Source organism: Schistocerca americana, chromosome 2 (assembly GCF_021461395.2).
Source record: "Schistocerca americana isolate TAMUIC-IGC-003095 chromosome 2, iqSchAmer2.1, whole genome shotgun sequence".
NCBI classification, from domain to species: Eukaryota; Metazoa; Arthropoda; class Insecta; order Orthoptera; family Acrididae; genus Schistocerca; species Schistocerca americana.
The window spans coordinates 387,015,476-387,159,654 of NC_060120.1; the positions used below are offsets into that span (position 1 = coordinate 387,015,476).

The following is a 144,179-nucleotide window of genomic DNA, read 5'->3' on the forward strand; positions in this document are numbered from 1 at the left end:
TGTCTGTTCGATAAGCGCGGGGGACGCGCACCAGTAGTAGTAGCGGCAGCCGCGAGATGGCACAAGCGGTCTAACTCTGGTACGACATCCACATTAATGGCCGAACGGCGACTTTTGGCTTTCTCTGTCCATCAGGGGAATGCGCGCCAAACGCAATTGGACGGCGCGACATTCCCTGCACGCACGGCGACCGCGGTGGCGCGAGCCGGCGTACACCGAGGCGTCGCCCAGCCGAACGCTTTGTCGTCTGTGGCCAGGTACATGAGGGGGCCGGAAGCAAGCGTCTAGCGTAGCGTCCCAAGACTTGCAGACTTGCGGCACTTGAGGAGCTTGCGGGGATGTGAAATGACGTGGCCAACTGTACCGAAAACGGGGAAGAGAAATTCTAGGCAACAGCCACTTGTGCTCCCAGGCGGCCACACTGACAACGAGGGCCAGCGTTGCTTAAATTCGGTGATGGGACGAGAACCGCTGTAGGCTGTTTATTAGGCCACGACAGTGAGCGTTTACTTACTGTAAGGAATGTCTTGTCGTCGCAGGTGTTGTGTTTCGCCTGTACTCGGGGCTCTCAGGGAAAGTAGAAAACGCAATGTTATCAGGTGTTTTTCTTGCAAGAAATCGAGTCAAAAGGTCTGTATTACACACGTCTTTAACAGGTTCGGAACTTCAAATCTGTTTATGGCCACTTTACAAGCTCGCTATTCGTCTTCCAAAATATTAAAAGTACACCATACCTCCAGATTCAGCCGTCCCCCACCCCCTGTACAAAACTGTCTGTCGTATGGGCGCCCTTGGAGTGAGAACAGATAGGTTTCGAATGGAATGGAAATAACATAAAACTCTTCTTTTCTCTCTCTCTCTCTCTCTCTCTCTGTAACAAGTGTAATTAAAAACACAATTTCTCCCTACTCACTGACAAAATATCCGAACAGTGCCTTCTGTAACACACACAGTTCTACGTTGACAGACGCGTAATAGCGGCAGTTTCAATAAATTACTAATTGCAGAAACGGGTAGCCCTCAGTGAATTCGTTGTTGCATCACTACATTCACAGAAAAGAGACTTCCTTGTTTCCCATCGCTTTGTTACACACCTGACGTGTTGTGTTTACAAACAAAAAGCAATTTAGTTTTATCTTTACCTAATCCACGTCTAAGCAAAGATTGCTACAAGGTATCAGTCGTTTACCAAATACCGCACAATTAATCTGCATCTTCGAAATCAACCCGACACAGCTGAAATGTTGTCATGAATGAAACTTTATTTTTCTCTCTTATGCGCGAAGAAAATATGTCCATATTCCGAATGAAAATTTGCACAAATATTCGATCGAGCTTTCCACGTCCTACTCGGAAGGAGAAGCAAAAAGAAGTGTTACCTTTCAAGTGTCTTCTGTTGCTCGGCGTCGAATGTCGAACGTGCTGGCTGATGTTCGTTCTTGGAGTTCACTGACGTCCTGTTTGTTCGTCGCGCACAACACTCACGAGCTGTGGTCCTTCAGTTGCTCGGCGACAGTCGACCGCGCGTGACAATGCTGCCGTATTTGCTAGCACTAAGGGCTCTCCTGGAAGGAGCGAAAGTATAAAGTGTGGCTTGCATTGTGGCTGCAAAAAGCACTCATTCCGCAGATCGCATTCGCGGTTTCAACAGCCGAGGAAGAGGGCTCGTTGGAGACGGAGAGGAGGGCCCGGAGGCGGCAACCCGGACTTGGCCCGCCATCTTCCGGACGGAACGGTAAATTAACCCCAGCAGCGGCCGGCGCCGCGAGCCGTATGGTGCTGCTCGCACAAAATGCATCGTTTTTCTCGGCAGAGGAGCGTTGTTGCGACTGTCTGCCATCTAACTCGACAGCCAATAGCTCTCTTGTAAGGAGACAGGTACATGGACGGCCACCATTCTGTTCGCCGATTGCGGAAACGTCAGGAGCTCTCGTTACATCTCGATAGCGCGAGGCACTACAAATTCTCGCCTGTGGCGCGACGAAATCATACTTACCTGGCGTAGGGGATACCGTGATCATGAAGGCGGTTCCTCCGGGGTGAGGCTCTTCCATTGCACTTCGGTCGAGCTGACCCCCGCGATTACTCCAAATGTGAGTAACTCGGGCGCATAATTTTTGGTAGTCGGGACTTGCGTTCGCGCTGTCCCGGTGTCTATTTCAATTGCAAACACAGTATTCTGTGGTAGCAGTCGGTAACTAGTGCGTCTGAGCATTCGGCCAGCAACGTGTTCCGCAAGGGACTGCCAAACGCAGCAGCACGCGCGTACCACACGTCTGCGTCGACCTGGCGTCAAACCCAGAGCCAGAGCACACTGTCTGTTCGATAAGCGCGGGGGACGCGCACCAGTAGTAGTAGCGGCAGCCGCGAGATGGCACAAGCGGTCTAACTCTGGTACGACATCCACATTAATGGCCGAACGGCGACTTTTGGCTTTCTCTGTCCATCAGGGGAATGCGCGCCAAACGCAATTGGACGGCGCGACATTCCCTGCACGCACGGCGACCGCGGTGGCGCGAGCCGGCGTACACCGAGGCGTCGCCCAGCCGAACGCTTTGTCGTCTGTGGCCAGGTACATGAGGGGGCCGGAAGCAAGCGTCTAGCGTAGCGTCCCAAGACTTGCAGACTTGCGGCACTTGAGGAGCTTGCGGGGATGTGAAATGACGTGGCCAACTGTACCGAAAACGGGGAAGAGAAATTCTAGGCAACAGCCACTTGTGCTCCCAGGCGGCCACACTGACAACGAGGGCCAGCGTTGCTTAAATTCGGTGATGGGACGAGAACCGCTGTAGGCTGTTTATTAGGCCACGACAGTGAGCGTTTACTTACTGTAAGGAATGTCTTGTCGTCGCAGGTGTTGTGTTTCGCCTGTACTCGGGGCTCTCAGGGAAAGTAGAAAACGCAATGTTATCAGGTGTTTTTCTTGCAAGAAATCGAGTCAAAAGGTCTGTATTACACACGTCTTTAACAGGTTCGGAACTTCAAATCTGTTTATGGCCACTTTACAAGCTCGCTATTCGTCTTCCAAAATATTAAAAGTACACCATACCTCCAGATTCAGCCGTCCCCCACCCCCTGTACAAAACTGTCTGTCGTATGGGCGCCCTTGGAGTGAGAACAGATAGGTTTCGAATGGAATGGAAATAACATAAAACTCTTCTTTTCTCTCTCTCTCTCTCTCTCTCTCTGTAACAAGTGTAATTAAAAACACAATTTCTCCCTACTCACTGACAAAATATCCGAACAGTGCCTTCTGTAACACACACAGTTCTACGTTGACAGACGCGTAATAGCGGCAGTTTCAATAAATTACTAATTGCAGAAACGGGTAGCCCTCAGTGAATTCGTTGTTGCATCACTACATTCACAGAAAAGAGACTTCCTTGTTTCCCATCGCTTTGTTACACACCTGACGTGTTGTGTTTACAAACAAAAAGCAATTTAGTTTTATCTTTACCTAATCCACGTCTAAGCAAAGATTGCTACAAGGTATCAGTCGTTTACCAAATACCGCACAATTAATCTGCATCTTCGAAATCAACCCGACACAGCTGAAATGTTGTCATGAATGAAACTTTATTTTTCTCTCTTATGCGCGAAGAAAATATGTCCATATTCCGAATGAAAATTTGCACAAATATTCGATCGAGCTTTCCACGTCCTACTCGGAAGGAGAAGCAAAAAGAAGTGTTACCTTTCAAGTGTCTTCTGTTGCTCGGCGTCGAATGTCGAACGTGCTGGCTGATGTTCGTTCTTGGAGTTCACTGACGTCCTGTTTGTTCGTCGCGCACAACACTCACGAGCTGTGGTCCTTCAGTTGCTCGGCGACAGTCGACCGCGCGTGACAATGCTGCCGTATTTGCTAGCACTAAGGGCTCTCCTGGAAGGAGCGAAAGTATAAAGTGTGGCTTGCATTGTGGCTGCAAAAAGCACTCATTCCGCAGATCGCATTCGCGGTTTCAACAGCCGAGGAAGAGGGCTCGTTGGAGACGGAGAGGAGGGCCCGGAGGCGGCAACCCGGACTTGGCCCGCCATCTTCCGGACGGAACGGTAAATTAACCCCAGCAGCGGCCGGCGCCGCGAGCCGTATGGTGCTGCTCGCACAAAATGCATCGTTTTTCTCGGCAGAGGAGCGTTGTTGCGACTGTCTGCCATCTAACTCGACAGCCAATAGCTCTCTTGTAAGGAGACAGGTACATGGACGGCCACCATTCTGTTCGCCGATTGCGGAAACGTCAGGAGCTCTCGTTACATCTCGATAGCGCGAGGCACTACAAATTCTCGCCTGTGGCGCGACGAAATCCATCTCCGGCGGTACACCGCAAGGTTACCGCCCTTCGATGGTGCAATCTTTCGCGCTAATCGAAGTGTTAGGGTTTACAGGTGCCAGCCAGCCAGCCAGCCAGCCAGCCAGCCCAGCCCAGCCCAGCCCAGCCCAGCAGCAGCAGCAGCAGCAGCAGTTCCCGGTCCCGGCCTGCAGCAGTGGTCCCGCCGCCTGCCAGCCAGCCAGCCAGCCAGCCAGCCAGCCAGCCAGCAGCCCTCCGGTGCCAGCAGCAGTCCAGGCAGCAGCGGCAGCAGCAGCAGCAGCAGCAGCAGCAGCCGCAGCCGCCCCGGCCCCGTCCGCGGCAGCAGCGTTCCTGCCTCTCGCCGTCGCCGTCGCCGTCGCCGTTCGCCGTTCGCCGTTCGCCGTTCGCCGTTCGCCGTCGCCGTTCGCCGTCGCCGTCGCCGTCCGTCGTCCCCCAGTGTGTGTCCTGTCCTTTTAGTGCTGTGTTTTTTCTTTCTTCTCCTTGTCGTCATGTCTGCCCCCACCACCACCGTCACAACCACCACCACCGCCATCGTGTATACGTCCCCTTCCGCCGCCTCCACCACTATCACTTGGTGTGCCCAGTCCCACCCCCCTCCTTCCATCCCTCCCCTCCTCTCTATCCCTTCGCCCTCGCTTTTTGTCGCCCCCTCTCCCGCCTCTTCCTCTCGTTCTGATCCCTTCCCCCCCCTCCCCCAGCCTGTCACTGCCGCTCCGGCTCGGGTGGTGGCCCGTCGGGCCACTGCCCACGCCCAGCTCTCCCCGTCGCCATCGCCGTCACCGCCGCCACCACCACCACCGCCATCTTCATCGCCTTCACCGTCGCCGTCACTGCCACCTTCGCCTGCACCATCACAGTCATTATCTCCGGCGCCGCTTGCTGCATCCGTGCCGGGACCTGCCCCTTCCCACCACCTCCCCATTGTTCCCGTCCCTCTTGTCACCACCCGCCCATCTGCCGCTGTCAAACGCCCTAGTGCCGCCCCCACTCCCTCTGCTCATAAAAAGGCTCCACCCCGCCCCCCATCCCCACCCCAAAATGCCATGGACGTCTCCCCACCAGGCCCCGCTCCCTCCTCCTCCTCCTCCTCCTCCTCCTCCCCACCCGGTCTCTACAAATATCTCCTGTCCCGTCCCGATCCTTCATTCCTCGAGGCCCGGAATCTCTCCCTCCTCCTCCGCCAACATTTCCCTGGCGCCCCCATCTCTCTCCTTACTCCCAGACGGGATTCCGTTCTCATCTCCTCCCCCAGCCCAACCCTCCATACTGACATCCTCTCCCGCCTCCCCATCACCCGTTTTGGCCCTAACGCCTCCCTCACCCCTGCTCCCTCCCCATCTCCTACCCGCCAACCCCAACCCCCGCGTCGCCCGCCGACCCTCACCGCCGTGATCACTCGGCTTAGTCCGTCGATCACGGAGGAGGAGGTGTTGGCGGAGCTGAAGGCCCATCCCACCCTGGAGGTGCGGGCAGTCCGCCGCATTTTTAACGCGACCGGCCCCACCCGCCTTATGCGGGTGTTCTCTGAGGACGCCCCCTCCATTGACCGTCTCCTGAAGGAGGGTGCCCTCCTCTTCAATCAACGGTACAAAGTCGACCCCTCCCGTTCCCCCCCTCAATCCCTGCGCTGCCAGAGATGTCTGCGCTATAATGCACACACAACAGCCGAGTGCCGCGAGGCCCCCACATGCCCGCATTGTCGCCAAGCGCACTTCCTCCGGCAGTGCCCCAACCTCCAATCCCCTCCCTCCTGTAATACCTGCAGCCTCCCCCACCCTACCTACTCCCAAAAGTGTAAAGCCCGGCCCCCTCCCACCACCCCTGAACTCACCGTCCCTGTCCGTCCCCTGGACGCCCCCACCCCTCCTGGCAATTCCCTTCGTCCCCCTCCCACTGCTGAGGACATCATCAGGTTCCTCACCATTGTCCTCCAAAACGTCCATCCCTTTCAGCGCCCCCACACCCTCCAACAGATCTCCCTCGCCGCCCGTTCCATATTCCACCTTAAAATGTACGCCACCTATTCCAATAACCAGGCCCATTTCACCTTCTCCCGCCTTGACACCCTCGTCTAAATCCTTATCATGGCACGACAGCATCGTATCCTTTTCAACAATATCCGCTCCCTTCCCGCCAACAAGAACCTTTTCCTGCACACCCTTGCTACCCACCGTGTGGATGCCTTCCTCCTCAATGAAACCTTCCTCCAACCCCACCACTCCGTCCACACCTCCCCCTATCTCCTCCACCGCTCCGATAATCCCCTCCCAGTTGCGCGTGGCGGAGTTGCCATTGGCCACCACCGCCAGCTCCCCGTTCGGCTCCAACCTCTCCTTCCCGACCCCACCGAACACCTGATCCTTAGTCTCTTCTTCCCTGGCCTTACCATTACCTGCGCCACCATCTATGTCCGCCCTAACGCCCCTCTTCCCTTCGACTTCCTCTCCCACATTGACCGTACCTTCTCCTCCTACGTGATCGCCGCCGACCTCAACATCCATAGTCGTTCCGCCGCCCAGTTACGGCGGTGGCATCGGTTCCTCTCCTCCCTTCAAGGCGACCTCATTCCCATCCCCCAGCACACCCGTCCCGAATCCAACTCCACTCCTGATGTTATCCTCTCCTCCCCCAATCTCCTTGGCCGCATAACGGTGGATGTCCTGGAACCTATTGGTAGCGACCATCTCCCTGTCCTCCTCACCGTATCGGACGGTCGTCGCCCTCGCCCCGACCCTCGTACTGATCCTCCCCCTAAGTATGTCCACGATTATTCCCGAGCCGACTGGAATGCCTACCGGGATACCCTCTCCACCCAGGTCGATAGCCACCCTCTCACCTACCACCACCCTGACGATGTCACCCATGCCGCCTCCTTTCTCCAGCAGACCTTGTCTGAGGCCGTGGAGGCCCACGTTCCTACTGTCGCCATCCACCCCCACCGTCCTACCTTACCCCCGCAGGCCGTTCTCCTCCTCCGTGAATCCCGTCGTCTCTACCGTGCCTTCCTCCGCACGCGTGACCCGGACACACTACGACGCCACCGGCAACTCCAGCGACACGTTCGTAATTTGCTCGCGGCTAAGAAACGCCGGGACTGGCGACAGACATGCACCCGTTTGAATGAAACCCTACCAATCAACTCGTCCAAGTTCTGGTCGGCCTTCCGTCGCCTTACCGGAACTAAATTCTCCCCCTACTATCCTCTTCTCCACGATGACCACCCCTTCCCTGACGCCCTTAGTAAGGCCAATCACTTTGCCTCCTACCTCTCCGATGTTTTCTCCATCCCCGATGATCCTCAGTTCGATTACTCCCTCTTCCCGGATATCCGCGATCGAACTGACACCTCTGTCCCTCCCCTCGCTCCTGGTTTCCAGTACTTGGACAACATTACACACACGGAACTCAATACCCCTATCACTACACAGGATCTCATTGATACACTCCGCACAAAACGCAACACCGCTCCTGGTCACGATCGTGCCACCTACCGTCACCTTCGTGAAGCTCCTGTCTCTTTCCTCTCCACCCTGGCCAGGCTCTACAATGTAGTCCTGTCCACCGGTTACTACCCCGACCTGTGGAAAACCTCCCGCATCCTCATGTTCCTTAAACCTAGCAAACCGCCGTCCGCCGTCTCCTCTTACCGTCCTATCAGCCTTACCTCGGTCTTCAGCAAGGTCCTGGAATCTATCCTCACCCGCCGCATCCATCAGCATCTCCGCCAACACCGCCTCCTTCCCGTCACCCAGTGTGGCTTTCGGCCATCCTTCTCTTCCGACGATCTTCTCCTTCACCTCACTCATCTCCTCTCCGAACAGCTTAATTCCCGTCGCTCCGCCATCTTCCTCTCCCTTGACCTCGAACGCGCTTATGACCGTGTCTGGCATTCCGGTCTCCTCTTCAAGCTCCAAACCTTTGCCCTTCCCATTAACTACGTCCGTCTGATCGGTTCCTTTCTCTCCCGCCGTCCTTCCTATGTCACCATCCATAACACAGATTCCTACACTTTTTTTCCCTCCGCCGGTGTGCCCCAAGGCTCCGTCCTCTCCCCCCTTCTGTACCTTTTGTACACGGCGGACATGCCGCCGCCGTCACCCCCCGTCCACCTTCTCCAGTTTGCCGATGACACTGCCTTCCTTGCTCTTGCCCCCACCCTACAACGCTCCCAACGCCTTCTCCAATCCCATCTTGACCGCTTCACTGCTTGGTGCAACCAGTGGTTGCTTAAGGTCAATCCCTCCAAAACCCAGGCGATCATTGTAGGCAAAACCACCCCTTCCTTCCGCCTCCTTGATTTCTATCTCACCGTTTATGGCCGTCCTATCGCTCTCACCCCCACCCTTAAGTACCTTGGCGTCACCCTCGACCGTCGCCTCTCCTGGACTCCCCATCTCCAGACAATCCAAGCCAAGGCACGTTCCCGACTCCGTCTCCTCAAGCTCCTTTCCGGCCGTACGTGGGGTCTGGACCCCTCCACCATCCTACACACCTATAAGTCCCTCATCCGCCCTATCCTCTGTTACGCCCATCCCGCCTGGATTTCCGCCCCCCCTTCCTTTTATAAATCCCTCCAAATCCTTGAACGCCATGCTCTCCGCCTTGCCTATCGCATCCGTCTCCCCTCCCCCACGCGGATCCTGTATGATCTTATCTCCTTCCCTCACCTCCTCCTCTTCCTCGAAAGGATACGAATCCTCTACACCTCCCGTAAACTCGATCCTCCCCACCCGCTCGTCTCCCCGATCCTCTCCCACCCCCGCCCGCTGCCGCGCCTGTACTCTCATGTCCCACCCGGTCTCCATCTCTCCACCCTCCTTACCCTCTCCCAAGGTGGCTTCCGCCAGCTCCCCCTACCTGATGATGCCCTCCTCCCCTCCATCTACCCCTCCTACCAACTTTGATCCTCCCGCCTTCCTCCCGTGCTTGCTCCTCCGGGCACCCTCCCTCCCTTCTCTCCCTTTTTCCCTCCCTCCTCCTTTTCTCTCCCCTTCTCCCCCGGGCCTCCCCTCCCCTGTCCCTCTCCCTCTTGCCCCCGTCTCCCCCGCCGTTGGCATCCTTTTCTCCCCTCTCCCCCCACCTCCCCCCTGTTCCACTCTTGGCAGGTCCCCGGACTCGCACACGCTACGTGGACTTTCGCGCGCCGGAGATCGCCGCCATCAGTGTCTTGTGTGTGCCGTCATGTTTCGTGTTCAGTGTTTCCCGTCATGCTCCGTTGTTCACCAGTGCCATCGTCTACTTCAGTATCTGTGCGTCGTCTCAACAGTTTGCAGTGTGGCTTATCGTCAAGTGTGAACGGCTCCGTGTTTGTCTCTCTGTGTCTCCTATTTTATCGCCCACCATTTTGTGACTTTTCTGTTTTTCTCCTGTTTTTTGTGCTTCTGTCTCATTTGGCTGAAGAGCAGCGTATTGTGCTGCTGCCAGCCTGCTTATTGTATAGGCATTAAAATGACAATAAAGTAAAAAAAAAAAAAAAAGCGACGAAATCATACTTACCTGGCGTAGGGGATACCGTGATCATGAAGGCGGTTCCTCCGGGGTGAGGCTCTTCCATTGCACTTCGGTCGAGCTGACCCCCGCGATTACTCCAAATGTGAGTAACTCGGGCGCATAATTTTTGGTAGTCGGGACTTGCGTTCGCGCTGTCCCGGTGTCTATTTCAATTGCAAACACAGTATTCTGTGGTAGCAGTCGGTAACTAGTGCGTCTGAGCATTCGGCCAGCAACGTGTTCCGCAAGGGACTGCCAAACGCAGCAGCACGCGCGTACCACACGTCTGCGTCGACCTGGCGTCAAACCCAGAGCCAGAGCACACTGTCTGTTCGATAAGCGCGGGGGACGCGCACCAGTAGTAGTAGCGGCAGCCGCGAGATGGCACAAGCGGTCTAACTCTGGTACGACATCCACATTAATGGCCGAACGGCGACTTTTGGCTTTCTCTGTCCATCAGGGGAATGCGCGCCAAACGCAATTGGACGGCGCGACATTCCCTGCACGCACGGCGACCGCGGTGGCGCGAGCCGGCGTACACCGAGGCGTCGCCCAGCCGAACGCTTTGTCGTCTGTGGCCAGGTACATGAGGGGGCCGGAAGCAAGCGTCTAGCGTAGCGTCCCAAGACTTGCAGACTTGCGGCACTTGAGGAGCTTGCGGGGATGTGAAATGACGTGGCCAACTGTACCGAAAACGGGGAAGAGAAATTCTAGGCAACAGCCACTTGTGCTCCCAGGCGGCCACACTGACAACGAGGGCCAGCGTTGCTTAAATTCGGTGATGGGACGAGAACCGCTGTAGGCTGTTTATTAGGCCACGACAGTGAGCGTTTACTTACTGTAAGGAATGTCTTGTCGTCGCAGGTGTTGTGTTTCGCCTGTACTCGGGGCTCTCAGGGAAAGTAGAAAACGCAATGTTATCAGGTGTTTTTCTTGCAAGAAATCGAGTCAAAAGGTCTGTATTACACACGTCTTTAACAGGTTCGGAACTTCAAATCTGTTTATGGCCACTTTACAAGCTCGCTATTCGTCTTCCAAAATATTAAAAGTACACCATACCTCCAGATTCAGCCGTCCCCCACCCCCTGTACAAAACTGTCTGTCGTATGGGCGCCCTTGGAGTGAGAACAGATAGGTTTCGAATGGAATGGAAATAACATAAAACTCTTCTTTTCTCTCTCTCTCTCTCTCTCTCTCTGTAACAAGTGTAATTAAAAACACAATTTCTCCCTACTCACTGACAAAATATCCGAACAGTGCCTTCTGTAACACACACAGTTCTACGTTGACAGACGCGTAATAGCGGCAGTTTCAATAAATTACTAATTGCAGAAACGGGTAGCCCTCAGTGAATTCGTTGTTGCATCACTACATTCACAGAAAAGAGACTTCCTTGTTTCCCATCGCTTTGTTACACACCTGACGTGTTGTGTTTACAAACAAAAAGCAATTTAGTTTTATCTTTACCTAATCCACGTCTAAGCAAAGATTGCTACAAGGTATCAGTCGTTTACCAAATACCGCACAATTAATCTGCATCTTCGAAATCAACCCGACACAGCTGAAATGTTGTCATGAATGAAACTTTATTTTTCTCTCTTATGCGCGAAGAAAATATGTCCATATTCCGAATGAAAATTTGCACAAATATTCGATCGAGCTTTCCACGTCCTACTCGGAAGGAGAAGCAAAAAGAAGTGTTACCTTTCAAGTGTCTTCTGTTGCTCGGCGTCGAATGTCGAACGTGCTGGCTGATGTTCGTTCTTGGAGTTCACTGACGTCCTGTTTGTTCGTCGCGCACAACACTCACGAGCTGTGGTCCTTCAGTTGCTCGGCGACAGTCGACCGCGCGTGACAATGCTGCCGTATTTGCTAGCACTAAGGGCTCTCCTGGAAGGAGCGAAAGTATAAAGTGTGGCTTGCATTGTGGCTGCAAAAAGCACTCATTCCGCAGATCGCATTCGCGGTTTCAACAGCCGAGGAAGAGGGCTCGTTGGAGACGGAGAGGAGGGCCCGGAGGCGGCAACCCGGACTTGGCCCGCCATCTTCCGGACGGAACGGTAAATTAACCCCAGCAGCGGCCGGCGCCGCGAGCCGTATGGTGCTGCTCGCACAAAATGCATCGTTTTTCTCGGCAGAGGAGCGTTGTTGCGACTGTCTGCCATCTAACTCGACAGCCAATAGCTCTCTTGTAAGGAGACAGGTACATGGACGGCCACCATTCTGTTCGCCGATTGCGGAAACGTCAGGAGCTCTCGTTACATCTCGATAGCGCGAGGCACTACAAATTCTCGCCTGTGGCGCGACGAAATCATACTTACCTGGCGTAGGGGATACCGTGATCATGAAGGCGGTTCCTCCGGGGTGAGGCTCTTCCATTGCACTTCGGTCGAGCTGACCCCCGCGATTACTCCAAATGTGAGTAACTCGGGCGCATAATTTTTGGTAGTCGGGACTTGCGTTCGCGCTGTCCCGGTGTCTATTTCAATTGCAAACACAGTATTCTGTGGTAGCAGTCGGTAACTAGTGCGTCTGAGCATTCGGCCAGCAACGTGTTCCGCAAGGGACTGCCAAACGCAGCAGCACGCGCGTACCACACGTCTGCGTCGACCTGGCGTCAAACCCAGAGCCAGAGCACACTGTCTGTTCGATAAGCGCGGGGGACGCGCACCAGTAGTAGTAGCGGCAGCCGCGAGATGGCACAAGCGGTCTAACTCTGGTACGACATCCACATTAATGGCCGAACGGCGACTTTTGGCTTTCTCTGTCCATCAGGGGAATGCGCGCCAAACGCAATTGGACGGCGCGACATTCCCTGCACGCACGGCGACCGCGGTGGCGCGAGCCGGCGTACACCGAGGCGTCGCCCAGCCGAACGCTTTGTCGTCTGTGGCCAGGTACATGAGGGGGCCGGAAGCAAGCGTCTAGCGTAGCGTCCCAAGACTTGCAGACTTGCGGCACTTGAGGAGCTTGCGGGGATGTGAAATGACGTGGCCAACTGTACCGAAAACGGGGAAGAGAAATTCTAGGCAACAGCCACTTGTGCTCCCAGGCGGCCACACTGACAACGAGGGCCAGCGTTGCTTAAATTCGGTGATGGGACGAGAACCGCTGTAGGCTGTTTATTAGGCCACGACAGTGAGCGTTTACTTACTGTAAGGAATGTCTTGTCGTCGCAGGTGTTGTGTTTCGCCTGTACTCGGGGCTCTCAGGGAAAGTAGAAAACGCAATGTTATCAGGTGTTTTTCTTGCAAGAAATCGAGTCAAAAGGTCTGTATTACACACGTCTTTAACAGGTTCGGAACTTCAAATCTGTTTATGGCCACTTTACAAGCTCGCTATTCGTCTTCCAAAATATTAAAAGTACACCATACCTCCAGATTCAGCCGTCCCCCACCCCCTGTACAAAACTGTCTGTCGTATGGGCGCCCTTGGAGTGAGAACAGATAGGTTTCGAATGGAATGGAAATAACATAAAACTCTTCTTTTTTTCTCTCTCTCTCTCTCTCTCTCTCTCTCTCTCTCTCTCTCTCTCTGTAACAAGTGTAATTAAAAACACAATTTCTCCCTACCCACTGACAAAATATCCGAACAGTGCCTTCTGTAACACACACAGTTCTACGTTGACAGACGCGTAATAGCGGCAGTTTCAATAAATTACTAATTGCAGAAACGGGTAGCCCTCAGTGAATTCGTTGTTGCATCACTACATTCACAGAAAAGAGACTTCCTTGTTTCCCATCGCTTTGTTACACACCTGACGTGTTGTGTTTACAAACAAAAAGCAATTTAGTTTTATCTTTACCTAATCCACGTCTAAGCAAAGATTGCTACAAGGTATCAGTCGTTTACCAAATACCGCACAATTAATCTGCATCTTCGAAATCAACCCGACACAGCTGAAATGTTGTCATGAATGAAACTTTATTTTTCTCTCTTATGCGCGAAGAAAATATGTCCATATTCCGAATGAAAATTTGCACAAATATTCGATCGAGCTTTCCACGTCCTACTCGGAAGGAGAAGCAAAAAGAAGTGTTACCTTTCAAGTGTCTTCTGTTGCTCGGCGTCGAATGTCGAACGTGCTGGCTGATGTTCGTTCTTGGAGTTCACTGACGTCCTGTTTGTTCGTCGCGCACAACACTCACGAGCTGTGGTCCTTCAGTTGCTCGGCGACAGTCGACCGCGCGTGACAATGCTGCCGTATTTGCTAGCACTAAGGGCTCTCCTGGAAGGAGCGAAAGTAAAGTGTGGCTTGCATTGTGGCTGCAAAAAGCACTCATTCCGCAGATCGCATTCGCGGTTTCAACAGCCGAGGAAGAGGGCTCGTTGGAGACGGAGAGGAGGGCCCGGAGGCGGCAACCCGGACTTGGCCCGCCATCTTCCGGACGGAACGGTAAATTAACCCCAGCAGCGGCCGGCGCCGCGAGCCGTATGGTGCTGCTCGCACAAAATGCATCGTTTTTCTCGGCAGAGGAGCGTTGTTGCGACTGTCTGCCATCTAACTCGACAGCCAATAGCTCTCTTGTAAGGAGACAGGTACATGGACGGCCACCATTCTGTTCGCCGATTGCGGAAACGTCAGGAGCTCTCGTTACATCTCGATAGCGCGAGGCACTACAAATTCTCGCCTGTGGCGCGACGAGAGCATACTTACCTGGCGTAGGGGATACCGTGATCATGAAGGCGGTTCCATTGCACTTCGGTCGAGCTGACCCCCGCGATTACTCCAAATGTGAGTAACTCGGGCGCATAATATTTGGTAGTCGGGACTTGCGTTCGCGCTGTCCCGGTGTCTATTTCAATTGCAAACACAGCATTCTGTGGTAGCAGTCGGTAACTAGTGCGTCTGAGCATTCGGCCAGCAACGTGTTCCGCAAGGGACTGCCAAACGCAGCAGCACGCGCGTACCACACGTCTGCGTCGACCTGGCGTCAAACCCAGAGCCAGAGCACACTGTCTGTTCGATAAGCGCGGGGGACGCGCACCAGTAGTAGTAGCGGCAGCCGCGAGATGGCACAAGCGGTCTAACTCTGGTACGACATCCACATTAATGGCCGAACGGCGACTTTTGGCTTTCTCTGTCCATCAGGGGAATGCGCGCCAAACGCAATTGGACGGCGCGACATTCCCTGCACGCACGGCGACCGCGGTGGCGCGAGCCGGCGTACACCGAGGCGTCGCCCAGCCGAACGCTTTGTCGTCTGTGGCCAGGTACATGAGGGGGCCGGAAGCAAGCGTCTCTCTCTCTACCCTGTGGCGTCTCTGCTCTCCCCTCTCTTTCTCCCATCCCGCCTCCTCCTCTCTTGGCAGGTCCCCGGACTGGTACACGTTTAGTGAACTTTAGCTTGTCTCGTGTTTCTGTGTGTGCCGTTGTTTGTCCTTCAGTGGTTCAGTGTTATTCGTTTTGTGCACCTACGTTCGCGTGTGACAATTTTCGTCTCTGTATGTGTCCAAGTGTGTGAACAAATTTTATCTTCTACGCCTGTGAACGGCTCCATGTATTTTAAAAAGTGTTTCTCTATTGCCAAAGAGCGTCGTAGTATGCTGCTGCTGTCCTGCCTGTAAACATGTGTAAAAAATAACAATAAAGAAAAAAAAGCGACGAAAGCTTCAATAGCATCCGTTCCCTTCCCGCCAACAAGAACCTCTTCATGCACACCCTTGCAGCCCACCGCTAGGATGACTTCCTCCTCAATGAAACCTTCCTCCAACCCCACCACACCATTTACACTTCGCCCTAACTTCTCCATCGCTCCGATAATCCTTCCCGATAGCGCGTGGCGTAGTTGCCATTGGTCACCACCGCCAGAAACTAGTTCTCCTCCAACCGCTCCTTCTCGACCCCACCGAACACCTGATTCTTAGTGTCTTCTTCCCCGGACTTACCGTCACCTGCGCCACCATCTAATTCCGTCCTAACGCCCCTATTCCTTTCGAGTTCCTCTCCCACATTGACCGTACGTTCTCCTCCTACGTGATCGCCGCCGACCTCAACATGCATAGTCGTTCCGCCACCCAGTTACGGTGGTGGCATCGGTGCCTCTCCTTCCTCCAAGGCGACCTCGTCCCCATTCCCTAGCACATCCGCCCGAATCCAGCTCCACTCCCGATGTCATCCTCTCCTCTCGTAACCTCCTTGGCCGCATAGCGGTGGATGTCCTGGACCCCATTGGTAGCAACAATCTCCCTGTCCTCACCGTTTCAGGCGGTCGTCGCACCCGCCCCGACCCTCGTAATGACCCTCCCCCAAAGTACGTCCATGATTACTCCCGTGCTGACTAGAATGCCTACTGGGATACCCTCTCTACACAGGTCGATAGCCACCCCTTCACCTACCACCACCCTGATGATATTACCCATGCCACCTCCTTTCTCCAGTAGACCTTGTCTGAGGCCATGGAGGCCCACGTCCCTACTGTCGCCGTCCACCCCCACCATCCTACTTTACCCCCATAGGCCGTCCTCCTCCTCCGTGAATCCCTCTGTCTCTTACGTGTCTTCCTCCACACGTGTGACCCGGATACACTACGACGCCACTGGCAACTTCAGCGACACATCCGAAACTTGCTCGCGGCTAAGAAACGCCGAGACTGGCGACAGACATACACCCATTTAAAGTCTACCCTACCTATCAACTCGTCCAAGTTCTGGTCAGCCTTCCGTCGCCTTACTGGAACTAAACCCTCCCCCTACTATCCTCTTCTCCATGATGATCACCCATTCCCTGACACCCTTAGGAAGGTCAATCACTTTGCCTCCTACCGAAGTCTTTTCCATCCATGACGATCCCCAGTTCAATTACTCCCTCTTCCCGGATATCCGCGATCGAACTGACACCTGTGTCCCCTCCCCCCTCACACCAGGTTTCCAGTACTTGGACAACATAGCACACACGGAACTCAATGCCCCTATCACGACACAGAATCTCATTGCTACACTCCGCATGAAACGCAACACCCCCTCATGGTCACGATCGTGTCACCTACCGCCACCTTCGTGAAGCTCCTGTCTCTTTCCTCTCCACCCTGGCCAGGCTCTACAATGTAGTCCTGTCCACTGGCTACTACTCCAACCTGTGGAAAGCCTCCTGTATCCTGATGTTCCTTACACCCATTAAACCGCCGTCCGCCGTCTCTTCCTACCATCCCATCAGCCTTACCTCGGTCTTCAGCAAGGTCCTGGAATCCATTCTTACCCGCCGCATCCACCACCATGTCCACCAGCACTGCCTCCTTCCCGTTACCCAGTGTGGCTTTCGGCTGTCCTTCTCTTCCGATGACCTTCTCCTTCACCTCACTCATCTCCTTTTCTGAACAGCTTAATTCCCGTCACTCCACTATCTTCCTGTCCCTGGACCTCGAACGTGCTTATGACCGTGTATGGCATTCCGGTCTCCTCTTCAAGCTCCAAACCTTCGCCCTTCCCATTAACTTCGTCCGTCTGATCAGCTCCTTTCTCTTTCACCGTCCTTCCTACGTCATCATCCATAACACGGATTCCTACACTTTTTTCCCTCTGCCGTTGTGCCCCAAGGCTCCGGCCTCTCCCCCCTTCTGTACCTTTGTATACGGCGGACATGCCGCCGCCGTCACCCCCGTTCCACCTTCTCCAGTTTCCCGATGACACCGCCTTCCTTGCCCTTGCCCCCACCCTGCAGCGTTCCCAACACCTTCTCCAATCCCATCTTGACCGGTTCACCGCGTGGTGCAACCAGTGGTTGCTTAAGGTCAATCCCTCCAAAACCCAGGCGATCATTGTCGGCAAAACCACCCCTTCCTTCCGCCTCCTCGATTTCTATCTAACCATCTATGGCCGTCCTATCGCCCTCACCCCCACCCTTAAGTACCTTGGCGTCACCCTCGACCGTCGCCTCTCCTGGACCCCCCATCTCCTTACAGTCCATGCCAAGGCACGCTCCCGACTCCGTATCCTCAAGCTCCTTTCCGGCCGTACGTTGGGTCTGGACCACTCCACCATACTCCACAGCTATAAATCCCTCATCCGCCCTGTCCTCTGTTACGCCCATCCTCCCTGGATCTCCGACCCCCTACCTTTTACAAATCCCTTCAGATCCTTGAACGCCATGCTGTCCGCCTCGCCTGTCGCATCCGTCTCCCATCCCCCACGCAGATCACGTATGACCTCATTCAGTTCCCCCACCTCCTGCTTTTCCTTGAACGGATACGGATCCTCTACACCTCCCGTAAACTCAATCCTCTTCACCCGCCTGTCTCACCTATCCTTTCCCACCCCCACCCGCTGCCGCTCCTGTATTCCCACGTCCCGCCTGCTCTCTGTCTCTCCACCCTCCTTACCCTCTCCCAAGGTGGCTTCCGCCAGCTCCCCCTCCCTGATGATGCCCTCCTTCCCTCCATTTACCCCTCCTATCAACTTTGATCCTCCCTCCCACTTCCTGTGTTTTTTTCCTTTGGGTACCCTCCCGCTCTTCTCTCTCCTTTTCCCTCCCTCCCCCCTTCCTCCACCCCTCTTCCCCTGGGCTTCCCCTCCCCCCTCCTCCCTCCATTCCTTCCTCCCCCCTTTTCTCCCCTGCTCTTGGCATCTCTGCTCTCCCCTCTCCCTCTCCCACCCCCTCCTCCTCTCTTGGCAGGTCCTTGGAGTCGTACACGCTCAGTGGACATTCTCGCCCCGGAGATCACCACCATCAGTGTCTCGTGTGTGTACCTTCGTGTTTGTGTTTAGTGTTCTTTCGCCGTCAGCTGCACCATTCACCTGTGCCGTCGCAGTCGTCAGTATTTGTGCGTCGTGTCAACAGGTTTTAGTGTCTTCTTGTCCAGTGAATGGCTTCATGTATATTGTTTTCTGTGTCTACAGTTTTTTGCCCGCCATTTTTATTGTATCATCTGTGCCTCCCTTATGTCTTATATTGTGCCACTTGCGGCTGAAGAGCAGCGTACTATGCTGCTGACAGCCCACCTTTGTACAAGGTGTTTAAAATCACAATAAAGAAAAGAAAAAAAGCGGCGAAATCACATCTCCAGCGGTACCTCGCAATGAGTACCGCCCTTGGAGTCGTGCCCGTCACTAATCGAAGTGTTAGGGTTGCAGGTGCCAGCCAGCCAGCCAGCCAGCCGCTAGGGTAAAAACTTATCAGTCGACATAGTGGCACTACTGAAGGCAAGAAGGAAGTGGAAACTACAATTGGCGGCGGTACCTATCTACAAGTCACGATAGTAACAGTAAACAGGACGGGACGTGCACAGTAAGCCCTTTAGCTAGCCAGAACTCACTGTGAAGCTACCACAGCTTTTTTCTTTAGTTCATTAATTTTTCCAGTTTACATTAATTTACAAAAAATTTGTGCCTTAACAGGCATTTCAGTGGACAAATGCAAAAAAATGTAATTCATTATTTACAACAACTAGCAAATTACGTACAAGAAACGTCCATGGGGGGACTCATAAACAACTCTCAGGTATGCAAGGATTAAGATCAGCTTCAGTAGCTAGTGTTTCCTATGGGAAAGTCGCTAAAGCTATTTTTGGAACAGCCAAGCGTTATCAATAAAAAACTGCTTTTCCCACAGTTTAAAAACAAATTTATCAGTAAATAAACTTTATTATGCATCATTATACAATGTAGAAATATTATTTACCTATGCATTGTATCGAAAGGCTACTTTCTATGATGTATTTTCACAACAATGGAGTCGTGAAGCAAGCCAGAGCACTTGTTTTGTACACACGCCACGAGCAATAATGGGCCACTCCAAACAATCGACCTCACGACCGTCTTTTTGAGGGTGGAAACGCCCCCCCACCTACTGCTATGACCTAATGTGTAAAATAATAACTGTTGAAAAGGACATCAACTATGTAGCACTGAAATATCGCAATTTATTTTATGATAAAAATTGTCTCTTACACTCCTGGAAATTGAAATAAGAACACCGTGAATTCATTGTCCCAGGAAGGGGAAACTTTATTGACACATTTCTGGGGTCAGATACATCACATGATCACACTTGCAGAACCACAGGCACATAGACACAGGCAACAGAGCATGCACAATGTCGGCACTAGTACAGTGTATATCCACCTTTCGCAGCAATGCAGGCTGCTATACTCCCATGGAGACGATCGTAGAGATGCTGGATGTAGTCCTGTGGAACGGCTTGCCATGCCATTTCCACCTGGCGCCTCAGTTGGACCATCGTTCGTGCTGGACGTACAGACCGCGTGAGACGACGCTTCATCCAGTCCCAAACATGCTCAATGGGGGACAGATCCGGAGATCTTGCTGGCCAGGGTAGTTGACTTACACCTTCTAGAGCACGTTGGGTGGCACGGGATACATGCGGACGTGCATTGTCCTGTTGGAACAGCAAGTTCCCTTGCCGGTATAGGAATGGTAGAACGATGGGTTCGATGACGGTTTGGATGTACCGTGCACTATTCAGTGTCCCCTCGACGATCACCAGTAGTGTACGGCCAGTGTAGGAGATCGCTCCCCACACCATGATGCCGGGTGTTGGCCCTGTGTGCCTCGGTCGTATGCAGTCCTGATTGTGGCGCTCACCTGCACGGCGCCAAACACGCATACGACCATCATTGGCACCAAGGCAGAAGCGACTCTCATCGCTGAAGACGACACGTCTCCATTCGTCCCTGCATTCACGCCTGTCGCGACACCACTGGAGGCGGGCTGCACGATGTTGGGGCGTGAGCGGAAGACGGCCTAACGGTGTGCGGGACCGTAGCCCAGCTTCACGGAGACGGTTGCGAATGATCCTCGCCGATACCCCAGGAGCAACAGTGTCCCTAATTTGCTGGGAAGTGGCGGTGCGGTCCCCTACGGCACTGCGTAGGATCCTACGGTCTTGGCGTGCATCCGTGCGTCGCTGCGGTCCGGTCCCAGGTCGACGGGCAAGTGCACCTTCCGCCGACCACTGGCGACAACATCGATGTACTGTGGAGACCTCACGCCCCACTTGTTGAGCAATTCGGCGGTACGTCCACCCGGCTTCCCGCATGCCCACTAGACGCCCTCGCTCAAAGTCCGTCAAATGCACATACGGTTCACGTCCACGCTGTCGCGGCATGCTACCAGTGTTAAAGACTGCGATGGAGCTCCGTATGCCACGGCAAACTGGCTGACACTGACGGCGGCGGTGCACAAATGCTGCGCAGCTAGCGCCATTCGACGGCCAACACCGCGGTTCCTGGTGTGTCTGCTGTGCCGTGCGTGTGATCATTGCTTGTACAGCCCTCTCGCAGTGTCCGGAGCAAGTATGGTGGGTCTGACACACCGGTGTGAATGTGTTCTTTTTTCCATTTCCAGGAGTGTATAATTGTTTTTGTGCCCCAAAAAATTTTGCATTTGAGGCATCCGCCCCATTGCTCGCCCGCCTCCCCACCGCCCTGAGATTGAATTCTAGCAAGTTTAAAGACAGAATGAAAATCGAAAACTACCTCGCCAGAAGACAATGGGGCCACAATGATTCTGTCAAAATCCTTCAGAAAGGACAGAAGTGTGACTTGACTCCCAGGCTGACATAGAATGATGAGACCAACATAATTTAGGTTTTAAAGATAGGTCTAGTACGGTTATGATGATTCAGTACTGTAGTACATGCAGTAACAAACTTTTAAGGAATTTGTTCAGACAAAGAATTTCACAAATACTCAGAATTAGATAACAAACAGAAGTGAAGTCTCTGATTTACCATTCGCTATTACTTCTTAATTGGACCAGATAAGTGTTACTTGATCCCATTGTAACTACCTTAACAGACCTGAGAAGTGTATTTACAACAATCAGAAAGTGTAAGAAGAGTTTGTTAGTTACTCTATATTATCAAGAAAAACAAAGATTTCGTCGACCGTCCAAAAACAATGTTGTAAATAACAAAATATTTTGAAACTATGGCTAATTTCCCGCTGTGGTTGCCCCGGTTGCTGCCCACAGTGGGGCTGAGCCCTCGCCTGTGGTTGATTGGGAGGTCGTTCCAAGGCGTGGCAGGCAGCGAAAGACGTCCCTAGAGGCTGATCAGAAAGCCTCCCCGGTGCGTCTGTCAAACAGGTTTCAGGTACTGTCTCCGGCTGAGTCAGATGCAGCTGCCTGCCCTGTTTCAGAGGATGATTCTCAGCCTTTAAGGACAGGGCAATCGCCGAGGGTGGGCTTATTGGTAGTTGGGAACTCCAATGTTAGGCACGTAATGGGTCCCCTTAGGGATATGGCGGCTGAGGAGGGGAAGAAATCCAGTGTTCACTCCGTGTGCATTCCGGGTGGAGTCATTCCTGATGTGGAACGGGTCCTTCCGGATGTCATGAAGAGCACAGGGAACAGCCAGCTGCAGGTGGTGGCACATGTCGGCACTAATGACGTGTGTTGCTTTGGATCTGAGGAAATTCTCTCTGGATTCCAGCGGCTATCTGATTTGGCGAAGGCTGCCGCTCTTGCTTACGAGATGAAGGCAGAGCTCACCATCTGCAGCATCGTTGACAGAACCGACTGTGGACCTTTGGTGCAGAGCCGGGTGGAGGGCCTGAATCAGAGGCTCAGACGGTTTTGCGACCGTGTTGGCTGCAGATTCCTTGACTTGCGCCGTAGGATGGTGGGGTTTTGGGTACCGCTGAATAGGTCAGGAGTTCACTACACTCAGCTGACGGCTACACGGGTAGCGGAGGCTGTGTGGCGTGGACTGGGCGGGTTTTTTTGGGTTAGAAGGCCTCAGGAAAGTAAGGAGTGGGCTGCAGTCTCAAAGGGTGCATGGCAAATACAGGACGTGCTTGGATCAAGGAACAGTCGGAATTGTAGTTGTAAATTGTCGTAGTTATGCTGTGAAAGTCCCTGAGCTTCAAGCGCTAATAGAAAGCACAGAAGCTGAAATCGTTATAGGTACAGAAAGCTGGCTAAAGCCTGAAAGAAGTTCTGCAGAAATTTTTACAAAGTCTCAGACGCTGTTCAGGAAATATAGATTAGGCAGAATTGGTGGTGGAGTGTTTGTGTCTGTCAGTAGTGGTTTATCTTGTAGTGAAGTCGAAGTAGATACTCCGTGCGAATTGGTACGGGTGGAGGCTATACTTAGCAGCCGAACTAAGTTAGTAATTGGCTCCTTCTACCGACCCCCAGACTCCGATGATATAGTTGCAGAACAGTTCAGAGAAAATTTGAGTCTCGTAACAAATAAATACCCCACTCATACGGTTATAGTTGGTGGGGACTTCAACCTTCGCTCGATATGTTGGCAAAAATACTTGTTAAAAAACGGTGGTAGGCAGAAAACATGTTCCGAGATTGTCCTAAATGCTGTCTCCGAAAATTATTTCGAGCAGTTATTCCACGAATCCATGCGAATTGTAAATGGTTGCGAAAACACACTTGACCTCTTAGCCACAAACAATCCAGAGCTAATAGAGAGCATCATGACTGATACGGGAATTAGTGATCACAAGGTCGATGTAGCTAGGCTCAATACCGTTTCTTCCAAATCCACCAGAAACAAACGCAAAATAATTTTATTTAAAAAAGCGGGTAAAGTGTCACTAGAAGCCTTCCTAAGAGACAATCTCCATTCCTTCTGAAGTGACTATGCAAATGTAGACGAGATGTGGCTCAAATTCAAAGATATAGTAGCAACAGCAATTGAGAGATTGATACCTCATAAATTGGTAAGAGATGGAACTGATACCACATGGTACACTGAAACGTCCCCGTTGAACAATTATACAAGACTGTGCTTAAACTGACACACAATATTTTTAGCGCAACGCAACCTGACTTTCAATAATCCCTACAAAAGAATGGCCCTGACTAACATTAACCTATACCTTTCACAAATCACTTACCTCACAAAAATCTTCGTTACTCGAACTACTGCAATACAGCGAGCGCCACTACTGCCAGCTAAATAAAAGATTCAAACTACGGAAGGCACTAACTACTGATAGGCATAGTTAGCAAATGAAAGATTTTAATAGAGACCAAACAATGTATTTACCTTAAATGTGTTGAAAACTCATAAGATACATAGCAGTTCATGACATCCAGTCTTACAAATTTCAAAACTCCACCATCTCTCTCCCCACATCGACCACTGCTGCCGGCTCACCTCCACCTGCACAACGCTACGCGCTGTTCACATCCAGCTGCCGCTGCCCTACACTACAATGGCAAACAACAATGCAAACTAGCCACAGACTGCACACAGCACAGCCAATGATTTTCATACAGAGCGCTATGTAACGTTGCCAATAAGAAAACATAAACAGCCTACTTACATAGCCCCCATGCTCCCCACAAAAAATTTTACAAATTGTTTTGGGCAGTGGCCAATAATGATTTGATAAAATTTTTCATAATTACAATAACAAAGATATCAAATGCACACACTTATTGATACAGTGTTGGTCAAAAGCTAAAATTTTCTCACAGTCCATAAAGACAGTCCTGATCATTCATCACAGTACAATTGCAGTGTTTTTCTCAAAGGCTGAGCAGTAAAAGAAAATGAACACGGAAGTAGTGGATTTCCATGCAGTCTTGAAGAAGTAGTGTTGTCCTTCCAACAGAAAGACAATGCTGACTCTTGACATGCTGACAGGTAATGGGTCACAACAGAGCAAACCCACAGCAGAGCCAGTCGAAGTTTGGAAGAATATTGGTTGGTAGGTCATCACAGAGCAGACCCACTGTAGTCCTGGTAGAGATTACGGTATTGGTGGGCCACCAGAGGTGCAGACCCACTGCAGTCCTTGTGGAAATAATGGTAATGGTGGGCCATCAAAGATGCAGACCCACTGTAGTCCTTGTAGAGACGGCCAGCAGCCATCTGTTGCAACTGTACAGGTGCACAATCACCATCGAAGAGTCTTGCGGACAATATAGCAAGTCCATAAACCACCACTTGTGCGCTCACAAAGTTTTTGAAATTGTCCTTAGAACCAGCAATGCTGTTATCCAGTCCCTTGCTGAATTATTAACACACGTGCAAACACTAACAGTCCCTACTTCTCACATATTGTCCATATACTATGACCAACAGAAACGTGTGCAGTGAAATGTAACTTACAAGTTACTTAATTTGATGAACTGGTGTCAATTACAATTTTATATCATAAGAATACAATAACAAAGGTACAAAATAACAAAATACATCATTAAAGAACATAACAATACAGATAACATTTGTAGTAAAACAGGCTTTACAAGAGAATAGAAATAAACATGTACATCAGTGTTACAAGAATTATGACATAAGTACATACATAAAAGATCAGAATGACTTTCGAAACATCAACATGAGCATTAAAACAAAACAGAATAAATAATGTCTAAACATCTTTACGAAGAAAATAACATAGTATTTGAAAAATTCTACAACATAAATCTTATTAGATAAACACATAAAGACAGGAAAAAGACAAATACACAAGGATACATAAACATATAGCGGAATAATACGAGAGGAAAGGACAGGGTTTGTTTTCAGTCTAACATTTGGTACTGCAGTCCAACCCAAAACATTTGTTTCCACCAAAAAAATCCTATCCAAGCATGCTTTCTGTATTCTGTTCACATCCTCTTTCAAAAATAGTTTTTCTCCACTGTACACTACTTTTTTGGCCAAACCATTTTCTTACAGCTTCTCAATGCATTTCTTCCAATTCATCATAGTTAGTTTGTTATATAGCCTATCCCTTCTTAAGCTAACTTAAATCTACTGAGCTCAGATATATATATCAAGGGACGAGGCAATGCAGCAGCACATAACAAATAAACACGAACAGCAATGACAAGAAAATTCAAATTGGCAAAGCAAGCAGCAATATTACAACTAATATAAGGCAATGAGCAGCAAACAAGAAAAATAAATCAGTAGTAAAACTGGCTTAACAGAGTAATGTAAAACGAAATTTAGTAGCACTATGCCTGGCAAACAGCAGCAGCAAATGCTATAACTTATATCTAAAAATGACATAGCTGAAGCAGAAAAAATATTACAGTAAAAATGGCCATGTTTAATACCTATGTCACATCTTAACACTAGAGTGATGCATGACTGTAACTTGCTCTAGCAGACAAGTTACCAAGTCACTGACAAAAATTATGTATGCAATTCCTATGAAGTGGAAATGTCTTTTTGTGCTCCCTCATTTTTTTGGAGTACATCCATCATAAAGTTATTATTCACTGGATCTGTAGGCATAGAATATTTATATTAGTACATCTATAAAATTTTATTTTAACCAATGCTGCAGTGCAGCTAGAAACTAGATACTAAACAGAATAGGCAAAGCAAGGTGTGAAACGTCATTCGCTAGCCATAAGGCATTTCATAATGCAGTAAACAATCTTCCAACTAGCAAGACAATAGGCATGAAATGTTTCTCATCATTTCATTTCGTTTCAGTAAATATACATTAAGAACTCTACAGTGTAATCATGTTTTCAAGTTTGAGGGTGTCGTATTTAGGATGCTTTCTACAAAGGAATGTCAATAACGAGGATAATGGCCTCCCCTTTTTTTTCTCCACCTGTGCCTCTGAAAGGCACACACTAATGGCTTTTTTCCAGGCGATTGTCATGCAACTGGGTGCCCACGACGCATTACGTGAAGGTGGTCACTTAACTTTCTTACCGAAATATTTACAACAGCAGTTTCCGCTACAGTGACAGTCTCATATAAAAAATTTCACAGGCCGAGAATTTGCGTTACAAATGTGTAGAAACAAAATCCTATAAATATAACAGTGTCCAAAAAATTTTCGTCGGCATTGTAATACATTCACGCATTTACGTACATTTCATATCTCTTAAAGTACAATTCTTGGTTTCCAACAACCTTTTTCACAAACCAGAGTCCCTAACCACTACTCATTATTCCTTGCTTTATTACACATATACATATTCGTAGACACTTCTTCAATATTTCATCATAATAAATATGTAGCATAATCAAATTCCTCATATAGCATCAGCTTAATTGGTCATAAACATATCGCAACAGTGTAATACACATTGCCATCATTACATCATAAAACCTCAGTCAAATCTCAAAATCGTTGTAGCTTCCTCCAATAATTTCAAAACCTAAAAAAAATTCTCTGCTCATGTCAAAAGTGTCATCTGCCTCAAACGTACTTTAAAAATCGTGATCCCATACCAAATATATCATTCAAAGCTCTCATAATATCACAATGGGTCCGAAAAAATATGAACAGTTCACAAAGTACAGACAAAATACAATTTCGTAAGTGTGAAGTTATCCAACGTAAACATCTGTCACTGCTGTAGTAAAAAATTTTGTCTCTCTCAGTTAAATGATCAGATAGCTGTGTAATTATGTGTTAGAGAAATATGGTATCGATGTGTAAAGTTGTGTAAGCAAATACCATATTAGCTAGGGCTCCTTGTGCTTGCCAAACATATGATACACAAAGTAAGTGTGTACCCCCCTGAGGATTAATGTAATTATACCCTCAGGTGTTACAGATTACAGCAATGGAATGAAATGTATCACGGAAAACCTTTGTATCATTGTACTTCAAATGTCTTTAAAAATAAATGATTTAAGTACAAAATTAATCACTCAAATACGTGTCCTGTAGCGCTAAATGTGCGTCTTGCTGTAAGATAATCTCTGTGGAAGTGTCGTAGTTATTTTCCTCTGAAAGCTAAGTTCTGCAGAAGCCAATGGACTTACCTCATGATAAACAAAAGTGAAATGCTTTGCGTATGGATATCTTAGTTATTACGCTTATTGCCATGATAAAGAAAGTACTGTGCTGTAACGTATTGTTGTGCTACAGAAAAGGCTGTCTCATTGTAGCTATACCACAAAAGTTACTACTAAAACATGTATTACTTTCCAGAATAATAAAACTGTGCGGACATAAAACAAACACTGCAAAAGCAACATTGTATATTGTCACTCATTAGTAGCATCGTAATAAAATCGTGTAGCTGTCACACAAACTAACCACTGTGTCATCTGGTATCTCACTGAAAGTACTTTAAATCCAGAATGTATTTTTCAAGTAAACCAAAATGTTGCATTAAAATCTCATTAGCAGTACCAGTATATGTTCTAAGTATGTAAGCCTGATAGTCGTTATGTAATCGTGCAACTAACAAGCCAGAATGTACAAACAACAACACTGTGTCGTCTGTTCACTATAACAATGCATTCGTAATTGCTGTTTAAATAAGTTCTCTTGGTTCTTGACTGGATATTTAACTTCAAACATTGTTGCATCTTAACAGATTCTAAGTCTGACGAAGCATACTAGTAATTAAAGTGAAAAATTTTGTAGCAAAAATTAAGTTAAAAAAACAGATTATCTCTCAATAAACGGTTTTACATGTGAAAAGTGGTGCAATCCTTTACTCTTCCTAGTACGCAGAGTTTCAACTTGAACGCAATTATCATGCGGTATACGTCAGTAAGGAATACTAAAATTTTTCTCAAGGTTAGCGTCTATGTTATTTTTCACTGAGCCAGCCGGCGCACGTGGCTGCTTGCGGTGCGGGTCATTGTCTGTCTCTTTGTTGGCGTGCATCGTTAGGATTAGGAGACCTAACTTCTACAAATTCACCTTGTCGAGAGTGCCCTGCTCTGTCTGAATCCCGCCAGTTCTGATGCAATTCAGGTCTGTCGTTACGATTATATCGTCTGTCGGCATGTCGGTAGATTCGATATTTTCTTTCTTGCCAGTCACGTGGTGGAGAATTTCTCCCTGAATAGTAACTGCGCGCTGAACTGTTGCATCTGAAATTATTCTGTCTCCCTTGATAATAATTGTTTTTGTTCCCATATTGTCTGTTTCTATGGTAATCTCTGTCATATTCATTACTACGGAAATGCGATCTTTCTTTGTAACTATTATTACTCTGCCAGTGGTTGTCATATGGGTGGTGTCTGTTTTGGTCACGATTTGCATTGTAAGAATAGCCTTGTCATGTATTATTTCTGTCATCGCGGAATTGTGACAGAAGTGACCTGTAATTGTTGTGCTCCTGTTTTAGCGTTCCGTGATTGTCAGTGTCAATTTCCAGTTCTTGTAGCAGTCCCTGAAAAGCTTCAATGTCGTCTTTGCAACGTCCTGCCAAAATAATATGTCGTAAATGTTCAGGCAATTTGATTAAGCAAATGCGGATGAGTTCTGAGGGGCTGAATGGATTTGACAGGTACTGATTCTTGTGCAACATGTCTTCAAAAAATTTCACAAGACTGGAAAATTCAGATTGTTCGAAATGTTTCATCATTATGATGCTATGTTTTACTCGGTCTTGTGTAGCTTGAGACCAATATGCTGAGAGGAAGGCATGGTAAAATTCTCCTTCACTGTGACAATTGTGAATGACTGATCGCATTCTTACAACTGGTTCATTCTCTAAATAGCCACACATAAATTCTAATCTGTGCTCTAATGACCAGTTGGGAGGAAAACAATGAGAGAATTGATGGAGCCACGCTTGTGGGTGAATGTCATTGCCAGAATTCTTAAATGTTTTAAATTTACGTGTAGTAATGAACAGCTTATAGTCAAAATCATCATGTCGGAGAGTCGCATGTCGGTCATTGTTACGTCGTGTCGGCGGTTCCATCTCAAAATTCTGTGCACATTGCCAATTTCTTTCATAACTTCCGAAATGCCCTGTGTTATTATGTTGTGGCTGTTCCGTATTTCTATGTCCCTCTTCCCGTTTTGGGGCGCCAGTGTCCTCTGAAATACGTAATTCTTGTATTACCTGTGTCAGCTGATCTTGTACTTCCCGGATTTCTCTTTGGTGTTGCATATTAATTTGATTCTGATTATGTTTGAATTTCCTAATTTGTTCGCACTCTTCTGTGTCATTAAAGACTACCGGTTTTGTGTCATTCAGGTTATCATCTACCTTCGTAGATAAATTATTTAGCTGATCCGAAAGTTCAACTACTTTCTCTGATAATGAACTAATTTCATCCATGTGTCTTTCTGAACCAATTTTCAGAGTATCTACTGTGTCCTTTAAATTTTCCTGAGTTTTTGCAAGTTGCGTAATCGAATCGGTAGATGCAACTGAGTCAAATTAGCTTGCAAGGTCTCATGATTTTCATGAACAATAGTTTGCAGTTCTTTTATGGCTGCTTCGTGATTCTGTAATGCATTTTCATGCCGCGAAACAATAGGTTAAAAATGCTCACAAATTTGTGTTTTTACGTCATTACAGACTTTTTGACATTTCGATTCAATGTTATGTAACTCAGTAGTTAAATCTTAACGTGTTTGTTCAAGCGTGGTGTCTAACTTGCGAAGATTTTGTTCCATTGTGTCTAACGTTTGAAGCTTTTGCTGTGTTTGTCTCTGATTTTGTTCCATTGTGTCTAACTTTTGAAGCTTTTGTCCCATTTGTTGCACTAATTGTAATAACAATGCACTGGTGTCTGAAACATGTTCCTCAGTGCTTTTCGGCAGTGAATTTGCACCGGCAACATTCACATTTTGACAGGCGGAAAGTGTGTCTTGACTCATTTGAGAAAACGGTGAGAACCCAAAACCTGAGTCTACAGTATTTGCAATATTGTGTTCTGTCATTCCCGATTCCTGAGGCGAGCTGTTGCCGAGCGATCGATCGATAATGCTTCCCTGTTCACTACCTGTTTCACTGTCTACACCATTATTTGACGCCCGCTCCATTTCCATATGCGCAGTTACCAAATTACTACTTTGAATATTAGTTAATTCATTACATGGTGGCGCTAACACACTGCTTTCGTCTTCACTGTCATTTCTCAGTTTACTTTGAAGCCTAGTATTACGTTTTTCACACGCCATTATTGTCGCAATATTTCACACGACAACACAGGAAAACACAATTTGAAGAGCAAAAATAAGAGAACACATTAACATAGCACTGAAAATAATATCTAGTTAATTGCAGCTGCGAAATACTTGGTGCAAATCTACATGCGTGCCACACCTGTTTTACTGTACAACAATGAAAGAGTGCAACTTCAAAGGAAATTCTCTCATTAATTACGCGCTAGCAATAAACAATAGCTACACTAATTACACAAACTACAAGAAAAAAATCAGAAGATACCAGTGAGGTATCCTCAGCTAAGGGTCGACATATGAAACGTCCCCTTCGAACAATTATACAAGACTGTGCTTAAACTGACACACAATATTTTTAGCGCAACGCAACCTGACTTTCAATAATCCCTACAAAAGAATGGCCCTGACTAACATTAACCTATACCTTTCACAAATCACTTACCTCACCAAAAATCTTCGTTACTCGAACAACTGCAATACAGCGAGCGCCACTACTGCCAGCTAAATAAAAGATTCAAACTACGGAAGGCACTAACTACTGATAGGCATAGTTAGCAAACGAAAGATTTTAATAGAGAACAAACAATGTATTTACCTTAATAGTGTTGAAAACTCATAATATACATAGCAGTTCATGACATCCAGTCTTACAAATTTCGAAACTCCGCCATCTCTCTCCCCACATCCACCACTGCTGGCGGCTCACCTCAAACTGCACAACGCTACGCGCTGTTCACATCCAGCTGCCGCTGCCCGACACTACAATGGCAGACAACAATGCAAACTAGCCACAGACTGCACACAGCACAGCCAGTGATTTTCATAGAGATCGCTATGTAACGTTGCCAATAAGAAAACATAAACAGCCTACTTACAACCCAAAACAGGTCCGAACACTGTTGGAGAGGCAACGGAAAAAGCATGCGAAGTTCAGAAGAACGCGAAATCCCGAAGATTGGCTAAAATTTACAGACGCGCGAAATTTGGCACGGACTTCAATGCAAGATGCATTTAATAGGTTCCACAACGAAACATTGTCTCGAAATTTGGTAGAAAATACGAAGAAATTCTGGTCGTATGTAAAGTACACAAGCGGCAAGACGCAGTCAATACCTTCCCTGCGCAGTGCCGATGGTACTGTTACCGACGACTGTGCCGCTAAAGCGGAGTTATTGAACGCAGTTTTCCGAAATTCCTTCACCAGGGAAGACGAATGGAATATTCCAGAATTTGAAACACGAACAGCTGCTAGCATGAGTTTCTTAGAAGTAGATACCTTAGGGGTTGCGAAGCAGCTCAAATCGCTTGATATGGGCAAGTCCTCAGGTCAAGATTGTATACCGATTAGGTTCCTTTCAGATTACGCTGATACAATAGCTCCCTACTTAGCAATCATATACAACCGCTCGCTCACCGATAGATCCGTACCTACAGATCGGAAAATTGCGCAGGTCGCACCAGTGTTTAGGAAGGGTAGTAGGAGTAATCCATCGAACTACAGACTTATATCATTGACGTCGGTTTGCAGTAGGGTTTTGGAGCATATACTGTATTCAAACATTATGAATCACCTCGAAGGGAACGATCTATTGATACGTAATCAGCATGGTTTCAGAAAACATGGATCTTGTGCAACGTAGCTAGCTCTTTATTCGCACGAAGTAATGGCCGCTATCGACAGGGGTTCTCAAGTTGATTCCGTATTTCTAGATTTCCGGAAAGCTTTTGACACCGTTCCTCAGAAGCGACTTCTAATCAAGCTGCGGGCCTACGGGGTATCGTCTCACTTGTGCGACTGGATTCGTGATTTCCTGTCAGGAAGGTCGCAGTTCGTAGCAATAGACGGCAAATCATCGAGTAAAACCGAAGTGATATCAGGTGTTCCCCAGGGAAGCGTCCTGGACCTCTGCTATTCCTGATCTATATAAATGACCTGGGTGACAATCTGAGCAGTTCTCTTAGGTTGTTCGCAGATGATGATGTAATTTACCGTCTAGTAAGGTCATCCGAAGACCAGTATCAGTTGCAAAGCGATTTAGAAAAGATTGCTGTATGGTGTGGCAGGTGGCAGTTGACGCTAAATAACGAAAAGTGTGAGGTGATCCACATGAGTTCCACCAACTTCGTACCTGGGTGTTAAAATTACGAACAACTGCAGTTGGAAAGACCACATAGATAATGTTGTGGGGAAGGCGAGCCAAAGGTTGCGTTTCATTGGCAGGACACTTAGAAGATGCAACAAGTCCACTCAAGAGACAATGCAACACATTGTTAAGGAGAGCCCACTTCGAGCATCTGATGCCGATGTGAAGACTCCAAGGACTTCGACATTTCCATTTGATTATAGATACTTTTGTACTTTACTAGATGACAAACCTGGTATTGCCAGGGTATTAATTTTCCAGTTTCCTAATAGAAACGAATCCGTTGGAATTCGATTACTCGATAAATAGTACAATTCTCAAGGCTGTCAATTCAACTTCGTACCTGGGTGTTAAAATTACGAACAACTGCAGTTGGAAAGACCACATAGATAATGTTGTGGGGAAGGCGAGCCAAAGGTTGCGTTTCATTGGCAGGACACTTAGAAGATGCAACAAGTCCACTCAAGAGACAGCTTACACTACACTCGTTCGTCCTCTGTTAGAATATTGCTGCGCGGTGTGGGATCCTTACCAGGTGGGATTGCCGGAGGACATCGAAAGGGTGCAAAAAAGGGCAGCTCGTTTTGTATTATCACGTAATAGGGGAGAGAGTGTGGCAGATAAGATACGCGAGTTGGGATGGAAGTCATTAAAGCAGAGACGTTTTTCGTCGCGGCGAGATCTATTTCAGTCACCAACTTTCTCTTCCGAATGCGAAAATATTTTGTTGAGCCCAACTTACATAGGTAGGAATGATCATCAAAATAAAATAAGAGAAATCAGAGCTCGAACAGAAAGGATTAGGTGTTCTTTTTTCCCGCGCGCTGTTCGGGAGTGAAATGGTAGAGAGATAGTATGATTGTGGTTCGATGAACCCTCTGCCAAGCACTTAAATGTGAACTGCAGAGTAATCATGTAGATTTAGATGTAACGTTGGTGGAAAGCATGTGGGTCTGATAAAACCAGCAAGGATTGCATCATTGTTCTTTAACACACCCTAGGTTGATTCAGAGTGTGTCAGTTCCTTGGATGTGACTTCCAAGTAGCGTCAATACTGGCTCAAACAGCCACAAAACATTTCTCACCCGATTATGTTTCCAACAAAGAACGTTGAGCTACTGCGCCAAACACAGTCGAAAGTGAGTTGCATTAGGACAGGTCAAAAGAGGTGTGGTTACACCTTGAAGAAGTAGTTTCCGTTTATCTGCTTACTGTGACTGCATAGAGGAGGAGTTGCAAACAATGCAACACATTGTTAAGGAGAGCCCACTTCGAGCATCTGATGCCGATGTGAAGACTCCAAGGACTTCGACATTTCCATTTGATTATAGATACTTTTGTACTTTACTAGATGACAAACCTGGTATTGCCAGGGTATTAATTTTCCAGTTTCCTAATAGAAACGAAAACAAAAAAAGAAGTGTCTTTATAGTGAAGCATCGAAAAAATTTCACTCACATTTATTCGTGAAAACACCTTTAAAATTATAAAACAGTCATACATAAAATTGTGCACAATATTCAAATGTGTAAGTACAGTATCCAGATTAAGAAGCATGATCCTGGACAGATTCTGTAAGGTGAGCGCAGCTGCTTCGCGTGCCTACAACGCGATTTTGTAAACGTCTCTACAGCAAATCCACTTCATAGCTCTACAGACGGCTACCGTTTTCACCTACTGCTGTTTGCTCTTCATAGTTATAAGCTGCCTAAAGCGCTTTCTATATGACGGGGATTTCCTGAAGCTGTCTGGACTCTTAAGAGTGTCTTAGTAGTAAGGGATCAACATATTAAAACTTCTTGCATGATGCGGCATTTTTTCACGTATCTCAGTGTCTATGACGTCATATCTCGTGAACTATTTGTTGTACAAAGATCCATTTGTGTAGGTACACTCAGGGACATATGTGGATATTGTCAGCAAAATATATTGTAAATAGATAGTAGGAAAGAAGTAATAAATTTTAAACGTTATGCATGATGAGCTTTTCAGGTATCTCATTGTTTTATGACGTCACTACTCCTGATCTACGATAAGTAGGCGGTTTTTACCCCTATAGTGATTGTTACCTGACAGTAAGGAATATGTGTACCACGTTTGATTGAAATCGGCTCAGTGGTTTAGGAGATGGAACATACATACATACACACACAAAATATACCCTGAAGAGCCAAAGAAACTGGTACACCAGCCTAATATCGTGTAGCGTCCCCGCGAGCACGCAGAAGTGCTGCAACACGACGTGGCAAGGACTCGACTAATGTCTGAAGAAGTGATGAAGGGAACTGATACCATGAAACCTGCCTAGCTGTCCATAAATCCGTAAGAGGACGAGGGGGTGGAGATCTCTTCTACACAGCACGTTGCAAGGCATCTCAGATATGGTCAATAATGTTCATGTCTTGGGAGTCTGGTCGCCAGCGAAAGTGTTTAAACTCAGAAGAGTATTGCTGGAGCCACTCTGTAGCAATTATAGACGTGTGGGGTGTAGCATTGTCCTGCTGGATTTGCCCAACTCTGTCGGAATGCACAGTAGACATGAAGGGATTCAGGTGATCAGACAGGATGCTTACGTATGTATCACCTGTCAGAGTCGTATCTAGACGCATGCGGGGTCCCATATCATTAAAACTGCACAGGCCCCACACCATTACAGAGTCTGCATCAGCTTGAACAGCTCCTGCTGTCACGCATTCATGAGGTTGTCTCCATACGCGTACACGTCCATCCGCTCGATACGATTTGAAACGAGACTCGTCCGACGAGGCAACGTGTTTCCAGTCATCAACAGTCGAATGTCATTGTTGATGGACCATGGTGAAGCAAAAGCTTTGTATCGTGCAGTCATCAAGGGTACATGAGCACGCCTCCAGCTCCGAAAACCCATATCGGTGATGTTTCGTTGACTGGTTCACACGCTGTCACTTCTTGGTGGCACAGTATTCAAATCTACAACAATTTGCGGAAGGGTTGCATTTCTGTCATGTTGAACGATTGTCTTCAGTCCTCACTGGTCCCGTTCTTGCAGGATCTTTTTCCGCCCAAAGCAATGTCGGAGATTCGATGTTTTACCGGATTCCTGATTCTGACGGTACACTCGTGAAATGGTCTTACGGAAAAATGACCACTTCATTGTTACCTCAGAGATGCTGTGTCCCATCGCTCGTTACCTCAGAGATGCTGTGTCCCATTGCCCGTGCGCTGACTATGACATCACGTTCAAACTCACTTAAATCTTGCTAACCTGCCACTGTAGGAGCAGTAACCAAGCTAACGACTGTGCCAGACACATGTTGTATTATATAGGCGTTGCCAACCACAGCGCAATATTCTGCCTGCTTACATATCTCTGTATTTGAATACACATGCCCATTCGAGTTTCTTTGGCGCTTCAGTGTATTATTTATCTGAAATATATAAAGAAAAAAATTACATGAGATGTGGATGTGGAGCATGTAGTTAGGATTTGTTCACAATGCAGGACATGGTGTTTTGCCAACATCAATGGGATGATTGCCTCAGTACACATTGCGACTTTGCCTGAGTGACTTACCGATTCTGGGTTGTACGGCCTTCGAATGGAAGCTTTATGATATGACTCTATCAAGGACAGGCTGCAGGCTGAGCAGCTCACATAGTACCTAACAGTGTCTAGACGTTAGACTGCACTGAACGTGACCACGCCTGTCAAATCAACGCCGTAGAGACCATTAACAGCGGTAGTGGCTGGGCAAACAACAAACATGTGTAGTAGGAACAAGCACTCAGTCGAGGTTTATCGCGTGCTGGTGTGCCGCATTATGGAGACGGTCACCTGGTCCGAGCAGCGTGACATACATTTTGCATATGGTGAAAAGAGTGGCAATGGGCACACAGCATTACGCATCTGCAGGCAACAAAGTCACAATGGGCGTCTGTTTCACCACTCAACATTTTTGGGCATCGGTCGAGATCTGGGTGAAACAGTGAAAACAGAGCATCGACATGACAGAGATTGCACGTGAGGCATATGCACACCACAATTTGTGAAGGATGAACTAGAGAGGTTCGACATAGACACGTCCGAAAGCACCCGCGCTGTGGCATATGCAGTGCAAAGCTCGCAGTCAGATGCGTAAAGAGGGAAAGTGTGCTACAATCTTCAGAACACACAGCTGCCGTTGGCCTACAAGTTTGCTGCACATGTGGAGTTCAGGCAGCTGTATGATATATGTATGTCATAAAGCTTATGCCAGGCAGCTGTGTTACGCTGCGTATGTGTTTTTCATGGGCGTGTCGTCCTTCACCCATGAGTGTGTGTTCAACGCCAACAACTGCCATATTTGGGCAGAGGCGAACCTCCAGACCACCCACAAACAAGGCTATCAGGGAAAGTTCACCATCAGTGTACATGCTGGCATGGTCTACGATTACTCAGTTGGTGTCCGCCCCCGGTAGCTTAGTGATCAGTGCGACAGAATGTCAGTCCTAAGGGCCTGGGTTCGATTCCCGGCTGGGTCGGAGATTTTCTCCGCTCAGGGCCTGGAAGTTGTGTTGTCCCAATCATCATCATTTCATCCCCATCAACTTTCAAGTCGCCAAAGTGGCGTCAAATCGAAAGACTTGCACCCAGCGAACAGTCTACCCGACAGGAGGTCGTAGTTACACGACATTTACATTTTTACTTGGTTAGTTGCTACACTTTTCCTCTTCGGCTCAAAGGTGACAATTACACAACACCTTCCAGGAAGCGATGCAGGAATTAATGGAGATGGTGTGACTTGTAGACCGTCAAAAGATATGGTTCCAGCACTATTGGGCACCCACACACTTCAGTCAAGCTGCCAGACCCCATATTAGATGGATCTTCGGGGATTGCTGGATTGGTTGTGATGGCTTTTTAACGTTGCCACCTCGGTCGTGGGCTCATTCTTGTGGGGCCATTTGGAGAAAGTGGTGTATTAAAACAACACGGGAGTCGGCAGAAGACCGAATGGCGAGGCTACATGAACATATGACAACGTTCACACCATGCCGCATGTTTTTGAGCAGGAAAGCCGCGACACCAGAGAAGGCATTCTGAGCACCTACTGTAATTGTGATTAATTCGTAAGTGGTGAAAGCGTTGTTGTGGGGAGTGCAAGCGATCCGATTAAGTAATTTAAACAAGTGAAGAAAACGTTATCAATCGCAGTGAAACATTTAGTTTCTAAGGTTTGTTTGCTTAGTACAATATATTTAATTTCCGTTACCACCAGAATAAATGGTAGTGTATATTCCTTGGATCTTGTTGTCTGATGCCTCCCATAGTGCCTACATGTAAGGCTCCTCTCCGCTTCTTTGCGTTCGTGGTTCCTATCCTTTGAATTCAACAAAGACGCTGACACTTCGGAATGTCCGCAGCTATTCATGTGATGCGGCTGATGGGCGCACACTCCAGTGGAGCAGACGGCGCTGTCTGCTGCTTAGGCTGACAATCGCCCCCATAATTTCCACGCTGTCGTGCTTCGTCTATTACATTCGTACCACATGGCAAAATATTGGATATTATATAGAGGGTTCCAGGAGACAGTACACTGTAGATAGAAACCCGTGGCAACAGAGAATCTCACTCATGGGAGACAAGGCCCGTCTGTGCAACAGCTAGCTCCATCTGCTCCACTGGTTACCTTTCCAATCTGTTGCGATCACCAAATACCAAACACCACAGATCTCGACCTGCCCGCTGTCTGTTCACGTACAACCCCATGCCTGCTGCTGGAGGGAAAGCCAGGCAGACACAGGCCCTACAACTTTTCGACGCTCTGCAGCGTCGTCAGATGACATTTCCGGATACGTTTTCCTATCCCTCATTTCGTTCCTGGAGACGCCTTCTACATCCTCTGAAAGTTTGTTGGTGTAATTTTGAAACGCCCTGTACATACGAGGTGCGGCTAGAAAAAAACCGGACTGATGCTGGAAAAAACATTTATTTACAATTATTTACAATTTCATGTTATCTCCTTCAATGTACTCCCCTCCTCGGTCTCTACACCGCTCCATACGAATTTCCCACTGTTCATAGCAATGCTGCAGATCATTTTCGGTAAGTCCATACATTACTTCCGTCGCTTTTTCTTTTACTGCTTCAACAGTCTCAAATCTAGTTCCTTTCAAACCTGACTTGACTTTAGGGAAAAGAAAAAAGTCGCAGGGGGCCAAATCAGGTGAGTAGGGTGAATGATCTAAGATGGGAATGTTGTGTTTTGCCAAAAACGTCTTCGCTGACAACGCACTGTGAGCTGGGGCATTGTCTTGGTGAAGGATCCATGACTTTTTTCTCCACAAATCGTTCCGTTTTCTCCGTACTCACTCACGTAGGGTAGCCAGGACGCTAATGTAGTAATGCTGATTCACTGTTTGTCCCTCTGGTACCCAATCAATGTGCACAATCCCTTTGATGTAAAAAAAAAAAACAATCATCATTGCCTTGAATTTCGATTTTGACATTCGTGCTTTTTTTTGTCGTGGAGAACCAGGAGTTTTCCAATGCATCGATTGGCGTTTAGTTTCGGGATCGAAAGTAAAAAACCACGATTCATCGCAAGTAATAACATTTTGTAACAAGGTGGGATCACTTTCAATGTTTTCCAGGATGTCAGAACAAATCATTCTTCGGCGTTCCTTCTGTTCAATTGTGAGACACTTTGGAACCATTTTTGAACACACTTTGTTCATGTTGAAACTTTCATGAAGAATCTGCCTAACACTTTCCTTGTCAACTCCTGTTAACTCAGACACTGCTCTGATTGTTAAACGGCGATCTTGTCGAACAAGTTTACCGATTTTTTCAATGTTTGCATCAGTTTTTGCTGACAATGGTCTGCCAGTGCGAGTGTCATCACTGGTGTCTTCGCGGCCATCTTTAAATCGTTTAAACCACTCAAACACTTGTGTTCGCGATAAACAATCATCGCCGTACACTTGTTGTAACATTACAAACGTTTCACTTGCAGATTTTCCTAGTTTGAAACAAAATTTGATGTTAACACGCTGTTCTTTCTGTACACTCAACATTTTCCGACGCACAGACAAAACGTCAACTACTTAAAACAGACGCCACGGGCAGACTGAGTGCAGGAGGCAGATGAAACTCGAGCAGTAGGCGGAGCGAGAGTCACGTGACAGGCCACGCGACTTTCAGCCTTATTGCATTCGTTTTATTGTTTCACCAGTACTAGTCCGGTTTTTTTCTAGCCACACCTCATATATGAGCATATGTGAATTGATGATTTTTTATAACTGTATCAGAGGTCAAAATATAGTGTCTAAAAAGTAAATATAACAGTCTAGATCGCAAGGCACGTATATTGTAAGTAGGCTGTTCAGGTTTTTATGTTGGTAACGCCACGTAGCGCTCTGTATGAATATCACTGGCTGTGCTGTGTGCAGTCTGTGGCTGGTTGGCATTGTTGGAATATTCGCTATTGTAGTGTTGGGCAGTTGGATGGGAACATCGCGTAGTGTTGCGCAGTTGGAGGTGAGGCGCCAGCAGCGGTGGATGTGGGAAGAGAGATGGCAGAATCTTGAGAGCGGACGATCTGGACGTGTGTCCATCAGAAAGAGTAAATTTGTAATAGTGGATATCATGAACTGATATATATATGATAACTTTTGAACATTTTTAAGGTAAATAGATTGTTCTCTATCAAAATCTTTCATTTGCTAACTATGCCTATCAGTAGTTAGTGCCTTCAGTAGTTAGAATCCTTTATTTAGGTGGCAGTATTGGCGCTCGCTGTATTGCAGTAGTTCGAGTAACGAAGATTTTTGTGAGTTAAGTGATTTATGAAAAGTATAGGTTATTGTTAGTCAGGGCCATTCTTTTGTAGGGATTATTGAAAGTCAGATTGCTTTGCGCTAAAAATATTGTGTGTCAGTTTAGTGTTGATCAGAATAAGTAAAGAGAGAAATGTCTGAGTACGTTCAGTTCTGTTCAACTGCTTGAAAATCAAATAACGTAAGAGGTTTACCAGCACAGTAATTCACTAATTTTTCTAAGGGGAGGTTTCAATATTAAAAGGTGTCCAGTTTCGATCATCACATGACCATCTTCAGACCTGCAGCCATCCTGAGGGACAATGGCTGTAAATGGAGCAGAAACTCGTGAATGACGATTTTCAGTTGCTCCTGATCTTACTGTAGCGTTCAGTCGCAGCTTTCCAAATGTTTCCCTGGATGGCGATGGGGGGGGGGGGGGGCTGTAAGTGGCCCTCAGTGCTCCCCAAATTTGCTTTGGACCAAAACCACCTCTCATCCTCGACCGCATCACCACCCACCAGTGGCCATTATTGCCCCACTGAGAACTGCTGTTGTGAACAGAAACACACTTCTTGACCAAGATACTGAAGAGACTGGTGAGCTCTACTGTGGCAGTGACATACAGGAACTGCCTGATAGAAGTAGTTACAGGGGAAGTGTAAGCATGGAGAAAGAAACTCAGGGTTGAGCAGAAAACATGCGCTTCGCTGTCATAAAATCCACAAAACGTTTTTATTGAATGTTTGCAAATTTTAATACAACAAGATATATTTATAAAACAATGTGGAAGGAGAGCAGGGAGTCATAGATATTTCTCCTGTTGTAACAACAGAAGAGATGATCTTGTTTTGATAAGCGCCATGAGCCACTGGTCGCATACTTCTTCTATGCACAGTACTCCCGGGTTGTCACCGTTGCTGCTGCCGTAGGCGCGGCATGAGGCAGGTCTCAACCAGCTCCTCCATCGCCTCTGTCATCCTCGAACGAAAGCGTTCATCATGCTGGTATGCGTCTTTGACAAAATCGTTCCGCACCGTCACGTAATGCTCCAGGTCGATATCCTGTGGACAGGAAAAACGTATTCATATATCTTCTGCAGTTTTCATATCCTAGACTTCGCTAACAGTCCTAACAAACTCGTATGTCTTTCGTTGATGGAGAGCTAGTAGAGACACGGATGAGGGATTTCTAGCAAGGATGAAGAAATGGATTCTAAAGACAATCAAATTCCTATTTTAAAATGACATTATCCCATTTTCTCTTTACCGAGCTCTACACGAAGATGCAATAAGGCAAGTAGCAGAAGATCGCAACGAGCATAAAAGCCAAGGAGATCAAATAAAAGCTTGCGGCTGGAATTACTATCCTTGCTAGAAACATGCCTGTGTTCAAGTGAAGTATGTGACTGCTATGTTCCGCAAATTCTTTGAGTGTGGCAATTCACATTTCCACTTAAATGGAACATTGTCTCATCATCGAACGCTGTTCCACGTAAGTAAAGTGTTAGCTTCCATTTACGTGTCGGGAATAAATTCACAAATTTCCATCACAATTAAGAAGAGCTTGTGGCAGTTGAATTATGTTTGATTAGAAACTTAAACTTCGCTGCAAAGCAATGCAGACGGACACGTGATGCATGGATAACTCTCGGCTGAAACGATGAGTAAATTGCTATGGAGTACGTGCAAAACTTTGCTGAATGTGCTCCATGTCTTGGACGAGCACAGGGGAGTGACCTGTGTATTCCTTGCATACATAAACAACTTCTTTAAACAGCTGGTGCTGTGACCTAATTCTATGAGCCATTCATTCTATGAAAAATTATGCTGCACAGTTACACCTAATGACGTTTAGAAAGGATACGTTAAATACAGTTGGTGGTGGACTATTTATTGCTGTTAGAAGTAGTTTACCTTGTAGTGAAAATGAAGAAGTTAGTTCCTGTGATTTATTATGGGTAGAAATTGTACTTGAAACCGGAACAAATTAACAATTGGTTCTTTCCATCGATCTCTCGACTCACATGATTCAGTTATTGATCAGTCCATAGAAGACTTGTCTCATTTCAAATAGGTACCCACTCATTCAATTATAATTGGCGGTGACTTCAATCTACCCTAAATATGTTGGCAAAAATACATGTTTAAAATCGATGGTAGGCATAAAATGTCCAGAATCATACTGAATGCTTTCTCCGAAAATTATTCCGAATAATTAGTTCAGGAGTCCAATCTAAGTGTAAACAGATGCGAAAACATACTTGACCTGTTGAAAACAAATAATCCTGACCAAATAGAGAGCATCATGACTGATACAGAGATAAGTGACCACAAGGTCGTTGCAGCAAGACTGAATATAGTAACATCCAAATCCACAAAAAATAATCGCAAAATATGTCTGTCTAAAAAATCAAATAAAAATTCACTTGACGTCTTCCTTCCAAACTAGCTCTGTAAGTGTAAACCAGACGTGGCTTAAATTTTTTCTAGTATCGACTTTAATGGAGACATTTATACCAAAGTAGCAAATCGTGCAATGCTTCGTATTTACTAATTATATGTGGGAATTGGATGTACATGCTAATCGCCATCTCCCTCTTTTTGGCGATCGCCTCCTCCCCCTCTCTTTGTCTGTCTCCTCCTTCCTCCTCTCTAAATTCATTTCCTCTCATCCCTCTGCCCACATCCTCTTACCCCTCTCTTTGACTTTTAGCCATGTGTACAGGTGTTGAAAAGGAAAACTTGATTGGGAATTGAAGTCGCTTAAAACGAGTGAGTAAATCTGTTGGGATCTTTGGTGTATGGGGTGTGAGACAAACCTCTCCATCTGATGATCTGTGAGAATAGTACCTTCAATGACTGTATATTGCATGATTTTAATTTGCAAACAAATTTTATTTTATTTATTTATTGTTCCGTGGGACCAAATTAAGGAGAAGTCTCCATGGTCATGGAACGAGTCAATACATGAAATTATAACACGATATTAGAAACAGATAAAATGAAATATAAAAAAACATGTTCAGGTGACAAATCGTAAGTTTCTTTATTTAAACTCAACAATGTAACACTGGAATTTGCTTAATTTTTTAGCTCTTCCAGGAGCTCCTCGACAGAATAGAAGGAGTGAGCCATGAGGAAACACTTCAGTTTAGACTTAAAAGAGTTTGGGCTACTGTAAGATTTTTGAGTTCTTGTGGTAGCTTATTGAAAATGGATGCAGCAGAATACTGCACTCCTTGCTGCACAAGAGTCAAGGAAGTGCATTCCACATGCAGATTGCATTTCTGCCTAGTATTAACTGAGTGAAAGCTGCTAACTCTTGGGAATAGGCTAATGTTGCTAACAAGAAACGACATTAAAGAAAATATATACTGTGAGGGCAATGTCAGAATTCCCAGACTATTGAATAGGGGTCGACAAGACGTTCTCGATAGGATTACGAAGTTTTGGACAATGCAATATTATGAAATTTTTAAGATTTTTGGTGACAGTGTCTGCCTGTGACAACTTGCACACACACACACACACACGCATTATATACAATATATATTTAAAAGTATGTAACCTATGTGTGTCTGAACATTTAGCAGCAAGTCATGTAAACATCTGAAGTAAATCATCAATAACTTTTTGAAACTTTTGCTAGCAGCCTATCCTTTTATGTGTTGTAGATATACATATTTATGTACCATATATATTAAAAATATGTATACTACACCCGGATGAACGTTTTTAGAGTAGTGTATAAAAATCTAAATTGGCCAAGAATTTTCTAGAGCCTTGGCAATAATGTTAAAATACAACTTACTTTTATGTAGTGGTAGTGTAGATATAGATATTCGTGTACAATATATATTAAAAGAGGCAAAGTCGATGTCCATCTGAATGTTCATAGGAGTGGCATGTAAAAATCTAAAATAAGTCAGTCAGAAACATTTAGAGGCTTCTGGCTAACTACCTTCCTCTTTATATAATAAATATATTTATATGGTATACAATTAAAATATGTAGCCTATGTCGTTCAGAATATTACAGTATAGCAGTGTAGTGTAAAAAATTGTAGTAAAAAGGTCGAGAACTTTTCGATATATGTGCTATCATTATTTATCTTACACACATAAAGGCGGTTGGGTAAGAACCAGCAATTGGGAGACTAATCTAGTGTTAACGAACTGCTCGCAATTACTTCGTGTCTTACTTTTTGGGCGTCACACAACTTGCAATGGTTTTTGGCATTAACGCTTGTAGGTCTTGGGATTCAACTTCTGATTTATATGGCCGTGATGATCCATCATAGGATTTAGAAAATCCGCAGTAGCTATGCTCAATGTCAGCTCAGACTCTGTTTTTGAGAGGACAAGCGACTTTAATGCGATGTCGCCAGCGACAATTTGAGTTAACGGCGGGCTTCATTTCTGAAGTAGCTCAGAGTTGTGCTGTTGGACTGTGTGATGACTATGTCAGACTTATAATTACATCAAAAAAGTAGTCAAGTTTATTGAATGACAAACTCTGCTGAGGCTCATGGAACTTATTTTCTGTGTAAGTGAACGTAACGTAAGCCTTAAGTAATGTTGTATCAGAAATTTGAAATATTTGGACGATGAATTGAACAGTAACAATATTTGGCTCAATTTAAGAAAATTAGTGAGACTGATTAAGCGGAACGAACAGTCCAAACCTGTAAATTCAAATTTTGTAAGACCGTGGTTAGTAATGGGAACTACTGAAGGCTAGAATTGACACATTTGATTTAAACAGTTTATTCCACACAAATGTTATTTGAATATTGGAATTTTTAGTCTACATTGATCTAGATTTCTCCCAGTTTGCACTCGGAAGTGAAATGTTCATGGACGATTTCCCATTCAACATTTGATTGTTCTAGCACAAATTGTCAAGCTGCAAAGTAGAGATGTTTGCCGATCAACAATGTTTGCATAATATCGATGTTGCGAGTTTAAGCATCAGTTTCAATATCGATACTAAAGTCTTTGAAAGATCATGACATCGATTTTAAAAACAAAATATAGACCTTCGATGTTGGCAATAAATTCAGGCTACTCTTCACCAGAATCAATAACTTTTTCTTCATAAACGAATTTTTTTTCTGATCATATCTCATTCAGATATCCATAGGTGACCGCAATGGGGACGGGGGGGTTGGAGTTAGCTTCGGGATTTTTAGTCATAACAGAATTTTCTCCAAGTACTAGCAATGTTTATCTGAGACTCCACTAAGCTGCAGTTTTATCACTGCCGACGGCGACGGAGAATACTGCAGCTGTAGCAATCACTGTATATCATGGCTGTCCGTCATTGTCACTCTGCTCGTGGGTAATTATGCCGATTCTTTGGTGGGTCTGCGGGACAACCTTTTTCTATCACTTCCTCGTACAGTCCTTACCGAACTGCAGAAAGAAAACGGTCTAGCAACTTGGTGCACGGATTCCATCATCAGCAACTACTTTCACAGCATTAAAACGTCAGCAGCACGTGTGACAATCATTCTTCCACAATTATTGTAACGTCACACGCTTCTTGCTCCACAATGGAAAGCTTACCATTTGCCTGTGGAGAACGAAAACTCATAATGGCTTGCTATCTCTTCATTCAGTTTCACTCAACAGAGCTATGGTAGTACACTCGTAAAAATACAGTCAATCTATACTACAGATGTGTACATGTACACATGATCTCAAATACTACGTGTGAACTCGAGAGAACTAACTCTTCAGGGTGGGGCCGTTCTCAAAATGGATGGGTGCAACACAGCACAACATACAGTCACACAGAGTTGCGAATTTAGCATTCCAATTGGCATTGCTGCACAACAGTGTGACAAATTGGAGATTCCCAAATCCACCAAGTAGAATACTGCCATTGGATACACTTAACCTAACTAACAACAAAAAATGTAGCCTGTAAAATATATTTTGTTTAACTTCAATTACGCCACTCAAAATAAAAATTATAAAGCATGAAAGTAATGTCATAAATACATTAACGCCATCAGATGTAAAGTTTTATAAGCAAATAAAGTTTTTTAATTGGTTTTAAATCCCCTGTTTCTCCACATCAAGAAGAATTAATGTGGTATTTTCTGATTCAAGCTGCGTTATTTTCTATTTACAATTTTTAATTCTCTGTTTGAACCTAGTATTAAGGGACCGGAAATCATTTTTTGTGAATATTTTCTAGATGTATTGCATTACTCGTTGGATACAAGGATTTAAACATATGAGGATGTACTTTCAGATCGCTGGATCAAAAAGTTGGCACCCACATTCATATTAATAAGATGAAAGTCCGCGTCCTTAAGTGGGTGGTCAGCACATCTGACTGCCACGCAGTGGGACCTGGGTCAGAGATTTCTCCCCTCAGGGACTGGGTGTTGTGTTATTCCCGTGATCATTTCGTCATAATTTCACCTTCATCGACATGCAGATCGCTCAAGTGGCGTCAACTGAAAACACTTGCAACTCGGCAGCCGCACTTCCCCAGGTGGACTACTGCCCAACAGTGCCATACGATCATTTCAGTAACAAAAAACGTATCCGTATAATATTGAAATGTTTATAATGTTTAGGTACCGAAACAATTTGCCTTAAAAATAGTAGATAAATACCTACCGACCTTTTGAGATACAATAAGTTTTGTGTATTTCTTGTATAATTTAGTTTTTGGGGCATGTGACGTTTTCAACACACCGAATCAGTCACAGGGGGTGCACAAAAATATGGAAACGCAAAAAACACAACATATCACAATGCGTAATACGGTGTAGAAAACCCCTTGGCATTCAAAATAGCTTCCACTCATCTCTAATTGGATAAATACAGGACCTGCATGGTTTTCGAGCGAATCTTGTACCGTTCTTCCGGCAAAATAGTTGTAAGTTCACGTAACGATAATGGAGGTATATAGCGATCATACTTAAACCTTCTCTCCAAAGTATACCGCGAAAGCTCGATAATATTGAAATTGGCGACTGTGGCGGCCAAGGGAGATGGAATAACTCATCCTTGTGCCCTAGAAGCAGTCCTGGACGATGAAATCTGTGTGAAGAGAGGCCCTATCGTCTTCGGAACACAGCCAAAATGGTCACACAATCCTTGGCAGTAATGCTACATTTCCGAGTAACCTTGGTGCCCGTGGGACATTACCATATGGCTGCCCAGATCGTCACCGATCCCACGCCATTTTTCGCTCTTGGGACGTAAATTTGGTCAGAAATTAGAAACAGTATGAAACAAGACTCATCCGATCATGTGACTTTCTTCCATTGCTCCGTAGTCGAGGTTCTATGGCTTTGGCACCACGTTTTTATGTTGCAGGAATTCCTGCTCGCCATGCAATTCGCTGCTAATGGAGCTTTCTTGGTATTATTTTTGTGCTGACACGGTTCGCGAGTGCGACATTCAGGTCTGCAGTGTTTTTTTGCAGCTGTCGTGCTCTTCAATGACCGTCCTTCACGACCACTCAACATATATTTTCTTCCAGTTGTGACTTAATGGAGAATGCTTTTTCAGCTTTCATTGTATGTGGAATAAATATTTGATTAGTTGCCTCTTGAAACAGCAAACTCTTTTGTTTCTTTGCTTACGAAAGAGCCAAACCTGCGAGCACCAACAATTTTTCCACGTTTGTATTCACTTAGTTCCGACATAATGCTCTCACAACTATGCAAAAAGTTGTTCTTCCGGTGCTCTATACGTGAATAGAACGGGAAGGAATTCTCGTAACTGCCGGCCGGTGTGGCCGAGCGGTTCTAGGCGCTTCAGTCTGGAACCGCGGGACCGCTACGGTCGCAGGTTCGAATCCTGCCTCGGGCATGGATGTGTGTGATGTCCTTAGGTTAGTTAGGTTTAAGTCGTTCTAAGTTCTAGGGGACTGATGAGCTCAGATGTTGAGTCCCATAGTGCTCAGAGCCATTTGAACCATTTTTGAACTCTCGTAACTGGTACAGTGGGACGTACTCTCGGCCATGCACTTCGCGGTGGTTCGCAGAGTATACAAAATGTAGATGTTCTGACCACGACTGATTGCTGCGTATCGAGGGTATTGCAGAGGTACCATTCGTGGACAAATACTGCAGTGCAGCTTGCAAGGTGGGTTAGCATCTGAATTATGTTCAAGCATGCATTTCTGGCCGTGTTTCCATATTTTTGTCGAATCCCTATATACGCAATCTGCCAGTTTGCCTCATCCTGGAAAAAAATCAGTTGACACTCATGACTTCGTCATTGCAGTGATTAAAGTAACGGAAGTATCATTTAGAAGAAAAATTCGTACCTCGCGTTTTTCCCATATCATCAGTTTGTTAGCAAGTATTAGGTTGTAAGAGGGCCATGACTAAGGAATTTATTGCTAGCTCACTCGAGCAGATGTAACTTCGATGGATTGCTCACGCGCTGCCTGCGATGTGTATGTTACAATAGAATCGCAGACCAGAGAGTAGTGTCGGCAGCAGTAGTGGTAGTAGCTCGCAGTCGGGCGGTTGGGTCAGGTCGCTCTTACAGAGCAGTTGTCTAGTTGTATAGCTCACAGAGAGCTGTATGGAATTCCTGTATAGAATTATCAAGGCCGGTTGTGGAGAACGATGGTGGTCCCTGAGCGATGTAGTATAAGGTAAAAGCAAAAATTATTATTATTTATTGCCGCGCCCATATGTAATTTGCAACAACTCATATTGTACTATTGTTATATCAAAGTCACATGTAAATATATTTCAATAATTTTTCAATAATAATCTTTCTTATAAAGATAACTTTTGACAGTCATTTATCTGAATTTAAAGTTTTTACCACTTCCTCCTATCCATAGTCATGCCAATTATCATAAATAAAATCAGTTGTTTTTCATACATAACAAAATCTAGCGGCCAGCGATGCACAGGGCTGTGCCAGAAAAATTTCTTATAAGAGCAGATACATACGCTTTATCCGGCAACATAATTGAGGTAAGAATCTTCAGTTTATTCAGAACGACTTTTCAGGGCCATGACGCAGCACTGCTGACATGTAGATTTACCAGTTTGGATTCACAGTCAGTTAATTATTGAAAGGTTATATATGAGTCACAATTTTATTGAGAGTTTAGTCACCATTTATTCCGAGGTTGAGGAAATAATCCGTTGGGAGGTTACACTTGTCGGCAGCCAGCCAGGATCGTATTTTTTGTGAATTTCTGAGAAATAGTCAGTTATATATCTGTGTGCCGACCACCAGTAATGATTCTTATCTAAATGATGAGCAAACAAATTCAATTATGTCCACAGTCAATTTAACCACAATTGATGACGCGGCACGTTCCGTTACCATGAACGCTGCCCAGATTGACACACCTGATCTGCAAAATTTACACCGTGAACAGATAAATGCTTCTAACGAAGATGAACAAGTACTCAAAATACGTCAGATTTATTTGATTCCAATGTAGTGACCAACAGTGCACTTCCAATTAGCAAACCTTTTCGCGAATCAGACAATGACCAAATGGTCACACAAAACGTGACAAATGCAGAGACACTATTACACAGCACGGAGAATAGAGTCGCTAATTTTGGAATGGATCAAGTTATGGCAGTATTGCTACAACTTAATGAAAATCTCAAACAGTCGAATGAAAAACAAGACAACAATTATAGACAACTAAATGAAAAACGCGACTACTATTTCAAACAGTTGAATGAAAAACAAGACAGCAGTTACAAACAACTTAGTGAACAGATTACAGCCGTTGCCGTGCAGTATCATGATGCCAAAGAACAGTTGTGTGGGGAAATTAAGGCTTGTCCTAGGAATAGTAGTGAAGAAATTAGATACGTTGCACAAGAATTACGTAATACACATGCAGCCACAACAAAATTACTTAGAGATGAAATCAGTGCAGTTGCTAAACAATGTTCAGAAAACGCAACATAGTTACACGACGAGTTTAATGTCAGCAGAACTTTCACGCAGTCTGGATGCGAAAGCCGACAAGAAACTTGAACAACAGAACAGCCAAATTGAAGAACGTTTTAATCACCATCTACAAAACAGTGAAAGGCGTTGCCGTAAATTCATACAGGAACAGAAAAAAGTAAAGAAACAAGTCATGGAAACAATTACTACACCGAGACAGGAAGACAAGCGTAAGTTGTTTACGAAAGCAAAATCATACGTAGACACCAACATTGCTACAGTATCAGACGAAATCAATACTATCAAACAGTTGAACACTGAATTGCGTGATGAAATCTCCGATCTAAAAACAAAAACAGACACTAATATTCAGACTTTGGAAAATAAATACACAGTAGACTTTGACAGTGACCAGCAGGCTTGAACAATTGGAATTAATACAGAATCTCGATGCCATTAAAACAGACATTAAAGAAATTAAACAGAATCACACGTAAAATGCAACAACAAATTAATACTTGTGACACTAAAAATGACGATCAGGTAAAAACACTGACTGAAAAATTTGTTGAATTGGCCAATCGTATTGACGTTATCGAAAATTACAATGACATCAAATCAGACGATACGTCACCAGTATGGTTCAATCAAAGATCCGAATTCCAAAATATACAGCAGACAGTCAGTGAGATAGGTACGTCCAGTAATACATTACGTAGAAAATTGTCATCTTTACAGCGAGAAGCGACAGAAATGAAAAATGTTTCAGCCTCTCCTCTAACAAGTCACAGCATACGCCACATTCTGAACATTTATCACACTCACACAGCCAGTATAGCTTAGGTAATTTACAGAGAGTACGTGACAGATTCTGAACAGACACAGAAAAACAGATTCTCATACAATCCTGAACCTGCTCAGACATTCAGGGACGATAATTTTGATTACAAGCACTTTCTATCCACGAGAAAATTTAAAGTATTTGAAATGACAGAACACAAATACACCCTTTGGACTGGATACAACAGTTTGCTTTTGCATTCCCACCGACTTGGCCTGTAACGCAGAAACTAAAATTTATTTGCAGCTTTTGACGTCAGGGGATTCATTACACTTCGATGAATATGTGCCGTAGCGTGCACAGGGCCCCGAACCGTAGTAGTGCTATTTCGTCTTTAGTTTTCTGCACTGCTGCCTACTCTTTTACTATCCTTTATATCTATCAAAACAACTCTTCAGCTATCGATCTATCTAGGATTAGGAATGAGTAAAGAAAACCTGATATGACAAGTTTTACCTGAAAGTGACAGTTTTCATTAGACACTCCCGAAATAACAAGAACTACCAGTATAATTTTAATAACAGACAGAATTTTAATCAACGGTATCCTCATAATTATCAGCAACAGCAAACTTATTTTGGCAACAATAGAGGCTTTTCCCCACAACAACAACAAAACCAGCCGGTTAGCATACCTAACCAACAATGTAATGTGGAAGGTCAGCCAAGCTTTAATATTTCGCCGCCTATACGTATAGCGTCGGCTCCGCCAAATAGTAACGCACAGCAACAAGGAAATCACTCCTGTCGCAACGCGCCGTATAGTAATGACTATCATGACAGACGTAAAAGTAATGAGCACAGTTGTCAGCGTACATTTAATAACAGCAAGTTTTGTCATCAGCAGAATCATCCACAACCGCAGATTATCATGCATGAACCAGACAGTCGATATCGTCCCCAACCTAATACGTCAGGACGAAATAACAGAACAGTACAAATAGTCGAAATGCTACAGCATCCTCGTGCAAATAACAGCACGTCAGAAAGAATGTGACTAGATACAGTACAGGCTGCATCTTCCAGCTACGTAAGCAATACTTTTGATACACAGAATCTTGTTCACGAAAATGTTATTGCTTTTGACGACATCCGAGACACACTTTTACATGAAAAACAAGTTATACAAAAAACCATTTCCCACCCTGTTATTTGAAGTAAAGATTGGATCATCCACATTTTCAGCATTAATCGATTCTGGATCACCTATGTCAGTCATAAATGAAGAAACTTAAAAAGAATGTAACAAAGAAAAAACCTATCCTACGTTACCATTAGGCAAAACTAAAGTAAAAGGAGCGGTACCTGGTAAAGGAGCAGATGTAAAATTACAGACACACTTATCATTTTGTATTGCATGTCATACGTTCCACACAAATCTTTGGATTGTTCGCTTATTGACAACAGGCGTTATTTTAGGTACGAATTTTTTGGTGCAACATGACGCAATTATTGACTTTCAAAGTTCCTATTTGATGCTAAAGGATGAAAAGGTACAACTGGAATTAGAATTTCAGCACGCTTTATCAGCAGAACAACAGGCAATTAATCGGACAGAGGTCATTTCTACATCGCGTAACATAGACTGTTATTCCACATTGTTCACAGATACACAATACAATACACCAGACGAAGCCGAATATGACGTTATGCAAATGATTTCTGAGGAGGTAAAACAGAGCAGTGGAAATACAGATGACGAACGTACAGAGCTACGCAAAATTCTTTTACAGCAAGCTCCAGTTTTTGACAACATTCCTGGTACTATGTCCGGTTTTATGTATAAATTTCAAGTTAAACAGCACGACACGTTTAAAGCCAAACATTGTCCTATTCCATATTTCCACAGAGAACAAGTCAGGAAAGAATTGCAAACTACGTTTGACCAAGGAATAATTGAACCGGCTGTTAGTCCGTATATAAACCCGCTCCATATTGTTAAGAAAAAGGAAGGCTCACTTCGCCTCGTACTTGATTAGCGTCTTGTCACCGACATTATTATTAATGAAACAGATCGCCCACAGACACTAGAAGAACTTCTACAGAAATTTCATGGTACTGCTGTTTATTCCAAATTAGATTTAAAATCGGGATTTTGGCAAATTCAGCTCCATCCGAACTGCAGAAAGTACACAGCATTTCTCTGTTTTGGTGAATGTTATCAATTTTGTAAACTATCGCTCGGTCTAACAATTTCTTCAGCAGCATTTATTCGCGCTGTGAATACTATACTTCCGGCAGAACTTAAAGACAGAATCGCAACGTATGTAGACGACATCCTTATCGCAGAAGCTAACTGGTCTGAGCACAATTCGATTCTTGAACAAGTGTTGCAAACTTTTCATGCACAAGGACTCACAGTTAATCTTAGCAAATCGCACTTTGGCAAAACTTCCATAACATTTCTTGGACATGTAATTTCAGCAGAAGGCATTGCGCCTGACCCGGAAAAACTTCAAGCCTTACGTGACATTACTGTTCCAACGACCAAGAAACTACGCAGCTTTCTGGGTTTAATTAACTTTTTCCGTAAATTTATTCATTACTCTGCTTTAGGCAGCCCTAGATTATGCCAGTTGACGGGTAAAAACGCTATTTGGTCCTGGGATAGCCAAACACAGTCTGAGTTTGTTAATCTGAAACATGCCTTGTTAAATGCACCACTTTTATCACACCCAGATCCTACCCAAAATTTTTCCATTGCCACCGACAGTTCTAATACAGCTTTAGGCGTACACACATTTTTCAGGAAACTGAAGAAGACGGTACTACAGTAATTAAAAACATCGCCTTTGTAAGTCGAATTCTGTCGCTTGCTGAACGCAATTATTCTGTTACAGAACTTGAAACATTATGTGTTGTATGGGCATTTTCCAGATTTAGGCATTTTCTTTATGGAAAACATACTACCGTTTACACAGATTATAGAGCTATACAGTTTTTACTTTCCGCTAAATTTACACATGGCAGGTGAAGCAGATGGAAGCTTTATTTACAGGAATTTAATTTTACAATTGTTCACATTCCAGGAGCACAAAATATTGTAGCGAACGCACTATCCCGTTCTCTCGGCAACAATCAGCAAAACATTGCAACCGATTTCTGCCAAGCAAATTTTAGCCTCATGTATATTCAACAAGTTGTGAAAATTTCATTTCGTCATCAGTACGAGACATAACACAGAGCAGAGCAAAGACAACGTATGGAAAGAAATTAAACACCTTTGGCAAGATAAGAATAACGTCGCCATGAGAAACAGTTATACTGTACGCAACAACATTCTGTTTCGCTGCTCTCACCCTGACAATAACAACTGTTTATTATCTATTCCTGACGAGCTTGTTAACAAATTAATTTGGTATACACATTTCAGTTACGCACATTATGGAGCCATAAAATGTTTTCTTATACTGAGACAGAACTGTTATTTTGCCAACATGGAGAAACGTATTCGACGAGTTTTAGCGTCATGTAAAATCTGCCAGAAAGCTAAATCAGACACAACTTCACATATTCCTCCGTTACATCCCATTCTATCCATTAAATTGGGACATACGGCCGCTGTAGACATTTCTGGAACGATTCCCAGATGTAATAGAGGTTTTTGTTACATCTTTGTCATTGTTGAACTCACTTCGAAATTTGTTACCTTCACTCCGTTACGCAAAGCTGCTGGTAAATCTATTTCCAACGCATTTGTAAAACATTTTCTATTTCATGTAGGGCGTGTATTGAAAGCAATTTCCGACAATGGACCACAATTTCGATCTGCGATATGGACACATATGTTACAAGCTAGAAACATTTCTCTGATCTATATATCCAGGTATCACGCTTCTTCGAACCCTTCTGAAGGATTGATGAAAGAAATTGGTTAACTATGTAGAATATACTGCCACAGAAGACATATTGATTGGGACACACACATACTCTCATTCCAGGACGTAATTAACTCCATACCAAATGAATCTACTAAGCTATCTCCGACTGTTATTTTGATAAATGTTGAACCACCCAACAAAATTAAAGAATTAGTATCTTTTCCTACATCTCGTCGACTACGCCACCATGAAATAATTGACATTGCGCTCAACAACATCAAACGTGCCGCAGAATACAGCAAAAGCAGGTTTGTACACGCCGTGAATTTCACATAGGACAGAAGATATTCGTACACACACACAATTTATCCAACAGAGGAAAGAGCAGATGCAGTAAATTTGAGCTTCTATACGCTGGTCCATATAGAATTCGCAGCATTCCTCACCCCAATGTAGTACTTGCCAAAACTTTGAGAACCAGAAAAACCAAGGTCAATCACCATATTTCTGATATTAAACCATTTATTGATTAACATATTTTATGACTTCTCACACTGTAATGCAATTTACAGATATTTATGTGACCACTTATTAATGATGATCATATTTTTTCTTGGCAAGTGCCCGGCAAGGTAAGGTTAGCAGGTCGCTTTTCTTGTCGTTATATATCAGACTGTGCACATTTCCCATTTTTTATGTATATTGATGGTTTTCCCATCGAAATTAGAATTTTCTCTGTATGCACTATGAAATCTTTAAGATATAACAAACACCAGTTGACTTTGACATTTTGCCTTATGATATTCCAATATCTTGACTATTCCACATTTTTTTGCTACTACATTATGATATTGTGTGCACATTTTTGTACTTGAAAATTGTCTATGGTTTTGACCTAATACATTTTCTGTTATTCTTTGCTGTAGGCTTAGTCACATCACTAGAAACAAGTTTTCATTTAATGGGTATATGATTTAAATGCAAGATATTAATCCATATTCATCATTTTCAGAAAGCAATACCGTGTAAAAGAAATAAATTAAACAACCACAGTGGTTTACTATGAAATGGAAATTTCACCATCGGAATGAACAAAAGAAAATGCAATACCTTGTCATGAAGAGTAAATGAATTAGAATTAACAAAGATTACGAAAATATAGGTTATGCACCGTCTGATAGCAACCTTGAGTAATTACTTTTCTTTCAGACGCAATTGCGGCGGACCATCGAGTGGAGCTATGTATGTTAATTTTAGTGATGAAGTATGCTAGAAGGAAGAAACTTAGTTATATATGAAATGATGACACTGATGAATGATGCTGATAAATAAGATAATGAATAATGAACTATTTTTGCAGAGGATAATAAATGATGTCTAGTTATATGAAGAAAATGGTAATGAATCATGAAGTTTTTTTCATTTTTGCAGATGATAATGATGAAGTTTATGTAGTTATTTAAGTATTTGTTGTAGACCTATTTGACAGTATGTCGTATATTGCATTGTATAATGACTGAAAGTTTTGGAAAGAGGCAGCAAGAGTAAATGCATGTTAAGCAGATACGTCATTACCTGTTAATTAGAAGTTTACCACTTTTCAGCATAATATACATTTCTTCTTTCACCTTAATAATCCTACTTGAATTTTTTTCTGGGGAAGCTTTTTATGACATTAAAATGATTTCTGAAATATGTCGTTATGTTATATGCTACAATCACTTAGTTATTAAATCTGTTCTAGTACTTGCATTTTTTTACTTACCCGGTTGTCTGTATCATTCATGACGTGATCAAATATAATCTACTTATTTCATAAGCTTGCTACAGCTGACTCATGACGAATGATGTTAATAACCCTTATTTCCAGCAATAAGTCAAAAGCAAATATTTTCATGCCCCAGCAATTGACTATTGATCCCAACGCAATGCATCGCTAGCACGAAAAAATTATTACTAGTCCCAACTACTACTAGCGTAGAACTAAATAATGCTACAATTTCAGATATATTTCTTGTCCTAAATGTAATGCAAATTTTTCTGATGTATTAATTCCATTATGTGTATGCATTATTGGACTAAACACGTTGAGTACTAGTTCCAATGTCTTACATTTTAAATATGTCTTATGTCACTTGCATGATATCAAATACAGGGTGAAAAGTATTTAAACCGACAAACTGTGGGAGGTTGTAGGGGACATCAAAACAAACAGTTTTCCCTAATTTCATTTTTTCCTATGAGGAGTATTTAAACCGGTAGAGGAAGATTTCTCTGGCGGCAAATTAATTAAACCAACAAACACTTTTCCATTTTTTTATGACCACGAGACAACACATTAACACAACCCAATTTCAATAGATTTTCAAAAATGCCTCCATTGACACGTAAACAAAGGTTACACAGTCGGATCATGTTCTGTCTGACACAAGCAAAAACTCCAGGAGTATCCTGAATTGTTCCTGCTGCTGCTACTATCCGGGCAACCAGATCCTCTTCTGATGCAACAGGACTTGTGTAAATATGGTTGGGCATCTCTCACCACACAAAAAAGTCCAGAGGGAGCATATCTGGGAATCGAGCAGGCCATGGTACAGGACCACCTCTGCCAATCCACGTTTCTGCGAACCGTTGGTGCAGGAATCGATGCACACTGCGACTGAAATGTGCCGGCGCCCCGTCATGTTGGAACCACATGCGTTGTTTTTTAGGGAGCGGGACGTCTTCCAGCAATTCTGGCAATGCTCTGGCGATAAAATTGTAACAGTGCTTGCCATTTAACGGCCCAGGTAGCAGATACGTTCCAATTAAACAGTCCCCAATAACACCGACCCACACATTAACGAAGAACCGCAGTTGATAAGCGCTAGTAACTGTGGCATGTGGGTTATCTTCACTCCAACGTGCGAATTGTGCGTGTTGAAGACTCCATCGCTCCCGAACGTTGCTTCATAGGTAAACAACACAGAGGATTGAAATGTAGGATGCATTTCACACTGTTCCAGGTACCACTGCGAAAACTGTGCTCTGGGTGAATAATCAACTGGTTCCAGGTTGTAGACACGCTGTAAGTGAAACGGACATTGTTGTCGAAGGACTGTCCTTACATTCGTATGATTCGCACCCATGTTACGTGCAATTGCACGAGTACTGACTGAAGGATCCCGATCCAGATGCTGCAAGACAGCTTCCTCAAATTGCAGCGTTCTTACCGTGCGACGGCGTCCCTGTCCAGGTAATCTGCTAAATGACCGGGTCTCACGCAGACGTTGGTACACAGCAGCAAAGGTCGTATGATGCGGGATACGGTGATTAGGAAATTGTTGTTGATAAACTCGCTGTGCAGCTCGTCCGCTGTGGTGCGCTATGTAGTATGCACCAAGCATGTCAGTGTACTCACTCTAGGTGTATCGCTCCTTTAGTAAACAGACAATGCACTACTACACTGGTGGACAGCAGTTGCCTACAACTGAAGAGCGTAATGCGCCCTGTGACAACTGAAGATCGTAATATGGCCTCTAACAACGGAAGAGCGTAATACGGCCTCCACCGATTTAAATAATCCTCATAGGAAAAAATGACATTAGAGAAAAATATTTGTTTTGATATCCCCTACAACCTTCTGGAGTTTGTCGGTTTAAATACTTTTCACCCTGTATAGTCACTAGCAGTTTGTTGCTACTTGCAATAACTCCTGTTTTGAATGATGACTTCTGAATAATGCATAGTAAATGCTTTGTAACTGGCCAATGAGTGCCGATAATTATTGAAATGAGTTGACTTACGAATAATGTTTTGTAATACCCCATAAATACTATGCCAATAATCACTGTAATGAGACGACTTATGAATAATGTTTTCTAATACTCCACAAATGCTGTACCAATAATTACTGCAATGCTCCACACATGCTTTGTAACTGGCCAATGAGTGCCAATAATTGTTCAAATCGGATGACTCACTAGTGTAGTTCTGAATAATGACTAGCATAAGACTTAATGTATCCCCTATCTTCTGACCTAGTTACCACCAATTACTGCGATATCCATATGTCCTGTCCATCCTCATGATCATGGAGCACACTGTTTGGTTTTTGCACTAATTCTGTGTTGATGTAAGATTATGGATTCTACAAGAATGTGGTGTTTACATATCAAGCTGTCAACCACCTTGAACGACGGAGATGTTATTATGGTCCTACTGTTTGGTGTACCTAATGTACTACCAAAATGATAATATAGAATATTATTACAACATTTCAGTGTCTTGGCTACACTGATGAATACTTCAGGGAAGAGAACTTCAGATTGTCTCACTTGGTGTTGTGCTTCTGTAGACAAATATGGACTTTCAGTGCAGCTATGTGCAACCCACTGTGCTACAACCATGACGCTATCCTTCCAATTCCTTTCCTAGTTCTTGTAAAATGCTAAAGACGTATACAGTGCGTGTGCACTTCAGTTCATTTGTTAATATGATCAGTTCTTGTAAAAATGCTAAAGACTTATACAGTGTGTGTGCACTTTATTTCATTTCTCAATGTGTTCAGTTCTTGTAAAACGCTTAAGACTTGTACAGTGCGTGTGCACATTATTTCATTTCTTAATGAGTTCAGTTCTTGCAAAATGCCAAAGTTTGTATAGCTCACAGAGAGCACTTGTGTCCTGTGTGGAATTACCAAGGCCGGTAGTGGAGAATGATGGCGGTGCCTGAGCGATGTATTACAAGGTAAAAGCAAAAAATTATTATTTATTGCCGCGCGCATATGTAAATTGCAACAACTCATTTTGTACTATTGTAAATATTTTTCAATAATAATCTTTCTTATAAAGATAACTTTTCACAGTCATTTATCTGAATTTAAAGTTTTTACTAATTTCTCCTATCCATAGTCATGTCAATTATCGTAAATAAAATCAGTTGTTTTTCATACATAACAAAATCTAGTGGCCAGCATTGCACGGGGCTGTGCCAGAAAAACTTCTTATAGGAGCAGATATATACGCGTTATCCGGCAACATAATTGAGGTAAGATCTTCAGTTTATTCAGCATGACTTTTCAGGGCCATGACGCAGCACTGCTGACATGTAGATTTACCAGTTTGGATTCACAGTCAGTTAATTATTGAAAGGTTATATATGAGTCACAATTTTATTGAGAGGTTAGTCACCATTTATTCCAAGGTTAAGGAAATAGTCTGTTGAGAGGTTACAAGGTTGTTGCGTAAGTTCGTAGCCTTTTAATTTTACATGGTGGCATTCTGGTTGCTATGGGTTTCTTTATCGACTGTAATTTTTATTTGTGATTCACTGCTGCTGTTTTAGTTTACATATTGTCATTTGGAGATAGCTAGTGGATCGATCGACTCTAGAAAATGGAGTGACAAATGGAGAAATCGAAACATTTCCGACATGTTCTTCCGTCTGAGTTCAGTGGAGGGGTAACAGCATTGGAGGCAACCAGAAACATTTGAGCAATGTACGAGGGTTGGAACTTTAACAGTGGCAACTATTTATTTACATCTCGTACAAAACAGAAACGTGTTTCGAAGTGTTACTGACCTTCAAAGTAGTCACCAGCATTGTGTATAACCCGTTGCCAGCCATGTGGAAGTCGTAGGAAACTCTTAGCAGTGCCAGTTGTGTTGACAGTTCGAGCAGCGTGGTCTATTGCCCGACGAATTTGTAGCACTTCTGAAGCGAATGCCGTGAAGTGTTTCCTTGAGTTTAGAAATGGAGTTGAACTCATGAGGGCTTAAGTCAGGGGAGTGCAGTAGGTGGTATAGCACTTAGCAGCCCCATCAGTCAAACAAATAAGTAATAGCTTGCACTGTACATGCTTGAGCATTTTCCTTCAAAATGATGGTCAGGTTCTGCAGAAAATGTCATCACTTTGAAACATGTATCTATTTTGTACGAGTTGTAAATAAATAGTTACCACTATTAAAGTTCCAACCCTCGCATAAGGATAATGCCATCGGGCAGAGCACGGCAAGAAAATAGTTTTGTCGTTTTAAGGAGGACTGTTTTGACATTAGTGACTCTCCACTTCCAGGAATACATTTGGGGTGTGATGGAGACGGTTAAACGCATTAATCCACAATGATCCACGTCACGGTACTCAAGAGCAGGCAAGTGTGATCAACTGTGATCATTCCCTCATCGTGCGACATTTGCATGCTGTGGAAAGGTTCAAAAATCGGGTGTATGGCTATCGACTGCGCTAAGCGAAAACCAGCAGGTGGCCATATGTTCATCACTGCTTGCTCATCATCATTGGTTCTTGAAAAACGCCGACCATTCCTATCCTGTATCGTTCCTGGTCACGAGAAATGGTGTCTGCATGCTAACATAAGGAAAGAAAGGAATGACTGAGCCCAAACAATGCAGCAGCTAGCCATGCAAAGAGCTGTGCACATCCCCAAAGACAATGTTACGCATCTGGTGAAACGCGACGATGTGGTGTGGTACAAATTGTTTCCCCGTCATGTAACCATCACTGCTGACATTTATTGTCAATAACTGAGACTTCTTGCGGACGCAGTCCAATAACAATGACAGGAAGACTACGTGAAGTGCTGCTACTCCAATATAAATCGCATTCTGCTAGACTGACAATAAACACTATACAGTAGTTGGGTTGGGAAGTCATTCCGCACTCACCTTATTCACCTGATCTACACCCTCAGATTGTTACGTTTCCCACTCTCTCTCGAACAACCTTTGAACTTCTTTCTGGATGGAAATGCGCTCCGAACATGGCTGGACGATTTATTCGCCTCAAAATCACGTGATTTCTACAGTCGCGGAATCGAAAATTTACCGTAACATTGGCATACTGTTATAAACAGTAAAGGAGACTATATTGTTGAAGACTATTGTCTGTTATTTGTATCTGCTGCGTTTATTAAACTTACGGTAAAAAGCTACCAACTTATGCATCAATCCTATTAATCGATCAAAAAGAATGTCAAACTGTCTGAGATAACTGTAGTTGGAGTCACAAACGATGGCGATCGAGTTTAGGCTTGTTCTGCGCACTTACGTCACGCATACTCCGACGGCCAATGCAGTGTTCCGAGCGCTCTGCTCGGAACGCTATAGCCAATGCGAGCATTAAACGTGATCGTAGCGAGTTGTTTAGTGAATTTGTATTTCATTTGTTGCGAGTTATCACTGCTGATGGTGGTGGTAAGTGATAAATTCTACACAAGCAAGCGAGAAATATAATTTGCTGGATATACGGTTCCTTCAAGCGGAAACGCGCGCATTCGCGTACGTCAACTGTCGCTTGCAATCGTCAACAATGCCATTCCCGTCCGTGCCTCGACATGCGTGAACCGCCATCGTCCGTGAATCGGACTATAAAAGAAATGTTATTTTATTTAAACAAAGTATAGCAGCAAGTGATTAGCCTCAAACTAATTCAAGTAGCCACCAGAGGGTATTCAACTTACTATACGACTGAAACGTTTGTGAGGCTGCGGCAAGTGATTAATAATTTAATTTCCATGTTAGTACACCACCATTGTTAACTGCGACAAATTTTCTAGACCTGGTGGATGTCTATAACATTCTGCAGCTTATGGAGGCGTCTACTTGTGAGATTTGCGTAGTAAAGTACGTGGAAATGGTAAACTAATCTGACTAACTACTACGTTCAGTATTAAAATATGAGGCGTACAACCAGTGTAGACTACCGCAGATGGTCTGAAGAGTTTACATCGTAATAAAAATCAAAAAGCGCTTTCTACTGACTGAGCGTCTTCACGTATTAGTCGTGTCAACGCTGTTTGCTCGTGCATTCAAAAACAAAAAGTTGCAACAAACCTTAAAACATGTTTGAAGGCAGTTAAAATCGTTAAGGACTTCCTTGTAGCTGTTGAAACGACTGTCAGTGAGGCTGGACAGCATGACTGTACATCATACGATAACAGAGAATCTGGGTTTGATTTATGGAGTGAAAATTGAAATGAAATACAGAAGTAAAACTGCTACGGTCAAGATCGCAAATTATAATTTCATTAATGATGACCAGTTTCGGTGAATCTAAGTTGTAATAATCGGATGTGTAAAGCATAGAGATTGAAACTAAAGCTCAGTTCGGTCAGATATAATAAGGTGGGGGAACGTGCAGTATTTGCACAACACGAATATATGCAACATGCCTGATGTAAATAAACTTCAATAAATCTCCATCATACGCACAAGTCGTAACTCGTAATTCCAGGAACAGGAAGAAAGTGATACATTGGCATATCAATAATGCAACAAGATTTACCTAAAATTCATGCATGTTACCCCGACTGCACAAGCTCATATTCGTACAATAGGTGGAAGAGGCTCAGAATCCCTAGTCAGAAATAAAAATGTTACGAACTACGAGCAGATGGCACTGCAATTGTAATCATACAGAAATACAGTTGTAACACATAAAGAATAAGGAAGAAATTCTGTCCAAGGAGTACACAAAACAGTGCAATATACACAGTTTGTATATAATAAAATAAAACAAGTAATGCAAACCGGAGTATATTGGAATAACAAGAAACCTTTTATAAAAATGATCTTTAAACTTTTGAAATTTTAGAATTGCAGTTCTTATAACAATGTAAAAGAAAGTGCTGTATACCAACTGGGTGATGAATAAGTGAGGTAGTGAGCTAGCTGCGCCAGGGAGACCCCTATCTGTAACTACATGAGCGCCAACTCACAACTGGCGCCAAGATGAATGGCTAGTTCCGATGCGTAACGTAAAACTCACCTCAAGTTCCCATTCAGATTTTTGTAGGCCCGCAGTACAATCGATTTCCGCCATCAAGAGACAACAACACGACATATGACCGAAACAGAAACCCGTCAGTATTTATCTACAATTGACTATGAATTTCCAGAATGAGACTTTCACTCTGCAGCGGAGTGTGCGCTGATATGAAACTTTCTGGCAGATTAAAACTGTGTGCCCGACCAAGACTCGAACTCGTGACCTTTGCCTTTTGCGGGCAACTGCTCTACCAACTGAGCTACCGAAGCACGACTCGCGCCCGGTACTCAGAGCTTTACTTCTGCCAGTACCTCGTCTCCTACTTTCCAAACTTTACAGAAGCTCTCCTGCCAAATTTGCAGAACTAGCACTCCTGAAAGAAAGGTAGGAGACGAGGTACTGGCAGAAGTTACTGATGAGTCGTCATCCCTATTCCAAAATATTAAAAGCACTCTATACCTCTAGGTATACTCCACCGACCCCTCCCTCCCCTTTCACCTACAAACTATCGGATGGGCGCCACTGACCTTCAGTGATTCTCATTCCAATAATTTCATTTTCAGTTGCTGTACAAAAGATTATTTCTCTTCTGGCGGCTGTATACATTGTAATTCCAGCGGTTGTTTCGATAACTGACTGTGCTGCAATGTTGAAAGTACAAAAATAAAACATTACAACAACAGATTAGCAACTGAATGAACTTTCTCCAGTGAGAATTCATGTGAGCAAGTCACCTGTTGACAATAAATGCATTATTATATGAAACTAACAAGGAGACGGCACGACCGTGGGGTCCAGGATTTGTCCGAAATTTTGTGTGGTGAAAGAGGACCCCTAACACCTCACGTGGTTAAAATACACTCCTGGAAATTGAAATAAGAACACCGTGAATTCATTGTCCCAGGAAGGGGAAACTTTATTGACACATTCCTGGGGTCAGATACATCACATGATCACACTGACAGAACCACAGGCACATAGACACAGGCAACAGAGCATGCACAATGTCGGCACTAGTACAGGGTATATCCACCTTTCGCAGCAATGCAGGCTGCTATTCTCCCATGGAGACGATCGTAGAGATGCTGGATGTAGTCCTGTGGAACGGCTTGCCATGCCATTTCCACCTGGCGCCTCAGATGGACCAGCGTTCGTGCTGGACGTGCAGACCGCGTGAGACGACGCTTCATCCAGTCCCAAACATGCTCAATGGGGGACAGATCCGGAGATCTTGCTGGCCAGGGTAGTTGACTTACACCTTCTAGAGCACGTTGGGTGGCACAGGATACATGCGGACGTGCATTGTCCTGTTGGAACAGCAAGTTCCCTTGCCGGTCTAGGAATGGTAGAACGATGGGTTCGATGACGGTTTGGATGTACCGTGCACTATTCAGTGACCCCTCGACGATCACCAGTGGTGTACGGCCAGTGTAGGAGATCGCTCCCCACACCATGATGCCGGGTGTTGGCCCTGTGTGCCTCGGTCGTATGCAGTCGTGATTGTGGCGCTCACCTGCACGGCGCCAAACACGCATACGACCATCATTGGCACCAAGGCAGAAGCGACTCTCATCGCTGAAGACGACACGTCTCCATTCGTCCCTCCATTCACGCCTGTCGCGACACCACTGGAGGCGGGCTACACGATGTTGGGGCGTGAGCGGAAGACGGCCTAACGGTGTGCGGGACCGTATCCCAGCTTCATGGAGACGGTTGCGAATGGTCCTCGCCGATACCCCAGGAGCAACAGTGTCCCTAATTTGCTGGGAAGTGGCGGTGCGGTCCCCTACGGCACTGCGTAGGATTCTACGGTCTTGGCGTGCATCCGTGCGTCGCTTCGGTCCGGTCCCAGGTCGACGGGCGCGTGCACCTTCCGCCGACCACTGGCGACAACATCGATGTACTGTGGAGACCTCACGTCCCACGTGTTGAGCAATTCGGCGGTACGTCCACCCGGCCTCCCGCATGCCCACTATACGCCCTCGCTCAAAGTCCGTCAACTCCACATACGGCTCACGTCCACGCTGTCGCGGCATGCTACCAGTGTTAAAGACTGCGATGGAGCTCCGTATGCCACGGCAAACTGGCTGACACTGACGGCGGCGGTGCACAAATGCTGCGCAGCTAGCGCCATTCGACGGCCAACACCGCGGTTCCTGGTGTGTCCGCTGTGCCGTGCGTGTGATCATTGCTTGTATCGACGCGCAGGTCGCCGAAGTGGCGTCAAATCGAAAGACCTGCACCAGGCGAACGGTCTACCCGACGGGAGGCCCTAGCCACACATTTCCATTCCATTGCTTGTACAGCCCTCTCGCAGTGTCCGGAGCAAGTATGGTGGGTCTGACACACCGGTGTCAATGTGTTATTTTTTCCATTTCCAGGAGTGTATTAGGACGCACTACTCGGAAAATCCCGAGAAAAATCGATCCAAAGTTTCTTAGGTGTCTTATGAATATAAAATGTTAGTCCATTGCCGTGCCGCCGTCTGGCCAACATGGCTGCCGGCACGGTAGCTCAGCGTGTTCGGTCAGAGAGCTGCTTGGCCTCTGTAATAAAAAAAAACTGAGTGCAAGGATCAACAAGCGAACTTGCCCGGATGTCATGTGACGTCCGCAGTGACCAAATACAACGATCAACCAAAGAAAAATAAAAAACTCTGGCATTTCTTCTGTTGCTTGCAAAATTGCAGCGCATTGTTACAGGGGAATCATGAAATTAATTCCCGGGAAGACTATAAAAATTCATTCTATAATTCATCATCAGTTATCGTCACCAATATTCCGAGACATGAGTCAATATTCCTGGTTTGCCTCAAAATTATCAGAAACTCAAAACATTTTCGTAAATGTTAATAGGGCATAGTTTTGTACAGATTTATTGCAAACGCCCTGTGATTGTAAAAAATCCGCTTTTATATGTTGTGCAAGATGTCGCAATAATTATTGCTTTGTTTGTTTTTACGATAATTACCACTGCAGTTCTTTATTATAATTATTATATGTATAAAATTGAATGTTTCCCAATCGAATTTGTTATTCTGATTAAAAACCCAACGAGTCTCCTTATATATTTTACAATTAAAAATGGAAAACCCACCGCCATGAATTGTGTTGTTGGACAAACAGAAAATAATTTTTATTCAATAATGTAAGTAATTTGTTAAAGATAATGTAGGTTTGGGAAACTTTCTGAATAATTGGTGGAATAACAGAAGAAAATGAAACAGAAGGAAAAAAAGTGCCAGAGGAGGAACAGAACCCGAGACCTCTCGCGTAAGAGTCCGAGCCCTAAACATCCAGGCCAGACAGCGGCTCGATAATGGACTAACATTTTATACTCATAAGGCACCTAAGAAACTTTGGATCGATTTTTCCCGGGATGTTCCGGGTAGTGCGTCCTAATATTTTAACCACGTGAGGTGTTAGGGGTCCTCTTTCACCACACAAAATTTCGGAGAAATCCCCGACCCCACGCTCGTGCCGTCTCCTTGTAAGTCGTAGATTAGATACAGATGTAACATGACAGTAAATCCCATAATTATTAAACTGTAGATGGTAGAGATACACACTTTTGGATCTTATTGACCCAAACATCTATATATACAGCAATTACCAATTAGAATCAAGCTAGTTTAAAATAAAACAAACTTTTATGAGCTGCAAGCAGCTGTAAAAATTATGAACGTAGTCAGTGAATTTAACAAACATGTTCCATTTCATCAAGAAAGAGAATAATAAAACAGTATTGCTTTCGGATCATATAGACCCAAAGAGAAATGCAGGTTAAACACACATCTTTCGGCACGTAAAACGTATATGAACTATATGCTAATTTTCAGTGATGTCCTATTTTGATAATTTTCCTAAGATGGTTTCATAATAATTGGCGGCTAAGAGAGTAATCTGAAATTTAACGATCCACACAGAAACGTAAAGGGAGATCAAAAAGTTTCCGTTTGCTGGCGTTCCTGCAGTGTGTTGCAATCCAGTGCGACTCTGATGCGGATATATAAGCAACGACATGTAAGGAAAGGGTTAGTGTTGCTTTCGAACCTAAACTTTTTGATCGCCCCATATACTTTGTGTGTTACTTTTTGGGAGTCTCACAAAATGCAATTGGTTTCTCACGTTAAGGCTTAAAGGACTTGGCACTCTACTTCTCATGTGTATGGTCATAGCTGAATTTAGAAAATCGGCCATTGTTCAGTGATCTACTCAATATCTGCTCGGTTTTTGAGACGGCACGTGACTTTAAGGCGATGTCGCCAGTAACATTCTGCAATAACGGAGGACTTCGTCTTTGAAGCAGCTCAGATTTGTATTGTTCGACAGTATGGTGATAATATGGGACTTATAATTAAGTTGTCAGGTTTCTCGAATGACTCTAAGTCTCATGGCTCATGGAACCTAACTTTCTGTGCGAGTGAACAGGCTCTCTTATCCTGTACTTTAAGTTATTTGGAGGATTAATTTGACACTAATAATATATGGCCCAGTTTAAGCAGATTTGTGAAACTGATCACGCCAAATGGCTCATGTAGTTACTAATGACGCGTGCCACTTTAGATTGGAAGAGATTCTCTCTTGTTTCGGGCGACCATCTGAACTGGTAAAGATTGCCAATACTGCTTGCGAGATGAAGGCAGAGCTCACCATCTACAGTATCGATGATAGGTCCAATTGCGGACTTTTGGTTCAGAGCCGAAAGGAGGGCCGGAATCAGAGGCTCAGACGGTTCTGCAATCGTGTGGGCTGCAGATTCTTCGACTTGCGCCATAGGGTGGTGGGTTGACGGGTTCCGCTTAATGGGTCAGGGATCCATCACACAAGATCAAGGTACTAGGGTTCTGGGGGCTGTGTTGTATTGACTGGGCGGTTTTTTATGTTAGAGGGTCTCGGGAAAGAAAAAAAAGGTGTTTGTCTCAAAGGGTGCAAGTCATGCTTAGAACAAGGGTTGACCTAGGAACCATAGGTACTATAGTCGAAGACTGTCGTAGCTATTTTGGGAAAGAACCAGAGCTCCATGTGCTAATAGAAAGAACTGAAGAACAAAAATTCGTTATACGAACTTAAAGCTGGCTGAAGTCGGAGATTAGATCAAACTAAATTTTTACGAAGGACCTTCTGTTAGAAGTAGTATTTCTTGTAACGAAACTGAAGCAGATATTTCCTGTTAGTACGGGAAGAGGCTATACTTGACAACCGGAATAAATTAATAATTAGTTTCTTTTAGCAACCTCCCGACTCGGAAAATACAGACGCTAAACGGTTCAAACAAGACTTGAGTCTAATTTCAGATATATACTCCGCCCATACAATTACACGTGGTGGTAGACACAAAACATCGTGCGAAATCATACTAAATGCTTTCTACGACAATTATTTGAACAATTAGTTCAAGTACTCGCTCGAAGTATAAATGGTAGCAACAAATAATCCCGAGAAAGTGCGGAGCGTTGTGCGTCCATGAGGTCGTTTGTAGCGAGAATGAATACTGTAAAGTCCAAACCCACCAAAAATAAACGCAAAATATAGCTGTTTAAAAGAGCAGAAAAACATTCTCATGATGACTTCCTAAGAGACAGCCTCCATTCTCTCCGAACAAACTGTGAAACTGTATATCAGACGAGGCTTGGATTCAAAGAAACATTATTTACAACAGTGGAGAGATTTATAACAATTAAATTAGTAAGAGACGAAATTGACAAACTATGGTAAACAAAACAGGTCAGAAGGTTTTTCTAGAAGCAACGCAAAGATCATGAAAATTTAACAGACTGCTAAATCACCAAGATTTGCGAAGTTTTAACACAAGCTCGACAATTAGTGCGAACATTAACGCGAAATGCTTTCAGTAGTTTCTTCAACAAAGCACTGTCTCAAAATCGGACAGGAAATTCAAAGAGATTCATGTCGTATGTGAGGTATACCAAGGGCTAGACACAGTCAGTACTTCACTGTGCAATAACAACGGTGATGTTACGGATGACAGTGCCACTAAAGGGAAGTTACTAGATACGATTTTCCGAAATTCCTTCACCAAATAAGATGAAGTAAATATTCCACAATTCGCATCAAGAACTGTTACCAATATGAGTCCCTTAGAAGTACATATCCTCAGTGTAGCAAAGCAGCTTAAATCACTTAATAATTTGATCTCCGGTCCACATTGTATACTAATTAGATTCCTTTCAGAGGACGCTGACATAATAGCTCTGTACTTCAAAAGCTCACTGGACGGAATACCGTGCCTAAAGTCTGGAAAGTTACAGTGGTGACTCCAGGGAGGAAGCAAGAGTAATCTGATGAATTACAGACCCTTATCACTGACGTCGATTTGCAGTATGATTATGGAACATATATTGCGTTCGAATATTATGAATCACTTCGAGGAAAACGATCTTTTGACACACAGTCAGCACGGATCCAGAAAATATCGCCATTGTGACACACAGCTAGCTGTTTATTCTCATGAAGTAATGAGTGCTATGGACAGGAGACCTCAGATCGATTCCATATTTCTAGATTCCCAAAAGGCTTTTGATACAGTTTCTCATACGTGGCTCCTAACTAAATTGCATGCCTATGCAGTATCATCTCATCTGTGCAAATGGAGTTGTGGTTTGCTCTCAGAAAGGTCACAGTTCGTGGGAACTGATGGGAAGTCATCGAGTAGAAACCGAACGGAACCTGGCTTTTCCCAAAGAAGTTGTATAGACCTTCTGCCGTTCCTAATCTATGTAAACAATTTAGGAGATAATCTGAGAAACTCTCTCTGAAATGAAATCATCAGAAAATCAAAAGCTATTGCAAAATGAAACTTCATGGCAGATTAAAACAATGTGTCGGACCGATACTTGAACTCGAAACCCTTGCACACAGTTTTAGCCTGCCAGGAAGTTTCATATCAGCGCACACTTCGGTGCAGAGTGAAAATTTAATTCTCTTGAAAAATGATTTAGACGAGATGTCTACATGGTGCGAAAAGTGGCAATTGACCCTGAATGATTGAAAATATGAGCTCATTCACATGGATTCTTAGAGGAATCTATTAAATTTCTGTTACATGATACAGACAAATCTAAAAGCTGTCAATCCATCTAAAACAACTTACTTATCCATAGTAGTGGAGACCTCTGACATTGTCACACGCTCTGTACACCAGGATCACAGTGATTCTCAATTATTTGCTGGAGAAACTGTAAGACGTAGTGGTCTCCTGACCTCCATTGCTTACATATTCCGCCCTCACAATCATATTCCGCACATAAAGACGCTTCATTCGAACCCAAACTCGATAAGATAGTCAATGTTGAATGAATTCATGTAAACGATATGCAAATAACTAATAAATCGCAAGTGCGCACCTTGGTTGAAATACTCGAGGCTGGCGTACACACATACATTCCAGACACGACAGTCACAGGAGCTGTTAGTTCGAGAGAGGCAACCGCACGCTGGGAGGCAGGTCCCAACCCATCTACATCGGCCGGTGACCGCCCGTAGAGCAGGTAGCTTTTGCCCGAGTGAAAGGACGACCCCGTGTTTGGCTTAAAAGCAAATTCCGCTACATTGTGTGGGAGCGGCCAGCCTACGCATTCATTACACATAGCACGCAGTTTCAGAGATTTTCACAGCGACACAGCAAACACCAAACGCCGATACTACAGATTTCCGGATTGGTTGCCTTAAACGAAACGTCATTCTCCCGTTTTAGAAGAGCAATGATGATTGGTAGACGATAGTCCTGACGCCTTGAGCTGAAGGAGTAATGGAACGGACGGAAAGATATACCCCTTCACGTATGGCGTGGAGAGGGGCCATTCCGTTGTTGCTCTTGGAGCGAGAAGACATAACAACAGCGTGCACGCTCGTACGTGTACTCAAAGCGCGAGGAACAACTCTCTCCTCAGTACTTCACTGGGAGAGCACCTATGTCGAGAGCAAATCGAAGTGCGACTCTATATTGAGTCCTTGCGATTAAGCGTTGTTCACTGTGTTGGCCGCCACGCTTCTTGTGCGAGCGAATTTTTGAGTGGCATCGCGGTGGACTGGTTATCTGACCGGTGTACCACGCCAATAGTTAGAATAGGGGCGAATAGCAGTCCTTGGCTTCATCAAGGCGTAGGGAGAGTTTGATTGGCGAAGGTCAATCCAGATATTTGTTAGCAGCGAGCGGCGCAGACAGCAGTCATCGCAACTTACGGCATTGTGCGCTACAGCTATTGCGAGCCCCATATTTCCTCCACAACAGTACACTTCACTGCATTTAACGCGCGACAGCCTCGATCGTACCTAGCAACATTGTAACGGATAATTATTCAAGTTGAGTAGGCGCGGCTCTCAGCCATTCTGCCAAGTCAGTAACAATTAAACTTTGTATAGAAATTTCATTAGCGAATCCTATCCTTAAGAGGTAACTTCACATTCCCAAAAGAACACGGAAGTAACGTGTTCGGTTCATAATTAAAAGTGCCATTATGATTTTCTCAGAATTTTTGCAAAATGAATAATAATTTTCGTTAGTTTCATGTTTTTCTTACACTAACTAGCACTACTCCAGTACCCAAGTATCCCACTAGTTACGTAAGAAATGTTGTGAATTTTTGTATCATCACCTTACAGCGGATGACTCCAGAAGATTTTTATTGCTGAAAGTTTTTCAGGCATTTCTCTTTAGAACGTTAGGAGCGTCTTTCTGACTTCTGTAGTAGTGTGGGGGTGGAAATCACATCTTGCAAGAGCCACAGGGTAAAGGGTACATCTCAGATTAATCCGTTGCACAGAATGACAGAATAGCACCCCGCCGCTCACAGAAAATGGCGACCCTGCCAGGATAGGTAAAATAGGTAAGCTACCAGGATAGGAGAGTGTCACGATAGTTAGGTACAGCAGGTCGCAGCAGAAGCAGTTTGAAGAACTTTCTTCCATGTATTAAATAACTATTTGCAAAGATTAGGATCAGAATAGATACAGGCAGTGAAGAAAGCAGAATTGTAGGAAAAAGGGCGTGTGTTATTGTGTTGGAAAATTTTGCATTTTTTTTACGTTTTTTGTGTAGCTGTTGGGGCATAGGATTTTCAGGTGATAAGTACAGACGCAGAGTGACGCGGAGACGCAGTATGACGCAGGAGCATATAAGTTAGAATTAAGAAATAACATTTTTCTCCCTTTCCAAGCGCACAGGTGGAGGTTGGAGACTGTAGCAGAGCAGACAGAACATTAGCCGAGAAGCCACGACGTTGTTGTTATTATTGTTGGTTCAACCAACTGGTAAGTGGTCGTACAGTTTTGTAGATAGGGTTGTGGTGTGTTGAAAGAATTTCCATGTTAACGAAAGCACAAGCCAAAAGGTTACGTGAGAGACAGCAAGTAGACAAGATGGGGGAGAATCAACCAGATAGACAGCAAGTAAACGAGCTTATTGAGAATAGGACAGAAGGTGAACCTGAGAATAGGACAGACGGTGAATCAGAGAATAGGACAGTCGGGGAGATGCGGAATGAGCGGGTTCAGTTAGACTGGGGTGAAATTGAGACAGATCAGACAGATGGGAATCGAAGGGACGAGAACATCGAATTTCCACAATATGAAATTCCAGGTAGGGCACATTCTGAGCCTTCGACAGCCCACGTAGGAAACGGCAAAGATTAGAAGCAAAACGAACACAGGAAATGCGTTCGTTTGCTGCATATTCAGGGACAGAATACGCGTCAATACAATCAATGAACCGGCAGTTAGCTAACGCTCAAAGAGGAGTAGACAGTGAGGAAGAGGGGGAACAATTAGAATACGTCGAACCTATCGTACAAATTCTAAATATGCCCCAACAGTAGACACAGAATTTTGCAGAGTTACGAGCGCCACGAAAAGGTTCCGTAACAGACGCAACTGTACCTGCAAACACAAGACATACACAAAAGAGAGGGCAGAATGCGCAGTTGTTTGCGCCACGTACTGGTTCAATGACAAACGCAACTAGTCCTCAACACACACAGCACGGGTTATTGCAGTTATAAAACTAAGAAACGCCACAGCATAGCCCAGTAAACGACGTAACTGATCGAGTAGAAAACATAGTTCAGCAGAAGGTAGTGTTACAGGACAGGACGCGATCATGGAGATGTTACAAAAAATGAACGCTAGTAGGACGAAACAAAATCAGGATATCAATTTTATTAATACACAGATAACGAAACAGAATACGCAGATGACAAAACAGTATCAGGAATTGAAACAGGATAATCAGGCTATTAAGACACAGATCCAACAAGATAATCAGGCGATTAAGACACAGATCAAACAGGTTAAAATTCAGATGGAAGAAGGGATCGCCAGAATTGATAGATCACTCAGATAAACAAAGACGCTAGAGAATCTAGAGAAAGAATTCAGGTACTACCACAAGATCAGCAGCAATTACGCACTGACGTGGACAAGGTCCAATTGGACATCGTAAACGTTGACAAAAAGGTGAAACGTTTTACGAAAAAAGCCACTCGAACAGCAATACAAATTTCAGGAGAACAAGCAATTCAAAGCAAGGTCGCAAAGGTTGCACTGAAAAAATATGATCAGCGGATCAATAAAATAGAACTTAAAGACAAAGATCAGTTTGAAAAGCTTCGAACAGAGTTGATACAAACTATCGAAGAAAAGATAGAGACCGATTACACCTGTAGCGAAACTACTGACACGTCGAGCATTAATTCAGTACACGAACACGCGCCGTCTAAGAAAGTTCAAGTAGAACCAAGGCTAGACGTAACACTTGCGCGGAAATCGAAACAGAAAACCCCGATTAAAGTAATGCATGACATGCCGCAGGACCAGGCACAGTATCTAGAAAAACGGAACACATACATTCAGCCGATACCAATCGAAAGACAGGCAACTGAACCAGTAAATCCAATGACACAACATAATAGCAGCATAGGTACTATACCACGAACGACGAGAGTAGAAACACACGAACAACACTTTTTTTCACCAATGATACGATATGACGCGGATATGAATCAGGAAATTGAGAATAGGCAGACAGGCAGTAGTTTACCAGAGAATAAACACGACGACACAAGCAATGGCAGATTATTTGAGTCCATGAATCAGCCAGAAACCGGATTTATGAGTAGATATGATACAGACCACTTCCTTACAGTTAGAAAATTTCAACATTTCAAGGAAGAAGGCGGTAGCTTGCGTGCACACACATTCATCGACCAGTTTCAACTAGACTTACCAAACCATTGGAGCGTAGCTCACAAACTTGACTTCATTTGTGCATACATGTCAGCGACAGTAGCAGAGGTGATGCAAAAGATTGCGGCTACCTGTACGTCTTACATATAGTTCAGAACAGCATTTATCGAAAGATATTGGTTTAAGGAGGTGCAAAGCAAAATTAAATAAGAGTTATTTCATATGACACCATATGAAAACTCAGGAGAGAAAACCGTGGTAAAATTCTTTGATACAATGGACAAATAGAATCAATGCCTAGACAAACCATACAGTAACGGAGAAAAAAATGGCTCTGAGCACTATGGGACTTAACTTCTAAGGTCATCAGTCCCCTAGAACTTATAACTACTTAAACCTAACTAACCTAAGGACATCACACACATCCATGCCCGAGGCAGGATTCGAACCTGCGACCGTAGCGGTCACGCGGTTCCAGACTGTAGCGCCTTTAACCGCTTGGCCACAGCGGCCGGCCAGTAACGGAGAGCTGATACGTCTATGTAGAATGAAATTACCGGTAAAGTATCAGAAAGCGACAGTAGGAAAAAATGAAAATACTGAAGAATTCAAAGAGGTTCGAAGGGAACTTGAATTTATGTTTAGAGAAGACGGGGTGAAAGAAAAAAGAATGGAAAGGGAACAGCAAAAAGAGAGGACAAGGAACGAATATTCCAATAATAATAATAATAATCGTAATCCTAACACCAATAATTTCAGGTAATTTAACAAACACGGACAGTGGCACAGTGGAGACAACTGGCATAGAAACGATAACCAGAATAATTGGTGCCGAAATAGGAACGGTAATGGACACTCATACAGTGGCGGATATGGGTTTAGGAATCAAAATGCCAACGGTCAAGGGTACTTTGAAAGAGGTCACGATGTTAGAAACAGCAACTGGCGAGACCAAGGTGCGAATAATTACCGAGGAAATTGTGGTCCACAAAGACAAGAACAACACAGCAAAGGAAAACCAGAAGTAGAAATTAGGCCACCAAATCCTGAAAAACGTAAAGATTGACGGGAAAATCCGGAAGAGGTTAGGCAAACTGACGTCCATTCATTAAAACAATCAAAAAAGGACATTCATGTTTTGGAAGTAGCCAGATTAAAATCAGAAAAAACTGAAAATAGCCAAAATTCAGACAAACAGGGACTTACGAAAATTTTCGATAAAGAGTGAGCACCAGATACACTTGAATTACGCTACATAGCGTGGGAAAACAGCATAGAATGGGAAAATTCTGAAAGTGAGAATGAACTGCCACCACTTCCGTGTATTAAAGAATTAAGCGATGGAGAATTGTTAACCGGACTTAGCAATATATTTGACGAGAAGCAAGTAAATGAATGCGATAAAACAGAGCAGAGTATCCTAGATAAGAACACAACACAGACGCCACGAACACAAAAGACGTATAATGTATACAACATGGGTGAATATGAGGATTTGGGGGGTTGTTTCGGAAAGGAGACCAGACAGCGAGGTCATCGGTCTCATCGGATTATGGAAGGACGGGGAAGGAAGTCGGCCGTGCCCTTTCAAAGGAACCATCCCGGCATTTGCCTGGAGCGATTTGGGGAAATCGCGTAAAACCTAAATCAGGATGGCCGGACTATGAGGAGATAGAGTACACTCGGGAATGTTTGGAAATGAAGGAAAAGGAGAGACAGGAGCTCGAAAACAGACGAAAAGAGGCAGATAGGTCGCAAACGGTTTTGATCACGGAGTTAACACCAAAGCAAACACAAACACAAAGGGAAGGTACAATTATCCACAGGCTAAGCTACGAAGCTATAGCAGAGGATTTGATGCAAGAAAAGGAAATCGTAACATCCACTATTATACAACCCATATTAAAGATAAACATTGGTGAAATCACAACACAAGCAATCATAGATAGTGGGAGTCAAGTGACGGCCATATCACAAAGCCTATTTGAAAGATGCAATAGAGAGAAAGAAATACCGATTTTAAGGACAAAAAGGATAAGAGTTTTTGGAGCCTTAGGAAAAAATGCAACAGAGGTGAAATACAAAACACGTCTTTCATTCAATTGCCAAGGTTACGAATTTAAGAACAATTTTATAATCATACCAAAACTTACAGCTAATATGGTAATCGGTGTAGACTTCATTAATGAGCGTAAGGTTCACATTTGCATACCACAAGGCTTCGTAACAATAGATGATGTAATACTATATTTTATTCAAACTCTGAACGGTGAAAAAGAACAGGGAAAAGTAAAGCAATTGCATTTAAGTCAAGAAGGGAATGAAATAGAGGAGGAGAGACACCCTAGATATAAGTTTGAGGAAAACCTTAACCCACTCCCACCAGAAATAATAGAAGAAATTCATCAAGAGATTAGTAAGAAGATAGAGGAAATAGATGATATTTCGCTCCACGATAAAAAAAAAAATTTAGAAGGCTTATTGAGATCACATGCGGAGGTATTTGCACGAAAGACAGGTAGCATTACAGATTTTCAATTCGAATTTGAGGTCAAAGATCATAAACCCTTTTGTGTTCCACCTTATTCCATACCATATAGTTATCGAGAGCAACTCTATCTTGAAATCAGAACAATGTTGGATGATGACATAATTGAACCCTCCAAGTCACCATATAATTCACCCTTACACGTTGTAAGTAAGAAGGATGGGTGCATACGTTTGGTACTCGATTCAAGACAAATAAATACAATTATAATTTCGGAAACAGATAGACCAGAGAAATTGGAAGAGTTGATTCAGAAGTTTCATGGAGTAGAGATTTTTTCATCCATCGATTTGCGTCCATGTTTTCCGCAAATAGAATTGGGGCCTTCATGTCGAAAATACACAGCCTTTATTGTCTTTGGTCGTTGCTACCAATTCAAACATTTACCGTTTGGCCTCAAAATTTCGTCAGCTGCCTTTATCCGCGGTCTGAATTCTATACTGAATCTCGACATACTTCAGAAAATTACTTGCTATGTGGAGGACGTTCTTGTTGCGGAGGCAACTTGGGCACAACATAATTATATACTGGATAATTTCCTACAAATTATGAAAAAACATGGGGTTACCGTCAACACTACTAAATCGCATTTTGGAAAATCAGAAATTAAATTTTTAGGTCATAACATATCTGCAAAAGGTATAACGCCAAACGAGAAGAAGATAGACGCTATTCGTAATATTCCTACTCCCTACAACAAGAAAAGTCTAAGGAGATTCTTGGGGTTGATAAGTTTTTACAAAAATGTATATGGATAGACACACTTGCAGCACCTAGACTGTGTTCACTAACTGGAAAAAACATACTCCTGGATATGGGATAAACAAGCAGATGAAGAATTTCATAAGTTGAAGGAGGCATTGAATAATGCTCCAATTTTATCACACCCAGTTTTAAGTCAGGAGTTGTGTCTAGTAACTGATAGTGCAAAGACCGGGCTAGGGGCGGTACTATTTCAACAAATTGAGGAAAACGGTAATATAATACATAAAACAATAGCCTTTGCAAGTAGAGTACTATCGAAAGCAGAAAAGAATTATTCTATAACAGAATTAGAAGCTCTAGCCATGGTATGGGCATTTCAAAAATTTCGACATTTTCTGTTGGCAGAAAAACACAAGTTTACACAGACCATAAAGCATTAGAGTCTTTAATCTCCTCCAAATTAACCCACGGATGTTTGGCAAGATGGAACAAGTACTGCAGGAGTAAGACTTTTCAATCACATACATACCAGGACCTGAAAATATTCTGGCTGATGCATTGTCTCGTTCACCACAGAGAATGGCAGAGGACCAGAAAATCAACACTGAAGATGAAGAACGGACTATCCATTATCTAAAAAACGTCCCATTAGAAAATTTTATCACAAATGCTTTAATCTTGAGGAGGATCTGATCTTTGTTTTGTTCGTCAGATAAATTTTTTAAATACCAACTTACCGAAAAACCAACACAGAAATTAGAAAAAATTACATAGTAAAAGATAATATCCTATTTTTCAAACGTAATAATGATACTTCACAATGGTTAGCATACATCCCTGATGAAGTTATTAATAAATACATTTGGTATACCCACTTAAGCAGTGGACATTTTGGACCCAAGAAATGCTATCTAAAAATGAAACAAACAGTACACTTCCCAAATATGGAGCGACGTATTCGACGCGTCCTTAAAAGTTATAAAAATGCGTAAAGTCAAAACATGTGACATATCAGACCAGGCCCCCAATGTTTCTCATTATCCCTAATAAATTAAGACAGATTGCTGCAACCAATATTAGTGGTCCAATTCTACGAACAAGGAGAGGCTTCACCTACATATTTGTTGTAATTGAACTAGCATCAAAATACACCATACTTACACCTTTAAAGAAAGCCACTGGATTTACAATTAGTAAAGCATTTCAAAAGGACTTTATACAACAAGTTGGGAAAGTGAAAAGAATCATCTCAGATAATGGGCCCCAATACGGATCAGTGCATTGGAAAAACACATTAGACAAATTAAAAATCAAACCCACCTTTATTTCCAAATATAAACCAAGTGGAAATCTGGACGAACGTACCATGAAAGATTGGGAACACTTTGTAGACTATTTTGTAGAAAGAACCATTGTACTTGGGACCTATATCTACGAGACTTCCAAGAAGTAATTAATGAGACACCACATAGTACCACGACTTATCCTCCAATTACAGTATTAAAGAATATAGATCCACCAGAAAAAATAAAAGAAATCATTAAATTTCCAGTTATTCCCCGAAAGCAACATAGACAAATCGTCGCTTCTGCCCTACAAAACATTCGCTCAGCAGCAGTGAGACGTAAAATCACTCAAGACAAATCTGCCACAAAGAAACGCTTCACACTGGACCAAAAACTATTCGTAAAAACTCATTACCTTTCACATAAGAGTCAAAATAAATGCAGAAAATTTTATGCAATCTATAAAGGGCCAATGATATTTTCCAGGATCGCTCACGAAAATGCCGTAGAGCTAACGAACCCAAAAACAGGCAGAAGTATTGGCATCTACCACGTGAGCCACCTAAAAGAATGTGAATGAAAGAAATGATAAAAAAAAGAAGAAAGGGAAACGACAGAGGGGCAATCGCAAATCGTTTACTAACCACTAAATCAAAAAATAAATTAAGAATCAACAAAATAACTCATTAATTAAAAGAAAAAGAGACACAATACACACGAACAATCTCTTGTAGTATCAAGTACACTACAACATGCACACAAACAATAAATGGTACACAACAATTAAAAGAATGAAGAAGTGGTAGGACATAATTAGAACAAAGAAAAGAAATAATATATGTACAAAATTTTTTGCCACTATCAGAAAATTTTTGCATTATATAAAATCGAGTTTTTTTTTGTAAATAACAAATATATGTAAAACAAAAATTGTAAATATTTCTACGCGTCAGAGGGACATTGCCACCAACACCAATCACAAGCTCCCATAACAACAGATGCTTCGAGATAGCGACGGAGAGGATACAGACATGTTGAGAAAGCACTTAGGGCAATAACAACAACATGAAGACCAACGCCACACTGGAAATGCAGGTTGCAACCACGTTGGACTACAGGAGGACAACGTGCAGCACAGACATATCATATGTCACGACACTGCTACACAATGGGAGAGTTTGGGGAGAATCATAACACGATGAGACGACAACGAAAGTACAAAAAATTACTAAGATCTACAAACTCATCAAGTAACATTTGGAAAGGCAGTCAGATCCTACAAATCCTATATCACTCTTACACTAAAATTCACATATTCCTAGCCCAAGAAGAACAGAAGAATGCAAGAAAGAAGAGAAGAACAGAAGATACAAGACGAAGAAGGGCAGAAAACAGCAAGATAACTTTCTCTCCTATCATACAAAGCAAATTGCTACAAACGTCTTTCCATGAACTTTGAGGCATGGCAACTACTACAACCATCTCTCCAAAAATAAACCTTGAATCATCCAACAAATACAAGCGAATGGCAAACGGAATATTAAGTAGTACCAACCAACATTATTTAGAAATAGTTGCAGCAAAATGAACAGTACTCTCCCAACCACATCATCAAATCGCCATACCGAACCAGGTGTGAAGTACCAAGTCGTCACAGCACAATATTGGGTGACGATCGTCGGTAGTCAACTACAATAATCGAACTGCCATACCGTCCCAGGTGTGACAACAAAAGAGTACCAAGACATCACTGTTAATGCAGTAAACCACAGTCATCATCATCGGTTAAAAGTACCACTCCATGACTACAATGTCAACAAGTAAGACCTGGCATCGCATGTTAGAGTGCTTCTCTCATGATTTGTGACACCCATACAAATGAGTCAACGCCTTCCAGTACTTCAGTGGGGATCGTCGAGCACTGAAACTGATGCAGCAAAAAAGGAAAAGACTGATAAAAACAAATGTAGAGTTAAGAATATGATAATTTGTAAAAATATTTTTTTTTCCTTTTTTTGTAAAAGTAATTATTTTTATTATGTATGTTAAGTCCATAATTTATAGACACCTTAAAACCTTTTGTAAAGAAACTTAGTTAGTATAGTTATATAATCTCACAAACTCATGGAAAGTCTATTTATTTCTTTGATATATAAAATTAGAAAAGGATTCGTGCAGGATTTTTCTTCTTTAAGTAACATTCAGAAACACCTTTTTGGAGTAATAATATTAATATCGAGGATAGAATTAAGAGGAAACGCTTCTTCATTCTTACAAAAAAAAAAAAAAGTGACACACAAAGAAAAAGATAATGCCTATATACACTCCTGGAAATTGAAATAAGAACACCGTGAATTCATTGTCCCAGGAAGGGGAAACTTTATTGACACATTCCTGGGGTCAGATACATCACATGATCACACTGACAGAACCACAGGCACATAGACACAGGCAACAGAGCATGCACAATGTCGGCACTAGAACAGTGTATATCCACCTTTCGCAGCAATGCAGGCTGCTATTCTCCCATGGAGACGATCGTAGAGATGCTGGATGTAGTCCTGTGGAACGGCTTGCCATGCCATTTCCACCTGGCGCCTCAGTTGGACCAGCGTTCGTGCTGGACGTGCAGACCGCGTGAGACGACGCTTCATCCAGTCCCAAACATGCTCAATGGGGGACAGATCCGGAGATCTTGCTGGCCAGGGTAGTTGACTTACACCTTCTAGAGCACGTTGGGTGGCACGGGATACATGCGGACGTGCATTGTCCTGTTGGAACAGCAAGTTCCCTTGCCGGTCTAGGAATGGTAGAACGATGGGTTCGATGACGGTTTGGATGTACCGTGCACTATTCAGTGACCCCTCGACGATCACCAGTGGTGTACGGCCAGTGTAGGAGATCGCTCCCCACACCATGATGCCGGGTGTTGGCCCTGTGTGCCTCGGTCGTATGCAGTCCTGATTGTGGCGCTCACCTGCACGGCGCTAAACACGCATACGACCATCATTGGCACCAAGGCAGAAGCGACTCTCATCGCTGAAGACGACACGTCTCCATTCGTCCCTCCATTCACGCCTGTCGCGACACCACTGGAGGCGGGCTGCACGATGTTGGGGCGTGAGCGGAAGACGGCCTAACGGTGTGCGGGACCGTAGCCCAGCTTCATGGAGTCGGTTGCGAATGATCCTCGCCGATGCCCCAGGAGCAACAGTGTCCCTAATTTGCTGGGAAGTGGCGGTGCGGTCCCCTACGGCACTGCGTAGGATCCTACGGTCTTGGCGTGCATCCGTGCGTCGCTGCGGTCCGGTCCCAGGTCGACGGGCACGTGCACCTTCCGCCGACCACTGGCGACAACATCGATGTACTGTGGAGACCTCACGCCCCACGTGTTGAGCAATCCGGCGGTACGTCCACCCGGCCTCCCGCATGCCCACTATACGCCCTCGCTCAAAGTCCGTCAACTGCACATACGGTTCACGTCCACGCTGTCGCGGCATGCTACCAGTGTTAAAGACTGCGATGGAGCTCCGTATGCCACGGCAAACTGGCTGACACTGACGGCGGCGGTGCACAAATGCTGCGCAGCTAGCGCCATTCGACGGCCAACACCGCGGTTCCTGGTGTGTCCGCTGTGGCGTGCGTGTGATCATTGCTTGTACAGCCCTCTCGCAGTGTCCGGAGCAAGTATGGTGGGTCTGACACACCGGTGTCAATGTGTTCTTTTTTCCATTTCCAGGAGTGTATAAATAAAACAAAGTAACACAACAGAGATTTTGCGAACATTCACGCGAAGCTTAACTAAAGAAAAGATATAACCACACTAAAACATGATACACTGTACACTAACGAGTTTAGAAAAACTAATATTGTAAAAACAATTTTTGGAAATGAAAAAGAAAAACAGAGACACGTACTGGCAACGACAAAGAATAACAACCTTTGTAAACTCTATATTTGCCTAACAACAAAACATAAATTGTAGAATTAAAAAATAGAAACAGTAGCTAAAAAGAAATCATTAGAAAAAATTAGTAAGAATGGCTGAGTAAAGTTTGTTAGAAAATCTATAAGAACAACTTCTGCCTGACTTTGTCAATGTTTTCCTCGGCATTGACAAACCCCAGACATAAATTTTGTCTGGAGGGAGATAGGTAAAACATTGTGGTCTCCTGACCTTCATTGCTTACATATTCCACCCTCACAATCATATTCCGCACATCAAGACGCTTCATTCGAACCCAAACACGATAAGATAAAGTCAATGTTGTATGAATTCATGTAAACGATATGCAAATAACTAATAAACCGCAAGTGCGCACCTTGGTTGAAATACTCGAGGCTGGCGTACACACATACATTCCAGACACGACAGTCACAGGAGCTGTTAGTTCGAGAGAGGCAACCGCACGCTGGGAGGCAGGTCCCAACCCATCTACATCGGCCGGTGACCGCCAGTAGAGCAGGTAGCTTTTGCCCGAGTGAAAGGACGACCCCGTGTTTGGCTTAAAAGCAAATTCCGCTACATTGTGTGGGAGCGGCCAGCCTACGCATTCGTTACACATAGCACGCAGTTTCAGAGATTTTCACAGGGACACAGCAAACGCCAAACGCCGATACTACAGATTTCCGGATTGGTCGCCTTAAACGAAACGTCATTCTCCCGTTTTAGAAGAGCAATGCTGATTGGCAGACGATAGTCCTGACGCCTTGAGCTGAAGGAGTAATGGAAGAGACGGGAAGATATACCCCTTCACGTCTGGCGTGGAGAGGGGCCATTCCATTGTCGCTCTTGGAGCGAGAACACACAACGAGAGCGTGTGCGCTCGTATGTGTACTCAAAGAGCGAGGAACAAGTGTCTCCTCAGTACTTCACTGGGAGAGCACCTATGTCGAGAGCAAATCGAAGTGTGACTCTATATTGAGTCCTTGCGATTAAGCATTGTTCACTGCGTTGGCCGCCACACTTCTTGTGCGGTGTGAACAGACAGAGCTATAGTTTAACGCCTGCGAGCGGATTTTTGAGTGGCATCGCGGTGGACTGGTTATCTGACCGGTGTACCACGCCAATAGGAGACCTTGACTTCATCAAGGCGTAGGGAGAGTTTGATTGGCGAAGGTCAATCCAGATATTTGTTAGCAACGAACGGCGCAGACAGCAGTCATCGCAGCTTACGGTATTGTGCCCTACAGCTATTGCGAGCCCCATATTTCCTCCACAACAGTACACTTCACTGCATTTCACATGCGACGACAGCCTCGATCATACCTAGCAACATTCTAACGGATAATTATTCAAGTTGAGTAGGCGCGGCTCTCAACCATTCTGCCAAGTCAGTAACAATTAAACTTTGTATAGAAATTTCATTAGCGAATCCTATCCTTAAGACGTAACTTCACATTCCCAAAAGAACGCGGAAGTAACGTGTTCGGTTCATAATTAAAAGTGCCATTATGATTTTCTCAGAATTTTTGCAAAATGAATAATAGTTTTCGTTAGTTTCATGTTTTTCTTACACTAGCTAGCACTACTCCAGTACCCAAGTATCCCACTAGTTACGTAAGAAATGTTGTGAATTTTTGTGTCATTTCCTTACAGCAGACAACTCCAGAAGATATTTATTGATGAAAGTTTTTCAGGCATTTCTCTTTAGAACGTTAGGAGCGTCTGTATGACTTCTGTAGTAGTGTGGGGGTGAAAATTGCATCTTGCAGGAGCCACAGGGTAAAGGGACATCTCCGATGAATCCCACGCTCACAAAACTGACTGAATATAGAATATTTTATAATGAAATTTAACCCTCATATATTAAACGCACTTTATTTCATCTGTGTTATGTACTTTTTCATTCAATAATAATATTAATTCATCCAAAATTTGAGACAAAGGTAAAACTGTCATGGAAGCTTTTTGATATTGAAACTTGAAACTGATGTGGCCCAAAAATTTTAAATGCAGTTATTTAATGAAATGCACGTATTACGAATTTTGAGGTGTTCGCAGTTATTCACAAATCCATTTATTCGCTGTTTTCACTTCCTTGAAATATGGTCTACAGAGTTACCGTCAACTGGCCGGCCTCTTCTGTTAGGGACAGCTGTGTTCCACGTGGACGACTGTATTTTCTTCCTCACTGTCTGAAGATTCGACAGACTGATCAGTTCCGGCATTGTCCATAAATGCTGCAGGAACCTCGCCATGAGAATTACTTTCATCAGAAAAGTCACTTAGGTGACGTTCGCGATTGAGTGCCTTAACAACACTTCCCGTACAGCATCTTCCACTAGTAAAATGTCACTTATACGTGCCATTTTCACGTAGGTGTACTTCACATTCAGCGACTAAACAGTTACACAGTGTGTATTCCAGCGTCACAATGACCCTTCAAAACACATCTCTGTCATATTAATTAAACAACAATGTTTCACAACTTCGAATATCCGTAGTCTGCTAGGTCTCGTTCAGGGCTGAATTTACATTGGTTGCAGTGGGCTGTGTAAGTGTGGTGGTGCATGCACGGTAACAAACAGAAAACTCCAGGGTCAAACTGATTCAAGGGTACACTTGTGGGGTTAAATTGGAACGATCGCACAGGTAATGTCGTGGGGAAGGCAGAGCAATGACTGTGTTTTATTGACAGAACACTAGGAAGATGCAACAGATCTACTAAAGAGATTGCATTGTCTACGCTTGTCGGTATTGCTGGGTTACTGCTCTGCAGTATGGTGTCCTTAACACATAGGATTGACGGACATCGATAATGTTCAAAGAAGGGTAGCTCGTTTTGTGTTATCGGGTAATAGGAGACAGGGTGTCACGGATATGATACACGAGTTTGGTTGGCAATCGTTGAAACGAAGGAGGTTTTGGTAGGGAGAAATCTTTTCACGAAGTTGTAAGCTAGAACGTTCTTCTTCGAATGCGAGAATATTTTTTTTGTCACCACCCTACATAGGGGGGAAATGCCTATTGTAATAAAATAAGTGAGAGCTCGTAAGGAAAGACTGAAGTGTTCGTTTTTCCTGCGCGCGTTTAGAGAGTGGAACGATAGAGAAATAGAGTGAAAAGTGGTTAGTTGAACCCTCTGCCACTCACATGAGTGTGAACGGGAGCGTAGTCATTTGATTTAGATGATCCATACAACTCTGCAAATTCAAAATTTGTGATGTCGTCGTTACCAGTGAGAATTAATGAAGGTTAAAATTGGAGTTGCACTGTTTTATATCTTTTATTCCAAATGACCATCACTATGATATTATAAATTGCAGAACACATTGATCCAGGTTTCTGTCGATTTGTACATGGACGTGAAGAAGTCATGGACGATCCCCCATTCGACATGTGATTGCTGTAGCAAAATTTGTCGCACTTCAAACTAGGGATGTTCGATGATCTTAGACGTTTGAAAATATAGATGTTGGGAGTTTAAAAATTGATTTTTAATATCGATACTAAATTCTTTGAAAGATCGAGGTTGAAAACAAAATATACCCCTTCGATGCTGGCCAAAAATGTAGACTATTTGTTAGCACCAGCAATCATTTTTTCGTCATTCAAACGAATATTTTTTTGGACATGTCTTATAATGACTATGCTGCAGTGGTTAAAGCAATATAAATAGCATTCAGAAGAAAGTAATAAATCGCGTTTTGCCCCTATGTGTAATTTCACAGAAAATAAGTCTACTGAAAAGACTGACAAACTACTTGATAGATTCCTGCAGTGAAAAGGAGTGTAATGTTTAAAGCCTTGTAGCAGCAAGTGATAAGAAAAGGATCAGATCTCAAATTAATTCAAAGACCATCCATTATGTGATATGAATCGTTCTATGTGACTGAAAGACATTTGCAGCTGCCAGTGATTAATAATGTAGGTATTCCAAAATCAGCTTTATAACTCTGATGACGTATATTTCAGAAGTAGGGATCAGAAGAAAGGTGAGGTTTGTGGCATAATGTTCACACATACCTGAAGTATTGTTATGCCTACTTTTTGCAGAGTTAATTATTGAATTGGCAACTCCCTCATCCCAGCAGGCGGTACAGTGTGTGGAATGCTTGACGGAAACCAAATCTAACACCAGGTCCAGCAGTACTTCCAGAAACGCTACAGAAGCACACCACCATCACGCCTGACCATCAGACAGTGGTATACGAGGTTCTAGGAATCGTGAAGAGTCATAAGGAGGATGAGTTCCGGGCGACTGAGCACGACTGATGCAGATGTGGAACATTATCAGGGGCCCATCCAAATCTGTCCATCAAGAGTTGCGACAATTCCAGCTACCACAAACCATGGTACGCAGGGTGCTATGAAAGAGAAGCTTTGCTCCTGCACAAACTGGTGCTGTATTTTCTGATAGGCCAAAGCGCAAAACATTTTCGATTGAGATACTGAGTCGCACTTATAAAAGGTCACAGACGAAGCTCGCTTTCAAGCGTCCAACAAAGTAAACCGACAGAATGAGCGAATGTGAGGCTCTGAGAAATCCGACTTTAGCATGGAAATTGTGCGTGACGGTCTAGAGGTAAACGTGCGGTGTTGTCCGCTTCACGATTGTGTGATGGGACCATTTTTCTTTGCCAACGCGTCGATAACCTCGACTGTTTATCTCGACATGACATCGTGCTGCAGCTTGATGGAGCCTTTCTTCACTGGGCATCAATGGCTAGGAAGAATAAGGATTACACATTTCCAGGTCACTGGACTGGCAGAGGAGGACCGATTCCCTGGGCTACAAAGGCTCGAGATATAACCGCACCAGATTTATTTTTTTATGGGGCCCTGTAAGAACTGGGAGCTTGCATGAGATCAGCAATCGTACACGTTAATGAGGACATGCAGGGCCAAACATGAGATGAACTGGAACATCGTTTACGTATTCTTCATACTGCAGAGCGGACAAACACTCTGTTAAACGTCTACTAAAACTGTGGATATGTGTGAACATTACGCCGCAGACCGGAACTTCCTACCAGTCTCGATTTCTGACATATATGTCATCAAAGTCGCAAAGATCATTTTGGAACGGCTGTATTGGTGCACTGCCCATACTAATTGCCGCGGATATTGTAGATGTGGCAGATGTTTGTGATATTATGGGGTTTGTAGAAGTGGCTACTCGTGAAATCTCCATAGAAAAGAATGTTGCGAGCAGTAAAATAATCCTAGTAACTGATGTGTTCCATCTGATGGAAAATCCAGAATGGAATAATGTCAATATTATGAATAAGATAGATTGCTACTCACCATAGCGGAGATTTTGGGTCGCAGAGTATTAACAACTAAGTTTTCGGCTAAAAGGCCTTCTTTAGAATTAGACAACATTCACAGACATACGCAAATGCAATTCACACACACATGACTACTATCTCTGGCTACTGTGGCCAGGTCTGGCCTCAACATGGTTTGGAGGATGTACATGGCACTGACGGTGGCCACAAGCTTAGCGTCTGCGCGGGATTGCTGGAAGACTTCCAAGGGCAGGACAGAGTCGCTACTAAGGTCTTTGTGGGATGAAGAATAGGTACCTTTTGTAGACTCAGCATGGTGACTTGCAAGACGTAGACGGGGATGACGACGGCCACCGGCCTGGTTTCCTCGCATGACTGCAGGAAGACTTGCAACGGAAGAATGGAGTCAATGTTGAGGTCGTGCTGGCACAGCACATCACCCAGTGTCTGGTGGTACAATTCCAGCAGCTGCCGGCCATGAGCTTGCCGCATGTCGCGCATCGTGGTCAAGTGCAGGAACGTCACCACGTCATGTGCTGGAGGTTCTAGGTGAAGTGTCTGGAAGTCCAGAAGCCGCACCGACAGCTCCCCCTTGGCGTTCTCCGCAAACAGCATGTTGTTTAGCCACAGGTCTCTATGGCACAGCACATTGCGATACCTGCACAAAAAACATAAACACTGTATCAACGAGCATCAAATAATGTTCAGTAGCAACAGTGGCTGTAGTAAGCGCTACAGCCAATGCTGCAGCAAACCGATGGGTACTTCCTACTACACTTTAAATACCACAATATGTAGGTGACAAGGACGTTAAATATGAGTAATGCTTGCTAAGAAATGTTCTGTTTAGTGTGTACTAGGACAAGATAGAGTTGTGGGATAGGCGTCAAATCAGAGAACAAATCAATAGAAACCAGAGTTTAAAAAGTATTATCGTGATCGAGGAACTAATTATTGTCTGACAGCTATACATGGAGAATTGCATCGGGAGAATGGAGAGGAAGATAGATCTTTGGATGGAGACAAAGAAATGAGCTATTAAGTAGCTAATTTCTTTTAGTACAAGGATTCGACCTAAATTATCTTTGCAGGAAACACAGCGAGCACTTCGAGCTCAGGAAGGAACGGAGATTGACTAGCAGCTACTCTCTACCACATGACCCGCTGAAATGTCATTCACATATCTTTTTCTATCGAAGTTTACTAACATTAAATGAAGCTTCTGGACTACGTAACATACGAGTTGAAGAAAATTTTCTCAACATTTGGGTGAAAAATTTTTGTGAGAAACATTGATTTTTCTATTTAGTCTCCATTTAGGTCAGCATAGACCACTTTATCAGCTTCTCTCCAGTGACTAGAAAGGTATGGCTTCTGGTTCAATGTATGAAACTTTGTGTGCCGCCTTAAGGCAGGTCTTGTCATGGGGGAAGCCTCGTCAGATAGGTCCACCATGTGACTGTCTAGGGAAGTGATTCCAGTGGTGGTTTCCCGTTACCTTTCTCTGATGACGATGAATCAGTCCAGAGACTGGTTTGATGCAGGTGTCCATCCTTCTCTATCCTGTGCAAGCTTCTTCATATCCCAATATCTACTGCAGCGTACGTCCTTCTGAATCTGTTTAGTGTATTCATCTCTTGATCTCCCTCTACAATTTTTACCCTCCACGCTGCCCTCAAATAATAAATTGGTGATCCCTTGATGCCTCAGAATATGTCCTACCAACCGATCCCTTCTTCTAGTCAAGTTGTGCCACAAATTTCTCTTCTCCCCAGTTCTATTCAATACCTCCTCATTAGTTATGTGATCTACCCACCTAATCTTCAGCATTCTTCTGTAGCACCACATTTCGAAAGCTTCTATTGTCTTTTTGTCTAAACTATTTATCGTCCACGTTTCACATCCATACATGACTACACTCCATACAAATGCTTTCAGAAAATGACGTCCTAACACTTAAATCTATACTCAACGTTATCAAATTTCTCTTCTTCAGAAACACTTTCCTTGCCATTGCCAGTCTACATTTTATATTCTCTCTACTTCGACCATCATCAGTTATTTTGCTCCCCAAATAGCAAAACTCATTTACTACTTTAAGCATTTCATTTCCTAATCTAATATCCTCAGCATCACCCGATTTAATTCGACTACATTCCATTATCCTCGTTTGGCTTTTGTTGATGTTCATCTTATATCCTCCTTCCAAGACACTATCAATCCCGTTCGGCTGCTCTTCCAGGTCCTTTGCTGTGTCTGACACAATTACAATGTCATCGGCGAACCTCAAATTTTTAATTTCTTCTCCATGGATTTTAATTCCTACTCCGAATTTTTCCTCTTGTTTCCTTTACTGCTTGCTCAATATACAGATTGAATAACATCGGGGAGAGGCTACAACCCTGTCTCACTCCCTTCCCAACCACTGCTTTCCTTTCATGCCCCTCGACTCATAACTGCCATCTGGTTTATGTACAAATTGTAAATATCCTTTCGCTCCCTGCCACCTTCAGAATTTGAAAGGGAGTATTCCCGTCAACATTGTCAAAAACTTTCTCTAAGTCTACAAATCCTAGAAACGTAGGTTTGTCTTTCCTTAATCTATTTTCTAAGATACCTCGTAGGGTCAGTACTGCCTCACGTGTTCCAACATTTCTACGGAATCCAAATCGATCTTCCCTGAGGTCGGCTTCTACCAGTTTTTCCGTTCGTCTGCAAAGAATTCGTGTTAGAATTTTGCAGCTATGACTTATTAAACTTATAGTTCGGTAAATTTTCACATCTGTCAAGACCTGTTTTCTTTGGAATTGAAATTATTATATTCTTCTTGAAGTCTGAGGGTATTTCGCCTGTCTCATACCTCTTGCTCACCAGATGGCAGAGTTTTGTCAGGGCTGGCTCTCCCAAGGCTATCAGTAGTTCTAATGGGATGTTGTCTACTCCCCGGGCCTTGTCTCGACTTACGTCTTTCAGTGCTTTGTCAATCTCTTCACGCAGTATCATATCTCCTATTTCATCTACATCTACGTACTCTTCCATTTCCATAATATTGTCCTCAAGTACATCACCCTTGTATAGACCCTCTATATACTCCTTCCACATTTCTCCTTTCCCTTCTTTGATTAGAACTGGGTTTCCATCTGAGCTCTTGATATTCATGCAAGTAGTTCTCTTTTCTCCAAAGGTCTCTTTAATTTTCCTGTAGGCAGTATCTGTCTTACCCATAGTGATATATGGCTCTACATCCTTACATTTGTCTTCTAGCCATCCCTGCTTAGCCATTTTGCACTTTCTGTCGATCTCATTTTTGAGACGTTTGTATTCCTTTTTGCCTGCTTCATTTACCGCATTTTTGTATTTTCTCTTTTCATCAATTAAATTCAATATATCTTCTGTTACCCAAGGATTTCTTTTAGCTCTCGTCTTTTTACCTACTTGATCCTCTGCTGCCTTCACTATTTCATCTCTCAAAGCTCCCCATTCTTCTTCTACTGTATTTCTTTCTCCCATTCTTGTCAATCGTTCCCTAATTCTCTCCCTGAAACTCTCTACAACCTCTGGTTCTGTCAGTTTATCCAGGTCCCATCTCCTTAAATTCCTACCTTTTTGCAGTTTCTTTAGTTTTAATCTACAGTTGACAACCAATAAATAGTGGTCAGAGCCCACATCTGCCCCTGGAAATGTCTTACAATTTAAAACCTGGCTCCTAAATCTCTGTCTTACCATTTTAAATCTATCTGAAACCTGTCAGTATCTCCAGGCTTCTTCCATGTGTACAATCTTCTTTTATGATTCTTGAACCAAGTGTTAGTTATGATTAAGTTACGCTCTGTGCAAAGTTGTACCAGGTGGCTTCCTCTTTCATTCCTTATCCCCATTTCATATTCACCTCCGACGTTAACTGCTCTTCCTTTTCCTGCTATCGAATTCCAGTCACTCATGACTATTAAATTTCCGTCTCCCTTCACTATATGAATAACTTCTTTTATCTCATCCTACATTTCATCAATCTCTTCGTCATCTGCGGAGCTAGTCGGCATATAAACTTGTACTACTGTGGTAGGCGTGGGCTTCGTATCTATCTTGGCCACAATAATGCGTTCACTATGCTGTTCGTAGTAGCTTACTCGCATTCCAAATTTTTTATTCATTATTAAACCTACTATTGCATTACCCCTATTTGATTTTGTATTTCTAACCCTGTGTTCACCTGACCAGAAGTCTTGTTCCTCCTGCCACCGAACTTCACTAATTCCCTTTTTAAATTTTCTAACTTATCTACCCGATTAAGGGATCTGACATTCCACGATCCGACCCGTAGAACGCAAGTTTTCTTTCTCTTGATAACAACGTCCTCCTGAATAGTCCCCGCCCAGAGATCCGAATGGGGGACTATTTTACCTCCGGAATATTTTACCCAAGAGGACGCCATCATCATTTAACCATACAGTAAAGCTGCATGCCCTCGGGAAATTACGGCTGTAGTTTCCCGTTGCTTTCAGCCGTGAGCAGTACCAGCACAGCAAGGCTCTTCTAGTTAGTGTTACAAGGCCAGATCAGTCAATCATCCGGACTGTTGCCCCTGCAACTACTGAAAAGGCTGCTGCCCCTCTTCAGGAACCCACATTTGTCTGCTGTCTCAACAGATACCCCTCCGTTGTGGCTGCACTTGCGGTACGGCTATCTGTATCGTTGAGGCACGCAAGCCTCCCCACCAGCGGTAAGGTGCATGGTTCATGGGGGGAATAACGAATTAGGAATTCGTATTTCTTGAAAATGAGTTTTACCTTAATATTATAACACCAACTCTGAGAACACAAAAATAAAATCAAGTCCTGTGTCTCATTCCAGTTGCTCCTGCACAACAACAGACGGCTGCACTGTAGAAAAAATTACTGGCACCAGTGAATTGCTGTACTGTAGAAATGTGGACAGTTCATTCATTCTCTGTTCCATGAGAATTCTGTGTCACCAACATATGGTTCCACTGTTAATAAAATACAAAACATTCTTAACCTAATTTTTTTTAATATATGAAATGTTGCAATAGTCTAAAAGGTCTACAAATTACATAGACAGCGCGAAAAGTGCAATGTTTACACGGATTACCTAGGACCTAGTTGTGGTTAAGATTACGAAAAAATGCTGTAAGATTGAAATCAGTTAATGTGATGTCACAATATTCTAAAATCTCTGCAAAACTACATCTGCAGTGGAAAGGAAAGTGGAAGTTAATTTCGACATATAAACATATTCGACAAAATAGTGACCAAAATTCTAAAGCTCTCCAATGCTAGATTTCAATGTCTAATAACAGCTGACATTGTAGAAGGTGGGTCTAAGGATTCGTAGTCGTAAAACGAACCTGACCAGGCTTATAACTGCAGGAAAATACATGTCAGTTAAAATATTACACTGAGCAGGCATGCACAGAAGCCAATTGACAGCCTGAATGTAACTAATTAGAGCTGCCCTTGATGTAATTCGCAATATAGCCTCAAATTAAGTATTTGCACATTGAAATTCTTCTCAAGGACCATTCTAGGAGAAACAAAGATAATACATTTTGTCGTTAACTACAAAAGATATAATCGGTGCTTTTGATTGCCAGTTATTACTATTATTACAAACGACACATCCCAACTGGGTGCTAAGTACGTTAAAAACTATCGACGAAGTTTGCAATCGGAACTATGGCAAAAAGGCTCTCTGAAAGCTTTATAGAATATATTTCCTGCAATTACCTAATAAATAACACCATCATGTAAAAAAAGTACTCGGTACACAGAGCAGAGTAAAAACACAAACACCATATTGAAGTACTACCGACACACAGTTGTCTTATTATGGAAGGAAGGAATAAGGTGTTCGATTTTTGGAGGGAATAAGGTGCTTTATTATGATTTATCATTAAAAAGGTGAGTAAAATGGGAAGTCTATGAACACACGGGAAATGATCAAAGATAGTAACAGTGAGAGATGTAGCACCTCCAAAGAGAATGTAAGAGTAATAAATGAACTTACTTACCATTTATTGTGTGACATCTTACACATTTCAAGTTCAATGAATCTTCAAAAAGTAAATATTGTCGCATCGAAATTGTCTTTATAACTTTTTTAAAATGCATGCTTATCGTAGTATGCAAAACCTTGTAAGTAGGCTGTTTAGGTTTTTATGTTGGTAACGCCACGTAGCGCTTTATATGAAAATCACTGACTGTGCTGTGTGAAGTCTGTGGCTGTTTTGCATTGTTGGAATATTTGCTATTGTAGTGCTGCGCAGTTGGATGCAGTGTTGCCAATTTAGCGACTTTGTCGCTAGAAATGGCGACTTTTGCCTTCGTCTTAGCGACAAAAAAACTTTTTAGCGACAAAAATTATTTAGCGACTCATCTGACGCCTTTTGGAGTACTGACGACTTTTGAAGTACAAATCAAAACTATTTTGGGCCAGTATTTTCATTAACAAAACTAAGATTTTAACTATAGAATGGGTACTACACTGACGTTGTTCTAGATTTGCTAAGTTAAATTAAGTTCTTAGCAGATCGTGTAGCATTTAGTAAACCTGAATGTGGGAATTGCCTACAGAGTAAGAAAACCTTGACTACAGAACAGTTCATTATTCATTACCCACTAGCCTGTTATCGTCGATAGCGTATCGATCTATAATTCTTCAACTTTTGAACTCCCTTTATTTTTCGAATTGACAAAAAACATACATATGTACGAGGGTTGTTTTTTAAGTAAGCGCCGTTTTTATTTTAAAAAAAAAGATACAAATACTTTCGTAAAAAACTTTTATTTTCTGATTCTACACACTTTTACCTATTTTTCTACATAGTTGCCTTGTTTATTTAAGCACTTGTCATACTGTACAACTAAGTTTTTAATTCCCTCTTCGAAGAATTCGGCCGCCTGCTCCGACAGCCAAGAGTTCACGGCCGCTTTCACTTCATCGTCGTCATTGAAGCGCTGCCCGCCAAGATGGTGTTTCAGGTACCGGAAAAGGTGAAAATCGCTAGGAGCAAGGTCGGGGCTGTATGGTGCATGGTCCAAAACTTCCCAGCCAAAAGAATCAATCAAATCCCGAGTCTTTTGAGAGGTGTGAGGCCTAGCGTTATCGTGCAGGAGCAAAACTCCATTTGTCAGCATGCCGCGCCTTTTGTTTTGAATTGCACAGTAGGCATCTGAGTTGATTGTCGTTCCTCGTGGCATAAAGTTCACTAGCAAAACACCGCGCCGGTCCCAGAACACAGTTGCCATAATCTTGCGCTTTGACAGTGTCTGTTTGGCATTGACCTTGACAGGTGAGGTTGTGTGCCGCTATTCCATCGATTGTCGCTTGCTTTCGGGAGTGATATGGGATACCCATGTTTCATCTCCAGTGACAATTTGACTCAACATGTCAACCCCTTCTTCCTCGTAACGAATCAAAAAGTCCAATGAAGTGGCAAATCTCTTCCCTTTGTGGTCCTCTGTGAGAAGTCTGGGTACCCCCCGAGAACACAGTTTCTTAAAGTTTAGGTTTTCAGACACAATTTTGTACAAAAACCGATCTTGAAACTTGTGGAAATTCCAAAGAAAGACTGGAAATTGTGAATCTTCTGTCCTCACGAATCTTTGTTTCGACTGCAGCCACCAAATCATCAGTGATCACAGAGGGCCGGCCTGAGCGTTCTTCGTCATGGAAGTTTTGACGGCCATTTTTAAACTCTCTAACGCACTTTACCTTCACTCATTGTATTCAAGCCATAAACTTCTGTTAACTGACGATGAATTTCTGCAACTGATAGGCTTCTCGCGGTCAAAAAACGCATCACTGACCGTATCTCACACGCGGCGGGCGATTCAATAATCGTAAACATTATAAAGTAGGACAGCGATGCGTACACGTCAGCTACAGAGCTGCAACTTACATCAGTGTGAACGGGATGGATGCCGGCAAGTGGCGTGGTGGCTTGTTGCGGCGTCCGCACGAACTACGGGACTATACGCGCGAACGGCCCTTACTTAAAAAACAACCCCCGTATAATAAAATACAATTCTGTCCAGCAACCTCTAATTTTTCGAAATGTTAACTCGCAGTCAAATTATTACCACATGCACAGTGGTAACGCAAGAACAAGTCGGTGGGGGTATCTCAGACATTATTACGTTTTAAACAATGAACAATAGGACTGAGTGAGTAGATTGTTTCATGACGTCTAGTTCGCCTGAGTTTTAATGTATTTTCAGTGATTATAAATTGGTGAAACTTATGTTGTGGTGGCTTACATAATGCATTTGCCGCAGAAGAAGAAGCAGCAGTACGCTCAAAAATATCGGGATGCGTGGGTAGCAGAACCTGATTCAATGGGTGGCGGAAACCAGTCGTTGGTGACTTGTCGAAGGCAAGATGTCAAGTATGTGGAACAGAGTTTTATGCTAAATTGTGTGATATTAGAAAAAATTCGAAAACTATTAAGCGTAAACAAAAAATTGATTTAAAAAAACACAAACCACCTCACCTGTGAAAATTGTTCCGACAACTACAGTTAGAATAGCAAGCAGAGCGGAACGCGCCCTTTCTGTATTTATTGCTGAACATTGTTCTATTTTAGCTGTAGATGATTTAGGAATACTGTGCAAGATGGTATTTTCCGGTGATGAGGGCACTAAAAACATCCAATTACATCGTACAAAGTGCACTAACATTATAACTGAAGTTTTGGCTCCCTATTTTACACAATCATTGGTTGGAGATATAGGCAACCAAAAATACAGCGTACTAATAGATGAATCCACAGATGCATCAATATCTAAAATGCTAGGTATCGTTATACGGTACTGTAGTGTAAGCAACCAAACCATTAGATCAGCATTTATCAAACTCGCTGTAGTAGAAACTGCAGATGTAAGAAATCTGGCTGCTGTTCTTGTGAATTCTTTGAAAGATCTCAAACTTCTAATCGCTAATATGGTCGAAATTGGCACAGATAATGCTTCTGCAATGGTTGGAATAAACAATGAATGGGCTTTTCGAACAACTCAAGAGAGAATATGGTTTGAAGCATTTGGTATTGATCCGTTGCATTTGTCACTCTCTTCAGCTTGCAGTTTCGCACGCCTCAGTGAATACCATACCTATAAACATAGAGTTTCTTGCACGGGAAACCAACAATTGCTTCTCCATTTCACCCAAAAGACAAGAGGAATATAAAAAGGTTTATGAGACAATAAATTGTGGAAAACAGCCACTAAAAATTTTCAAGGTCTGTGCGACACGTTGGCTTTCAATTGAACCAGCAATACGAAGAATTCTGGAGCAGTGGGAAGAACTAAAGCTACATTTTTCACTTGCAATGGTTCAAGACAATTGTTACACTGCCGATCTTTTGTACAAGATGGATTCTGACGACTCAAATCATCTTTACATGTGTTACCTTAAACATGCTTTAAAAGACGTACAAATAGCAATAAAGGCTTTTGAAGGAGAAGACAATGACCCCACTAAATTACTAGATACACTTGTATTTCTCATGCAGTCACTCGGACCAAACATAGTTTTTCCAACTGTTGATTTGTTGACAACACCAGTTCCAAGCAAATGTATGTAAGCAAATCCGAACCTTGGCTTTATTTTCTTCAGACAAACTTGACTCAGACAACTTCTGTTCAAACATAAAGTTTATTTGAAGAAGAGATGCATTCAGTTTAGTCAAACTCATAAAAGAAATTCAACAAAGACTGCCAAGTAATGTTACGATCCTGAAAAAAATGCCAATGCTGGATGTTGAAGAAACACTAAAAGTGAATAAAAATAATGCTGCAGCGGATGTAGCCAGAGAATTGGGTTTTAGTGGCGATTTCATAGACGGTATGCTGCAAGAATGGCATAATATCAACTTAACTTCATTAGGTGGAATAACACTACTAACACTGTTCGATTTTTGAGTGAGGTTTTGCAGTATAAAAATGCTACAGGGGAGAATCCTTTTTCTTTGATTTCACAGCTAGCAATGACTGTTTTATGCCTACAACACTCAAATGCAGAAGTGGAAAGAATATTCAGTTCTATGAACATTATAAAAACTAAACAACGTAACAGATTATCGTTAAAGACAATTAATGCTTTGATCATATTGAGAAACCAGCTGAAGAAACAAAATAAAGATTGTGCATCTTTTGACATACCGTCATACGTATTGCAGCTTATTGGAACGAACGAAAGTTACTCTTTTGCGACAAAACCAGTCGAACTGCAACATCATCTTTTGAGCGACGTTCAACCCTCAACATCAACTACAGTTCTGTCAGAGCATGGAACGTAATAGTTATTCGATCTTCTGAGTGACGACGATGAATAGCTCACATACCGGTATGTATATATTTTGTAACCTAATTTGAGTTCTTGCTTTCTTTTGTTACAAATATAGTTGTATATTTCTTGTATATTTGGCTACTGTGATTGACGCAACACATAAATTGTTGTTTCAATTATGATAACAAGTTTAATTAAATGTTAGCGTATTTTATATGTATGTTGTTGCAAGCGAAGCGTCATTTAATTAAGACAATATAGCAATTACGTATGTGAGAATTTTTATTAATATAACCCCCCGCTCCACTGGCTTATTGCACCATTCACAGCACGAAATTTTCAGTACATCCCCAGTAAAATCAGTTTTAGCGACTTTTGATATTGAATCTAGCGACTCGGGTTTTTTAGATTTGGCAAGACTGGTTGGACGTGAACATCGCGTAGCGTTGTGCAGTTGGAGGTGAGCTGCCAGCAGTGGTGGATGTGGGGAGAGAGATGGCAGAATTTTGAGAGCGGACGATCTGGACGTGTTTCCATCAGAAAGAGTAAATTTGTAATACTGTATATCATGAACTGATTTATATATGATGACTTTTGAATATTATTAAGGTAAATACATTGTTTGTTCTCTATCAAAATCTTTCATTTGCTAACTATGCCTATCAGTAGTCAGTGCCTTCAGTAGCTAGAATCCTTTATTTAGCTGGCAGTATTAGCGCTCCCTGTATTGCAGTAGTTCGACTAAAGAAGATTTTTGTAAGTGATTCATGACAGGTATAGGTTATTGTTAGTCACGGCCATTATTTTGTAGGGATTATTGAAAGTCAGATTGGGTTGCGCTAAAAATATTGTGTGTCATTTTGGTGTTGATCAGAATAAGTAAAGAGAGAAATGTCTGAGTACGTTCAGTTCTGCTCAGCTGTTTGAAAATCAAATGACGTAAGAGGTTTATCAGCACTGTAATTCATAAATTTTTCTAAGGGTATGTTTTAGCGTGTACGAAAAGTCGATTTCGCACACCTCATAAGCACCATGAGGCATCAAACACACGGAATGCAAAACACCTATCATGTGACACAAGGCTTTCTCTGTAAGCATACCACTGCGTGATAAACCACGCCTTCAACTACCTAGCTTCAACTAATTTTCAGGGTAATACAACTACCCATTTCCCACACACGTAGATAATTGTAGATAGGAGACTTTTTAAGATTTTTGTCAGGGCAGCGAATAGGAAAGCGTAATCTATTCTGTAACTTTATTAAAATTATTTCTTTATTTTTGTTTGGTGCAGTTTTAATGACATCCAGCTTAATTCTTACCTTATAATTTTAATCTTGATTTGAATCACCCATTCCCGTCTCCAGCCAGTAATGTGAGAAATACAAACTAGGAATATTCCCGAATTCCACTACATATCTAATTTTCTGCCTTATGGCTTTAACAATTAGCCCTCTTCCTTCCTGCAGTTCATCCATGCGAGAGCATTCAGGCAGTTTAACATTGCCTCTTATTTCGTACATAGCACTTTCGTTAAAACCCTCCACATATTTGTGACTGTACATTAGCAACTCTTCATTTCCACATTCTTGCGGAATTTCTGCATATAACTTAAAAGTTTCCAATTTTTGTAAACGAATGTCAATTAAGATTGTTGTTATTCCTTAAGCTGTTAGGTGCACAACATTCTGCCCTCTAGGGTCAGGTAAGATATAACCATTCTTTACAAGCAGATTCTACAGGTAGTAAACATTCTCGATTCCATTCAATTTGGCTAGTACTCCAACACGTTCACTGTAAACACAGATATTTTATATTCCTCACTCCTAGCCGGATATCGTCATGCACTGTGTTTAAGGACATACGTAATTCTTGCTTGCACATCAGCAACAGCTTTTTTCTTTTTCCAAGTGCAGGTTATATTCTTACTTTATGACAGCTGTTTTAGCACAATTTCCAGTGTTCTTTTTTGTGTGCATAACAAAGCAAGCGCTCTTAAGGGCATGATTTCTACAATATGGAATAGTGTAAGTCGGTTCAGTACATATACTCTCTTTCTTAGGACTTGGGCGACAACAGTGTTCGTGGATACCAGTTCTAATGGCTACGATCCTCGCGAGGCGATAACAAGTTGGCCTGTGATTCACACGGCGGTCATCATGTCCTGAAACGTGAGCCATGATTGGCTGCTTCAAGACCACTTCAATAGGCTGCGTTTGATGCTACTAGCACTCTGCTCTACATCTGTATCTGCATGGATACTCTGCAAATCATATTTAAGTGCCTGGCGGAGAGTTCATCGAACCACCTTCACAGCAATTCTCTATTATTCCAATCTCCTACAGCGCGCGGAAGAAACGAACACCTATATCTTTCCGTGCGAGCTCTGATTTCCCTTATTTTATTATGATGATCGTTTCTCCCTATGTAGGTCGGCGTAAATATTTTCGCATTCGAAGGAGAAATTTGGTGATTAAAATTTCGTGAGAAGACTCCACCGCAACGGAAAACGCCTTTGTTTTAATGATGTCCATCCAAAATCCTGTATCATTTCATTGACACCCGCTCCTCTATGTACACGGTACGTACTGCCCGTCTCTGAACTTTCTCGCTGTACTCCGTCAATTCTATCTGGTAAGGATCCCACATCACGTGGCAGTATTCTAAAAGAGGATGGACAAGCGTAATGTAGGCAGCCTCTTTAGTAGATATGTTACATTTCATAAGTGTCCTGTCATAAAAACGGAGCCTTTGGTTAGCCTTCCCCAGAACATTATCTATGTGTTCCTTCCATTTTAAGTTGCTCATAATTTTAATTCCTAGCTATTTAGTTGAATTTATAGCGTTTGGATTTGACTGATATATCGTGTAACCGAAGTTTAACAGATTCCTTTTGACACTCATGTGAATGACCTCACACTTTTCGTTATTTAGGATCAATTTCCAATTTTCGCACCATACAGATATCTTTTTCTAAATCGTTTTGCAATTTGTTTTAATCTTCTGATGACTTTACTAGTCGATAAACGACAGTATCATCTGCAAAAAACTTAAGACGGTTGCTCCGATTGTCTTCTAAATCCGTTTATATAGAAAGGAACAGCAAAGGGCGTATAACACTACCTTGGAAAACGCCAGAAATCATTTCTGTTTTTTCTCGATGACTTTCCGTCAGTTACTACGAACTTTGACCTCTCTCACAGAAATCAAGAATTCAGTCACATAACTGAGACGATATTGCATAAGCAGGCAATTTCACTACAAGCAGCTTCTGTGGTACAGTGTCAAAAGCCTTCTGGCTCGATATGTGAAAAGCTGTTCCTGGCAGGCAGCAGCTTAAATGCAACAACGCCACTGGCTAGCAACGAGGTGTGTGGTGCTGCAGTGAACTGCGATGTGCCAGTAACAGGTATGCAGCATAAACGTACCCTAATGAAACTCTGTCACTCTCTAAGAATCAGTTTGCTGTAATCGAGTACCGAATTCGAAGACTTCTTTCACACATGGAGAGCCGTCCGCGGTAACAGCGCGTTGTCTGAGGAGCTTTGCCACAGTTCGCGCGGCTGCCCCCATCGGAGGTTTGAGTCCTCCCTCGGGCAAGGGTGTGTGTGTTGTCCTTAGCGTAAGTTAGTTTGAGTCAGATTAAGTAGTGTGTTTAAGCCTAGGGACTGATGACCTCAGCAGTTTGAGCCCAGGGGAACTTACCACCACCACATGGAGAACTCTCCCTTTCAGCATGACGATGCCAGACAACACACGAGCGCTGCGACAACCACTGTCATTGATCATCCTTCGTACAGTTACGACTTGGCCCCATCCGACTTTCGTCTGTTTCCAAAACCTGAAGAACATCTTCAGGAACTTCGCTTTGATAGTGATGAAACTGTGCAATCAGAGGTGAGGTTGTGGCTCCGTCAACAAACTCAAACACTGTGCAGTGATGTTCTCAAGAAACGTGTCTCTAATTGGGAGAAATGTGTTCGTTGTCAGAGTGACTATGTTCGGAAATAAATATGTAGATAGGAAGAATAAAAATGTAGAATGTTAATAAAGTTTACATCTATTTTATTTAAAATTAACAGGCATTACTTTTCAGCATGCCATCGTATACGACGACCGTACCGCAGCTAGTGCAAAAATATCCATAACATCTTTATTATTATACACATCATTCAAAGCGCATGTGTACCTGGTGTTTCTCTTATATACAGTTATACAAGATCTTCTGTTTTCGTTGCAGCTGAATGATGAATAGGAAGGGGAAACACAGATATATTATTGGGTTCCTAGCGAAGGAAGAACGTAAGCTGATGGTTCAAATGGCTCTGAGCACTATGGGACTCAACTGCTGAGGTCATTAGTCCCCTAGAACTTAGAACTAGTTAAACCTAACTAACCTAAGGACATCACAAACATCCATGCCCGAGGCAGGATTCGAACCTGCGACCGTAGCGGTCTTGCGGTTCCAGACTGCAGCGCCTTTAACGTAAGCTGAAATTTGAAGAATCGATGTGGGAATGACATCCTTGACAAGAACGACTTGCATCGTGCACAGATGAAGTTTGCACGAAGGGAAACCAATATTGTCGGCCGGTGTGGCCGAGCGGTTCTAGGCGCTTCAGTCTGTAACCTCGCGACCGCTACGGTTGCAGGTTCGAATCCTGCGTCGGGCATGGATGTGTGTGATGTCCTTAGGTTAGTTAGGTTTAAATAGTTCTAAGTTCTAGGGGACTGATGACCTCAGATGTTAAGTCTCATAGTGCTCAGAGCCATTTGAACCATTTTTGAAACCAGTATTAAACTAGCAGTGCTGCTACCACTGACACGAATCGTCAGCAAGAAGGCGACTGCCTTGCCTCTCCTGGGTATTGTCTGATCACCTGCTTGCTAAGAGGCAAGCAGACACTGTAGCGTGTATTGCCACCATAACTGAGCTTGCTGCGCTAATATTCTGTCATCACGATGCGATATGGATGATGGTGGGAAGGATGGAGTGTCGGAAAATATGTGTGGAGAATTTACAGCCAATTTGAGCGGAGAGTAGTCGAGCTTGTAATGTGTCAACAATCTGTTGTGGTAGATATTGTGGGTCACATTGAAACCATAACTCTTTTCGAATCATCTGTAATATTTTTCATGGAAATGGTCTAATTATTGAGATGTAGTTTTCCTGTCCTATAACTTGTATATAAAAATGTTGTAGAAAGCTGGTGGATGAAAGGGAGCTTCCGTCTATTTGTGGACATTTGGTACCAGCCAGGCAGCGTCCCGAGCAACAAAGAGCGTACATCGAGCTGCAGTCGGCCGCTACAACAAAATCCGATGGCCGGTGATTCATAACGATGTAATTGTATCGACGGATATAGAACTGTTTAGGTATTAATTTTAATGTTTCCACATGATTTTACTTAGTACTTCTAGATTGGACGTAGTTTCATTGAGGTCAGAGTAAGGAAAGGTTTTCTGGCCATTCGTGTCTCTCGCTCCAGACCCACTTGGGTTTGTTGACAACGTCACGAAGTCGAATTGTTATTTTGACTACCTGTCGATACGTGGTTCTCAAAGCGGCTGATCTAGCAACATTTCAGCCCAAGTTCCGTTAATGGCGGGGCTCTGAGAAAATCCGGAGGAATCGTAAATTTGACAGTCTGTCAATTACGTAATGAGGCTCGGAGCAATTTGCAGGTTTAATCCTTTAGGGATTGCGTTCAATTGCTGTACAGTCACTATTCAGTTTGTTGATGAAAAGTGTTAGATTTTACGATTGTTGGTAAGCGACATTGTTTGCTATTTTGTTTCTATGTTACTGAAATGGTAGGCCTGCACAGAACCCTCTCAAGAGACAGAGTGGTTTCGGTTTGTAAGTGCTAATGCTTGGTTGTGGATATTGCACTGAGTACGTAGGAACGGCACAATTGCTGTAAGTTGTCAAAATTGTGGTACAGCACATATTGCCCTAATGTGAATAAGAATCTTTCCGTATTGTCCTATTAAGGATTTCATTAAGGAACCATTAAACATCAATAAAACAAAACGAGGATAACGGAAAGTAGTTGAATGAAGTCAGGTGACGCTGAGCGAATTAAATTAGGAAATGAGACACTTAAAGTAGTAGTTAAGATTTGCTAATTGGGGACCAAAATAACTGATGCTGGTCGAAGTAGAGAGGATATAAAATGCAGACTGGCCACGGCAAGGAAAGCGTTTCTGAAGAAGAGAAATTTGTTAACATCAAGTATAGATTTTAAGTGTCAGGAAGTCTTGTCTGAAAGTATTTGTATGGAATGTAGCCATGTGAGGAAGTGAAACATGGACGATAAACAGTGTAGACAAAAAGAGGATAGAAGTTTTCGAAATGTGGTTCTAAGAAAAATGCTGAAGATTAGAGGGGTAGAACTGGGGAGAAGAGTAATTTGTGGCACAGCTTGACTAGAAGAAGGAACGGTTGGTAAAACATGTTCTGAGGCATCATGGGATCAGCAATTTAGTATTGGAGGGAAGTGTGGAGTGTAAAAATCGTAGAGGGAGACCAAGAGATGAATACAGGCAGCATATTCAAAAGGATGTAGGTTACAGTAATTACTCGGAAATGAAGAAGCTTGCACAGGATAGAGTTGCATGGAGAGCTGCATCAAACCAGTCTCTGGACTGAAGACCACAACAACAACAACCATTAAACTTAGAGAAATCTGTTACGAGTATCTAAGTCTTCTGTAACACTATTCGGATGAAGCTGTAGATAGTCTCCAATGTCTGAAGATGTCGCACGTTGTCTGCATGTGTTAACTCGACGGTTAAAGTGGACGTGGCACTAGCCAGATAGATAATAGGTTCGGGGTACGATGGCACTCGTCTACAGATTTGTTGCTGTATAATTTACTGTGTTAAATAGAAGTTCGCCACATCAATTCAAAACTAGATTCCCGTCTTTTCAGTCTCTTTTTTCTATAACTCTGATCCTTGATTCTGATCAATTTAAAAGTAAAGATTAGCAGGCGGGCTTTTCAATGAAGAATGATCATATTTTTCTGTGACGACATATCTTTACTCATCCTCATAATTTTGATAGTCCTCCTCAAAGTAGTCTCCCATGAATGCGGTGCACTTGTCCCAGTGTTTCTGCCAGTCTTCAAATATAAGCTGGAAACCATATTCAGAGAGGTCCTTCAAAATCGCCTCCACAGCCTTCACCACTGCTTCTGATGATTGATAATGCCTCCCGCGAAGGCTTTTCTTCATGTTGGGGAATAGCAAAAAGTCACATGGGGCCAAATTCGGACTATAGGGAAGGTGAGGGATGCGCTTCTCGTTGATTTTTGCAAGATATTCAGCAACAACATTGGCAATATGCGGCCGCGCATTATCGAGGTGCAGCATCCAGCCTGCTTCTCGGAAGTGTCGTCTTTTACGCCTGATATGGGCTTTTGCAATGTTTCCAGGACATCCCTGTAGTATTGTCCAATTACTGATGTGCGTGCAGGTACAACATGCTGATAAACCATTCCACGAATGTCAAAGACTGAGATGACCATAACATTCCCAGCAGAAGCAACCACTTTTGCTTTTCCGGGGCGTTGGTGATGCAGGAGATTTCCACACTGAATTTTGCTATTTGCTCTCAGGATCAAAATGATGTAGCCAAGTTTCATCAGCAGTGATTAAATTTGAAAGAAACTCCGGATCTTCCTCTAACATCAACTTGAACTACATGCAGACCGGCACGTGAATGTCCTTTTGTTCAGGAATCAACGGTCTTGGAAACCATCGCGCACGAACACGTGTAACGTGTAATTTTTCTGTCACCAACGTGTGGGTGGCACCCAATCAAATGTTCAGTATTTCAGAAGGTGATCTTAACGTAATTCGTCGATCCTCTCTCACAATAACAGCAGCAGTGTTGACGTTTTCTTCCGTAAGAGTAGCAACTGGAGCACCGGGCCCACCTTCCTTTTAAATTGATCGTCTCCCCTCTTTAAACATTTTAAACCACCTTTGAGCTGTGCTGTAGGGAAGAAAAGATTCTCCATAGGTCTCCTGTAACATTGTATAGGCCTCAGCTGAAGATGTGTTGAGACGAAAGCAGAATTTCAAAGCCGCATGTTGTTCCTCGCGTGTTAACTCCCTTGCAGCGGTAGGCGATACTGAACATGTCTGACCCTGCCTGCATCTTACAGGTGGGAACCAGGCATCCCAACAATGGAACTACTACAGCGTGTTCGTTGCACATTAAGCTAACAGAATGTCATAAGATTAAATTTTACCTCGAGAAATTGTGGCCATAGAAAATTATGATCATTTGTTACTGAACAGCCCTCGTAACATCATAGAAATAAGGGAATATGAATATATTAAGTAAAGGGAAGAGTAGGAAAAGATATTACTGTTCTTTTCTGAAAGTGACCTCTGGAGAGATTAGAGCAAAGACAGAGAGGATCTTTGCTGTCTAGTATTTTCTTTATTGACGTAATGATAACGAAAAACGTAAGGAGAGGAGAAAAATAATATACTGAAAGTTTGTTAAAAATAAGAGACGTATAAAAATACTGTTGAATCCTAAAAGGACGATAATATAAAATAAAAGAATATATTAAAAGATATTTACGAATCGTGGGGACAGACATTCAATAAGAGAAAATACTGTATCACTAACTCTGTTAATAGGTAAATCTTTGCCTCCAAGTTGACGTAAGCATTGACAAAAGACTGTGTTACTGTTTTTTGTGCTACGATAAAGATGGAAACATGAATAATATGGTAATTTGTAGTCTTAAACCTTAAAATACATTAGGATTGGTTGATAACAGCGTCATTGAATCCGTAATGGGGCGATAAATTTGGAATTTTTCATGAACAAAGACAGGGATAAAAAATTATTTACTCCTTTTCAATGACGCGGTATAAGTTCGACGACGCTGCTGTATGTGTCTATCAGAAACTTAACTAGACCGATTCCATTAGCCTATTGTTATCAGTCCTGCGTAAGAGAGCGTGTTGAAATATGAAAAGACTAGTTCCATTACCATTATATTATTGATGCAAACTGTACAAAAAGAAATAGATGCTAACGATTTCTTAAGACGATTGGCGTAGGATTGCTGATGGCTTCAGCCAGACATACCTATCTATGTTAATTGAGGCTTCCAATGGTTTCCCGATAACTACAGTTAAAAGTGACAGTATTACGCTGGTAATTAGTTGTTAGGGGATGTTTAAGAATATTATAGTACTAACAGCATGCCATCACTTTAAGAACTCAAAAAGCTTAGAATCATTTCACGAAAAAGTGAAGTTTACACCAAAGATGCTGATACGTTCAATAAAACATTAAAAATAAATGCTGTTTTGGAAAGGGGTATGTTTACAGTATATAACAGAACTTAACCTTCGCGTATAATTTTCAGAAATTTTGCCTATCCTGCGTTACAGTATGTATTCTAACACGAATACATTCTGAACCACCAGTTTGATATCGAATGAACTAAAAACAATTTTTTTAGGAAGAACAATAATCGTATATACTATTTGGGTGTGGAACGTCTTCCCTATACTAGACATTACTAGAAAAAATTAAACTGAAGTTTAACATTATGGTCCCTGTGTGTGTGTGTGTGTGTGTGTGTGTGTGTGTGTCTTTTTAAAATTCAAATAATAATGGAACCCTTCAACCAATGTTGAATAGGAAGTAATTTATAAGTAATGGTAGACCCAGCTATTTAATGAAACTTAGTTAAATCTAATGAAAGTAATAGTATCAATGCTTAAGCAATAGCTGTACGTTCTGTCTCGGGCTGCTAACTGTACCACAGAGTAGCGTGAGTCTGGTGGCGCTCCTAGCAGCGAACGTTCGCCACAGCACGGACAGAAATGCAGCAACACTACGAGACGATGACACGGAGTAACAAAGAACTTAAAAGAAACATTGAATATTCAGAATGTTTTATAATTATACAAACATCAGAGTGATTTCCTTGTTTCAAGAATATATTAATTTTGTATTCTTTAAGAGGTTTGTTGGTTTACTAGTTCTAGTGTGTTAATATTTCGAAGTTGTTATTGGATAATGTAGCGGGTGTTACGAACTTGAGACTACGTTATAATACTGATAACGATGGTGAATATTTAAAAATAGTTTGGTTTTGTTCTAGTATTAGAAATGGAGGAAGAAGTTTAGACGAATGACTGCATAATTTTTTGTGGGTCAAAATGTGTTAAAGGACGGACCCGAAGAGTTAAAGACAGAATTGAAAAACGGATTGGATGATGCGAAGAGAAGTAGACAAATATTGCGCACAAAATTTAGCAAGAAATGTGAAACTGTTGATGTGAACATTGTAGTGTAGTAGAAAACATTTGTGAGGTAGGGACACTTCTCGGGGAGACTGAAGAGGTTAAAGAGGCTCGGGACATGTCTGTCAGTCTTGAAAGATGTAATGGAATAGATATAAGAAAATAATAAGCAAATGAAAACTTAGAGTAGAGACTTAAATAATGGTTCAAATGGCTCTGAGCACTATGGGACTCAACTGCTGAGGTCATCAGTCCCCTAGAACTTAGAACTACTTAAACCTAACTAACCTAAGGACATCACAAACATCCATGCCCGAGGCAGGATTCGAACCTGCGACCGTAGCGGTCGCGCGGTTTCAGACTGTAGGGCCTAGAACCGCTCGGCCACCACGGCCGGCCACTTAAATAAAGTCGTGGATTTATAGAAAGGGCACAAAGGTGGTCAACCGAAAAGATTTTGAAAGCAGACTTGCTCTTCTCTGAAGTAAGAATAATGTGGAAAGGGTGTCTGGTTTAAGTACAGATATTTGTCTAACGTCAACTCAGCTATCAGGGACGCAAGTAGTTCATATAATCATAATGATATCACAGATTCTGAGATCCAAACATCGTTGTACAATAATGCAGACAGCCGGCCGAAGTGGCCGTGCGGTTAAAGGCGCTGCAGTCTGGAACCGCAAGACCGCTACGGTCGCAGGTTCGAATCCTGCCTCGGGCATGGATGTTTGTGATGTCCTTAGGTTAGTTAGGTTTAAGTAGTTCTAAGTTCTAGGGGACTGATGACCTCAGCAGTTGAGTCCCATAGTGCTCAGAGCCATTTGAACCAGCCAATAATGCAGACAGAACGCAAACGTATACATCAGATATGAGTGCATGGGACAGGTTGGAGGAGTTGAAGCAAGCGATAAAAAATGATGGGAATAATTTATCTCGTTTAAGCCGAAGGAATTGTCCATCCAATTATTTTTTTAACTGTTTTCAGGGAAATTTACCTTTTACTCGGTGCCGTAAAAAGAGTATATGGTATATTGTTAATCGTTAATAAGAACACACTTTGCAGTGGGAATGATGAATTTAGAAAGATTTTATAAAGCCTTTCTAGAGCCTTTAAACCCAGATACTGGTCAGAAAATGCTCAACAGAAACAGGGGCGAGAACTCTTTGGTCCTTAGAGGTATAACGAGAGTTGGGACGGCTAGGAATTTTGTACAGTATCACTTACATCAAGCTTTTTATTTGGATGAACCAGTGAATGAATAAAATGCCTGCCGACAAACCTAGGAAACGTTTACCATGAGAGAAGTGAACTTAGGCTCAAGCTGTATTAGAACTGTAGGATCTATAAAATGTTTAAATTGTGTTAATTATTAAACATCATATGTAAGGTAACACGGTCCAACGAATATAGCATGAATGCGGTTTTTTTAGCCTTACTTACTGTTTCAAAAATTTATATATCAAGTGGCGAACGTTCTTAGAGGACTTAGAAAGAATTCTCGGCGATCTCCAGCCTGACAGCACAGGGATGGCTTCTAGCAAGATTGATGGAAGAAAAGTGAAAGGAGATAGGTTGATGGATAAAACAGAATATCTACATGTCTGATGGACCGTTCTGATTAAAGGACATAGCACGTCATACCACAGTGCTCTTAAGGAAAATGAATTAAGATAAGGAAGTAGGAAAGTATCACTTGCAGTGCGTAAGGGAATACACCTTATATTCAGATTGTAGCAACGACAGTAGGAAGTCGGCTGGAAGAGATTGGTGATGAAGTTGATTCATTAGCGAGTTCATTTTAGGAGGGTTCTCAATCAAAGTGTTTACGTGTGCATGTGAAATGAATGATACAGTTATGGTAAAGAGGATGTGGAAATTTGATTTGTATCTGTCACTATTAAAGAATTACGTACGAATCAAAGCATTGTGGTTAAGCGTTAACACCATAAGACGGAAAACTATGTTTAAACAGACGACGAGGAGGTCACTTTATAGGTGCAAACGTTTCAGAAAAGTGTAATCTAGCACGTTAAAGTAAAGTAGAATAAAATTAGAATATAAGAGAGTCCAAAGAAGTTCAAAGTTGAAGGACGCAGACTTCAAGCGTACCAAAAGTATGAAGTGTGAATTTTGGTTCAATGAAGCGAGCAGTAAAGGTTCCTAGGTATTTCACTGAAGCCGCAGAGTACAGGGAATTATTAAAGTACCTTTTCTAGCTAACAGAGTGTAAGCTTATAAAATCAGAACTGTATAATATATTGTTTTCAGAGCATAGACTTCTTGAAGCAGTCGATGAGCGTGATAGATATTAGTTGACCAATTTTATCGAACAGTAATTGCTAGGCAACACTGGTATTGTGTACACATTCTTAAAGACGTTGTTGTTAAGCCCAGTGGTTAATTTCAACAGGAACATATAGAGATCCTTAAGATTGAAGTAATTACGATGGACTGAATAGAGGAGAGCAATCTCCGAACTGTAAAGGAGTAGACCTGAGTTACAGCAGTTAGTGGATTATACAATAGTGAGGATCAGGGCTACTTTCGGGGCCTGATGCTGTAACACTGGGTATGATAGGTCTGTAGGGTCGACAGTCATCTTCATACTCCGGCTCCCACTGAAGAAACGCCCAGGGTGAGAATCCTTGGAGGAAGGTGTAACCAGTCTTTGGGACCTGTCTTCATTCTTCTTCGGCTCTGATGTCAATTCGTAATTTTCCTTTCTTTCTTCTCCTAAGTCAAGGTATTATTCATAGGTTTACTGCAGAATGATAGTTACATGACCTTAGGTTGGTTCAAATGGCTCGGAGCACTATGGGACTCAACTGCTGTGGTCATAAGTCCCCTAGAACTTAGAACTACTTAAACCTAACTAACCAAAGGACATCACACACATCCATGCCCGAAGCAGGATTCGAGCCTGCGACCGTAGCGGTCGTGCGGTTCCAGACTGCAGCGCCTTTAACCGCTCGGCCACTCCGGCCGGCCATGACCTTAGGAAATCATCCACACCTCACTAGAAAAGAAGAGTCTACAAGAACAAGAAACCTGACATGGGACGTTTAAAAGTGGAGGAGGCGGAGAGGACGGTTATATTCAACAGTAACGAGGTTCCTGAAGGCCAAATTGGTTACCGTCAACAGCAGTCACAAATCCTTATGACCTAAGGATTTTAGGAGAAGCTGACGTTAATTTACATATTTATTGTTTGCGATACCTCTACAGCTATAAACTTGGAAAAATAAGAGGTGCATTTTTAAGGAATAGGTGAAATGTTTAGCTTGTCTTCCCACGCCACCTATTTTTTGAGGTAATGTTCAATAGTGCTTACTATAAAATACAGTCTCGTAAATAGTGTCCAAGGTTTAAGAAGTAAGCTACTAGAACTATAAGTAGATAAGTAAACACAATTTGTTTAACAGCTGCTCTGTAGCACGCTGAGGCGAGGAGGAAGCTCTATAACGTGCCAAAAATTTATTGCGGTGTGTGTTATAGATCAGATTGCCGCCACAACTCATTACAAATCATTTGTAAGATAATGTACTGAGAATGTATAATTATTGTGATGTACTGTTCTTGTTTCATAACTTGTTGTGTATGAAATGTTGTAGAAAGATGGTGGAAAAAAAAGGAGCTGCCGTCTATTTCGCGGCGAGCAAAGAACTTACCGACCTGCAGTGGGCCGTTAGAACAAAATCCGACGGCCGAAGATTCACAATGACTTAGTAATTAGAAGAGATGTTAGTGCTGTTCATTTATTAATTTTAATGGCTCCTCATGGTTTTAAGATGGGTTTAATAAGTAGTGCCTGTTTGGAAGTAGGTCCATTCAGGAGGTATCTGGCCGTGCGGCTCCAGATACAGCCGGGTTTGATGACGAGGTCGCGTAAGTCTACTTGTCAATTTGAACACTCGTCGATAACATAGTTCTTAAAGTGACTGAGGCTAATGTAGTAAGATTTTAGCCTAGGTTATGCTAATACTTTGTTAATGTCGGGACTTTGATAAGGTTAGAAGTAATTGTTAATTTGGCAATATATCAATTAAGTAATTACGTTAGGAGCAGCTTGGAGGTTGAGTCCTTTAGGGATTACGTTTAACTGCTGTAGAGTGACTATTCACTTAGTTGGTAGAATGCGTTTGATTATAGGATTGTCAGTAATCGACATTGGTTTCGATTTTGATTCTGTGTCACTGGAATGGTTGGCCTGCACATGCTTCTTGAGAGACAGAATAATTTCAGGTTGTAAATGATACTGTTTTGCTGTGAAGGTTGCAATAAGTACACACGAACGACGCAAGTGCTGTATATTTTTTCGACCAGGCACCATTCAGGTGGTTACGGAACTTGAAATTAGTGGTACTGTATTATTGCCAATGTGGATACGAAATTTTTCCGGTTATCCTTTTGAAGATTTCACTAAAGGAACCATTAGACAGAAATACGTTCCGCGCTAGTGTTCGCTTAGAGAAAACTGTGGCGAACAACAAGGTCTTCTGAAACATTATTGGCGTGAAGTGGCATCCAGTCGCCAACCTGAACTTAATTTGCGTCAGTTAAGTCGAGGGCTCAAGTGGTGATGGCACCAGTAATTTTCTTATATGGGTCAGATAGATAATACACTGAAGCGCGAAAGAAACTGATATAGGCATGCTTATTCAATTACAGAGATATGAAAACAGGCAGAATACGGCCCTGCTTTCGGCAACGCCATAAAAGACAAGTGTCCGGCGCAGTTTTTGCTACAACGGCAGCTTATCAAGATTTAAGTGGGTCTGAACGTAGTGTTACAGTCGATGCAAGAGCGACGGGACACAGCCTGTCCGAAGTAGCGATGAAGTGGGAATTTTCCTGTACGCCCATTTCACGAGCGTACTGTGAATTCAGGAATCCGGTCAAACATCAAATCTCCCACATCGCTGCGGCCGGAAAAAGATCCTGCAATAACGGGACCAATGACGACTGAAGAGAATCATTCAACGTGACAGAAGTGCAACCCTTCCGCAAATTGCTGCAGGTTTCAACTATGGGCCGTCAACGAGTGTTAGCGTGTGAACGATTCAACGAAACATCTCCGATATGGGCTTTCGGAGCCGAAGGCCCACTCATGTGGCCTTGATGACTGCATGACACAAAGCATTACGCCTCACCTGGGCCCATCAACATCGATATTGGACTGTTGATGACTGTTGTTGCCTGGTCGGACGAGTCTCGTTTCAGATTGTATCGAGCGGATGGGCGTGTACGAGTATGGAGACAACCTCATGAATCCATGGACCCTTCATGTCAGCAGAGGACTGGTCAAGCTGGTGGAGGCTCTCTAATGGTGTGGGGCGCGTGCTGTTGGAGTGATGTGGGACCACTGATACGTCTAGATACGACTCTGACGGGTGACACGTGCGTAAGCGTCCAGTGTGATCACCTGCATCCATTCATGTCCATCGTGCACTCCGACGGACTTGGGCAGTTCCAGAAGGACAGTGCGACACCCCGTCCTCCGGAATTGCTACAGAGTGCCTCCAGGAACACTCTTCCGAGTTTAAACACTTCCGCTGGTCACCAGACTCCCCAGAAATGAACATTATTGAGCATATATGGGGTGCCTTGAACGGTATTGCTCAGAAGAGATCTCCATCCTGTCGTCCTCTGACGGATTTATGGACAGCCGTGTAGGATTCATGGTTTCAGTTCCCTCCAGCACTACCTCAGACATTAGCTGAGTCCATATCACATCGTGTTGCGGTGCTTCTGTGTGCTCAGGGGGCTCTACACGGTATTACGGAGGTGTACCAGTTTCATGGGCTGCGCTAGCACTCGCCTTCTGATTACTTTGTTGAATAAAACATCACCACATTAATTCAGAACTATGTTCTCGACTTTTCGAACCCTTTTTCTGTAGAGACCTGATCCTTCGTTTCGATCAGTTTAAAAATAAAGATGATAACATCAAAGAAGAAATTATTAAAATATTAGAAAAGGGCAGGTTAGCAAATATATTACAATTCTTTATTGAAAGTGAATTGAAAAGATTATACTAAAGGCAGAATTTGTCTTCGGTTGTAGTAATTTTCAATATTGACGCATTGGAATTGAAAAAAAAAGTCAAGCAGCAAGTCTAGAGGCGCGGCAACTACATTTTCACTTTGAACTATATAAGTTAGTGAAGAAGTTACGAACGTTGCATTATTTTTGGCGCAGCACTTACCTGGTGATGCAGCTCACACTTTTTGTACTTTACAACCGTTACAAAGAGCCTGCATCAGACGGACTATACTACAGCTATATTTTTCTGACTACGACTTACTTGTCACTTGGTTTCAAGAGTTCATAAACTGATTCCATAGCAGTGTCGAGGAGACTGTGTAAAGTTCTGTTGTGTGGCGTACCCGGTGCGAAGCGAGGTACGAGGTCCAGCAAATCGTGCGTATCGCGGCGGCTGATGGAGTGTGCGATGTAAAGTTGAGAGTCCGGCTTCCTGCAGAAGAGAGACTCCTCCGCAAGCAGCGGGTACTTATCAGACAGTCGCCGGCCCTCTCGCTCCTCGAACACGATGGACGTGGCGTGGAACCGCGCCAGCGCCTTCAGCACGCACTCGCACTGCCGAACGTCCAGTGGCTTCTTGGGGTCCAGCATGTGGTAGCCGGCCAGTGCCAGGTCCTCCAACACCAGCAAATCCGGCCGCATGTAGTAGCACTTAGGAACGGTGCCCAAGTACACAGCTGCCTCGTTCTCCGAAGAGCGCAGGTGTTTCTGCACGTCCCTAAGGAGATCACCGTAGAAGAGGATCTCCTTCTGATAGCCAGTAGTGGACATTGCTAAATTCCTCCTGTAGATGTCATCTAGAGGCACCGACTTGACAAAGAACTGCAGTTCGGTGGTCTTGGCACCTTCCCTCTCCCTGTCGCCTAGCGAGACAGATACGCGCAGCTTCAGGTGATCGCCCATGAAGCCCTTCATGTCTGTGCTAAGGGGAGCCACTGCAAACCATGCCAACTCGAAGTCGTCCCTCTGCAGGTGCCTCTTGACGATTTGTCGACATTCCTCTCGCGACAGTGATGACGTGGAGCTCATGTCTGACGTCAGCTGCCTCCCGTACTGTCAGAGAGTGCACAGTAAGGAGTTGGATCCGAAAAGAGATCTTATTTATACTAGTGTCCGACATACGCGTCGTAATAAATGCAGTAGAGGGCTTTATCAGCAGTTCTATCTCTGTTGTCACAGTGTCACGTAAAGATTAGGGATCCTCAAAGCAGCGTTTGCACTGTACTTGTGCTATCAAGTCACTCATTGTTCGTTACGTAGGCTATTATTTTTGAGTGAGAACTTAAGTCACAAGAGTATATAAAGAACAGATTATCACGCTGCGGCACGTCGCATATAGCTTCTATTGCAGCAGATATCTTCAAGAGTCATGTAAGAAACATGACTCATAGTTTTTCCCTCTCATTTTGGCTACAACCCACAACTCACGGATTCCCGGTTAAAAAAGAAAAATACGAGAGAAGATGAGAGGCGAACAGGATTTGACACTACGTTAGAAGAATCCAGCGCTTTTTCATTACTAGAAGAACTAACACAAACACTAGTGTTTTATGCAAAACACATATGTTTTATGTAAAATACCGTTGACATCGTTCGCTTTTCCGCCGAAAGAAGAAAACGTGTAACCCACATTACTATCATTATTGTGAGTATTATTACTGAAGCAGGCTGCAGATTTAGGTGCTTCTCTCATCTAGTATATTGAAAATAACAGGTACATGCAGAAAATATATCCATATTCGTAAAACAGTGACAGAAAATTGTGTGTTATTGCTTGCAACTGAGCACGTAAATCGTTTAACTAGCTTACTTTGACGAGCAAGTCCGTCTGTCCCTCATACAGATGAGTGACAACCGATGTCAAGATCGTTAATGGACGCTTCGACAGCAGCGACTAAGAAGCAAATACAAAACAGAGCATGTGAAAGTCACATCGCCTGTCAGATCACATCCACCCTAAGTGAGCAAAGGAAGGACTGACGTGTATGCGATTGCAGTCTTTCTCGGCGTTTTTCACTGATGAATTCTTCTCGGGTTATCAGCCGAGTGGTGGCGTCGTCTTGTCGCAACTTTATCTTCACCAGAAGATGATGAGTACGAAACTCATTGAAACGGCTGATAACCCGAGAAGAATTCAGTAGGACTGGCGTGGTCTCTCTCTGCTTTTATGATTATAACATATACTATAGTTTGTAAAAATAAGAACCCCAAGAAGGAAACTTATTTACTCTTTTATGTATTTATATCTCCTTGCGAGATCCGTTTCTTTAAGACCTCTTTACGTCTGATCAGACATCATTACAATCTGCATGGTATATGAGCAGTACATATGTTAATTGTAATTATAATACTAATGATAGTAATAATAACAAGAATAACGATAATTTTAACAGCCAGAAAAATCGAAAGATACGAGCTCAGAATCACCTAGTACAGGCAAAATCAAATCTTCCAGTCCAGTAAGTCAAAGTTCTACCGGATCCTGAATCAACACCAGACACTAAACTGGGAAAACCTGAGAATGAGGAAACAAAGCCAGTTCTGGAACAGTTATCTAAAAAACTGTAAAAGACTGCAACTAAAAAAAATGGTTCAAATGGCTCTGAGCACTATGCGACTTAACTTCTCAGGTCATCAGTCGCCTAGAACTTAGAACTAATTAAACCTAACTAACCGAAGGACATCACACACATCCATGCCCGTGGCAGGATTCGAACCTGCGACTGCAGCGGTCGCTCGGTTCCAGACTGCAGCGCCTAGAACCGCACGGCCACTCCGGCCGGCGACTGCATCTAATCTGCTGGGTAGACAGAGGACTTTGAGAATAAATTTTCTAACAAAAGACTGCAACAGCTGGAGATAACGCTTGAAATGACCGACGAAGGAGTGAAGGAAGTGAAGAACTGGACAGCGCGTGGGACGATCAACCGGACGGATTCTGGATCAGATACATGAGCAGTTAACGTGAGAAAATGGTCGAATTGTTTAACGCAAATCTGTAGACAGAAAACATAAATGAAGAAATAACGACTAGAAAAAAACTTAATACAGAAGGACGCAGTTGAAGGGGTAATACCCTGAAATTTTGGGCCACCACGTTCATCATCACTGACAGAACTGAGAAATTTACTTAAGGAAACAACAAAACATCAGATCAGTAGAGCATGAGGGTAACAAGCGAAGAACATTGGACACGAAAGACTACGACAAAATGATCCTGGAGAACTGAAAAAGTTGAAAAATAAATCTAGACATGACCTGGATAGACTACAAGAAAGCCTTTGATTCACTACCACCTATTTGGATCATTCAGTTCCTGGGAATCTGTAGTGTCAGCGAAAACGTCAGGAATTTCACAGAAAATCCGGTGGAGCAATGGGAGAGAGAACTATTTCTCAGAAAATAATATTAAAGATTACTAAGCATGAAGAGAGGCGTTTTACAATGGAACATTTTGTCTCCCCCCTCCTCCATTCCCGCTGTTCATCTGTTCATTATTGCCTTTGTCCCACTGTCAACCATCCAACAGAAAACAAACCAGGTCATTAAACAACGAGAAGTTATCAGAAATTATCACACCTCTTGCACACGAATTAATTTAAGCTCCACAAAAAAACTGAAATTGAGATACAGTCTCTGGATAATAACACCCGAATCACCAATGACATCAACGTAAAATTCGGCTTAGACAAGAGCGCCACATTGACGCTAAGGAAGGGCAAAACCTCAGAAAGTGAAGGCATCAGAATGCCAGATGGGCAAACCATCAAGGGCCTTAAGAGGAAAGGGTACAAAAACCTAAGCACTTTACATTATGACAACATAAAGCTTGAGCATGTAGAAAGTGTGGTCAGCAAAGAGTACAACCAGCACGCAAAAAAAAAAAAAAATAAATAAATAAATAAAATAAAATAAAATAAAATAAATATTGAGATGCAAAATGAATGACAGCTTTACCATCAAGGCAAGCAATGCCTGGACCATGCCTCTTATCTCATAGACTGTGGGCATCGTGAACTGTGCACAAGTAGAATTGGACAATCAGGACAAGAAAACACATGACAATTAACCATGTGGCTCACCGTTATTGTGACGTCATCAGTCTGTACTTGTCGAGAGAAGTAGAGGCAATTTGCAATTGAGACTGACAGTGGAAGAAGAGAAGCATGGATTGGCAGCATACGTGAGAAGTAGTCAAGAGTCAGCTCTGACTGAAATCGGCTACAAAAGGCTTCTCAAAGTACAGCAAACGAAGACTCAATGCCGGAAGGCTGCACTCCAATGTCGTATTGTCGGCCTGCGCGATAAAGCACGGCATGGGCAGTTTTTGGAGAAGACTGGAGAAGATCAAACGCAAAGCAGGTAAGGATAGACCTGGTCTTGGCTGACCAACACAATCCTAAAGAAGGAAACTAAAGGATTAATTGCTGTCAAACAGAAAAAAGCCATCAAAACTAACACTTTCAGAGTCAGACTAGAGAAATCAGCAAAAGAGCCAGAGTGCAGGCTCTGTAAAGAAGCTGACTACACAACTGACCATATCTTGAGCTTTTGCAAAAAAATCGCTCATGCTGATTATAAGAAGAGGTACAAGGCTGTGGCACGAATGATTCACGGAAATGTAGCCCAATATTACCATCTACTGGTGGCAAGAAACTGGTGGGACCACAAGCCAGAAAAAGTTGTCGAAAACAAACATACCAAATTACTTTGGTTCTTTCCACTTCAGGCAGATCGAATATTGGAACACAGTACACCAGACACCACAGCTTTGATGAAAAAGAAAGCTTTTTCCGTTGACATTGCCACCCTGCATGATAGCAGACTCTACTGTTCTGTAATCCATTGAAAGTGATCCCTACGGTTCACGGTATACTGGGAGTAGTGACAAAACATCGGTTTCCACCTGAAATCCACTGACAGTAAAACCCAACTACAAAGGCTACTTTACTAGACGCTTGGAAGTGTCCCAGTAGGGACAAAATAAAAAAAAGTCTAATGTGGTGATTTTATTTGCTGTGCTTACTATTGTAATAATAATAATAATAATAATGGTGTTTATAAAATATCTTTACTAATTTAGACTTTCATAACTTTAAAATTATACTAGATAATAACACATTTTCATCATGAGACAAGATAATACATATAGTTTTGTATTATTCAGGTCTCACAGATTTGACGAAATTTTTGGGCGCCACAGGAAAAAGCTCAGTGTATAACCCGGTTTGTAGACACGAAATACAACGCTCAAGCGCAACGGAACCTATGAACGTGACATGGAAGGAACCTACCATCCCTATCTACTATTCTGCTTGGCGTACGTCATTGATGGAAACAGATCGTGTTTTCTGCGATCAGGGGGCGGTTTTCCTCTGTGTTTCAGACATCCACGTACGGAAAGTATGGGAGGTCCTACAAAATCAGTCCATACGGTGGCCAGAGAGTAGGCAATATCACGAACAACAGAGTGTAAAATCTTGGAACAAACGTCATGTCTTTACGATTACAAGATAGGAAATTTGGAAAAGATTTGTCCCTCTGGTGAGTCAACGTTTCATGTTTATCGCGAACTGGTACGTCGTAATGTTCGTATATTGGGATCAGATTGTTCTTACTTTACATGTGAAATGGGGTGCAGACTTATGTACAAGTGTATTGTCAGTACATTTTTTTTCACTGAGGTTGCCTTCAACAGTGATGTCTACCTGGGCATGATGTACAATTTGAACACCTGCAACACGACTAAATATTCCAGCAAGCTGGAGTTCCACGTCATTGGTCCCTAAATATTCGTCAATTTTTAAACGAGGAGAATCTTCCTCCAGACTGTTTGTAAGTAGTTGGTGACAGTTTCAGCAGGGCCTGCATGGTTGCCAGAAATCCCTTAGGCTTATGACATTGTGCAGTATTGATAGATTTCATTCCCCATTCTTCTCTCCCATCCCTCTGACATCACAACCAAAGATGGCGGAAAAGCCGACTTGTGTTAGTGCAAAATTCGAAAAATCTAAGAAAGTGGAACTATACTCCGTTCATCATAAGAATAAACCTGATGTAAGCAAACACAAACACGATGATTGGTTAGAAGCCGCAGCACACGTACACTTGTGTTGTTATGCCCTTGGAAGTCAGTCAAAATGGTTCAAATGGCTCTGAGCACTATGGGACATAACATCTGAGGTCATCAGTCCCCTAGAACTTAGAACTACTTAAACCTAACTAACCTAAGGACATCACACACATCCATGCCCGAGGCAGGATTCGAACCTGCGACCGTAGCGTTCGCGCGGTTCCAGACTGAAGCGCCTAGAACCGCTCGGTCACACCGACCGGCAGGAAGTTAGTCCTCCTTATGTGTTAGACATATTATTACGAAGTTACGTTAAATGAAACTTTATGATACTAAAATGTATTAACAGCTACCAACGTTTTTCTTAATCGCGCTTTAACTACGTAATTTTTATTTCAAAAACCGTGTAGTCACAGCATCTGCACTGTTGTACTCTGATTGTCGCGCTGTTGATGCGCAGTATGAAAATCGCTGAGGCTGCTTCCTGTCCCGTAGTGAAACATTCGTGTGGAACACCGTTAAAAAGCACCGAAAAATAGGTTATTCTTACTGTTTTTTATAAATTTACGGAGATAGTCGGCTTTGAAGTTTTCCGAGGGACTGTATTAGATTCATTTGACACATACAAAGAGGAGGTGTAATGGAATCGGTAGCGTAGTAGACTGAAAATCTAGTACAGGTTATAGTTTGCTGGTTCAAATCTCGTCTGAGTCATTGTTTTTTCTCGTTCAATTTGAAGTACATACATCTCGTAATTGTAAAATTCATCATCACTTTTTGTGAATAATGCACGTCTTCTTGTTTCTAATTACTTATTGCACTCGAAATTTCTGTTTTAATTGCAAATATAAATTCTTAATTATCGAAATTTTATGAAAGACTGTTAACAGAAGTTGCTTAAATTAAGGAAACATAACACTTAAATTTTTTAAGGCAAACATGAGAAACTAAATACTCTTTATTTGGACTGTGTCCATCGTTTAATACCACAGATGTAGATAAGTGTCGTAGAAACATGAAAAACAATCATTTTCACAGCATCGAGTACACCATACTAAAGCTGCATTTTTACATTTGCAGCTGTATATCATTACAATATGATCCCAACAGAACTGATCTGGAGGCAAGTTACGGAATTTGGGCCGAGAAGTAACAAGACTATTAAGCTGGCAGACGTACTGGAACTAACGCACGCAAGTTTTCCATGTGTCACTGCCGAACAGTGGCGGGATATTGAACGGCTCCTCATAAAAGAAGAGGAGAAAATGCAGCGCCTGGTTGGCTTCGTGGATTCTGTTGCTGATAGCCTCCACTTCCAGAAATGAAATGTATTTCTGCGATTCGGATAAAGAAGGAGTTAAGGTATTGCCAGACGACTGGCTGTAATTAATACCTTCAGTGGCTACAGTATTCAACAGTACGATGAGATCCTTGCAGTAAATTTCGCATCACACACTACTCAGGAAAATTACCCTGTGTTTAAGCCAGAAATTTTCATCACTCTTGTTTATAATTAGAATACTATGTCAGGTGAAAACAGGGCATTTTATGTATTCCGTCTGTTCACCTAAGAAGTGCTCGATAGTGCTGGTATTTTGCCGAATATTATTTCATTCTCTTTAAAAATGAAATGAAATTCGAAGCCATGTCGTTTCTTTGCTCGTCTCTTTTTACGTCTGAACTGCAACTGCTCACTTCATTACAGGTTGCATCTTCAGTCTGGAACCGAGCAACCGCTACGGTCGCAGGTTCGAATCCTGTCTCGGGTATGGATGTGTGTGATGTCCAAAGGTTAGTTAGGTTTAAGTAGTTCTACGTCTAGGGGACTGATGACCTCAGATGTTAAGTCCCATAGTGCTTAGAACCATTTGAACCATTACAGGTTGGTTGGACCCCTGGTTGGGCAGTGCTGTCACAAGTTTATTGTGCTGGTATCTATGTGTATGTAACGCAGCATAAAACGATCCTTAGGATCGTACTTGACTGTACTGGTCACAGTTTGGCCTCCGCTCCACCTTAAGTGAAATCCAATGAGATTCAAGCAAAACCGGAAGAATACATGACGTAATGTTTACATCAGGTTTATTCATATGAAGAACGGAGTATAGCCCACTTACGCTAAGTTTAAAATGTCAGAAAATTCGGAAAGGCCACTGAATTTTCCCAAGCCTAGTTGTTCAAGTTTAAAGGAGTGGGAAATTTAAAAAAAATACAAGATGGCGCGACCAGCATACTTGTGCTAAGTTTAAAATCGCATTGAAGGAAGGTTCAAGGTTGATCTCTGCCATGTTTAATTTTCTTATTTTTTTCCGCGAGCTTCGACACACTTGCGGTTTTAACACAACAGCAATTCAATTGTACTACATGCCCCCTACACTCAGCCACCGCAGATTCTTGTGCCACCGCCAATTCAGCGTTTCTATTTGAGCACATTGGCCTTGTGTACGAGCTGAAGCATGAGGTATGTGTTCGACATATTTATTTAAGCAATTAAGCATTTCCGCCCTGCCGTCAGTAACGTGCGCTCGTGCGCGCAGGGTTGTGTGTGTGTGTGTGTGTGTGTGTGTGTGTGTGTGTGTGATTGTAGCACTAGTATGAGAGTGTGTTGTTTAATTTAAACAACTGGCAACGTCTGCAGGCTGGCAACGGAGCTGGAAGCAGCTGCACATCACCACGTCATCAAGAATGTGGGTGTCACTTCAGGTCGCTGTGGGACGAAGTGACAACAGGTGGCGGCTGCCGCACCGCCATCCGACGCATTGGCCGCTGAGGACAGTCGTGCAAGGGTCGACACCCCAACCCCTCCCGCAGGCTGGAAATTCGACTGATGCTTATCACCTAATGCTTACTGTATGTACCAGCCATTTACGGCTGCAACGTCAGAGCTTCTGTGAGTGGAGCATGCATAGAAGAGGAGCCTGAAGAAAAATTTCGTGAGATATCAGAGAGTGCCCAAAAGATAGAGAGATGAGTGTGTTGGTGCAACGGCAAAACGAAGAACTTGTAAGCAGAAAAAGCCACAGCCATATTGCGATCCGGCAACTGCGATTTTTTTTTGTATACTCTCGCTACTTACCATTCCAAGGTTTTCAAAAAATGGCTCTGAGCACTATGGGACTTAACATCTGAGGTCATCAGTCCCCTAGAACTTAGAACTACTTAAACCTAACTAACCTAAGGACATCACACACATCCATTCCCGAGGCAGGATTCGAACCTGCGAGCGTAGCAGTCGCGCGGTTCCGGACTGCAGCGCCTAGAACCACGTGGCCACCACGGTCGGCTCCAAGGTTTTACAGTTACGATAGATGTCCGCTCTGCGAAAGGTGAACCATGCAAATTCGTCTACTTTTCCCTGTTATACGCTCATGTAGGTAAGGAACAAGGGTTTCTATGCTTTCAGCTACCTACTTCTATTAACGTTTGTAGGCCGCCCCATGAACCACTTTAGACCACTGTCAGGATCACCGTCCAAAAGGCACATGGAGGTTGTAGTGAGACAACTGAGACAGACTACCCCAAATATATCCATAATGAATAAAATATATCGAGGTTCGCTGTTCTACAAGTGGACAATGTGGCGAATTTCCTGACGTTCACAAGTAATTTTTATCGTTTATAGTTGTCGAATTACGTCACCGACCTTGTTCTTTTTCCTCTAATGAATCTACTATATACCATTTTCTGTGGCATTTGAAAGAAGCTTCTAAGAGAACTTCAATATATATGTTGAACTTGATCAAACAGTATCAGTTTTTGGAAATTTTTGGTATGTTCCTATGGGACCAAACTGCTGAGGTCATCTGTCCCTAGGCCTACACGCTACTTAATCTAACTTAAACTAACTTACGCTAAGGACAACACACACACGCGTGCCCGAGGGAGGACTCGAACCTCCGACGGGGAGAGCCGCGCGAACCGTGGCAAGGCGCCTGAGACCGAGCGGCTACTATGCGCGGCAAACAGTATCGAGATAACAGCTGCGCTAACTACTGTCCCCCCCGTGAGGAGAAGAGGTTCCATAATATCTGCCCTATTATACCAAACGCAAACAAACAAGTGACTCAGTTATATAGTAAAGCTATTGAGACATTCACAATCTGCACGACAGTCGAAAAAGTGAATACTGTTTATGGTGAATGTCGCGAAACTGTTAGGGCAGTGGTGAGGTTGTATGCTGAAGAGTGTCCAGATCGTGCCGAACACTCACGATCTGTTTTTGCAAATATTATAAAAGAAGTTCAAGAAACTGGAAGTGTGGAGACATAATACGCCAAGAACAAACAAGAAAAACTGATAAAAGAAATGAAACTAACATTTGAGCAGCAGTAATACTCAGTGGAAATCTCGCGAAGAGGAGTCTTGGAAGTAAGAGAGGTATTAACCAAACCAGTATTCTGCGAACAATACATTCCATCGCATTTCATCCTCTTCACATTTCGCGGCATCGACATATTCATAGCAATGGTTTCCATAATTGGTTACTTTTCACTGAATGTTATCTACGAAAAATGAATTGTGACGCGGCATATTTATGAAAAATTTTGTTTAAGGAAGAAGCATTATTTACAAACTGTGGGCGAGTCAGTCTTCGCAGTTTGCGCTAATCGTCAGTTGAAAATCCACGCTGACTCAAAGAAATGGAATGAAAACAACGCTCTTGGTCTAACAACGTTTGGTGTGTGTTTTTCAAGACCTGCATAATTGGTCCCTACATTATTGTTGGGTATATAAATACACTCATATATCTCGAGTTCCTAAGATATGCTGCTGCCACATTTAGTGGGAAACATCCTAGTGGACATAAGACAGTCTTTGTGGTACCAACATGACGAATGTTCCTCCCATTGCACACATCTAACGACCGCCCCACTTAACGCAACATTTGGCAATCGTTGAACGGTCGTCGACGAAACGCAAAATGGTCTACGCACTCACCAACTTAATACTTCTGTACTTTTATCTGTGGCGAAAATTAAAACAAAACACCTGTTGGGAAACACCCTCGACTTCGGGAGGCATGACATGCCTTGTAACACAGGTCTGTGCTGCCGATGACTCCACATGAAACTGAACGTGGAGTACTGTTTCTCTGCCGTCAGTTTATAGGGCACAGCAATGCTCTACATCAACATTTTGAGCACTTGATGTGACAGCCATGATAATAAACACACGACTGCTTATACTTGGAATAACAGGGCAGACGTTTCTGGAACCACTTCCCCTGTTAGCGGGGCAGTGGATTTCGATGATGTAATTTCATACTATTTCATCAGGTCCCAAGCATGTTGTGTCCTTGAATCTCTCTTAGAAACTTCTTTCAAATGCGACAGAAAAGAGTTACGTAGCACTGCTAGAAAAAAACCAAGTCGATGTCGAAATTCAGCGACTACAGATGATAAAATTTACTTCCGAACCTCTGGAAATTTATTACATTGTCCACTATTACTTGGCGAAAACCGAAAATCGACGTATTTATACAGTCTGGATAGATTCGGGGTGGCCTGTCTTAGCTGCCTCACCATATATAATTCATGGTGTTCCAATAAAAGCATAATAAAAGGAAGGCACTTAGAAAAATAATACTAGGCTGTGTCTGTCACACGCTGTAAAACACAAAGTACTATTAATAGTGATGTAGAAATATAGCCGTCTCAACCTCCAATATGCTACAAGAAGTAGGTAAGGAATCAGAAGCTTCTCAGGTCTGAACTGGACAGTATGCTGCAGCTAAAATATCAACGCTGCGAACAAGAACAGGAAACTCATTTCTCCTGATCTCTTACAATAATTGACAAACAAATGGCTTGAGAAATTTGTACATGGTCGTGACAGAATCTGTCCATTTTAGTCGTAGACTCAAAATCGTTACAGGTAGGAAGCTGAAAGTTCCACACATAATTACACAGGCTGGGTAAAGTAATAAGTGATGCTATGAGTATGGTGTAAATATATCTTCCATGGAGCGTAGACTCTGATTACCAGTTAGGTACAGACGTGATCCTGTGACCGTCTTTAGATGCCAGGGCGTTTGTTAAGGTTATGGTGATGTTAATGAGCCATAATATAGGATCTAAAAGAACTTTGAACTAGGAGAAATCGTCCGTAAATAAGCGACAATCGCAGCAAATATAGAAGAGGCATATAGATATATTGTATCTACACTAGGTGATCAAAAGCATCCGGACACCCCGAAAAAGATACGTTTTTCATATTAGGTGCACTGTGCTGCCACCTACTGCCAGGTACTCCATATCAGCGACCTCAGTAGTCATTAGACATCGTGAGAGAACAGAATGGGGCACTCTGCAGAACTCACGTGGTCAGGTGATTGGGTGTCACTTGTGTCTGTACGCGAGATTTCCACGCTCCTAAGCATCCCTAGGTCCACTGTTTCCGATGTGATAGTGAAGTGGAAACATGATGGGGCACGTACAGCACAAACGCGTACAGGGCGACCTCGTCTGTTGGCTGACAGAGACCTCCGACAGATGAAGAGGGTCGTAATGTGTAATAGGCAGACATCTATCACACAGGAATTCCTAACTGCATCAGGATCCACTGCAAGTCGGAGTGGCCGAGAGGTTCTAGGCGCCACAGTCTGGAACCGCGCGACCGCTACGGTCGCTGCTTCGAATCCTGCCTCGGGCATGGATGTGTGTGATGTGCTTAGGTTAGTTAGGTTTAAGTAGTTCTAAGTTCTAGGTGACTGATGACCTCAGAAGTTAAGTCCCATAGTGCTCAGAGCCATTTGAACCATTTTTAACTTCTCTTGGTGTAAGGAGCGTAAACATTGGACGATTGAACAGTGGAAAAACGTTGTGTGGAGTGACGAATCACGGTACACGATGTGGCGATGGCAGGGTGTGGCAGGGTGTGGGTATGGCGAATGCCCGGTGAACGTCATTTGCCAGCGTGTGTAGGGCCAATACTAAAATTCGGAGGCTGTGGTGTTATGGTGTGGTCGTGTTTTTCATGGAGGGATTTGCACCCCTTGTCTTTTAGCGTTGCACTATCACAGCACAGGCTACACTGATGTGTTAGGCACCTTCTTGCTTCCCACTGTAGAAGAGCAATTCTGGAATGGCGATTGCCTCTTTCAACACGATCGAGCACCTGTTCATAATGCACGGCCTGTGGCGGAGTGGTTACACGACAATAACATCCCTGTAATGTACTGGCCTGCACAGAGTCCTGATCTGAATCCTATGTTTTGGATATTTTGGGACTGACTTCGTGCCAGGCCTTACCGACCGACATCGATAGCTCTCCTGAGTGCATGAAGAATGGGCTGCCATTCCCCAAGAAACGTTCCGGCACCTAATTGAACATAGGCCTGCGAGAGTGATAGCTATCATGAAGGTTAAGCGTGGGCCAACCCCATATTGAATTCCAATATTACCGATGGAAGGGGCCACGAATTTGTAAGTCATTTCAGGCAGAGGTCCAGATCCTTCTGATCACATAGCGTATCACGAGAACCAGGGTAAAAAGCTTCAGGAATCGGTTTTCAGGGTGGAAACTGGAATTATTATCCTTCCTCCTGCACATCATTTGCCTAATCTAGCTATTTCTGCGGATTAACAGCTTACACAGTGCCGTACAATCAGTAACTGTACCCACGCTCCATCTGCGACAGGCATCACAAGAACTAAGCTCACCGGATAAAAAATAAATAGCAGCAGCAGAGATTACGCTAACACCCTGTACCACCGCCCTCAGTCTTCATAATGGCTTCTGTTGAGCGAGGAAGAGAGTCCAGAGCTTCCTTCAGGCACGCCATATCCAGCAGAACACACAACTGACGATTAAGAGTTAGTGAACCTACCGAACTGCGGGGATGTTAACAGGTACGTTTCACCAGATGTCCCACATAGACCCAGATATTTTATATGGGATTAAGATCGAGTGATATAGCCGGTTATTTCAGGGACGGGAGAGTGCTTGAGTGTTCGTCACACTAACACCGTAAAAGTACAGAGAAGCGAACACGGCTGTTGTCATCGTGGAAGACGAGAGCGTCCACAGCAAACTCTTCTCGGGGATGCAGAAAAAAGGGCAACGCCAGGTCGCTGAAAATGGTGAAATAAACATCACGGCTCATGTTGACGGTAACCCGAACATGTTAACCAAGTCATGGCTGAATGAACATCTGAAAGGATTATGTAAACTTTTTTGAACTACAATCTCTACACCCTGCAAGTTAAATTCCTCATCGGGCCATCGGTGCACTCGACACTTCGTATCCTTTGCAAAGATGCAAAGTCAGAACTTATCAAAACACTAAATCAGACCACACTACAGCATACCACATTCTGCTACTCTCTGGTATTCGTGTTGCTTGATCCGTTGAAGACATGCAGTTCTATGTGACGTGAACAATCGCCTTTTGTGAGGTACGCGATTCAAACTGTTCATTTCATGCAGTTCCCACCGCAGTGTTCGCTCGGAAATTGTTTCAGATGGACAGGCATTGACTGACGGCAGAAATTCCTGTCGGTTTCTATCTGACGGTCACTGACGAGAGGAGACAATGGTCCTCCGGTCACTGTCGGTTAGTATCTTTTTACTGCCACTGTCAATGTACTGTGCTGAATGACTACAGGTTACCCACCACTCCGTGTAGAATCATTGGGCAGTCAGACTGATACTGCATCAAAATCTGGCAACTTCGTTCACAATGTTGTTATTCCCAAGTCCAAAAGCCGTACCTTCTTTCTGCCAAGTCGACCCATCTTACTACACTGGATGCACAGACACCACTTCGCTGCAATGAGTATCCCCAGCAGTGGAGGGTCACTTGACCGCCTGGCACCACTTATACCCTATCTAAAGTCCTCTAAAGCAATCAGTGTGCTCTTTGAAGGGTTGGCTAAAATTTTGTGGAGCGCGGTAATTAATTTACTGTACAATAAAGCAATATGCAATGATATGGATGTAGATCTCCAGGTCACATTTGCTCCATGTTCCTCTTAATTCGTCCAAACTGAACAATATTTTCTTCCGAAACAGTTAGTTTTACTTATCGACACGCCCTTCCAGACTTAGAAACAGCCCGCATCTCGTGGTCGTGCGGTAGCGTTCTCGCTTCCCACGCCCGGGTCCCCGGGTTCGATTCCCGGCGGGGTCAGGGATTTTCTCTGCCTCGTGATGGCTGGGTGTTGTGTGATGTCCTTAGGTTAGTTAGGTTTAAGTAGTTCTAAGTTCTAGGGGACTGATGACCTAAGATGTTAAGTCCCATAGTGCTCAGAGCCATTTGAACCATTTGAACTTAGAAATACACATGGTAAATTTTTATTCCACAAAGTGACACGAATCTTGCTGCACAATTAATTCATGTAAGTTTTTTATCAATTAAAATTCACAAAACACAAGATTATCTTCAAAATCTGAGACACATCCATATTTTCTTCCACTCGATAGTCACCCTGTCAAAAGATGGAAAACTTAGCTCCAGAGCATGTCAAAAGTGAGTTGGACGTAGAAATGCCTTGTTGCTAAGCAACTAGTATCTTTATTGCGACAAGTTACGTAATATTTGTTGTAGTGCTATATTTGTTGCTCACACAGTGCCAAGGGCGTCGTGTCATTGCCAGAAGTTCTGCGTATTGTTTCCTCACGTCATGTTACTGTTAAGAAATGTTGTAAACGGAGATTCTCAATGTTTTCCCACACGTATCGAGAGGCCCATTAACTATAAATCCAATCACAGATTCATATATGAGACGAAATTACAAATCTGCCGACTGCAATCAGGAACCGATTGTGTGAATGTTCAAAAAGTCAGAAAACTTAACATGAAAATTTCCACTGTAATAGTGTTCCTCCGTATTCTGGACCAGCTATGTGTACAGACGATCATCGGATGCTGAGGTCAAAGTAATTTTAATATTCGCCCAGATGGCGTAAATTGTCAAAGGTAAGAGCTGTTTCATGCTAAGTGAGTTCGCGGCCATGCTGTCACCTTTCAGCCTGGGTGTCCCAATGGCGCCACTGCAGAGTGGTCTTTGTGTACGTGTGCACTGTTCTTTCTGGCCTTCTGTAAGAAATTCTCTTCCTGGAGAGTGAATATTCTCTTTTATGTTGTTATGACGTAAGGTTGCGACGTTCGTTTTATTCCAGTGTGATGGTGATTTTCTGTTCTTAGATGTTCTGTGTAAGAGGAGTGGGTAGTATTCAATGCCCTTATGTTTCATTTTTACCTGATACTAAAATTTCTTCCAGTCATCCCCATATATTTTGTGTTGACGGGGAAGAAAAAAAACCTCAAAAACAACGACTTTGGTGGAGCTGAGGTCCAACGTCAGGGAGATAACCCGCTTCATTTCAACGATTAAACGGATCTCCATTTAACTGTCTCTCAGCATTTTATGTCACATTTCGAAGTTGACATGTTTTATATATTTCGAATGAGTTTTTCGATCTTCTGTTTGTGCGCTAGTGCGACGTATCAGTGGGAGTGGGATCGGATAGTACAGTGTTTGACTATTCGGTAGTCCATTAATTACGCTCAGAATCGCTTGTAATTTTATGTAGTTGAATATCACTTCTGGAAACCTAAGAAGCTGTAGTGACCACATGTTAACAATGGATGAAATTGCTCATCTGTTACCTTCGTACCGCACGCATATTTTAGGATTTATTACTCGAAGTGAAAAATAATTGAGTAAATCTAAATGAATGGTTCTCAGTCAGAACAAATTAAACATGAAAACGCAGCTTTTAGCTTGGTAGGAGTTATTGTGCCCCTACATGCTGCAGCTACACATTACAGTAATCTACAGTGAAGCGAACAGTCAGTAGCAGAGGCTGTGACTATCTTTGCGTCATACTGAGATGTGAGTACCGTAACACAGCTATGATATATGCTGAAAGACTATGATCAGTACAGTATGAGCATCTTCTTCCTGGTCTGTGTCTTAGCGGAGCTACAGGAGAACTCATTTTAAGGTAAAATTTTCTGCCAGTCTCGCTGCACCACAATGTAACAGAGAGGTTTCTTTACTAATAGTAGGATATTGCTGTCAGAGGTACCTATTCTAATAACTTATTCACATGTTGCGTGTGTTGAGGGAGAAAGAGAGGGAGACAGAGAATAAAGCAATTACGTCTCGTTAAATTTTAAAATATTCATGCCAGGATAATTCTGTTATGGTCACGACGAAAGCAATATCCGTCATGCTAAACTAAAATATTCAGCAATCAAACTGAAAAAGTGCACTCACGTTGGAACAGAACGATATGAATCATCCAGCAGATGGCCTTGGCTTTACTTACACGTGTGCTTGTTATCAGTGAAACGTTATACAACACCTTAACTCCAAAGTTCGTGCCACACAGCACCTGGCACTCTGACACTCTGGAAGGACGCTTTTTTTTCTTTTTTAGTACTAGTGTGGCAGGACCTCATTTATGACGTGTCGTACACGTTCCTGGAGGTTACGACGAGAGTGTACGATTAGAATCTGTTGGCAGACCACCGAAGAAAGATAGCACGATTTGATGTCCTGCTCTAATCACCTTCAATCACGATTCTCCACATCATATTACGCCTTTAGTCTCCAAATCCAAATGATTACAGAAATAATTCAGGTACTCTGAAGTACCTGAAACTGGGCGTTTCATTGTTCGTTGCTGTAAGCGGTACACACTGGTTGCATAGAGAAGGCGTGCAACGACACTCTTAGAAAATCGCGTAGAAATTTTGATGCATTTAATAGTGAAATGAATAATTACAAAAATGTTCGGTGTAAGGCAGGATTACAGCAATATAAATGACTTAGGAATGAAATAAATAGGAAGTGCAGGACAGCCACGGCGAAATGGCTGCATGAAAACTGTGAAGAAACCGAAAAAGATATGATTGTCGGGAGGACTGATAGCATATAGAAAAGTCAAAATGCATTCAGTGAAATTAAAAGCAATGACGGTAACTTAAAGAGTGCGATGGGAATTCCATTGTTAATGCAGAGGAGAGAGCGGATTGGTGGAAGGGAGCACTTGATTGACGACGTGATAGAAGAAAAACAGGAGACGAAAAGGAAGAGATAGGGAATCCAGTAGTAGAGTCAGAATTTGGAAGAGTTCTGGAAGACGTGAGATCAAATAAGGTAGAAAGGTTATATAAAACTCCGTCATAATTACTAAAAACATGGGGGGGGGGGTGGCAACCAAACGAATATTCAACCCAAACCCCAAACGAACATTCAGCTTGGTGTTTAGAATCTGTGAGACTGGCGACGTACCAGCAGACTTTCGGAAAAATTGTAAGGTGGGCATGTCATTTTGATTTTTGCAAGTTATCGATGTACACGTCAGAGGGAGAGAGAGAGAGAAGGTTATGTTACTGTTAAACAATCTTTGCTCTTGTTGTGGCACAGTCCTTGCCTCTGCACAGTTTGATTCATTCTTAGTAGAAGTGCGGTAGGTGATGGACCTACTCAGTAGTGCTTTGTTTACTTATGAATATATCTGTTAGATGAAGAAAGACATATTGTAAAGGACAGCAAGGATGAATGTGAAATATTGAATTGAAAGGTGAAAAGAATATGAATTTTGAATAATGTTTTTTTCTTTCTTTTTTCTAATTTACTATCTTTGTACACGTGCTCAGAGGTGAGAGAAAGACCGCCCTTCTTCCTTGCATTAACATATCAATTAATTAAGCTATTTGGTTTTTATAGAATTTCTTTGTTAACATTATACCCTTTTTAAATCACTGTTCGGTTTGTTAAGCATAGTATTGTTCAGACCAGTGTTATACGTGAAGTTTTGCTCCGTGTTTTTGAATACATACTTTATTCTAAATCATTGTTTAGAATATCATTTTATAGGAATAGTCACTCTCCACATCCCACTGTTTAAAGAAGGTTCATCATTACGGATTACCACATTGCACCATGTGGTATGCAACAGTGAATATTGTTTGGAGAGTTTATTTTAAGATAGAAATCTAGCTTAGCCACTGCCGGCTTACTTTTTTCTGTTGTGCTTTCCAGAAATCTGCAAGGATGCTGTGAAGATGCGAGGTAAGTGGAAAATTTGATTAACACCAGAAAATTGTTTTACTCCAGTTGCGCATGTAATATAAAGATAAGCTGTATTCAGACCAGTTACAGTTCAATTAAAATCTGGTTCGGTTAGTCAAAGGTTAGCATGCGAGTTTAAGATGGATGGCAGTTTGTGGGTACATACTTTTGATTATACGTAGACATTTTACAGAGTGGGACGTACATTTGGGCTAAATTTCCTACACAAACGGAAAATGGGAAACTTGCATTTGTCGACCTCTTCTGCCAGGATAGTTCGTTGGTTCTTTTGGTAATACGCAGTTGGACGATATGGAGTTCTCGACAACAAAAAATATCGCTGTGCCGATTTTATTAATGTTGTACTTCTTTTTCAGACAATTCATTTAAAATGTTGTGTTCAGTTTGTGACATTATGTGACGTGTGACGATTGTCGATTGCTTTATTACGTAAAACAGTTGGCATAGTACTACAGGTTCTGTGTGGATTTCATTCACGGTTGAGTGTTTGCGTACACGATAGTACATTTATTTGTTTGTTTGGTCATTGTAGAATTCTGTTTTTGCAAGAAATAATATTTCATAATGTTTGGTACAACAGAAGACAATATGGAATTCCGTCGTAGCACAAGACAACAGAGGGTGTTACAAAATAACGAGTCGCTACTGGGATGAGGTAAACCACCTTGAGCAATTAGCAACTACCAATAGTTTACATGTGACTGCAGGAAACTGCGTGGTTACTCAATTATTAAACAATTTAGCGAACAACAATGGAACAGAATAAACAATGGTAATGAAACGCAAATTCTGATGCTGAGTCGGTCGGCTGTAAGTCGCTACAATCTAGCGAAGGCTTACAAAAGTAACCACAGTCGTGGGAAATTTTGCAATAACTGGTAGGAGATACGTCAGAATCAGGTTTTGCGTCTATTTCTTTTGAACAACAGGACACACAGCACCTGCAGTGTGCAATAATACGGTATCACAAATGTGAGTCTGGTAAATTTGTTAGAATCAATTTGTCAGAGGTTTGAAAAACCACAGAATGAACTAGGTAAAATATTAGAAAAATTTCTGGAGGAAAATAGTAATTCACTTAGGAAAGAAATAAAAGAATCACAGAATGAAAATAGAAAATTGCAGGAAGAGAACAGAATAGTGCTTAGAAAAGAAATGAATAATGATGGTGAACCAATTATTAGCAGTTTTGATGACAGTCTACTTAACCTGGAAACTTAATGCGCAAAATTTGAAAACAAATCAGCGAAATGCTGATTAACACTGTGGTTCCGAGTGCGATAGTGACACGGGTGTGCGAACAGTGCAAACAGATTGACACAAAATTTAATGAAATTAGCGAACGTATGGAAACCTTAACAATTAATTGCGCAGAACAAAAAGCACAGTTAAAGAAAGGATGGATGACTTGATCACAGAACTCGAAAATTCATTAACCAGTGCAGACAGAGATTCAGATGACGCAATGCCAGTACAATTATTATACACAGTAGATTATCAGCCATTAATCACTTTTCAAGACAACGAGGAGGAAATTAATCCGGGAAATAAGCGCTGCAGGAATACTATGAATGAAAAAGTTGAGTGTTTTGAAAGAAAGTTAACTTAGAAGACGAAAAGGACGAATTTGACCGTTTACATTATATTCAGAAAACTTTGGTGACCGGGCGAGGTTAGCACACTTGACTATCATTCGGGAGGATGACGGTTCAAACACGCGTCCTGCCATCCTGATTTAGGTTTTCCGTGTTTCCCAAAATCGCCTTAGGCAAATACCGGGATGGTTCCAATGAAAGGGCACAGTCGATTTCATTTCCCATCCTTCCATAGTCTAATGGGACCGATGACCTCGCTGTTTGGTCCCGTCTTTCACACCAACCAACCAACGAAAACTTTGGTGACCATACAAATTTAAGGCGTTCAGATGATTTTCCACGAGAACAGTACCACACATCCAGATACGACAATGAATCGCCGACGTGTTGCAATAGAGAACAACCTGGCTCACACAAAAGTGGCAACTTCGACTACAAACTCTTTTTGAGAGTACGCAGTAAGGAAATTCACACCCCCTCCCCCACTGATCACTTCCTATATTCTTTGCCACCAAACTGGCAACATGAACACAAATCAGAATTTCGCTGCTGTTGATTAGAGAATGAACATGCAGCAAGAATGTGCTCCGATAGCGAGAGGTTGCCAATACGTTAATGATTTCTACCGAGCATTTTTGTAAGCCTACTCGTCGCAGGCTACTCAAGATCGGATAAAACATAGCATTACAATGTTACGAAACTTTGAACAGCTTGACTTCTCTAACCAAGTACAAACTTCGATGACGTGGTACGCAGAAATCAGTACTTATCAAACCAATGCAGTTCGTCAGAGCTACTTCGTACTTGTTTAACAAAGTTACCTATACATTTGAGACACATAATTTCGACCGGCAGATGTAAATATGATTTAAGAGCCTTCCAAACATTACTTCAGCAATGGAATTGGCCAGTGACAACAACCTAAAGAGAAGACACAATAACCATCAAAACAGAAACTATGACACGCTGGATGGTTTTGTACCGCGTGAAACCAATGGGAACTCGCATAACAAGCACAATCACAGAAACAATTACAGACTGAGTAACCGACAGCTTTCATATGACGTACAGTTCTCGCACTTGAAAATGGTTATTGTGATAGAAGTAATTTTCGCATTTCTGATTATGAACATAATAACAGGCATCACAGGAACTACGGTAATGAGAACAGGCGTGATCATAATTATTATAAGAATCAAAACAATCACAGGCAGTACTCTAACTCAGATGGTGATCATGAAAATTCTCATGGGCACAAAACAGGTAGACCAAATCCGCAAAATACATGGCACAACAAAAATTGTGCAAATAGCAATCAACACCGTCAAAACCAACACAGGCACGGTAATGAACATCGTAATTCACAGCGTCAAAATTCTTCAAGGGCAAGCCCAGCGACAGACAGAGATAATTAAAATCAGATCACCAAATTCACGAAATAATCAACGACGAGGAACCAAAACAGGACAATGACTCCCGACTCCGGTAGCAAACAATACTGTCAATCACACAAAACACGCCTCTGCCCAAACTTTGAATTTTGTGCGTTTTGAAGACATTAGAGACATTTTAGTGGAAGAGACTGACGACAAACAAAACGCCGTGGTACGTCCAATAACAAATATTTCAGTAGGCAGGACCATTCTTTTCGCTTTCCTTGATACAGGTAGCCCTATTTATGTGGTCAGTGATACTGTATTTGACAAATGCATTACAACAACAAATTGTCAGATTGTCAGATCGTAATTCACAGCGTCAAAATTCTTCAAGGGCAAGCCCAGCGACAGACAGAGATAATTAAAATCAGATCACCAAATTCACGAAATAATCAACGACGAGGAACCAAAACAGGACAATGACTCCCGACTCCGGTAGCAAACAATACTGTCAATCACACAAAACACGCCTCTGCCCAAACTTTGAATTTTGTGCGTTTTGAAGACATTAGAGACATTTCTGGAAAAAGTATTGATGTGAAGCATCAGACCTATTTAGACTTTTTGTGTCAAGGCTGTAAGTTTCCGATCAATTTCTTGATCGTTCCTTTATTGTCCACTGAAATAACATTAGGAGTAGATTTTCTAAACAAATATAAAGCCGTTTAGAATTTCAATGACACTGGAGTAGGAATGAAGTGGAAAGTAAGTCAGTTTCATTAATATCTGAAGACTGGATCTCTAAACAAGAAGAAATTTTTTTTTTTTTTTTTTTTTTTGGCAGATAATGCATCGCCATTTCCATCTGAGTACCAGATCTTCTCTGTTTCCTTTGTCAACACCATCTGGTACGCACCCAGAGTGACAACCAGTATTCAAATAGCAGTCAGATGACGAATGCTTCCTACGAATCAGTATGGCGTTTGCCTTAACTGCGATTAATTTTGGTGTTGTTGTTCCGGTTTAAATCACCCATAAGCATAATCTTAGAAACTGCTTGCTGTCAGTTATGGTTATTTATGCGCACTTGTTTATGTGATGGTCATCTGATAATCATTTCGCTATAATTTCCTAGTATTGCTACTTCCCTGCATACGAATGCGTCATTGACGAAAACTGAGAGACCTCTTAACAAAAAAAGGAAAAATCCTTTAAGTTTTGATTTAAAACGTTTTTAAAATGAATTTCAAGGTTTTAGTTTGTGTCTTAATAAATAGAAGAGTGTACTTGCTGTCCTCCTTCCTCTTTTGCACCTGATCAACCATAGGTAAGCCTCTCTTTCTAGTGCTGTCGTGACTTCATGATTAATAATGATATTTAAAGACAGTTTTTACTGTACTCATTTCGGTAAGGATCCAGTCATTGCTTTCTCAATTTTGATGAATTTACTCGTCAGATTCAGAATATTTTTCAGATCAGTTGTGAAGCATACGCAAAGGACTGATGTGGCCTCTCATCCGCCATTGGCAACATTTGTTAACTTGTTTAAAATTCTATTTTCGTTGTACAGCCGTACTTCCATCTTAAATGACGAAGCTCGAAAACATATCACGATTATTACAGCAGTGAATGATTATCATGTAGGGATTTGTTGTTTCTGTTAATAGCCTTCTAAATTATGATAGACCGCATCAGAAGCTTTGGTGTTTTCGAACAGCTGCTTGGAACAACCACTAGTGAAAAGGTAAAACTTTCATATGCATCTCCATCAGAAAGAGATAATTATTGTATTTTATTGAAAGGTAACAAACACTGGCGACCCAACACAAATATGAAGGACGTAATCATATTAAACTGAAGTTATAAAAGAGAGAATAAATGAAATAGCAAGGAACATTCATGAAAGAAAATTTTAAATTGACGGAGACTGAAGACAGAGGAAGGTAAGAGAAATTAATGATTGCGCCTTTCTGCTTTCCTACGCTTATTTGTTTAAATCAGCAGTACATTACTTTCCTGCCATAGATAGTTACATATTTTTTTACAATATAGTACAATTAATATTAATGAAGCCAACAATACACGGCTTAGCTAGACCAAAATGGCTGATCTTTCTGCTTTTTGAGCAAAATGGGGCGTCGTAATTATTAACACGGAAGACACCAGTGTTATAAACAACTAACTGCAGCAGTAACGTCTACCATTCTTATTTACAGCACTTTTTCAGAGAAACATTTTATTGCAATCATTCAATTCGTAATATTATGTTAAAAATATGTAAAAAGGCAAATATGGCATGTGCAGATCAAAACAATATAGTTCTGAGTGAAGAAGATGATGAATACATAACAGATAGCGAGAAGTGAGATGTTAATGCTGCTTTATCAGAAAACGTTACACAACTTGAAAACATTGCAGTTTCATCTGATATTCACACAGAACCAAAATCAAATATACAATAGATTATCAAATGTTGAGTGCAAGTCTATGACCTTCAGCTGACCTTGTGAACACAAAAACACAGGATTCCGAAGAGTTTAGTATGCAAAATATGCTTAAAAGACTTTTAGATGAAACGAAAGCTGACCGGGACGTGTGTAAAACTCAAATGAATATTTATAAAAGTAAAATATCGGATGAACTTAATGATAGAAACACTAAGTTAACAACAGGACACTCTGACTTAACAACTTACGCATCTAACCTATGCGTACAGTACGATAGTATTTCGAAAAATGTAAATCTGTTAATTCTGGAAAATGACACTCTAAAGAAACAACAGCAGGCATTGACTAACAATGTGTCCAATTTGTCTAATGTTTGCGAGAATCTGTCAAGTAAAGTAGATAAGCTTACTACAGAAAATTCCACCCTTAGTGACGCAGATCAATCAAAAGCTGGACATTTTGCTACCGACCAAATGCACAGTTCGAATGAGCAGATGAATACATTTAAGAGTAATTTACCAGAATGGATAAGTGAGAAAGACAAACATATTGAGTGATGTATCAGTGAAGAGCTGCTGCATGCAGTGCAGTGGTTGATGAATGAGTGTCTCAGTAATAATGAAATAGTAAAGCCAGAACAGTCAAGTAAATTTAAACAACTTAAACAAACTCTTCCTAGAATCTCAATGGAGTGTGTCGATGCAACTATCGTATCAGCAAATTGAATTAAAGGAAGTAAGAGAGGCCACAGTATACTGATCACCTATGGTGAACACCGGAAAATACTAATCATATGCAAACTGCAAACAGTTATAGGAATTAGAACAATTATGTAACTCAGAGCCTTACTCATGACCTTATGTACAACACAGGGGCATACCAAATCTATCTAGAGTACTATTAGATGAAATTTAACTTCAACACCATCAGTTCCAACTATTCATCCAGAAAAAGAAAACATTACACCCCATTGTTTTTCTCAAGTCGTTTAAGACTGCTTTACCAATAACTGGGACCAATAGACAATACATCAACTACATTGTAGGTTACATTCAAGGTGAAGCTTCTATAAGCAACTGAGCCAGCAGGTAACTCCATTGATTATCAGCAATTTGGAATTACATTTTTAAACGTGTTTTTGTCAGGAGCATTCCAAGAGGGACTTAGAAAATAAATTTTCGACACAGAATTTTCTAACCGAGCTTGCGGCGTTATTTTGAGAAACACCTAAACATGTCTTCGCTCACAGCTCCAGGCTGTTTTGGCTTCTGTCACACAGCTTGAGGCTGCTGCCTTGGGGCATCACTACATGTTGGATCGAATGCGTGGATGCGAGGGACGTCGAGCACGTCCCACGTGTCCTCCGATCAGCCCACTGCTGTAGCTGCCCAGGGTACTGCCTGCACTAAGGTTGTGCCCTCACCCGTTGTCGAGTGGGAGATCATTCCAAAGTCTGGCAGGCAGCGAAAAACTTTCCGAGGGGCCGATCGTAGGGCCTCCCCGGTTCGTCTGACGAACAGGTTTCGGGCGTTATCTGTGGCTGACGATGTCTCTCAGCCGGATGCAATCGTCCACCCTGATCCAGAGGAAGCTTCTCTGCCCGCAAGGTCTGGGAATTCACAGAGGGTGGGTTTGCTGGTAGTTGGGAGCTCCAACGTTAGGCGCGTAATGGGGCCTCTTAGGAACATGGCTGCCGAGGAGGGGAAAGGAAGCCAGTGTGCACGCCATGTGCATTCCAGTGGGAGTCATTCCGGATGTGGAAAGGGTGCTTCCGGATTCCATGAAGAGTACAGGGTGCAGCCAACTGCAGGTGGTTGCTCATGTCGGTATCTATGACGTGTGCCTCTTTGGATCGGAGCAGATTCTGTATGGTTTCGGGCGGCTAGCGGAAATGGTAAAGACGGCCAGTCTTGCTTCCGAGATTAAGGCGGAGCTCACCATCTGCAGCATCGTCGATAGAACCGTCTGTGGTCCTTTGGTGCAGAGCCGAGTGGTGGGTCTGAATCAGAGGGTCAGGCAGTTCTGTGACCGTGTAGGCTGCAGATTCCTTGACTTGCGCCATCGGGTGGTGGGTTTCCGGGTTCCCCTTAACAAGTCAGGAGTCCACTGCACGCAGGAGGCGGCTACACGGGTAGCGGGAGCTGTGTGAAAGGGACTGGGCGGTTTTTTAGGTTAGAGGGAACCACAAAAGGGACGTCCGTCTAAAAGTGAGCAGGTAAAACACAGTAAGGTAGTTGTAGAAACGATTGGTATTGTAGTTGTAAATTCTCGTAGCTGTGTTGGGAAAGAACCAGAGCTCCAAGCCCTAATAGAAAGCACTGAAGCTTAAATAGTTGTAGGTGCAGAGAGCTGGCTAAAGCCGGAAATAAGTTAAGCGAAATTTTTTCAAACGATCTAATAGTGTTCAGAAAGGATAGATTAAATACAGTTGATGGTGGAGTATTTATTGCTGTCAGAAGTAGTTTGCCCTGTAGCTAAATTGAAGTAGATAGTTTGTGTGAAAGAGTATGGGCAGAGGTTGTACCTGACAATCGGACTAAACTATTAATTGGATCGTTATACCGACCCCCCTACTCAGAAGATATAGTTGCTGAACAGTTCAAAGATAACTTGAGTCTCATTTCAAATAAGTACCCCGCTCATACAATTACAGTCGCTGGTGACTTTAATCTACCCTCGATATGCTGGAAAAATTATACGCTTAAAGCCGGCGGGAGGCATAAAACGTCATCCGAAATTGTACTGAATGCTTTCTCAGAAAATTATTTTTAACAATTAGTTCATGAGCCCACTCGAAGCGTAAATTGTTGCGAAAGCATACTTGACCTTTTAGCAACAAATGATACTGGACAAATAGTGAGTATTGTGACGAATACAGGGATTTTTGGCAGGGTGGAGGAAGGGTCTCTTTAATGAAATTAGATACCAGGTAAGGCAGTTGAGACAGGCCACGCCAAATATATGCAGAATGACTAAACATATCGAGGTGCGGTTTACGCCAAGTTATAGTGGACAATATTTCGAATTTCCTGAAGTTCGCATGTAATTTTTATCGTTTATAGTCGCGAAATTTCGAGACCAACTCTTTTTTTCTAATAGAGCTATATACAGTTTTCCGTGGCACATGAAATAAGGTTATAAGAGAACTTCAACGACATAACATGTGTGGAACGTGATCGAACAGTATCGAGACAGCAGCGCCACAAACTATTGTCCTGCCATCAGGAGAAGAGGTTTCACAAACGTCTGCCCTGTTGTAGCAAATGTAAGCAAACAAATAACTGGCAAGGGAATGCTCCAATCCGATATGTAGCCGCGTGACCGCTACGGTCGCAGGTTCGAATCCTGCCACGGGCATGGATGTGTGTGATGTCCTTAGGTTAGTTAGGTTTAAGTAGTTCTAAGTTCTAGGGGACTGATGACCTTAGAAGTTAAGTCCCATAGTGCTCAGAGCCATTTCTGAACCGACATGTCGAAACCTACTCTGAATTTTTTTATGCAGGGCTAACACAACGACAAAATGCACTACCAGGATTTCAGCTGTTGAGGCACACTGCACGTAATTTCAAAACTTATTGAAGTTACTCGTGTTTGTCTCAGGAAGAACCGTTTATGACAGCAGTTTGTAATGCCCTTCCTGCCTAGCGGGCTGTCGTCCATGGAGCTAATATCCGGAGGGACAAGTGAATTTGAAGCACGTAAACCATAGTAAATGTCATGGATCATTAATGTTTAGAAAAAGAGGCAATATGTACCGACAGCTAAATTGTTGCATATGTACTTCTTAAAAAGTTGACTAGCAAGAGAAATCAGTGTCTGATGTTACATTACAGACGTCTTCCACAAGTCGTGACTTTAATTTACTGAAGCGAAATGTTTCTTATTCACACATCATTTTACAGCAATTCGATGGTTGCTTGGTTGGTTGGATGATTAAAGAGACCAAACTACTAGGTCATCAGTCCCTCCCCTTTTGAACAGACAGGCCTACATGAATGTACATCAGAAATGACCTACCCCAAAGTCTACTAGAAGTCAATGAAGATGAAAGACAAAAAACACGAGAGAGGAGACATTGGAAGAAACACATGTGAGGCGCCCCATTTAGGGAGCAGCTGGAGGCCACCGAAAGCAGAATGCAATGAGGGGACTTATATCACCCACCAAACCACTTACCAAAGGTACCCCACTCAGA

General features: G+C 42.9%; 1 protein-coding gene, 3 non-coding genes and 1 pseudogene across 4 annotated transcripts; 4 read left to right on the forward strand and 1 right to left on the reverse strand.

Moving 5' to 3' along the window:
- Positions 1-1,988: 1,988 nt before the first annotated feature.
- On the forward strand, positions 1,989-2,152 carry LOC124596688. The gene has a single exon (XR_006978349.1). It is a non-coding gene; the product is annotated as a U1 spliceosomal RNA (small nuclear RNA).
- Positions 2,153-9,795: 7,643 nt separating this feature from the next.
- On the forward strand, positions 9,796-9,959 carry LOC124596689. The gene has a single exon (XR_006978350.1). It is a non-coding gene; the product is annotated as a U1 spliceosomal RNA (small nuclear RNA).
- A 2,151-nt stretch (positions 9,960-12,110) lies between these two features.
- On the forward strand, positions 12,111-12,274 carry LOC124596691. The gene has a single exon (XR_006978351.1). It is a non-coding gene; the product is annotated as a U1 spliceosomal RNA (small nuclear RNA).
- A 2,172-nt stretch (positions 12,275-14,446) lies between these two features.
- Positions 14,447-14,591, forward strand: LOC124596697 (annotated as a pseudogene).
- A 26,704-nt stretch (positions 14,592-41,295) lies between these two features.
- On the reverse strand, positions 41,296-116,498 carry LOC124596290. The gene is made up of 3 exons (XM_047135382.1): positions 115,707-116,498; positions 89,113-89,473; positions 41,296-41,567 (listed from the first exon to the last, which is right to left on the reverse strand). The coding sequence occupies exons 1-3, from the start codon at positions 116,471-116,473 to the stop codon at positions 41,415-41,417; spliced, it is 1,281 nt and encodes a 426-aa protein (XP_046991338.1). The 5' UTR covers positions 116,474-116,498; the 3' UTR covers positions 41,296-41,414.
- Positions 116,499-144,179: the final 27,681 nt, after the last annotated feature.

Coding starts and splice junctions, on each gene's coding strand:
- LOC124596290 (XM_047135382.1), bottom strand. CDS start 116,473: ATGAGCTCCACGTCATCACTGTCGCGAGAGGAATGTCGACAAATCGTC. Junction 89,474..115,706: donor CTCTTGAAACCAAGTGACAA/GTAAGTCGTAGT, acceptor TTTTTTGTGCAG/GTATCGCAATGTGCTGTGCC. Junction 41,568..89,112: donor CCATGCTGAGTCTACAAAAG/GTACCTATTCTT, acceptor TCCTGTCCACAG/GATATCGACCTGGAGCATTA.